At 44.6% G+C, this 144,179-nt stretch overlaps 4 protein-coding genes across 4 annotated transcripts; 3 read left to right on the top strand and 1 right to left on the bottom strand.

Moving 5' to 3' along the window:
* Positions 1-8,300: 8,300 nt before the first annotated feature.
* LOC124709479 (cuticle protein 67-like) lies at positions 8,301-13,423 on the top strand. The gene is made up of 2 exons (XM_047240842.1): positions 8,301-8,352; positions 12,885-13,423. The coding sequence occupies exons 1-2, from the start codon at positions 8,344-8,346 to the stop codon at positions 13,341-13,343; spliced, it is 468 nt and encodes a 155-aa protein (XP_047096798.1). The 5' UTR covers positions 8,301-8,343; the 3' UTR covers positions 13,344-13,423.
* An 11,030-nt stretch (positions 13,424-24,453) lies between these two features.
* LOC124804550 (cuticle protein 67-like) lies at positions 24,454-31,088 on the bottom strand. Its single transcript, XM_047264762.1, has 2 exons — positions 31,034-31,088; positions 24,454-25,046 (listed from the first exon to the last, which is right to left on the bottom strand). Exons 1-2 carry the CDS (start codon positions 31,040-31,042, stop codon positions 24,534-24,536), a joined length of 522 nt encoding a protein of 173 aa, XP_047120718.1. The 5' UTR covers positions 31,043-31,088; the 3' UTR covers positions 24,454-24,533.
* On the top strand, positions 31,041-110,174 carry LOC124786107 (WASH complex subunit 3-like). The gene is made up of 4 exons (XM_047254240.1): positions 31,041-31,263; positions 46,278-46,353; positions 71,731-71,875; positions 110,031-110,174. Exons 1-4 carry the CDS (start codon positions 31,041-31,043, stop codon positions 110,172-110,174), a joined length of 588 nt encoding a protein of 195 aa, XP_047110196.1.
* A 101-nt stretch (positions 110,175-110,275) lies between these two features.
* LOC124785951 (cuticle protein 76-like) lies at positions 110,276-126,854 on the top strand. The gene is made up of 2 exons (XM_047254227.1): positions 110,276-110,287; positions 126,525-126,854. The coding sequence occupies exons 1-2, from the start codon at positions 110,276-110,278 to the stop codon at positions 126,852-126,854; spliced, it is 342 nt and encodes a 113-aa protein (XP_047110183.1).
* Positions 126,855-144,179: the final 17,325 nt, after the last annotated feature.

Below are 144,179 nucleotides of genomic sequence, written 5' to 3'. Positions count from 1 at the left end.
ACGAGCCATCCAGTTTTCGACTTTTCTGTGAGTTCTCTGACAAGGGGAGGCCGGCAATTGTGGTAATTCAGATTCGATTCATACTGCGCATAATAAAAGCTCATGGCCAGAGGTGTAATGTGGCAAAGCACCAAGATGCACTTTTCAGCCGTTGTCGAGAAAATTGACAGTTAAAAGAAACCGTTGCGGTGAAATACTCTCTACGATTAACAATTTTCTACAGCGTCATGGCGCAGCGGTAGGAGAACAAACATCTATATATCATGTGATTAATGAGAGGAAGGGGCAACGCAGGAAAATAATAACCGAACTAAGATCTTCTGACGGCAGATTACTGACGCAGCAAAGTGACATCAAGAACGAAATTCACAAGTACTTCACAGAGTTATTAGCCAAAACGACAATGGATATCCCTTTGGACAATGACTTCATGACGGTATTCACACGCAGGCTCGACCCGGTAGAAGCAAACAACTTGTTAACTGAATTTACAGAAGAAGAAGTCGCAGACGCTATAACACGAAGCCCGAAAAATGAGTCTCCTGGGCCTGACGGAATCCCGGCGGAGTTTTATCAAACGTTCAGAAGGCAGTTGTTTCCCAAATTAGCGTGTATCTGTAACGAATTAATGAATCCCGCCAATGGCGTCCCACGCGACTTCCTAGAAGGAACCATTGTTCTAATCCCGAAACATCCTGCAGGAAAATCTGTAACAAATTTGAGGCCTATCACTCTCCTAAATTCGGACTATAAAATATTTGCCAGCATCATAAACGAAAGATTAAAATCAGTATTGAACACAGTCACTGGATCATATCAATCAAGCGTAGGAAAAGACAGATCAATTTACCAAACACTGTGCGACTACAGAGATATTATTTCCATTGCCGCAGCCTGTAAATTAAAATGCGCCATCGTATCATTGGACTTTGAGAAAGCGTTCAATAGAGTCGATCATGCTTACCTTTTTCACACCATGCGTGCCATGAACTTTCCGCAAGGTTTTATCAACATTATTACAAATCTTCTGCAGAAGTCAACATCGACAGTTATGGTAAACGGTCAGTCCAGTAGGCCCATTGTAATGAAAAGTTCGGAGCGACAAGGAAGCCCGATGTCTATGTCACTATTTGCAATAGCAATCGAGCCATTACTTTTTCGCCTGAGCCACAACCTACAAGGATTCACTACACGCGGCCGTAGGATTGTCTGCAGGGCATATGCCGATGACGTTGCATTTATTGTCAAAGACAACGACGAGATAGAGAAAGCACTCGACATAATAAACAAATATGAACAAGTATCTGGTGCGAAACTGAATAGAAATAAGTCTGGCATAATGAATATTGAAAGCGGATTAGGAGTTCCCATTCATGGGCCAATATAGGAAATTGTCACCATGACATGTCTTGGGGTGGAGTATACAAGGAATATTCGGCAGACCATCGCAGTTAATTACAGAAGAATCCTCAACACCATCCGTGCCTGTATACGTCAGCACGATTTCCGTACTCTTGATGAGATACAAAGAGTGGCTCTCGTCAACATCTATTTGTCCTCTAAATTAAATTACGTGGCGCAAGCCCTGCCAATGCCGAGGGAAGTGGCGAACAGGAGTTTGGCTGCTTTTGGCCACTTCGTCAGCCGCGGCCACATCTTCAAAGTCAAGTACCAAACATTGACTCTACCGACTGGGAATGGTGGATTGAATCTCACAGACGTGTACAATAAAGCACAAGCATTGTACGTCTGTAAAACATATAAACTGTGGAAGCGGTCAGTCAACAGTGTCGCCGCTTTCTTGTTAAATGAAATAGCGCCGTCCAGCTAGGACGCCCCAATAACGTTCACCACATCCCAAATGAACCTTACCACCTAAAACATTTCTTCGTAGAATATAGCTACATTAGACTGGGAACACCTGAGAAAGATGTCATCAAAGTCAAGAAAATATACCAAAACTTAATGAACTTTCAGACCAAGAACATCATAGAACAAAAATACGTCGGTCACTCTTGGCATGATATCTGGAGGAACATACACCACCCGTATTTACCAACAAAAGTGCGGTCATTGTGGTACTACTTTGTGAATAGGAAATTTCCAACGAACTCCAGACTACATTACATTCACCTGGCTGATTCCCCTTTGAGTACCACTTGCAACCTGACTGATACAGATGAACATCAATTTGTCTGTGGAAATGCGAATAGTATATGGTTGTCAATCAGAAAAAAATGAGCAAATATGCAGAGAAAACCGCCGTATTTGATAACGCCAGCGTGCCTTTCATACCCGGGTGAAGAGCTGTACCCCACCTGGAAGAAAAATACCGTCAACTGGTTGAAGGGACACGCAGTATTTTACCTGCTGTCCAGTAAAGAAAGGAGCGAAGGAGATTTTTGGACGTACATTTCCGACCAGCATCACAAGCTACTACGCGTGAATAATTATTATGATACATACGCCAACTTCCTCAGAAGAACAGTCATGTGAACTCCATTTTCGATGATGCGATTCAGAACATGAAGAAAAGAGACAATTTGATCTTTGAAAAACAAATACGATCAAGTGACGAACATCACTATCTGGTTTAGACTTGGATTTTTTTTCTAAAATGCCAAGGAACCTGTAATTAATTTTAGTTTGTTTTATTACTTTTAAATGTCAGTTGAAAATTATGTACTACTGTGGAATGTTATGACTAATAAAAAAAAGATGGATAAAAAAGAAAAAAGTAAGCGCTCGGGTTCGTAATCCGAAGGTCGCCGGATCGAATCTCCCGCCATGCAACTTTTTTTTATTATTTGTTTTTTGTAATTAAAATGTATACACACACACGCACACACACACACACACACACACACACACACACATATATATATATATATATATATATATATATATATATATATATATATATATATATATATATATATAATTCCCGGCAATCAGATGCAACAATTATGCATATAATAAGTTGTTGAAAGTCGTTTGTCGTGGAAAAATAAAACTTGAAATAAAACACAATATCACAAATAATATTCAAGTGGATACAATTTATTGAAAAGTTCGGTATACACTTGCACATAATTAACAATTAGTGACCAGAAGTAGCTGGAGTATCGCACGAACCAGAGTGATAGTTATCATAGAAACAAGGAAAGCAGAAAACAGCACGACATCGAGCACATCTGATAAACGATGCGTTTTTGCAAGAACAGTTGTTTTTCAAATTGTCTTTTGGGAAACACACCTGATTGACATTCTGAAAAATTGTTCTATCATTCGTCAGGTTTGATGCATACCACGCGTATCGTATCATATCGTCAAAAATCGGAGAAGACAATTGGTGATGGACGATGGATCGGATTTTTATCCAATCGTCTCTGGAGTTGATGTCACGGTTTCGATCGATTAAAAAAGCACAATTTTGATGGCGCTTGATCAAATTTTTTACCTGCCGGTAAAAATACACGTTACACGGTTGGACGAGAGGAGTGCACTTTGGAGGAATGACTTTTATAGTGCACGTTGGTAACTTCTTACCGTCCTGGAACATCTCATCGTATAACGCCGGGTTCGTTTGCCCATCCCAAGAGTCGATCAGAAGGAGAAATTCTTTCTTTTGTATGTATGGTTGCAAGGCATTACGCAAGAAGTCCATGAACAAACCCATTGTTAGTTTACCGGATTTGGAGGATGTAATAACAACGTTGGTATACTTTTTGGCGTACTCGTCAACTGTCTTCAGTACTCTGGGTCCAAACGTACCTGTAGACTCTTGGAGGCATACGAAAACAAGAGGCTAGACTCGTCGAGACATCCTGATTGAATATTGTGCCGCATACGAATGCGTCAGCTTGTTCATGTCGTGTCGGGTTACCAGGACAGCCTTTGACCCTTTTTCGGCGAGAGTTCTGTTGAACTTGGACTGGTACTGGCACCCTGACAAATAAAATATAAAAATATCGTTTATATAAGAAATATACGAAATCTGTGTTGTCTATCTTATATCAGATTATCATATTCTATCATCATGTCATATGACATTTGTGAACAGCTGTTTACTGATCAGTATTAATTATGAAATCTTTGTCAAAGTTAGTTATCAACGTTCGCGTCTGGATCCGAAATGTGTCCGCTGCGGCCAAAATTTCGTCTTGGGTAGCCGTCTCTTTCCGGGAAACAAATTTTGTAATTTTCCGTTGCCGAATCTCATGCTTCTTTTTAAATTCGGCGACCCATGTTTTTGAAGCTTTGAAGTTGAAATCTGGGAACTGACTTGCAGCGCCCAAGGCCCACTGTTGCAGGTTTCTGGTAGTAACTTGCTGGAAGTTTTGTCGAGCTTCTACGAAGCGATCATGCAGCCATGAATCGATGGTACAATATTTATCAAATTTGCTACCGCCACGTTTGATTTGCCCTTCCCACCTGGATAAATAGCCCATATTTGTCAAAAGAGAGCACCCCTTTTTTGTAGAGTTTTGAGACTCCACCCAGGATGTTCTTTAGCCAGATTGACAGCTCTAATTTTGTAATCCAGAGAAATATAGTCGTATCCTTATTTTTCTTCCTTCCGGCTCGTGTTCGTCTGATGATTCGTTGACAATGGGACTCGTTTCAACGTCTTCGTAGGCATTATTATCGTCGATTTCATTAATGTCTATCAGTTCCTCATCATGAACGAGGGTTTTTTCGGCGAGCATTTGCAGCGTATTCTGGAACATTTCTTCCCCATTTAGCATGGCTTCTTCGTTGATTGATGATGACGGTTCTGCTGCGATGCGATTACTGCTACGAGGGAGGTTTCCAAAATACACCAACGCATCTTTCAATTGTTGTTTCGCCACTTCACTGTGTATAGAATCTTCTTCGATCACATCATTTTCATGCGAAGGGCCGGCATCGCTCTCCAATTGTACCGCCTCCATTTTCCGTTCAACAGGGTGTACCAAAGCTCTCACCTACACACTGATTTTCGACGATGTTATAAGTTGCGCTAGGGACCGCATCTACCTTTTTTCGAAGTTAGCAGGCAACTACGCTGTTATGTGGCGGCTCGTTTCGGCCCATTCAATATCTGTCCTTCAAGTGTAACGAGCGAGTAACGGAGTTTATATTTCATACCTGCCACAGCAAATTTGTGTTCGTGAGGTCTCTCATTCTAATTCGAAAGTTTGACTTACACTATACGTATTCGTTTCAGAACATCGTTTCTACGTCTTCCGTTAACTATACGTAGTAAACATTATGAAGGCAATTAATAACATTTGTGAAATGCAACTTTGTTTGCGAAAAACATAATGATGTTCGAAGTCACCAGTTTTTCCACGACAAACGACTTTCAACAACTTATTGTATGAATAATTGTTGCAACTGATTGTCGGGAATTATATATATATATATATATATATATATATATATATATATATATATAATGTTGCATGGCGCGAGATTACGAACCCGAGCGCTTACCGCTGCGCCACGACGCTGTAGAAAATTGTTAATCGTAGAGAGTATTTCACCGCAACGGTTTCTTTTAACTGTCGATTTTCTCGACAACGGCTGAGAAGTGCATCTTGGTGCTTTGCCACATTACACCTCTGGCCATGAGCTTTTATTATGCGCAGTATGAATCGAATCTGAATTTCACAATTGGCGGCCTCCCCTTGTAAGTCGATTTAGGCAAACGTCTGGGCGCTTCCATTGAGTTGTGTACCGACGATTTAATTCTCCCCCCCCCCCCCCCCTTTCCAAATCTGATCTGGTGCTCCGGCTCTGACCTCCTCGTTGTCAAAGGAAGATGATGCCACAAACACCTTTCTTCGAATTACTTGTCTCGACACTACTATTCTGGGAGTGTGATCGAGTAAATAGTGTGAAATGCTCCTGCATTTCGGTCAGTATTATGTGCAACCGTCAGCAGAGTGACAGCATGGACCTATGCTTTATCAACTTGATGATGGACACCCGCAACGGTGACCGAAACAGAGAATTAGTAACAGTATGCTGTTTGAAATTTTATTTTTGTATATAAGCTTATTTCGGCTTTCGGCTTTATTTTCTTCAACAGTACATCTGCAAACAACAGCATTTATTTTATAACTCACATCCTGACGTTGTAAACGAACATTTGCCAACTTTGAACAAACTATCGCTGCTGTCCGTAGTTGCTGGATGTAACACTTTTGTGTAACACTTTTGCCGGTAGCTGCGGCCGAGCAGTTCCAGGCCCTTCAGTCCGGAGGCACGCGGCTGCTACGGTCGCAGGTTCGAATCCTTCCTCGGGCATGTATGTGTGTGATGTCCTTAGGTAGGTTAGGTTTAAGTAGTTCTAAGTCTAGGGGAGTGATGACCTCAGATGTTGAGTCCCACAGTGCTTAGAGCTATAACACTTTTTTTTTCAGTAACGTTTTAAAGTTGTTGAATGATATGATGTTGAACGTATTTGCCGCGAATTCGTAGAAAGAAAGCTCCTTTATCATTTAGCTAGAATATAGCAGGTCAGGAACTGGAACCAGTTAATTCCATAAATTATCTGGGAGTAGACATTAGGAGCGATTTAAAATGGAATGACCATATAAAATTAATCGTCGGTAAATCAGATTCCAGACTGAGATTCATTAGAAGAATCCTAAGGAAATGCAGTCCGAAGACAACGGAAGTAGGATACAGTACACATGTTCGCCCTCTGCTTGAATACTGCTCACTGGTGTGGGATCTGTACCGCATAGGGTTGATAGAAGAGATAGAGAAGTTCCAACGGAGAGCAGCGCGCTTCGTTACAGGATCATTTAGTAATCGCGAAAGCGTTACGAAGATGATAGATAAACTCCAGTGGAAGACTCTGCAAGAGAGACACACAGAAGCTCGGTACGGGCTTTTGTTGAAGTTTCGCGAACATACCTTCAGCGGGGAGTCAAGCAGTATATTGCTCCCACCAACGTATATCTCGCGAAGAGACCATGAGGATAAAATCAGAGAGATTAGAGCCCACACAGAGGCATACCGACAATCCTTCTTTCCACGAACAATACGAGACTGGAATGGAAGGGAGAACCGATAGAGGTACTCAAGGTACCCTCCGCCACACACCATCGGGTGGCTTCCGGAGTATGGTTGTAGATGTAGATATTATAATATGTATTTCATTATTTTGACAGGTAGAAAAACTCGAGTTTGAAAGCTAGGTGTTTACTTAAAGATATGTATGTTGTTGCGAGTCGTGTATCTATGGAACTGTTCAAATGTGTGTGAAATCGTATGGGACTTATCTGCTAAGGTCATCAGTCCCTAAGCTTACACACTACTTCACCTAAATTCTCCTAATGACAAAGACACACACCCATGCCCGAGGGAGGACTCGAACCTCCGCCGGGATCAGCCACACAGTCCATGACTGCAGCGCCTTAGACCATGGAACTGTTATTGATTTATTTGTTATCTTTGGTGTTTTGGTTATCCGTTACCCCTACATAAAATTTCAATAAAATGTGTGTGCTTGAAATCGGTTTGTTCATTTAGTGTAGCTAGCAGATAAGCCTTAGTGTGTATGTATGTTTCACATTCCTGCAAGGTATTCGTGATTTGACTTTTGGTATTTTGTGCAGAATTTGTAGCGGGTTTTCAGTTTTGTCGAATTCGTATTTGACATTTTTGAGGCTTGTCAAAAATGGTGGCTTGATTGTTATCTGTTTCTCTCTGGTGTTCTCTGAATCTTACGATCAAATTTCGTCCCGTCTGCCCTAAGTAAAATTTTGTGCAGCTATTTCCGTTAATATTCTAAATTCCAGGATTTAAGTGTTTCGGAAGTATGGCTTTTCCTGAACTTAGTTTTGCGCTAGAACTTATTGTTTACGAAGGCTAATTTCACGTTCGTATTCTTTTAGCAGGGCGTTTATTTTATCGAATAGTTTTTCCATATAGATTGCGAACAAATCAATAACAGTTCCATAAATACACATCTCGCAATAATATATCTTTGAGTAAACAAATAGCTGCTAAACGTGAATTTTTACGACTGTCAAAATAATGAAAAACGTATTAGAATATATGTGCGTTATCGGATCATCGAACGATATTAAAACACCAGTGAAAAAAGATTAAAAAAAAGAAAAAAGGGCGCCCGGGCGGTTGCGAAAACAGAGGTCCCTGCTGGTCGCGCTATGGAAATGCGCCAGCCACCGGCTGCTCGCCTCAGCCGCGGTGCGGGGGGCGTGAACGTTGTGCGGCCACCGGCGCAGCGCCTATAAAACAGCGGCCGGCCGCCTTCCAGGCACACACAGCCCACCAGCTCTCCATCAGTCCAGACCAGCAACGCAGCGCTCCACCGACGCCACCATGTACAAAGTGAGTACCACGCACCCTCGGCAGTAAACGCGCTGGCAGTGTGACGAAGCACTAGTGTAAACTGTTCCGGCGTTTCGGACCCTACTTCACGTGGTCATCATCAGGCTGATTCTTTATATATCGTCCCCATGATGAAGGCCATTTGCGAGAATGGCTGAAACGATGGAATATCTTGTACTGTGATGCAGCTTCATTGACATGAAATGTCCTTCAGTACTGAAAATATTTACGAATCTCCCTCGCTCTGTACATACGCACAATTTCCTTAGCTGGCATAGACGATGACTAAGGGCCTTTATCCGTCCTCCGCTCACAATCTCATGTGTCAGGCACAGCTTGAATATGCTGCAGTCACTTCGCAAACCAAAGACAATTTTGTTCAAACTTATGCTGCAACTAAATTAATTGTTGTGAACATCACAGCGCTGTAGTAGGCAAGATGCAGTTCCCTTCCTCAGGCCTCCAAACGGTCAAGCCAATTACAGGCAGACTCGGAACTATGTTGATAATGGCATTTCTCATATGAACTAATCATTGCCACAGGTGGATGAAGCGGAAAGAATCAGCAAAGATCGCAATTCCGAGAGGGTATCTAACGCAGGAGCACTAGATTTGAGTTCAATGTTTACCCACTAAACCAACGAGCTACAGAATCAAAAAGTTCGTTCGTTTTGTATTGGTAATAAGAACTTCAGCCAAATGTGATCCATCTTCTGCTCAGATCACATTGCCACAGAACGTCCGAGGAACTTATACAACATTCATCTCGCTACAGTAGGGATTTATTCACGTTGTGACTACCCGGATTGTTTTTGAATCACTGTGAAAACTTATTCGCCTCTGATAAGACTATAATTCATTGTTCTGTCACTGAGACTAGATCATTATAGGAGCGTCTATTTTAGAGCACATTTCCCCCGCTGTTTGTCAAGGAGGATAGTAGACACAGAACGTGGCCTTGGGGCGGCTCGTTATGAGTTTTTCATTCTATTAGGCGGGGAATATTTCAAGATGATTATCAGTCCAGCACGAACTATCATGGGACCGTTTCTTTATTTTTTCCTTTTTTAAGGGATGAGACTCCCATCTATAAGACGATTTATGGAGTGTGCAAGTGGAGTTAAGATTCGAGAGTATCACAGTTGGTTTCATTGACATACATTACTCGATACACCCACAAGACAACATTGTGGTGCTCAACTTAAGGGCTTTTACAGCCTCTTCTTCCTTCTTACAAACCATACCGTTTTATGGGAAAAGAGGAGTCTATATAAAATATTACTAAATTCTCAGATTCAGTACGAAACAATTCATAACGTTCTGTAGGAACGAAGGAAGAAGAATCTCCTACCTTAGTATGGTAATTTTACATAGTCTCCTAATTCTCTTCCGTTCTTCGTATTACCCCCTCATTCCTTCACCTTCTGCATACCCACTTGCGGAACTATTCTCGCAGCAAATGACATTCTACTGCTGAAGCTATATCAAGTGCTAACGTTTGGTGAAAACAGTAATGAACAATTTTGCTACGTAGTTTGATGTTCCTGAGAGCCGTATCTGAACCAAAGCTAGAAAATCACCTTGCTGTAATTGCGGAATAATACCTGCTCTACGCTTAGGTGGCTTCTGGGAAAATATGTTGTCTTTGTCTAAAACAGGAACAAAGTAGCTGTATGACTATTACTTATGAAGAGTTTACAAGCAGAGAGTGACAACATTGTTACATAGTTCTAAGCTCACTCTGTTGTTCATTTCTTCTCATTTTGTAAAATCGCTTGAACAATCTCGCAAATGAAATAGAATATGCTGAAGTGCGAAAAAGAGTGAGCTTAACGTTCGTTTAGATTCCATATCTGTGATTCATGACACTGGTTCATAGGCTGGAGGTACTTAAAACGTAAGATACATCACCACGTAGAGGACATAGCCTAAAGAACACCGCTGCAGTCTTCACTAGTTATCTACTTTTCCGACAGTAATATGTTGACAGCAAGTACCTCCTGCGGTGTGAAAGCATTCTTTCCTATACGATAAAGCTCAGCATTCGTTTTACTTTTTTTTTCATAGCGAAGCTGTGTTCATGAATAAATGTCGCTCCTAATATTATAATGTTCTAGACATTCATAGAAAGTATAGGTTGTCCGTTTACCTAACCACACTACAACAGTGATCATTTTTTTCAAATATCAGCTCCACTTAGGTTTATAATTTGAAAGCAAATACAGGAATAGAGCTTTAGGTGTCACTAAAGACGAAAGTTTAAGAAACAGAGTGCTAGGGAAAATGGGAATTTAAAGTATTAGGACGTTAAGACATTTAGGGTGACTGATAAACATGGATGACAGGGTTGTAATTTGAAGTATGCCCCTGCCTGAATATGAGTCCAGTCTTGTATTCACTTCAACTTCTCCTACGAAAACATAAAGTACATCAGTCACTCATGTGCAATTACAGATAAAGAGTGTCATTTGCAAGTCGCCAATGTGGGATCAAATAGAAAGACTTGCAACAGGCAGCCGAACAACCTCAGACTGTTAGTAATGCCATATGATCATTTCATTTCACTCCAAATAGGTCATCGACTTCGAGTGTGTACAGAATAAAGTCGATGCATACACGAACAACTACATTTCCACATACAATTACATCTTTTGCATGGCAGATATTGTCCCAGAGTTGAACAAAAAATACACTCCTGGAAATGGAAAAAAGAACACATTGACACCGGTGTGTCAGACCCACCATACTTGCTCCGGACACTGCGAGAGGGCTGTACAAGCAATTATCACACGCACGGCACAGCGGACACACCAGGAACCGCGGTGTTGGCCGTCGAATGGCGCTAGCTGCGCAGCATTTGTGCACCGCCCCCGTTAGTGTCAGCCAGTTTGCCGTGGCATACGGAGCTCCATCGCAGTCTTTAACACTGGTAGCATGCCGCGACAGCGTGGACGTGAACCGTATGTGCAGTTGACGGACTTTGAGCGAGGGCGTATAGTGGGCATGCGGGAGGCCGGGTGGACGTACCGCCGAATTGCTCAACACGTGGGGCGTGAGGTCTCCACAGTACATCGATGTTGTCGCCAGTGGTCGGCGGAAGGTGCACGTGCCCGTCGATCTGGGACCGGACCGCAGCGACGCACGGATGCACGCCAAGATCGTAGGATCCTACGCAGTGCCGTAGGGGACCGCACCGCCACTTCCCAGCAAATTAGGGACACTGTTGCTCCTGGGGTATCGGCGAGGACCATTCGCAACCGTCTCCATGAAGCTGGGCTACGGTCCCGCACACCGTTAGGCCGTCTTCCGCTCACGCCCCAACATCGTACAGCCCGCCTCCATTGGTGTCGCGACAGGCGTGAATGGAGGGACGAATGGAGACGTGTCGTCTTCAGCGATGAGAGTCGCTTCTGCCTTGGTGCCAATGATGGTCGTATGCGTGTTTGGCGCCGTGCAGGTGAGCGCCACAATCAGGACTGCATACGACCGAGGCACACAGGGCCAACACCCGGCATCATGGTGTGGGGAGCGATCTCCTACACTGGCCGTACACCACTGGTGATCGTCGAGGGGACACTGAATAGTGCACGGTACATCCATACCGTCATCGAACCCATCGTTCTACCATTCCTAGACCAGCAAGGGAACTTGCTGTTCCAACAGGACAATGCACGTCCGCATGTATCCCGTGCCACCCAACGTGCTCTAGAAGGTGTAAGTCAACTACCCTGGTCAGCAAGATCTCCGGATCTGTCCCCCATTGAGCATGTTTGGGACTGGATGAAGCGTCGTCTCACGCGGTCTGCACGTCCAGCACGAACGCTGGTCCAACTGAGGCGCCAGGTGGAAATCGCATGGCAAGCCGTTCCACAGGACTACATCCAGCATCTCTACGATCGTCTCCATGGGAGAATAGCAGCCTGCATTGCTGCGAAAGGTGGATATACACTGTACTAGTGCCGACATTGTGCATGCTCTGTTGCCTGTGTCTATGTGCCTGTGGTTCTGTCAGTGTGATCATGTGATGTATCTGACCCCAGGAATGTGTCAATAAAGTTTCCCCTTCCTGGGACAATGAATTCACGGTGTTCTTATTTCAATTTCCAGGAGTGTATTTCCAGCAACTTATCCACCCTCCACGGTTCTGATCAAGGTTTCGGGAGGTTCCCCATGGTTCTAAGAGAAATACTTTAACTGCAAACCCACTCCCTCTATCTCACCAGCTTTGCTGGCTGAAAAAGATTCTGAATCTACAAATGGGCAGAGCTTGGGCAGCCAAGTCTCCCTTTAGGGTAAATATGGTAAGGAGTTCGAGAGATACTTACTGTCACACCTTCATAGGAGCATTTTCTCTCTCTTATTGACGACGACTGTCCTCTAATCAATTCTAAACTATGAAACGATGTCTAGAATGCTCACTTCCTGCCATTAAAATTTTGGGTCTTATTAGTTTTGTAACTATTTGTTATTCAACGGACTGAAGATTTTGCCTCGTACAACTTTACCAAGAACGCCGTCCCTTTTGTTTACAGTTCCTGGTTCTCGCCACCGTCCTGGCCGTCGCCAACGCCGGCTACCTGGGAGGCTACGCCGCCCCCGCCGTGGCCTACGGCGCCCCCGCCTACGCCGCCTACGGCGCCCACGCCGTCGCCCCCGCGGCCATCACCTCCCAGCACTCCAACATCCTGAGGAGCTACGGCAACCTGGGACAGGTGTCCACCTACTCCAAGACCATCGACACCCCCTACTCCAGCGTCACCAAGTCTGACGTGCGCGTGAGCAACGACGCCCTGGCCGCCCCCGCCTACGGCTACGCCCGTGCCGCCTACGCCGCCCCCGCCTACGGCTACGCCCGCGCCGCCTACGCCCCCGCCGCCGCCTACGCCGCCCCCGCCGTCGCCGCCCACGGTCTGCTGGGAGTGGCCTACTCCGCGGCCCCCGCCGTCGCCCACCTGTCCTACAGCGCCCCTGCTCTGTCTTACGCCTGGTAGACAGCCCATCATCATAGCACCATCTCATCCCTGACTGTATTTATTTTGCGCTGCATGTAAATAAACCATTTGAAAAGTAATATTTTCTTTTTATTAAAACAAACCACAAACCAATCGAGTGAGGTGCCGCAATGGTTAGCACATGCATTCTGGAGGATGTCGATTCAAACCAGCGTCCGTGCATACAGATTTAGGTTTTCGTGATTTCCCTAAACCGCTCGAGGCAAATGCTGGGGTGGTACCTTTGAAAGTGAACGGCCGATTTCCTTCCCCATCCTTCATTCAATCCCAGCTTGTGCTGCGTCTCTAATGACCTCGGTGTGGATGGTCCGCTACACCCAATCTTCCTTCTTCCTTTAAGCCACAAACCAAAGATTCTATAGACTGTGGAATAATAGCATCAAACCGTATGTCTTTGTAAGGACAAAATACGTAGCAACTTCAACGAAGCGTCGCAAAACAAGTCGTTTGTACAGAACGTACACAGAATTAATTATTATGATGAAATTTTGGAGTCTACCTGATTATAGGGTGTCTAGTTGTCAAAGTGAAGTGTCATGAGATGATTGTTTTCTGAATGTAGTAAACAGTTAATTACATATACATCCTTTAGAAAAGCAGTTCCTAAAGGACAAACGTAACTCTCGCTAAGCGCTTTTATTTCCGAAGAAAGTGAAACAGTAACTGGTTATTTACACTTCGTGACATTGTCAGGGTCAATAGCCTGCCGGAAAAAACTGCAACATCCTCACGGAATGTGTTCAGAGGCTCAGGGGTATAATATGCGCATATACGGGGTTGTTTTTTCAGTGGTTCATTTGTCACCTCATAGACTGTCAGATGGATCTCAGGAGGCCTGTCTCTATACTCTCTACCGTAACTCTGTAGGCGTTACTGTGCTGAGTGTAGACGCGAACCGTGTTCAGTCAGCATTCGTTCTACGGTATAACCGTGCCCCACCGACTAGTGCATGGTCCTACTGAACATCTGAAGTGGGTCGCATTAGGGGTCAGTAGTAAAATGGATGGCCATATAGGCGGACTGTTGCACACGTCGGGCTCAGTACGTCGGTGGTGTGCTGCTGCTTTCAACCGTGGTCTGTGGGATATTCCCACACCTGTACACCGCGTTGAGAACGACCTCGCAGTATTGACACAAGTGAATAGTCTGCGGGAATCGAACCATAAAATTACTGATATGAAACAAGGTACGAAAATATTGCATAAAGCACCTAAAGGAAGGAAACAACGTTTTGGAAAACATCGAAGTTTACAAAAACAGAACGAGGTTTCCACCATAATTTCTCTGACATATTTGATGTGGTGCTCTAGAGATCGTGTGCGGCCTATTCACACACTATGATGAATGTTGTGTATGTGTTATGTTCGGAACTCCACTTATATGGTACTTCTGATTATGTCATTTATTAGTTACTTTTTTCTTTTTTTGTGGGCGTGGCCTGCCATGTTATGCTAAATGCTTGTTATCAGGTCTGACGTGTAGTTGATCAGCCTCGCCAGTAATGATTCCCATTGCCCTCCAAATGTGTCTTCGTCACGTTTCTATATGCTGTAGATATATTTGTGTATGGCTGGGCAAAATGGTGTTTTCTCGGTATCGTAGTAATATGTTATCCATTGCTCCCTATTCGGTGAGATGAATGGACGGAACGAGTTCCATGCCAGTGGGAACGCACGTGGCTTCCCCTGTTTCCGTGCCCCCTCGGTTTGTTTCTGGCCTGGCCTTCCTGAATTTCATGTGCCTATGCAGGTTTTCATAGTCGGTCCTTACCACGTTCATAATCGGTGCATAGATGGTGGGAGCCTTTTATAGCACATTAGTACTTTTTTAGCGTTTACACTGCCTAAGACTGTAGTGCCCAGACAGGTAAAGCCCATCATATAGGTTTTAATCACTCGTCACATTGTATCTAAGTCGTGTTATGAACAGCTTACTGTGTGTAAATTCCTGAATGCATGAATAAGGGTAAATCATAATATGTAGTTTTGTATGGCGCTAATATGGATAATGCCTTTGCTTAAGATGTTTTTACTCTGTAATTGACGTACTTTATAGTGTGTATAGTATGTATAGCATGTATAGTATGTACAGTAAGTGTATGCGAAAGTGTTCATTGCATGAATATTTGATTAGCAGTAGTACTAAAGTTGTATTGTAAAGAGTGGTTATACCGTGGGACTGTGTGTGCACTGCGTGGACAGCACTATCTAGTGGCTGACTGTGAACCACTAGAAACGCAGCAGGTATACCTGCGCGGAATAGGGCAGTGTGATGCCGACCGTTGTTAGTCGAGCAGCGATCATGTACCAAATACACTACTGGCCATTAAAATTGCTACACCACGAAGATGACGTGCTACAGACGCGAAATTTAACCGACAGGAAGAAGATGCTGTGATATACAAATGATTAGCTTTTCAGAGCATTCACACAAGGTTGGCGCCGGTGGCGACACCTACAACGTACTGACATGAGGAAAGTTTCCAACCGATTTCTCATACACAAACAGCAGTTGACCGGCATTGCCTGGTGTAACGTTGTTGTGATGCCTCGTGTAAGGAGAAGAAATGCGTACCATCACGTTTCCGACTTTGATAAAGGTCGGATTGTAGCCTATCGCGATTGCGGTTTATCGTATCGCAACATTGCTGCTCGCGTTGGTCGAGATCCAATGACTGTTAGCAGAATATGGAATCGGTGGGTTCAGGACGGTAATACGCAACGCCGTGCTGGATCCCAACGGCCTCATATCACTAGCAGTCGAGATGACAGGCATCTTATCCGCATGGCTGTAACGGATCGTGCAGCCACATCTCGTTCCCAGAGTCAACAGATGGGGACGTTTGCAAGAGAGCAACCATCTGCACGAACAGTTCGACGACGTTTGCAGCAGCATGGACTGTCAGCTCCGAGACCATGGCCGCGGTTACCCTTGACGTTGCATCACAGACAAGAGCGCCTGCGATGGTGTACTCAACGACGAACCTGGGTGCACGAATGGCAAAACGTCATTTTTTCGAATGGGCCGCGCGGGATTAGCCGAGCGGTCTCAGGCTCTGCAGTCATGGACTGTGCGGCTGGTCAAGGTGGTTGTACGTGTCCTCCCTCGGGCGGTTGTGTGTGTTTGTCCTTACGATAACTAGGTTAAGTAGAGTGTAAGCTTAGGAACTGATGACCTTAGCAGTGAAGTCCCATAAGATTTCACACACATTTTAGAATTTTTTTTTTCCGGATGAATCCAGGTTCTGTCTACAGCATCATCATGGTCTCATCCGTATTTGGCGACACCGCGGTGAACGCACATTGGAAGCGTGTATTCGTCATCGCCATACTAGCGTATCACCTGGCGTGATGGTATGGGGTGCCATTGGTTACGCGTGTCGGTCACCTCTTGTTCGCATTGACGGCACTTTGAACAGTGTACGTTACAATTCAAATGAGTTACGACCCCCCGTGGCTCTACCCTTCATTCGATCCCTGCGAAACCCTACATTTCAGCATGATAATGCACGACCGCGTGTTGCAGGTTCTGTACGGGCCTTTCTGGATACAGAAAATATTCGACTGCTGCCCTGGCCAGCACATTCTCCAGACCTCTCACCAATTGAAAACGTCTGGTCAATGGTGGCCGAGCAACTGGCTCGTCACAATACGCGTCACTACTATTGATGAATTGTGGTATCGTGTTGAAGCTGCATGGGCAGCTGTACCTGTACACGGCATCCAAGCTCTGTTTGACTCAATGCCCAGGCGTATCAAGGCCGTTATTACGAGCGGAGGTGGCTGTTCTGATTACTGACTTCTCTGGATCTATGCACCCAAGTTGCGTGAAAATGTAATCACATGTCAGTTCTAGTATAATATATTTGTCCAATGAATACCCGTTTGTCATCTGCATTTCTTCTTTGTGTAGCAATTTTAATGACCAGTAGTGTAGTTTTATCTTGTGACTTCAGTTTTACATATCTGATGGAAAAGATAGACCATGAGAACAGTTGTTTTTTTTTATTTTTTGCGACAATGATTTTATGTCAGCTGGTCTGCCTCATGTATCGTTATATCCAAATGGTTTATAAATGTTAAGCTACATTCAGATATGTGGTGCTGTACTAATAGTGATATATATATATATATATATATATATATATATATATATATATATATATATATAGTGTAACTCATGTAAGCCCTCCCGCAAACCTGTCATGTTACACTCCTGGAAATTGAAATAAGAACACCGTGAATTCATTGTGCCAGGAAGGGGAAACTTTATTGACACATTCCTGGGGTCAGATACATCACATGATCACACTGACAGAACCACAGGCACATAGACACAGGCAACAGAGCATGCACAATGTCGGCACTAGTACAGTGTATATCCACCTTTCGCAGCAATGCAGGCTGCTATTCTCCCATGGAGACGATCGTACAGATGCTGGATGTAGTCCTGTGGAACGGCTTGCCATGCCATTTCCACCTGGCACCTCAGTTGGACCAGCGTTCGTGCTGGACGTGCAGACCGCGTGAGACGACGCTTCATCCAGTCCCAAACATGCTCAATGGGGGACAGATCCGGAGATCTTGCTGGCCAGGGTAGTTGACTTACACCTTCTAGAGCACGTTGGGTGGCACGGAATACATGCGGACGTGCATTGTCCTGTTGGAACAGCAAGTTCCCTTGCTGGTCTAGGAATGGTAGAACGATGGGTTCGATGACGGTTTGGATGTACCGTGCACTATTCAGTGTCCCCTCGACGATCACCAGTGGTGTACGGCGAGTGTAGGAGATCGCTCCCCACACCATGATGCCGGGTGTTGGCCCTGTGTGCCTCGGTCGTATGCAGTCCTGATTGTGGCGCTCACCTGCACGGCGCCAAACACGCATACGACCATCATTGGCACCAAGGCAGAAGCGACTCTCATCGCTGAAGACGACACGTCTCCATTCGTCCCTCCATTCACGCCTGTCGCGACACCACTGGAGGCGGGCTGCACGATGTTGGGGCGTGAGCGGAAGACGGCCTAACGGTGTGCGGGACCGTACCCCAGCTTCATGGAGACGGTTGCGAATGGTCCTCGCCGATACCCCAGGAGCAACAGTGTCCCTAATTTGCTGGGAAGTGGCGGTGCGGTCCCCTACGGCACTGCGTAGGATCCTACGGTCTTGGCGTGCATCCGTGCGTCGCTGCGGTCCGGTCCCAGGTCGACGGGCACGTGCACCTTCCGCCGACCACTGGCGACAACATCGATGTACTGTGGAGACCTCACGCGCCACGTGTTGAGCAATTCGGCGGTACGTCCACCCGTCCTCCCGCATGCCCACTATACGCCCTCGCTCAAAGTCCGTCAACTGCACATACGGTTCACGTCCACGCTGTCGCGGCATGCTACCAGTGTTAAAGACTGCGATGGAGCTCCGTATGCCACGGCAAACTGGCTGACACTAACGGGGGCGGTGCACAAATGCTGCGCAGCTAGCGCCATTCGACGGCCAACACCGCGGTTCCTGGTGTGTCCGCTGTGCCGTGCGTGTGATGATTGCTTGTACAGCCCTTTCGCAGTGTCCGGAGCAAGTATGGTGGGTCTGACACACCGGTGTCAATGTGTTCTTTTTTCCATTTCCAGGAGTGTATATCTTCACAGATCCGATGATGGCACCTTTAGTGTGTTGAAACCGGTTATCCAGTAAACAGTATTTAAGCGATCTTGGCTTTTGAATTATTTCTACAACAGAGTGATAGCCCCACTACGCGCTATGTGTTCACTGCAAGACCTCTCTTCAATTAGACATGTGTGGGACATGACGAAGCGGCACATGTTTTTGTTGTAAACGGACCCCGGTGTGGAGTCTGTGTGTCGTGGACGAATGCACTCTGGAAAGGCACCTCCCCAGGTATACGCCGTACACGAGCACGTCCATGACTCGCATACAGACAGTACCTACTCTCATCACTGAAGATACCAGGGTACCTTTCCACTCTCCAGTCAAGTCCTTCACGACACATGATTGGCGGTTCCGTGGTGTCGGTGGTAGTCTGACCAGAAGCATATGTACTCATTCTCCAGGGCCGACAAGAAGCGTTGCCGAACTGCAACAAATGGTGCTTGGGACAGTCTACCGCAGGATGCTATTCTGCTTGCGGCGTTTCCTGCCTGCGTTGCCACCAGAGAGGGTTTACCGTGTACTGATGCGACTGTTTGGGCACACGTTTCTCATTTGGTCTGAATTTGTGATATACACTCCTACAATAATGAAGTATCTACACCTCACTTTCCAATAAGATGACCTTGTCCGTGAGGGTGTTGAGTTTATTTTCCGACAGTGTACAATCTCCAAAAGCAGTTTTTAATGGCACTTTTGCAGTTTTACCTGACGTGACATTAAAACTATCCTTGAGATCACTTTCGTGTATTTTTGAATAATAACTATCACAGTTTTTTCATCAGAAACTGATGAACGCAGAGAGCTGGACTGACGCTCGACTTGGACCTGCCTGGTCCAAATGCAAATGGTGGAACACATTTTCACGGCCTGTATTTCACTGGAAGTGTGAAGAGATATAGACTAAAATTTGCGCCTGCGTCGGGTAAGGTCTGTGGCCCCCTTGATCTAATAGGCAGGGCTAGGCTACGCGGTTACACCTCCGTCACTAAGACAGAAACGGCACTAAAATTTCACACATTTCTCTCTCATGTAGTCTCCATACGTATTCTTAATATACAACTTTGACACTTTGCGAAGGAAAGTTACTAACTTACTAACCGCGCTGTTTCCCAGCTAACATTGGTCTTCACTGCTACTGACTTCTGTAGCTCAGTTCCTAATGAGACTGAAAATGGTATGTTTTTCATCGAGAAAAAGGAACCAATAACATAGATGAATGATAATCGTTTTACTGCGTAGAACGTTTTACATTTGAAGGAAGATGTGTCATCGATGTCTTACTGGAACGTATATCTCAGCTCTTATTTACGTATTGTGTCACATACTATTTAAACATATGTAGTGGCATAACTACCATTGCGTAATAAGGGAAATAGAATTATTTCAACTTGACAGAAATATGGTTATTTAACGGAGTTTTTCGCGACGACATTCAAGTTTAAAGTTTTCTTGATGTTTAAACTACATCACCTACCAGCAGGAACTTGAGGTTTCGAAAAGTTTCACAATCGTCAGGTGCCGAGTGACTGCCCGGAATAACGAGTTTTTATTCGTGAAGTGACGACACATTAGGTGAGATTTTGAATGATGCGGAAATGCTGGAAATTGACGGTAGAAATAGTACCAGACCGTATAAAGAAAAATGACGGGGTCTTTGACTAGATTATGCTACTAAGCATGTTTAACAGAATTGGGGACTCCATTCTCTTTCCTGTGTTTCACCTAAGATTACAAGCCTGAAGTACAAGAGATGAGCATACGGAATCGGTGTATTTACTGCTTATATTTGTTTAAATTTCACATTTTTCCTAATTTCTCTCTAATACTTACTAACAATTTTTATTTCTAATTTTAAAAGACTTTAACTATGCTGTACATTATATTATTTTATTTGGCCATAAATGGAATAAACGTCGAACTTTACAATGCCTTGGTTACGAAATTTTTCATCACATTTTCTTATTCGTTAAATCAAGAACAGTAATAATTTTTCGAAAGCAAACTAGATTTTAATAAAAAGCAGTCATATAAAAGAAAATATATAATCTTTACTATTTTGGTGATGTGTTACAATCCGCAATTTCTACAAAACTTCCTTTCAGAATTATGTGTAATAATACAATGATTTTTATTTTTATAAATTTTATTTATGTCAGGAGGTGTATTTTTTTTTGTAACTGTTCACTTGTCTATGCAGAAAACTATGTACAAATGTTAATTTCGCCAGTTGCCGGTTCTGGAACAATCTACACCTTCACGCTGTATCATATGTGCTGGAAGTAATTACTCTTTGTCTCAGGCTCGTATAAGACAGTCTTCGTCTGGACGCGAAGCAGTAAAGTCGTGTTTTTTCTGCAGACAAAATGCGCGCCAAGAATGACTTCATGTTTTGAAAACTATTATTTGCACTGAAAATACATTTGGAATGCTTTACAGATTTCTTGAGTGATGACAGTGATCAGTATAAAATCCGTGTATACTTGAAAGAAGACTGTCTTTACCGATGTATCGAAAACTGATGCATTTTGCCTTAGATGCATGGGAAAAAGAAAGGAAATATGAAAATGTGAATGTATCTTCACTAATGGCCGATAAGCCTGGACCTGTACAACATTCCCTTTGGAGGCATAAATACATTCACGAAATAAGATGAGTATTACAATTTTTTCCCATTATATCATCCATTTAGATCGGTTTTTTAACATTGCTGGTTCTCGTAGTACGCTGAAGAGCCAAAGAAACTGGTACTCCTGCCTAATGGCGTGTATGGCCCCCGCGAGCACGCAGAATTGCCGCAACACGAACTGACATACACTCGAATAATGTCTGCAGTAGTGCTGGAGGGAACTGATACCATGAATCCCGCAGAGCTGTCCATAAATCCATAAGCGTACAAGGTGGTGGAGATCTCTTCTGAACTGCACGTTGCAAGGCATCCCTGATATGCTCAATAATGTTCATGTCTGGGGAGTTTGGTGGCGAGCGGAAGTGTCTGAACTCAGAAAACTGTTCTGGAGCCACGCTGTACCAATATTGGACGGGTGGGGTGTCGCCTCGTCCTGCTGGAATTGCCCAAGTCCAACCAAGTTAAACCAAAAGAATGGCCCTGAATAAGAAGCAATCATGACAATAACCTATACATTTCATTAAGCACTTACAAAAATCTTCAGTACTGCATCTATTGCAATTCAGCGAGCGTCAGTACTGCCAGCTAAATAAAAGATTCTGACTTCTAAAGCCACCAACTACTAATACGCATGTGGTTAGCAAAGGAAAGAGTTTATTGCAATCCAAATAATGTATTTTTTACCTTAATAATGTGACATCCAGTTCAAACACGAATATAAATCGTCATTGACATGCAGTACAAAGTTATATAATCATGAATAATTTTCAGTCTCCAAGTCGGATACTTCCAGATCGTTAGCCTACGCTAGGACTTCAGACCTCTGCCCTCCATCAATGCTGATTTCTCTCATCTAACATCCACCACTGCTGGCTGTTCACCTCCAACTGCTTCAAATGGCTCTGAGCACTATGGGACTTAACTGCTGAGGTCATCAGTCCCCTAGAACTTCGAACTGCTTAAACCTAACTAACCTAAGGACATCACACACATCCATGCCCGAGGCAGGATTCGAACCTGCGACCGTTGCGGTCGCGCGGTTCCAGACTGTAGCGCCTAGAACCGCTCGGCCACTCCCGCCGGCCCTCCAACTGCCCAACAGTACTTCCATCACTGCTGGTGAATAACTTCCAACTGCCCAATACTACTGGCGGTGAACTTCCAAAAAACGAGTCCAACCAGCCACAGAGTCTCTTGCAAAGAAAGCGCAGTCAGAGATCCAATGCAAAGCGCTACACAGCGCTGCCAACACATAGGCAGCCCACTAACAAAGTGATTGGTGGAGATGAAGATTCCCGGAATCTCTATGCGTTGCTGGATGCCGTTCATTTCCACCCAGCAGCATCAATGAATTAAATGATCATGGTATGAATACGTGACTGATACGTGTGAGCAAGTAGTTACAGCTTTCTTAGTTCCAGGTCTCGGAATGATCATGCCACAAATGCTGCGCCGGGCAAGCAGATGCACGTGGCAGCAAATCCACTTCTTCGCCGAGAATGGAGATCAGCACACAGAGAGAGTTTGAAATATGTAAGAAGTACGTAAGAACATTCTTGGATGTATTTCTTTCTGCTACGTACGAAGGGCGTTTATCAAGTAATGCAACAATTTTTTTTCGGGAATTTTTGGCCGGAAAAATGCGGAATTTGTAGTGGGGGAATCGTGAAATATTCCCGCTTTGGCTCCTATGGCCTTCAAAATGGCGTCTGTAACGGAGGTGCGTTCAAACCAGAGAACTGTCACTGAGTTTCTTTTGGCGAAACACCACAGCGTCGCAGTTATTCATGGGCGCTTGCAGAATGTCTGCAGAGATCTGGAAGTTAACAAAAGCACGGTGGGTCGTTGGGAGAGGCGTCTGCCGTCATCGCACGAGGTCGCACAAACCTATCCGATCTCCGACGTGCCGGCTGGCATCACTCGGCTGTGACTCCTGCATTGTTGGAACGTGCAGACACACTCATTCAAAGTGATCGACGGATCACAATCAGACACCTCGCTGCACAAATCGATGTCTGCACACCCGAGAGAAGCTCACAAAACTTTACTGAACTATTTTTCATCCACCCTACAGCCCCGACATCGCACCTTCAGACTTCCATCTGTTTGGCCCACAGAAAGATTCACTCTGCGGGAAGCAGTACGTGGTTGATGGTGAGGTTATTGCTCCACCAAGACGTTGCCTCCTACGTCAACCAGTATAGTGGTACCAAGTGTGCATACAGACCCTCACAGTAAGTTGGTGTAATACTGTTGCACTGAGCGGAGATTATGTTGAAAAATGTGGTTTTGTACCCAAAAGAGTGGAGAATAAGTATATTGGAGTCCTAAATAAATCCAACCTGCTTTCAGAAAAAAAAAAATGCGTTGCTTTACTTTTTCAATGCCAGTCGAGCTAGAGAGACGTTTCATGTTCTTTTCATGTTGCTTCTTGTTTCAATACAAAACTAAAACTAAACTCCGTCCGAATAGGCCTCGGAAAGCCCAACGGTACCGACCGCCCGCCGTATCATCCGCAACCGAAAGGCGTCACTGGATATGGATATAGGAGGCACGTGGTTAGCACTCCACTCTCCCAGATATTGTCACTTTTCGTGACCGAAATCGCTGCTTCTCAGTCAAGCAGTTACTCAATTGACCTCACAAGGGCTCAGCATATTATTTCAGTACAATAACATTAAACCTTTACGATCTTGACTTCTGGCCCACCCTGTAGATATGTTGCTTCTTCTCCCCAGTGGTACGTTTTGTGGAGTCTATTGCAGGAGATAATAAATATCAATAAGAGCCAGACTGTTACGATTCGAAAGATTTATTTACATGAAGCACAGAATAAATACAGTCAGAGATGAGATGGTAGTATGGTGACAGGCTGTCTACCAGGCGTAAGACAGAGCAGGGGCGCTGTAAGACAGGTGGGCGACGGCGGGGGCGGCGGAGTAGGCTACTCCCAGCAGGCCGTGGGCGGCAACGGCGGGAGCGGCGTAGGCGGCGGGGCCGGCGTAGGCGCGCGCGTAGGCAGGGGCGGCGTAGGCGGCGGGGGCGGCGTAGGCGCGTGCGTAAGCAGGGGCGGCGTAGGACACAGCAGGGGCGGCCACGTGGGCGACGGCGTCGTTGCTGACGCGCACGTCAGACTTGGTGACGCTGGAGTAGGGCGTGTCGATGGTCTTGGAGTAGGTGGACACCTGTCCCAGGTTGCCGTAGCTCCTCAGGATGTTGGAGTGCTGGGAGGTGATGGCCGCGGGGGCGACGGCGTGGGCGCCGTAGGCGGCGTAGGCGGGGGCGCCGTAGGCAACGGCGGGGGCGGCGCCGTAGGCCACAGCGGGGGCGGCGTAGCCTCCCAGGTAGCCGGCGTTGGCGACAGCCAGGACGGTGGCGAGAACCAGGAACTGTAAAAGGGACGTTGCTTTTGGTAATATGCCACAAGGCACAATGGTTTAAACGTTATTTCGGACATCATTATGTAAACTCTCAGCATCTAAAAGATCAAACAAAGGAATATTGGCCCATGTGATACCTCGTACTGCTCGTGCTGTTCGTTTACAACCAACCCTAAGAGGAAACAGTAATTTCCTCTACAAGTCTAATACAGGATATACTGTACTCATATTTCAGTGTCTTAACATTTCATTGTGTGTACCTAAATCTCAGAATACTTAGGCTGACTTTTTTTTATACCTAGTGAGATCAGTGTTAAAAGGATATCTTGGCAAACCCAACTTACCAGAGTAATTTGATAATTTCCCAAAAGGTAACTTTCATTTTCTGCAAATTACTAATTATGTAATTATGTGTACAATACTGACCACAGTACATCTAATGCAATTGTGTGTACTCAAGATATGATCTGAACTATAAAAAGATAAGACCTCTAGTACTGAAACTAATTGTACAGGATTCTAATCTGACTTTGAAATACGCCCATGAGATGCAATATTCTCCAAGTTAAGGACTGTAGTATGATGTAATGAAAGATTTATTCTCAGCATAGGAATCAGCTAAAGGAATTGTAGCCCAATAACCCAGTTTCCGTAATTCCACTACAAGGCGTAATATCGGTGACATCGTTGGAGATGTTAAGTTTAGAGTTCATACCGGTACTTCATTTGCGAGTGAGATGCTACTCGTAGATTTTACGAGTATTCCCTCTTTTGAAGACATCGTAGGTAAGCTTCAGATGCAGTGCAAATTTGGTGTACTATTTTAGGTAACAATGTGCACTCTTGTTTGTAAATAGCATTGTTTCCTGTTACATGGCGAAATGTGCTACGCAACAAATTGCTCTGATAGCTTGCTGTACTGAGTAATACATGTTAAGTCTGTCAGCATATGTTTACATCGATGCATAAGATAAGACGTAGAAGTCTGTGGAAGTTTATGAGTGAGAGAAGAACAATATCAGAACAAGCGACAAATCTGTAGTTCATGAATACCACGAGAAATAGTTCACAAATATACCTTGTTCCGTCTACTTATGTGCGATCGTTTTCCGAACATCTCAAGATACGGTACTTGCTTTCGTAATCGTGATGTTTTTTAACGGTAAGGACAGTATGAGAAAGCTGGGAAGGCGAATGTTGTACACCTTCATGTTGATGAATGTGCAAGCGGTCTGGCGTATAAGCTAAAGTAGCAGGTTCGAATCCTGCCTCAGGCATGGATGTGTGTGATGTCCTTAGGTTAGTTAGGCTTAAGTAGTTTTAAGTCTAGGGGACAGATGACCTCATATGTTAAGTCCCATAGTGCTTAGAGCCATTTTGAATCTGACGTATATAAGCACCTTTAATTGACATTTAAATCTGCATATACACTACGCTATTCACTGTAGGGTGCAAGGCAGAGGGTGTCTCGTAACAAAGTTAGCGATTCCATATCCTGTTCCGATCGCGAGTTGAACAATGTCAGTACGCCACTGCACATTCCCTAATCTCTCTGTTATCTTATTCTCATTATACCTAAGCGAGAAAAACAGTGACTTCACTAGAATGGTCGCACAGTCTTCCTCGAACAATGTTTCTCTAAATATTTACACAATGTGATGCGCTTAAGATATTTACCGTTAATCTCGTACTCGGACACTACCGTGTTCTTTCTCGTTAGAGGCGTTATCTTAATTTTATTCACAGAGAGCTGACATTCATCACACAAAGCGGAAGTTTGATCAAAGCACTGGAGACACGATTTGAAATGAATCCATTATTCGCCTAATCGAAAATAAAACACAAATTAGAAGTTACAAATGAGTTAGCAAACGCACCAAAAGTATTGTTATGTTTACCTAGAACTCCAAATTCTCGAATAACTCTCCTTATCACAGAAGCGAGTGTCTACAGTTTTGTGTTTGTCGTGAAAGGGAGAGCACTTACTCTTTACGAGAGATTGAAAGTGCTTAGAAAAAGCACTTTCAGTCCAAAGGTGGACAGTCTTCAGGCCGTATTCCAAAATGGATTTGTGGTGGCGGATCCACGAAGCAGGAACTGCAGAAGCCTCCAGATACTGTCAACTGGCAGCTGACAGTATCAGGAGATTTCCGCAGTTCCTGTTCTGTGGATCCGTCTCCACAAATCAGCTTTGGAGTACAGTCTGAAGATGGAAGACGGTCCTTGGAACCGGCCACCAATAAATGTGATTTCGCGATTTACAAGGCTTTCCTAAGTACAGTTGTGAAACTGATCGCTGTTTTCCCAAAATGTTTTCGAAAATATGTGAGCGATTGAAAATATTTTCCATCACGTGAGCTTCAGGAATCTCCTGGAAGCTCCAAAAAGTGCCTGAAAGATCGAACAGTTCCGAGATGACTAACACAGGAAAAAGTGAACCGCTGCAACCTGTCTGGCAAAGACACAAGTAAATGCGGTTTAGTTTTTCTACCACAAAGAGAGACGCCTTAATGTCTGTAAATCCCAACTCTGGAAGAAAGAAAGATGCACATAGTGTTCTGCGAACTGGAGGGTGTGTGTGGAGGGGGCAGAAGTGAATACAGCACGGAAAAGTATTTGTTCTTGAACAAACCCCTCAGTTATTCTGTGATTCTTCATCAGAAACCTGCCCCTAGTAGAATCCTGATTCAAGGACAGTGGCGTAGGCGCCAAAGGACAAAAAGCCCCTGAAAAAGCAAGAAATCGACACCATCGTGGTACATTTGTCAACTGGCTACTACTGTTATGCCTCAGAGTACGAACGCAGAGAATTACCAAGGCAATATCGCTCACGCGTCTCTCTTGCACGGTCCTAAGACATATTCGAAGTTGAAACACATCGTTCCCTTCATGAGCTACCTAAAAAAAAAAAAAAAGCGAAACTGACATTGGGTTTGCTCCAATCAATCGTAATAGAACCCTCTCAGTACACAAAAACGATTTATCAGATAGGATCAGCAGCACTATAATCCACAGATTGGCCGTCCATTGGTTAGCGCTGCTGTCTCAAGATCCTTGCAATACCAGGTTCGATTTCTGGCGAGGATGATGATATTCTCCGCTCAGAGACTGGGCGTTTTGCAGTTGTCACAATAATTTTATCATCATCGACGCACAAGTAACCGGAGTGACATCAAATAGAAAGACTTGCACTAGGCAGCAGTACAATCCCAGGCGGGGTCTCTCAACAAGTATATCATACAATCGTTCCCCCTCCCCCCTCCCCCCTCCGACCAGTAATGCCATAAGATCGTGCATTGTTTTTGTTTCTTGCAGCAGTATATTTAGACAAAGTGACTAGTGCTGAATGTCGGTATTAAGTCCCATCGTGTTTTAGAGGCAATACTGAGAACCGATGTGAAAGATCACGTAAAGTCTGTGTTCGTGACGGCGAATGGAAGACAGATTTATTTGAAGGTGGTTACTGCGCTGCATCTGTAAGGGAAATCGCGTTCAAGACATTCGTTCGAGCAGTTTTAGAGAACGGTTCCAGTGTTCGGTGTTCGGACAATACACGTGTAACGAATTGGGAGGCACGCTGCAGGAATTGTAACACATCCTTACAGACCACACGAATGTGTAAGCGAAATGCTCGGAGAACTTAAATGGGAATTGCTGGAAGAAAGACGACATAGTTCTCCCGAAACCTGTTGGGTAATTTTAGGAAACTTATTTTCATTCGAAGAAGGTTGTCTGTCCAGTATGCTGTCAACATCGAATATCTCGCGTAAGTTCCATAAGAATAGGGAAAGATAGATTAGGTCATATAGAACATATAGACTGCGATTTTTCTCTTCCTCCATAAGCCAACGGAACAGGACAGAAAATATATTGAGATACAGGCAATGGCCTTGCCACAGTGGATACACCGCTTCCCGTCAGATCACCGAAGTTAAGCGCTGTCGGGTGTGGCCGGCACTGAATGGGTGACCATCGGGGCCGCCATGCGCTGTTACCATTTTTCAGGGTGCACTCAGGCTCGTGATGCCAATTGAGGAGCTACTCAATAGCGGCTCCGGTCAAAGAAAACCATCATAACGACCGGGAGAATGGTATGCTGACCCCACGCCCCTCCTATCCGCATCCTTATCTGAGGATGACACGGCGATCAGATGGCCACTTGTGGCCCGAAGACAATGAGATGCCATCCGCTAGCTATTGTCCAGTGGCTGGAGTATACTAGGTAGATGAGCCAATAACTCCCACGCAGAGTGACGGCTACTACATACGTGGTAGATGTGTGTCATTACGCTCTTTCACAGCCATTGTCACGAGCCATCCAGATTTCACCTTTCTGTGAGTTCTCTAAATCGATTTACGTAAACCCCTGAGTGCTTCCATTCAATAGGGTACCGGCGATTTAGATTTAATTCCCCCCCTCCCCCCCTCCCCTGTCAAATCTGAGCTGGTGCTCCGGCACTGACCTCCTCGTCGTCTAACGAAGATGAAGCCATAAACACCTTTCTTCGAATTACTAGTCTCGACAATACTCTTCTGTGAGTGTGACGGAGTAAATGGTGTGAAATGCTCCTACATTTCGGTCAGTATTATATGCAACCTTCAGCAGTGTGACTGCGTAGATCTAGGCGTTATTAACTTGATGATGGCCAACCGCAACGGTGACCGAAACAGAGAATTAGTACAGTATGCTGTTTAGTATTTCATTTTTGTATATAAGCTTATTCCGGCTTTCGGCTTTATTTTCGTCATCAGTACATCTGCAAACAATAGCATTTGTTTATATTTTACATAATAAATAACTTACAACGTATTTTTTTCACATTGGATATTGTACTCACATTCTGACGTTGTAAACGGACATTTGCCAACTTTGAATAAACTATCACTGCTGTCCATAGTCGCTGGATGTAACACTTTTTTTGAGTAACGTTTTAAAGTTGTTGAATGATATGATGTTGCACATGTATTATAACACGTATTTTGCTATTTTGACAGGCGTAGAAATTCTACTTTTAAGGCTAGGTATTCACTCAAAGATATTTATGTTGTTGCGGATCGTGTATCTATGGAAGTGTTATTGGTGCATTTGTTATCTCTGGTGTTTTGGTTATCCGTTGACCCTATATTAAATTTCACTAAAATGTGTGTGCTTGAAATCGTTTTGTTCATACAGTGTAGCGAGGGTATAACGCTTAGTGTGTATGTATATTCCTCCAAGGTATTCGTGATCTGACTTTTGGTATTTTGTGCAGGATTTGTAGCGCGTTTTCAATTTTGTCAACTTCGTATTTTTCATTTTTGAGGTGTTACAAAATTTTGGGTTGGTTGTTATTTGTTTCTCTTCTGTGTTATCTGAATCCTACGATGAAATTTCGTCCCGTCTGTCGTACATTAAATTTTGTGCAGTTATTTCAGTTAATTTTCTAAATTTTAGGTTCTAAATGTTTCGGGAGTATGGCTTTTCGTGAACGTAGTTTTGTGCTAATATTTAATGTTATGAAAGCTAATTTCACGTTTGCGTTTTTTTGGAGTAGGGTGTTTATTTTATCGGGAAGTTCTGGTATATAGATTACAAACACGTCAATAACAGTTCCATAGATACACGACCCGCAACCACATAGATATCTACGAAGATAGTAACTGTTCTCGAAAGAACAGATACCATTGACGACGGTGCAGCTTCTCTTGAATAAATGACAATTAATTGAAAGCCGCAGCTGCCGACAGGTGGTGTAGATATACCTCGGTGGGGACGACTGAAAATGTGTGCCCGACCGGGACTCGAACTCGGGATCTCCTGCTTACATGGCAGACGCTCTATCCATCTGAGGCCGAAATAAACTATGAAGCAACATACTGTCTTATATTTCTCTGCATAAAGTCCTACTGTGACATAGTATATGCTGCAGGTCCCATAATAAAGAAACAAGTGACCAAAACGTAGAGGCGTGATACGACGCGACGCTGTCAGAGTCCCAGGATCGGGCGGTACTCACTTTGTACATGGTGGTGGTGGTGAGTGGTTGCTGCGGGTGCTGGTCCTCTGGAGAGCTGGAGTGCTGTGTGCCCGGCCAGTGTCGGCGCGCCGTTTTATACCCGCCACCTGAGCCGCCGTCGACGCCCAGCCGGACAAGATTCGCGGAGCCGCCCGTCTCCCCGCCCCCCTCCCCCGCCCGTCGCATTTCAATAGCGCCGCCAGGACAGGACCGCCGTTTTCGGACAGGCGGTTATTAGCCGCCACCTGCCGTGTTGTACCGGCCCGCCGGTTGCGTGACGACCACACCAGGTCGGTCGGTACTTAAAACCAGGGTCGCCGGGTTTTTTTTTTTTCTGGACAGAGTTGGGGTTTTCTACGAACCTGACTCTTCTAAACTGCAATCTATTTTTCCAAGATGACAGCCCTAAAGTTAGGATTAACATGTTTTGATGCAAATTTCGTATATATTATAATTGTTGGATTAAAGGGGACCATTCACCGGAAGCAGAGGCGTAGAGTTGTCGAGAGGCACATACGGACGAAAGAAACCTTCCTAGCTTCGGAGTTATCCTCTGGCGAGCTAGAGTACCACACACACACACACACACACACAAACACACACACACACACACGAAGTCGGCTAGACGGAGTGTGTGTGTGTGTGTGTGTGGGTGCGTGCATGAGCCGGCTAGACGGCGTTTATATACAGGGTGTAAATGGTATAAGGCGCCAAAATTATGCAGATGGTACATCTCGGTGTGTTTGACAAAAAAGTCTAATGACATTTTCTTGTATCATGTACTTTATTTTTGTATTATTAAAACCTAATGTTCGTAGGATAGATAGTATACGCATTTCTGTTTACGTACTCAACCGACAGTACACGGCGTACCGAGCTTATTGCCTATAATGACGGGGCGGCCAGAGAAAGTCAACGAGCCGACCGGAGGATTGACATTATTAGACGTGTACAACGACGTGGCGTGATGATCAGGTGGTACCGAAAAAAGGAATGTAAACGGTTTTTGGGTTGTCAAGAATGTGTAATTAGCTTTACGTGAATTGAGTACAACTAGTCTGTTTCTCAACAAGTCGATAACGAAGGTCGTAGTAGTAATGACAAGCTAATATCAAACACAATGTATTTTCATTAGTACAAATTCAATCAATCACCAAGTATATAGTTGTGCATTAATTACAATCAACTGTTTCACCTTTTTACGGCAATGCCATAACGAATACTAAATTCACATTATTTTCCTTCTGTACAACAACATCGTAACGTAAAGAAAACCCATTACTTCGTTTCCTCTTACACCAATACTACAATAAAAGTTCGAAATGACCACCATTCGCTTCTGCACATGCCTTATTACGGCGAACCCAGTTTCGTCGCACTCGTTCACACACATGCACATTGGCCTTTATGGTATTGGCAGCATCTAAAATCTTCTGCGTCAATTCGTACACATTATTTACTGGCTCAGCATAAACAAGTTCCTTCATATGGCCCCAAACCTAAAAATCCAGTGGATTTAAATCAGGGCTGCGTGCTGGCCATCGACGTGGACCCGAACGCCCGATCCATCGTCCTGGAAATCGACTATCCAAAAATGTGCGTACTCTGTGACCAATGTGGGGTGGAGCACCATCGTGGAAGAACCACATGTTATGACGTATGCCTAACGGAATGTCTTCTAACAACGTTGGTAACAATGTTTCCTCTAGAAACGTTCGGTAATAGTTACCAGTCAAACGTGCAGGTAAAACATAGGGCACAATAACGTAATTATTGAGCATACCCGCCCACACATTGACGGAAAATCGTCGCTGAAAATGTGTTGCCACTACGTGGCGAGGATTGTGTACACTCCACGTGTGCATCTTATGGTAATTAGTTATTACGTCGCGAGTGGGACAAGCTTCATCTGTGACGAGTTTTTTGTTGACAAAATCATGCTGCGCACTGTGTAACAAACCCCACTCTGAGAATTCACGTCGTGGAGGGATATCTTGTTCTTCCCATGCTTCTACGCGTTGAATGTGGTAAGGCCACAGACGCTCCTCTTGCAAAGTGCGATGAACGACAGTGTGCGATATACCCACGTGGCGGGCGATGCTTCTAGTACTCTGAGAAGGATCCTCCTGGATGCGGTCCAGAATTCTTTCCTCAGCTTCCAATGTACGATCGGCGCGTTGTGGGCCTCTACCCTCTGCGCGGGGCAGTAAAGAGCCAGTATCTCTCAATCTAAGGAAATTAAATACGTACTCGTCAGTTGTATTCTGTTATGATGTAACAAAAACGGAAAGCATATCAGAACAGAAGATACGTTTCGCTTACGGACGAAAATTTACAAAGGTGCAGATAACTACTGTACTTTATTAAGATGTAAATGCATAATGATCGCATACAAGTAGAGAATTACAATGACACAAACCTCTGGTGCACAGCAGCAAATGCCTTCCGTGCAGGAAGTCGTCGCTGTGGGAAGCGTTCTCGATAAATTCGTACAGCTGCCCTCGCAACACCTTTTGCCTCGCCATAAATTAAATCTATATCGCATAGTTCAGTTATAGTAAATCTCCTTTCCATCCTAACAGTTAACAGAGTTGTAATAACATCTGCACAGGTTACTCGCCTACTGTCGTCGCTCGGTGTATTACAATGACGCAGCCACTCAGACCGCAGTTGCCTATGTGTTTACGATTAACGTTCACGATGTCAATACGCGCAGCGGGCAATAACAGGAACCGATTGCTTACGTACGTGCACGGCCGAGTATCTACATTTCCAAAACCATTATCCTGAGACGAACTGTTTTTTTCTGGGACAACGTAGGAAATACGTAAAAATGTTACTAGACTTATTTGTCAAGCATTGCGAGATGTGCCATCTGTATAATTTTGGCGCCTTATACCGTTTACACCCTGTATATACAGGGTAGTCCATTGATAGTGACCGAGCCAAATATCTCACGACATAAGCATCAAAGGAAAAAAAACTACAAAAAACGAAACTCGTATATCTTGAAGGGGGAAACCATCTATTACAAAATGAAAAAAAGTGGTCCAAGTAAAACATTCATATTTCTTTACGTACTACACGAATATGTAATAAAAAATGGGGGTTCCTATTTTAAAAAAACGCAGTTGATATCCGTTTGACTTATGGCAGCACCATCTAGCGCGCCAAACATAGCGCCATCTGGTTACCCCATTCAGGCTAGACAAGCTTCGTTCTTTGTAGTTTTTTCGTTTGACGCTTATTTCGTGAGATATTTGGCCCGGTCACGATCAGTGGACCATCCTGTATGTATGTGTGTGTGTGTGTGTGTGTGTGTGTGTGTGTGTGTGTGTGTGAGTGTGTGTGTGTGTGTCTGAGTTTTACACCAGCTTGTTAGAGGATAACTCCGTAAGCTAGCAAGGTTTCTGTGTGTGCCTGTTGACAATGCTTCTGCTTTTCAATGAGTGGTTTCCGTTATTCCAAAAGTACTTTCGTTCTACAATAACTTTCCTACAACATTAAATTGTTGTTTCTGGCCGAGCTTGGTGGTCTAGTGGTAAAATGGGAGCCTAGAGACGGTAAAATCACAGGATCGGGTCGAATCCCTGTCAGACACCGCAGTCTTTCAGTCTGCCTTTATGCTGGCCTTCAACTGTCAATCATGTGAAGATGTGCCAGCAACGACTGGTGGTTCGGATTTCGTGTTACTCCTTTTTTGCCTCAATTATGAAAAACTCACAGATTTTCATTTTTTTATAGATCACAGCAGTAAATAGTAATAAAACAACAGTGCTTTTTTAATTCTAGTTTTATTTACTTTACCCTTTCACACAGATGGTACTTTTCGTAAGTAAAGAATCAAAATGTGTTACAGGGTATGCCCGCACACCCACCGCCGTCGCGACTGCACTGATATCGCTTCGACGTTCCTCCCCCTTCCCTCCCCCTCCCCCTCCCCCTCACCGGCAGCGAAGCTGATGTCTAAAGTTTGTGTATATATTGTCCCGACTAGTTAAGAACCATTCCCTGCCTTGTGGGTGGGGCATGAAACATCTCTGAATCACGTTGTGAATCAAGTCGTGTGAATTAGCAGTTGAAAACTGATTGCGTTTTTCCAGAGATAATTATTCATACACTTTCAACCATGATGGATCCAAAAACAGTTTTGTTATTTTATTACTATGGAGTAAGATATCAATTGAGTTCTAGTCTATTTTTGCTAATTTGTTTCCCTGAGTAATTTGATTTAGTTACTTCAGCAGTCTGTATGCATTCGTTGAATCCTGCTAAATATGTTTGTAAAAGGCTCATCAGCTGCATTCAATAACCGTAGAATGTTCACAGATCCTATTGTCAATGTACTAGCTGATTATGGAATTTAGTAAATACTGGGAATGTCTCATGTGTTTCTATTTTATTGACACAATTAATGAGAGATAGCACTAGGGGATCAATGAACTGAGAGTTTATCCTAGTATTTATTGTTTCGGTATAACAGTCAGTCAATACCGCATTACTTCGCGTACATATCACCAGAGAGATGATTTCTCATGAAACTGTCTTTGCCATTAATGTCCGATAAATTATAAATATTTCTCTGGGCCTTACAGTGTCTAAGCTTCTCAGTTCTCACGACACGATATTAATTATGGGTTCTAACCCTTTCAATGTCTGTTCAGCACAACTTTAGTCTTTTAACGGGCACTATTTTTCACTTCTCGTTTATTAGCGAATCACCTTGACAACGAGATACTAGTGTGTTAAGCTCCAAACTATTTTCGGTCCCAACACTCTTTAATAATTCGCATACAGCGAATAAGGTCCTAGTTCAACATAAAAGCTTCAGTATATTCAATAAATCTCTTCACAATCGTAAATATACGATCGTAGCGTTTTGTTTAACACGTACAATCACCGTCGACTTGAATATCAATGTTCGTACACTCAATCACTTCTAATAGACTCCGTCTCTGAATTTATCCCAAAATAATCTATTCTCTACCACTCCAATGTCTAGTCCAGTTATAAGAAAGCAATTTAATTAGGTTTCTAATCCGAAAATACCGACTACCTGGGAAGAACTGCGAACACACTCGCCATCGCTGAAAACAAAAACTCAAGATTCCTAACAATGCTGCGCATTGGTTTATACACTCCTGGAAATTGAAATAAGAACACCGTGAATTCATTGTCCCAGGAAGGGGAAACTTTATTGACACATTCCTGGGGTCAGATACATCACATGATCACACTGACAGAACCACAGGCACATAGACACAGGCAACAGAGCATGCACAATGTCGGCACTAGTACAGTGTATATCCACCTTTCGCAGCAATGCAGGCTGCTATTCTCCCATGGAGACGATCGTAGAGATGCTGGATGTAGTCCTGTGGAACGGCTTGCCATGCCATTTCCACCTGGCGCCTCAGTTGGACCAGCGTTCGTGCTGGACGTGCAGACCGCGTGAGACGACGCTTCATCCAGTCCCAAACATGCTCAATGGGGGACAGATCCGGAGATCTTGCTGGCCAGGGTAGTTGACTTACACCTTCTAGAGCACGTTGGGTGGCACGGGATACATGCGGACGTTGGAACAGCAAGTTCCCTTGCCGGTCTAGGAATGGTAGAACGATGGGTTCGATGACGGTTTGGATGTACCGTGCACTATTCAGTGTCCCCTCGACGATCACCAGTGGTGTACGGCCAGTGTAGGAGATCGCTCCCCACACCATGATGCCGGGTGTTGGCCCTGTGTGCCTCGGTCGTATGCAGTCCTGGTTGTGGCGCTCACCTGCACGGCGCCAAACACGCATACGACCATCATTGGCACCAAGGCAGAAGCGACTCTCATCGCTGAAGACGACACGTCTCCATTCGTCCCTCCATTCACGCCTGTCGCGACACCACTGGAGGCGGGCTGCACGAGGTTGGGCGTGAGCGGAAGACGGCCTAACGGTGTGCGGGACCGTAGCCCAGCTTCATGGAGACGGTTGCGAATGGTCCTCGCCGATACCCCAGGAGCAACAGTGTCCCTAATTTGCTGGGAAGTGGTGTGCGGTCCCCTACGGCACTGCGTAGGATCCTACGGTCTTGGCTTGCATCCGTGCGTCGCTGCGGTCCGGTCCCAGGTCGACGGGCACGTGCACCTTCCGCCGACCACTGGCGACAACATCGATGTACTGTGGAGACCTCACGCCCCACGTGTCGAGCAATTCGGCGGTACGTCCACCCGGCCTCCCGTATGCCCACTATACGCCCTCGCTCAAAGTCCGTCAACTGCACACACGGTTCACGTCCACGCTGTCGCGGCATGCTACCAGTGTTAAAGACTGCGATGAAGCTCCGTATGCCACGGCAAACTGGCTGACACTGACGGCGGCGGTGCACAAATGCTGCGCAGCTAGCGCCATTCGACGGCTAACACCGCGGTTCCTGGTGTGTCCGCTGTGCCGTGCGTGTGATCATTGCTTGTACAGCCCTCTCGCAGTGTCCGGAGCAAGTATGGTGGGTCTGACACACCGGTGTCAATGTGTTCTTTTTTCCATTTCCAGGAGTGTATATTACGTTCAAACAAAGCGCAGCCCTGTTATGTCTGCCTTGGATTCCCTTTGTACTGGTCTGCGTTACTCTATTACGAATATCTACTCTTTCTAAAATTTTAACTATTACTACGAAATACTACAACCGTTTATTGGCTCACGTCATTTCGTATTACAGAATTTACTCTAATATTCGTTTCTATACAACCACTCTCTAAAGAACGGTTACAATTGTGCCAAGGCCTAGGTCACTGAACATTAGGAACGTAATTACATAGTTACTAAATGGAGTCCAGTAAAAATATTATTTTCATTGCAGAAAAATACCTCCTTGAAATAAACATTCTGAGTTTGTTTACACACAGCTCCAGAACGGCGTGTTCCACGCCACTAGCTACTGTTGACACCAAGGAGTAAAAATGTTATTAAATGTAAGGGGCGGGCGGGGGGGGGGGTGGAGGAAATGAAATGGAAGGAACTAATGATATCAGCTGTCTCGGGACTTTATGCGGAACAACGGCGACAAGTGAAAACGCCTGCCACACCGGGACTCGAACGGCACTGCGCCAGCTAGGCAGAGTCTGTATCTCGGGAAGCCCTTGGCCGATCAACACTCCCAGGTAGCACCACCTATCCATACTCCATGCTCGCTACTTACAGATTTCTGCAGGAGGTCGAACATGATTGTGGATTCATAGCCCACAGAGGCGATTCCAACACGCATTCATATAAAAGAGTAAAACATTGGTCTGATGATATCCTGTTAAAAGACCGAAACCGGTCACCAAATTAAATACATACAACTCGCATGTTATCTAGACTGTTTTACGGAAATAATTTTAACATAATTTCATCGATCGCTGTTTTCCTATGGACAATGTTCCAAAAATCGTCTAGTCTGAGTTTAGTATACAAAGAAGCTTTCTTTTACTACATACGACTTACCTTCTCCTGTTTGTTGCGAAACTGACGACCTTTTTAATTTCCTATTTTTACATCCTTTAAAACGAACAAATACATTTCGGATTTCCTTCCCAGCGCCAAGTAGACCTAAGGCTGTCGGCACGGTTCACTCTTACCATAATGCGAATGTCGTCCTTTACTACAGGAGGGCACTGAACGTTGCTTTCAGAGCCCTCCTTCTGTTATCTGGACACAAACAATACATTCCGCGGTGATCGGAAACCAGATACGCAGTTTTGTTGTCTTAGCACAAAAATAGCCTGATTCCAAATGATGACACCTTATAATGAAAGTCACCTCCTTTCATTGCGTTACGGAAAAAATTTGTTTGTCCTCATTATGCCACAAGGTATTTTTCCTCTACGTTTAGACTTTCAGGTAGGACAAAGTAAAACAGTTATCAAAGCCCAGTCTCTTGTTTTTGCCCCAAAAACATCTTCGATAAATCTGAAATTACACTTTCTCCCAAGCGTAATTTTCAAATTCCCTCTTTAGAGCTTTATTTCTCCCATGATAGTAGTCAATACACCACAATTTGTAAGCGCGTTAGACAGGCTTCATTGGGTTGTATTATGTCACTGCATTTCTGCCTCTGAAGAACACGACTGAATCATTTGCGTTTCCTCCCGTCAGTTTCGCTTTCAAGCAGATTTCTACTTTTGTGAGTGTTTTCATGTAAGCAACGGTTTATCTCTTGTTTTACGCATTCCTCTACAGTTTCAGGTAAACCAATTTTTAGCTCATCCGATGCACCTTCTATGAGACCTCTTCAAAAAATGCATAAAAACCTAAATCTGTTTAAAAAATCGGCTTAAAATCTAAAGCAGAGGGATTATTAGTATCAGTTGCATCAATAGCATCGTTTTAGTCATCCTCTATATCCGTAACATCATCTGGCAAATCTACGAGCAGAGCTGCAGCAATTTCGTCATCAGTTAGCATTTTCGACGTACAAAATGTAATACTTCTCTGTGAAGCAATATTTACGGTAATGAGAAACATACTAATACTGGAAGGAGGCTGATCTTTACGCAACTTGATCGAGAAAGTTAGTAAAACAGATCAAAAAACATCAAAGAAAACGATAGAATACACATGTGTAGCAGTATGCGAAAAATGCACACGCAGCCAGATTATACTATAAAGTACCGTATGGTTTTAATTTATTTTGTGTATAAAAAGTACAGATTTAACAAAAGAAGTGAAATACGGCGTAATCTTCATCATATCTACGCTAACAAAAAAAAAATGCTACATATTGTAAGACAGCAAACAAAGCAAATACAGTCTCTCCAAAGCAAATCTTCATTTGTCACCAAAGATTATAGTTGTACATTTTGAATAGTAAATGAAATCTAGGAGGCGGTGAAGTGTTTCCAACTCAAGATGAACATACACTTGTAAGGATGTGGAATTTGTATGTGCTATCGGAATAAACAAGGATCAAAACAAATGATAGTTTGAAGTATCAACAGTCAAACGGGGTTAAACTGTAGGTCCCCTTCCACCGCTAATGTTAGTGGGATAGGTTATTGAGAGTGCAAGCCCGCTGAATGGCGTCCAATTGAAATAATTTGCGAACAGGTGGTTAAACATCCTTCTTGGGGGACTTCAGTCAATCATATCTTACGAATTTACTGTATTGGTTAATTATTTTCAGTCAAACTGTTAGAGCACGGATAGCAATATATCGACAAGTTTGAGTTTGCTGATACTTCTACTCTCTTTTTAACTTCCTCTGTACGACTATTCTTTCTTCTCTACGGAGACAACGATGGAACTGCAGGCACATAAATGAGTAGTTCATATTCACCATTAATTCAGTGAGCCAACTTCAAATGTGGCTACTGACAAGCAAATTAATAACGTGAATAAATTTCCTCTGTAAATTACCTGATTATTGTGGATTTTATTAATAAAGTCATGTCGATTGATTAATACAGTTCTTTATTTGTTACTGGGACTAGTAATTGTGCCTAAGTCAGTGCCAACAAATGCTGTTGAGAAAGGACTGGACCTCGGGTAGTTTAACACATCATTCAGCATTAAAAGGCACAACACCTTTGTTTCACACTCAGAATTTAAGAGGATTAACAATAACCCTTTTGAAGTTTAACGAAGTTAAAAAATTTCTTGTTACATTACAGTCCAAGAAATCAGTGCGTAGAGTCAAATTCTAGCAGCTTGAAAATATGAGGCTTGCCCAGAACGTAATGCACCGCGTTTTTTTTTCTCAGCTGAAAACAATCTTATGAATGTAAAACGTTGTATGTATGTATTTATGTATTACACTGGGGACCTAGAAACGACGGAGAGGCTTCGTCCCACCGGAGCCCTCACAACAGGCCATAGCAGTCCACCCACTCCACCGCCGCCCCACACCTAACCCAGAGTTAGTGTGCGGTTCGGCCCCCAGTGGACCCCCTGGGAACATCTCATACCACACGAGTGTAACCCCAAATGTTTGCGTGGTAGAATAATTATGGTGCACGCGTACGTGGAAACAATAGCTAAATGTTACCTATGTGTTATTTGAAGTCTTCTGACTCAGCGCGCAAAGTTTCCGTACCTCCAACAGATAGCGTAGCTGTAGGACAGTTTGGCGTCTATAGGTGATGTACGTTATAAGCAACGCGCCGTCATTGAATTTCTCAAATGGTTCAAATGGCTCTGAGCACTATGGGACTTAAATTCTGAGGTTCAAAAAACGGCTCTGAGCACTATGGGACTTAACTTCTGAGGTCATCAGTCCCCTAGAACTCAGAAATACTTAAACCTAACTAACCTACGGACATCACACAGTCCGCAGCTCGTGGTCGTGCGGTAGCGTTCTCGCTTCTCGCGCCCGAGTTCCCGGGTTCGATTCCCGGCGGGGTCAGGGATTTTCTCTGCCTTGTGATGACTGGGTGTTGTGTGATGTCCTTAGGTTAGTTAGGTTTAGGTAATTCTAATTTCTAGGGGACTGATGACCATAGTGCTCAGAGCCATTTGAACCATTTTGACATCACACACATCCATGCCCTAGGCAGGATTCGAACCTGCGACCGTAGCAGTCGCGCGGTTCCAGACTGTAGCGCCTAGAACCGCTCGGCCCCCTTGGCCGGCTTGAATTTCTCACAGAAGAGAAAGAAACTGTGGGGACTATCCACAAATGTTTGTGCATAGTCTGTGGAGCATCTGCTGTCAACAGAAGTACAGTTAGTCGATGGGCACGGAGGGTGAAGTCATCAGAAGGTGGTTTGGCGTAGCTCGACGATTTGCAGTGGTCGGGGGGACCATCCATGGCTGTCACATTTGACATGTTGCAGCGAGCTTCCACTTATTTGGGCCTTTAAAGGACGTCATTCTGGGAAGACATTTTGATGACGATGAGGAGGTGATTCAACCAGTGAAGCACAGGAGATTACGTGAAAAAGATTTTGTAGATGAAACACTATCCTGTCGTGTGTGTAATTCTCAATATATTCAATGAAGAACTGTTGAAGAAAAAAAAATGCGGTGCATTACTTTCTGGGCAACCCTCTTAAATGAGTAACCTTTTGTCTGTCAATGTGCACTATAGATGGCATCAAATTTATAACGTCTCGAAATTACATAAAACAATAACTACGTCCAAGGTAAAGCTGCAGTAAAATAAATTAACATACTAATCAATCAAATTACTAGTCCATCGAGAAAAGCAGACTTTAAGATTCAAGCAAATGAAAGAACCACAGAAACAGTAGTAAAATTACAAGAGTTTCAAAATTATGAAAATATTTAACTTCTTCTTTGATCGTGACAACAGCGCAGCCAAAAAACACCAATTTACAGAATACTCGCAGTCCAAGCAGCCTCTTCAGGCAGCTTGTCTGATTCTTCTAACACACTTTCTACCTGTGCCCAGATATCATGGTGCTGATGTAAAATGACTGACGGCACTGAACGACGGCTTTGATCACAAAACAATCTCGAGTGCTGAAAGGGGGCGAAACAGAGCGACAGTACAATCTTTATCAAGCCTAAAAATAGCAAATGTATGCCCAGGCGCACGTGTATTACACACAAAAGACAATTAATTAACATATAATAATTACTCGGTACTAGACTCGATACGGAACGGAGAGTAGAGTGGACAAGATTCGAGAAAATCAACTAAAGCAATCTACAATACTGGAAACAAAGCAGCTTTGAAATTTACTCCCTAACTTTAATCATTACGGTGAGAATAGTTCATCAATAACCTTTATGGACAAACTAAGAGAAAAAGTATCAATTAGGATTCGCCTAAGCGCAAGTTGCACCTCGAATCAACTATTAATATCATTTATCAGCAGATATTATGCATAACAGTAGTGTACTTTAAAATTTGTCGCCATAACGACACAATCAACCAGTGAGGGCGACTTCATACAATAGATAATTATGCACCCTTTTTTGAGGTCTAGGTAATCAGAATGTAGGTACTCAAAACAAAAACCTTTACTAATATCTGCGCTACGTAACAGTGTTAGCCTTCAGAGGAGGTCAGACATAGAAACTGAAATAGGCGGCGTATAAATAACCAAAAACCCAGAGACTCGTACTACTTTCAACACCAAAATTGCTTACAATTTTCAAGGGGTGGGCACAAACACATGCCCAAAGCGTCAGACGCCGAAACCGGATCGTGCCCCAGTACGCAATGAGTTCTAGCGGCGTTGGAAGGGAAACAACTAAAATACACTAAAGGGTGAATACTACAAACAAAAGGGAATTGGTAACACACAGTTTACTCTGAATATCATAGAAAGAGCTCCTTTCGTATCAAAATCATGTTTATAGCAGCTTCGTATGATCATAACATACTCAGAAGTGGTATTTACAAAAATTCAAAAAGCATGTCAAAAATGTGCAAATGATCAGTTACTGCGCACACAGATAACTGCACATTTTTGACATGCTTTTTGCATTTTCGGAAATACCGTTTTTGACTGTCTCGCGATGATTTGAAAATGGGCCCCGGCCCGAAACTAGTCATCGAGTGAATAAAAAAAAGTGAAATTTTCAACTTTGGCTGGTTTTTCGTTGTACTGATTAACAGTCTGGCCGGTGCGAGCAACGACGCTCTGAGACGGGAGATCGGCGCGCCTTCCTGCGTCCGTTGAAGCGGCTGGCAGCGGACGGTTCGGGAGAGCGATTTGGGGGTGCTGTGCCAGGTCTTCTCCAGAAATCGCAGTTTATTAAAAGTTAAGTGATTGGCGATATGTTGTTTGATTTACTCTTATTAAATTCTACTTGTTTTCTTGGTGAGGTCACCTTTGGGGTCGTCCCACCATTATTCTCCGTTTGCCCACCCGCGGGAAGGTGGTTGTTTATAAATTGGGTGGTCCGTTTTTTCCTTGTGGAGTAGGGGCGGGTTAGAGCAACCTGCGGTTCGGTTGTTCGGTAATCTACCTATCAATCTACCTACGTTATTGATAATTCTTCCGGTTTATATGGCCGTGGTCCATGGAATACTTCTATTCCTAACGTTTCGTCCAATACCACGTCGGACATCCTCAGAGGTATGGCTGGTCCTGTTGAGTCCTGCCGACAACAGGACCAGCCATACCTCTGAGGATGTCCAACATAGTATTGGACGAAACGTTAGGAATAGAAGTATTCCATGGACCACGGCCATATAAACCGGAAGAATTATCAACAACAGTACCATCCGGTCGTGAAAGCCTTCATTGTATGACTACCTACGTTAGTAGCTGCCTCTGTCATGTTTGTCGGATTCGGTGTGTTAACGAGTTTATTGCTCGGAGTGTAACGGGCTGATACCTGAAATATGTTTTGATCTTTGGAAACTTTGATATTATTGCCTATGATCTTGAGAGGCGGTATCTGTGTACTGTAGAGCATCTTAACAATTGTTTGGCCAACCTTGTAGAATTTTATAAAAGAATGCATTTCATGGGCTTTTATTTCAATGATCATTTTAGTATATAAAGTTGCCACCCTTCCACCGTAAGACCTCTCTTAGAAGTTAAAATCAAGTTGCACCTACGGTGACAAGGTGAATATTTTAATTGTTAGTGTTTTGTACCATTTCCAGCCCTCCTACGGGGGATGCATAGTATGTGTGCTTGTGTACATTGTTAAAACTCTTAGTTTAAAGTTATCTGGTGTGTTGCAGATTTGCACCGGTGTAGTCTTTCAGAGGCTGTTGTGAGCGGTCGTAACTATGGCCGTGTCAAAAGGGAGTGGCAAGGTTCTCTGCCCGAATGCTCATACAGTCAAAACTTGTTTCTTTCTGCCTCTGAATAAATTGTAACTTTGATATTTAGAGGGTGCTTTCTGATTATAATTTTAAATCTGCTTCTTTTAAAAAAATGCTTTTAACACAATTAAAGTGAATAAAATTCCCATTTGTTACAAGGAATTTGGTTATGATTTCATCAATTACTCCCTGGCAACTACTTCCATGATTACATAGTGCGATTAAATGTGTTAATGTTCTTGATGAATCGCTAGTAAATAAAATAAATTCTTAAGAATATTCTTTGAAAATAAATCACGGTTCCCATACGTCGTATCTAGACATATCAGGGCTCCAGATCCACACGCCCCACACCACTGAAGAGCCTCCACCAGCTTGAACTGTCTCCTGCTGACATGCATGGTCCATGGATTCATGAGCTTTTCTCCATACCCGTACACGTCCATCCTCTCGATACAATTTCAAACGAGGCTCGTCCGACCAGACAACATGTTTCCAGCTATCAACAGTCCAATGTCGAATATGAGGGGCACAGGCAAGGCGTAAAGCTTTGTGTCATACAGGCATCAATGGTACACGAGTGGTCCTTCGGCTCCGAAAGCCCATATCTACGATGTTTCGTTGAATACTTCGCACGCTGACACTTGTTGATCGCCCAGCATTGAAATCTGCAGAAATTTACGGAAGGGCTGCACTTGTGTCAGCTTGAATGATTCTCTTCAGTCGTCGTTAGTTCCGTCCATACAGGATCTTTTTCCGGCCTCATCGATGGCGGAGATTTGATGTTTTACCAGATTCCTGATATTCACTGTACACTCGTGACATGGTTGTGCGGGAAAATCCCCACTTCATCGCTACCTCGGAGATGCTGTGTCCCATCTCTCGTGCAGCGATAATAACACCACGTTCAAACTCACTTAGATCTTGATAACCTGCCATTGCAACAGCGGTAACCGATCTAACAACTACGCCAGACACTTTTTGTCTTATGTAGGCCTTGCCGACCGCAGCGCCGTATTCTGCCTGTTTGCATATCACCGTATTTGAGTATGCATGCCTATACCAGTTTCTTTGGCGCGTCAGTGTATAGTGGTCCCATCTGAAGTCAGACAGACCTTAAGTTCAAAGAATGCCGCAGGTGGTTATGAGTAATTATAAAATAAATGTAGACAGTATAATGTCTCCCTCGAGTGTAACTAATGGGTGTGGTATTAACAGGGAGCAAATCTATGTTAAAGTAAAATAATATCTTATGAAGTATTAAAGTACTTAGAAAACATCAAATACAGCAGTGATTTTTCCGATTATCCCGAGATGGTTGTTCAAGTCCAGGTTCAGACTCGGAGGTAGATACTATGGTGTGTGTTCTGGACTGTGGTGTTACTGTACAATCTTCATCAAATTAACCAGATACGAACAAACAAATCCAGACCTTTTGCATCTGTCCTTGTCAGTACAGTTCACTGTCGGAAATCCGCGTTTTTAACCTCTAATGTGCCGTTTCTAAATAAATAGTTTTTATCTTTAGGAAAAGACGCAAGAAAACCTACAGTGCCCTTGGACTGCGACTGTGAAAAGACGTCGCACCCTTCACCAGCACTCAAGTAAATTAACAATTTTCTTCCTGAAGATGATGCTGCGAACCATCAAAACGCGTAGTGGCAAAATAAACAATTGACTGGCACAGAAACTGTGGGGCATGCCTACTCGTCTCTTATAGTTTGCCTTGGTTTACAATGGTGTCGCAAGCGATGGGCGACATGCAAGTAATCAATGTGTTTCGCTACATACAGTGTCCATGCAAGTAACAGATATGGTTCACAAATAACAGCTCCTAGCGTTCGTCTTCTACTGTCCGGCCAAGGCTGGCAGCAGCGGCGCTTGTATTCTCTTCGGCTAGAGGCCGCTCCTGTCGTGGTGCGGTCCTAGTCAGAAATCTATTGGCTGACGTCGTCTCACAGCCTTCTCTGCTCTTGCGTTCTTCATCTTCGTGCCGTCACTTGTCGTTACGCCAGAACATTCCTCGCCCTCCCTCCCCCCTCTCCCTCCCAAAGCGACAGATCGTCGCGTCGCCGTGTAGAGAGCGCGACAACGGCGGGAGAGATAGGAGCTGACCGCATCGCTGGACCGGAAGCTGTGGCTGCAGGGGACGTCAAACTTCCGGCCATACCCCGCCAACCGGCCTTCGCTCTGGCGGAAACGTCCCCCGGAAAACGACCAGAAGGGTACGGGTCCACCTTTTGATGCCATGAACCAGATGAGGAAGGCGGCGACTGCTGCAGTGTGGGCGGGTCCAGCACCGTCGGTAGGACGAGAGGAGGCGAAGGCTCCGTCTCCATAGGGCCGTCCCGTGGTGTCGTGATGAAACCCTCTGGCGGCTGCTGTGGCCGCGCTGTCCTCTTGACCCGTGAATCTGGGGGAAGAGAACGACAGAGGCGAAGTTGATTTTGATGTCGGCGCTGCAAGCCATCTGGACCTGAAGTAAGAGACACGCAAGCGCCAAGTCGACGGACAATCTCGCTCGCGCCCACCGTCTGCTGCCGCTAAAAACTCTGTAAAAGACAATTCGGCGCGAAGCAATACTTGCGGCCTTCCTTCGGTGACTGATGCTGAGGAGGGTGGAGGAGGTGGAGCAGCCGGCCGGTGTGGCCGATCGGTTCTAGGGGCTACAGTCTGGAACCACGCGACCGCTACGGTCGCACGTTCGAATCCTGCCTCGGGCATGGATGTGTGTGATGTCTTTAGGTTAGTTAGGTTTAAGTAATTCTAAGTTCTAGGGGACTGATGACCTCAGAAGTTTAGTCCCATAGTGCTCAGAGCCATTTTGAGGTGAGCAGTGTCCGATAGCGGCGGTCGTGAACAAGTTCCGCCGGCGATGGCCCTTCTCGTTGGTGCAAACGATAGGAGGCGAGAAGCAGTTGCAATGCTGTCTTGGTGCGATCCTACTCAGAAATCTATTGGCTGACGTCGTTTCACAGCCTTCTCAGCTCTTGCGTTCTTCATCTTCTGGAGGAACTGTTGTTGACTTCCGGAGCTGTTATAACTACGTGTCAGCTAGTAGTGCAATTCCCTGGCGTGTGCGGAGCGAAGTTTGGCCATCTGCTGCTCGCATGTTCTGACAAAACGTTCCGCTTCGCCGTTTGACTGTGGATGGAACGGTGCACTCGTTACATGCTGTATGCCATTGCTTTCACAGAATGTTTCATTTGACGTGATGTAAAGTATATGTGCACACGTTGCCATGTTGGTTGCGACTCAGGCCAAGCAGAGATTTTTTGTGCCGGAGCGGACTGATATTCCGCACTTGCGTGACGTCATCTGTTCTATTTGGGTGTCCATACACAGCCAAGTACAGTGTCGACACGCTGTTTCGTACGAACAATCCCCCAGTTTCTTTGGTGAAGTAATGAAAGGTGGCTACGTTGAGCCACAGCGCCAGAGATTGCGCCAAAGATTATTATTCCGCCGCCTCCACTGGGGCAGTAGTAGTTTAGAGGATGTCGAGAGCAGTCGTTGTTCTGTTGGGCTAGAGAGTAGACGATCTGAGTGTTGACTGAAATGTTGTACTGTTCGGTTGGTGTAATGTATAGATGGAAGAAGATGCAATTGTCAGAATATATTTGAAAAAGGAGATGGGCTTTTGATTTATGATGCTGGTGTAATGGAATATTTTCGTCAATATATAATGAGGTAAAAAAGTATTACAGTTTTCTTTAATAACAATCCCTCTTGCTCACAGGTACAGTCAACAGAGCATCTGCCTCGAGTTCATTTATTAGACTAGTTGTAATTCTGGTTTCTATGTGCAATTATAGTATTTCTGGTTTTTCAGTTAGTTCATTGTAAATGGAGTTTTAAATATTTTGTCGTATTGAGAAAGAACCGAGCCAGATAAATGTACGTTGAGTCACACTATCACACACAGAACAGTTACACTTGTGCTTTGTTGTTTCGTAGCTTTTATAGTTGCAAAAAAAAAAAAAAAAATGGTTCAAATGGCTCTGAGCACTATGGGTCTTAACATCTGAGGTAATGAGTCCCCTAGAACTTAGAACTACTTAAATCTAACTAACCTAAGGACGTCACACACATCCATGCCCGAGGCAGGATTCGAACCTGCGACCGTAGCAGTCGCGCGGTTCCAGACTGAAGCGCCTAGAACCGCTCGACCACACCGGCCGGCTTATAGTTGCAGGGCACTTAATCAATCAATTGTGTTAATGGAAATTCCTTATCATTCTTTATTTTTATTTTATGCACTCAGACTGCGTGCTAATACTAGTCAGGGCCACACAGCTAGTAAAATTATTGCATTTATTCAATAATATTAGTCTTTTCTTTTTAACTAAGCCCCCTTGCAATAACTGCAACACTTCTTTTTGCAAAGCTTTAGGGATCATCATATGTGACTGCCCACTGTCATTTAGAACAAGAATCACACCTTTCTGTACTTCGAGGGTATGCCGACGAGCAAAGCAACGGCGCACTACAGAGTTATTCGTGCTATGCAAGGAACGTGGTCGCGATGTACGAATGTAGGTTAGCAAAATGTTCAAATCTGAATGAGCTGCCGTGGCCTGTGCAATTTTCCTATAGTTCAGCGGAAAAGATTCAAGCAATTCAGAACCCTGAGCATTGATGTGATAACAAGATGCAGCGTCAGTCTGTACCAGGGCCAATCGGAAGACGTGAAAGTGCGTCCGCATTATCATGTTGAGCTGTCGGACGGTACACATCTCGTACTGGTATTAAGACAACAACAAAGCCTATCTTTAAATTAAAAGGAAGCTCAGCGTTGGCCGTAATATTGATGGTTTATTGATAGCAAAATCGATTTTCAATCACATAGTGATCGTCTTCAGTGTTGTGGTGTACAAGTTAAACTCATAGGCAACGCCAACGCTGACCTTGCTTAAAATTTAACATAAATGGTCGTTGTGCAGAGCACTCCGTGGAGTCGCCAATCAGGCCTATCTTTGCAATTTTCGGGCCGTTCTTAAAGGAACCGGTTTCGTCGGATGAAACAAGGTTCAAATGACTCTGAGCACTATGAGACTTAACATCTGAGGTCATCAGTCACCTAGAACTTAGAACTACGTAAACCTAACTAACCTAAGGATATCACACACATCCATGCCCGAGGCAGGATTCGAACCTGCGACCGTAGCAGTATCGCAGTTCCGGACAGAAGCTCCTAGAACAGCTCGGCCACAGCGGCCGGCATTGTTCAAAAAGTTCACATAACTGAAATACTGTATGTATACATAATTTAAGAATTTCCATGATAGATACAACACTCTACATGAGCAACTTGACAAATTGACATAGAAATATCGATACAGGTATAATGTAGGTCGAACGTAAGTGTTACATAATGTTAAATCATTTGTGTACATGTCTTGAATTATAACTTTTTCTGATCGTTCCAACTGCTGTTTGCTTTGCAACTGATTCATACCTTGTACTGTGTAGGTCAACTGAAAATTAGGATACTAGTATACTTGAAAAAAAAAAAAAAAAGCGACGAACGTAACACTGGCGTCCTGTACCTCAGCTGAACTGCTAACCTATACTTCAGTTGACCTATATGAGTCAGCTTAAGTACAGAAAACAAACTTTCGTTTGTCGTTTTTTTCCGCCTTCGCGAGGACTAATATCCTATTCTTTAATTGACCTATGTAGGTACTAGCGAACGTGTAAAAACCGACATACCTAAAATCTGCATATATGTCAAATGAGATACTCTATGCCAACTTTACGTACGTGGCTTTTTTTCGCTTTCGCTAGTGCTAGTATCGTATCCCACGTTTGACCTATATAGTTCAACTGAACAACTGAAGCCAGGCTTTTCTACTATGAAAAAGTGATATACGTAACATTATGTTCGAATAATGGATGTGCATGATGTATTTCCACGATCTGTTTCCTCTGTGCTACAATCGTGTGTTTCTCATCATTCGTGTATGCTTTAAGTATTTGCTATACATCGTCTGAGGTAAATTGTGACGTTATTGGTCAAAGTCTCAGGGTTGTATTCCATTTTTCAGCATTCCCGAATATTCACGCCACTGAACCTGTTATTTAATAGTAAGCTACTAATTTTCGGCCCTCTCTTCTTTAGAGTCTCTTCAGTCTTTCCATATCTTCATCCGAGTTTTTTTTTTTTTTTTAAGTTACTACAAGAACAGTGAAAGGAAACATCCTTCTGTACAAAATTGTTATTATATCTTAAACATTCCTTACGCTTTATAAACTCTGGCATGTATACGAACTAATTTTGAAAGCATTTTTTCTATTCTCATGTTGGTACCTTAAAAACGTAGTTTTGGAGAGACTGTACAGTTCCTTGATGTGATAAATATCGAGTCCACCACTTTTTTCACCTCAAGAAACAAAAAGGTGACTAGAGGAAATAAATTAGGTGACTATGGACATGAGACGTTAATTCCACGTCTTTCACCGCTCTTTAACGTCACAGCCGGCGCGGGCCACGACGACCAGTGAAGCGACGCATTTAGTTGTTTTTCTGCTCTTGTGACATACAAGTTGTTGTATTAACTGTTCTCCAATTCTCTAAAGCACACGTCACCAAATTTTTTTCGCAATTGACCGGATAACTGACAAAATGACGATAATTCTGCACAATACTTATAATCCAGAACTAAAGCTGTATGAAAAAAGACGAAAAACTAAGTGCAGCATTCTTTGCAATCACGGATGAGTGGCATGCAATGCACAAAAAACAAGGACTACCAATACATTTACTAAAAACGGCACATACCCGATTCTCACAAACTAAGCAGCGAAAACCGTTGTGAAACTGATGTTCTTTTTTCAAGATATCATCAATGTTCGATTTGGTGCTGTTGCATCCAATCAATAAAATTGCTTACAGGCGTTCATCAGTCAATATCGCTCGATGTGCTGAGTTCACATACTTCATTTTTGAATATGTTTACTACAATATTCTTCCCCTTTGGAAACTCAACATCAGGTAAGTAGTTGTAAAATTCTTAAAGTTTTCCTTCTCTTTCAGTAAGTCATTTGTTGTTGTGTCAAGACCCGAAAATCTCTCAAAAAATTTCTTATTCAACTCATGAATAATTTTTTCACGAAAATCGAGGTTGACTTCTTCGGTGATTGTAGCGCAAAACACTTTGAAACAGTGGAAATCAAAAATGGGTACTTGTAGCGCACAACTCTGCCAGCTCCAGTTCGGGCTGCAGCTTGTCCCGGAGAAGGTGTTGAGCGTCTGATAGTGATCGGTTGACGACGGCGTAAGCTCTGTTGCAGTTGCGCCGTGTAATGTAGGCGTTGGGCAAAGAGGGGAGACCTGGCCCGAAAAACTGTCCTCTTGAAGCAGGCAGGCCGATTTAACATGTTCCATTTACAGCGTAATGGGTTTTACTGTTCACTAATATCTTCAAGAATATTCATTCCGTGTTAATTAGGTATAAGGGCCCTTGTGCGGTGTTTGTGATTTGACAGTTTGTATGCAACATAACAGAGAAGGCGTCTATAGATCCTTGTGTACAAAGATGCATGTCTCGACTTGTTGCAGTGGTAACGAAGGTTCTTGTGGACGGTGGCCCCGTTGTTGCTGGAAAATTTCCGAAGGGAGCTTGAATGGTTGACCGTTGATGACGTCTGCTGCAGGGCTTCCAATGTCAGGCTTAGCGGCTGCTCATAGTCCTAGTAACACCAGCAGTAGGACATACGTTTCAATTCAACGCGGTTTTTTATCCACATCGGCGAATGTAGGCTGGTTCCCCTTATTCCGCCTCAGTTACACTATGTCGGTGACTGCTGCGCAAACACTACTTCCATGAACGCGTTACCATAATTATTACACTACCACGCAAACATCTGGGGCTACACTCGTCTGGTACGAAACGTTCCCGCGGGGAGGGGGGTGGGGGTGGGTGGGGGGGGTGCCGAACTGCACAATAACTCTGGGTTCGGTGTATGGCGGCGGTGGGGTGGGTAGACTGCTGTAGCCTGTTGTGGGGTTGTGAACCACTGCTGAAGGCTACAGTGGGACGAAGCCTAAGCCTCTCCGTCGCTTCTAGGTCCTCGGTTCAATACACACAATCAGAGGATCCAGCCAGCGGGCTGTAGCTTGGTGCCCTCGATCTAAACAATGGTTATGAAGCGTCCACGTTTTTTCTTTCATTATCATGTGGTACCTGGATTTTGCATTAACTAGGTAAAAGTGTTTCGGCATTTCCATATTGTCAATTAACTTGAGCCTGTTTCTGAGCTTGTCAAACAGTGCGGATTTCACTGGGAACAGTTCTTTATCAAAGTTCAACATTAATGTCAAATTTAGTACACTGCTGCAAGTAGGTTGGGTGTTTCCATCTTTACTGCAGAGAAAAGCAATCTCTCACTCACTCACTAGCATATGCTCATAAATACGATTCGGTACAAGTAGTTCCCTTTCGATAACGAGTAAGTATTGCAAAAGTGATTCGATTCTAAAAGTACTCGGTATCAAGACTAAAGTATCGAATACTTATTTCTACCAGAACAGCTCTATTCTCACTGTAAATCCCATGCCGATATCTTTAAGCCATATTGTGTAAATCACCAAAGTGTTTCGGAACAACCATAGACTTCGGTAGACGTCCACGAAATTCATCGCCGACATAACACGACCAAGGTCAAATTCTTCAATACATTTCTTCAAAATGTGTGTGAAATCTTATTGGACTTAACTGCTAAGGTCATCAGTCCCTAAGCTGACACACTACTTAACCTAAATTGTCCTAAGGACAAACACACACACCCATGCCCGAGGGAGGACTCGAACCTCCGCCGGGAGTAGCCGCACAGTCCATGACTGCAGTGCCTGAGACCGCTCGGCTAATCCCGCGCGGTCCAATACATTTGCAAACAGTCTTTTCCTAAAGTAAAGGTTCATCAGAAGTAGAACGAAGCACTCCGTGACTTCGTTGTTGAGTTAGGTCCTTATGAAAATCATTAAAAAAGTAGTTAAACGAAAAGTTTTACGTGAAATTATTACATTTTCAGAACATTGTTTCTTAAAAACGCGTAGTGTAAACAAATCACTTGGTCAGTTCCTGAGGTAGTATTGTTTTAACAACAAAGTCAATAACGCAGCCATATGCATCTGCCTACCTACTCAAGCCTTAGGACTCCCCACCAAGCGAGGCGGCGCAGTGGTTAGCACACTGGACTCGCATTCGGGAGGAGGACGGTTCAATCCCGGGTCCGGCTATCCTGATTTAGGTTTTCCGTGATTTCCCTAAATCGCTCCAGGCAAATTCCGGGATGGTTCCCTTGAAACGGCACGGCCGACTTCCTCCCCCGTCCTTCCCTAATCCGATGACACCGATGACCTCGCTGTCTGGTCTCCTCCCCCAAACAATCCCCCCACCCCCCTTAAGACCCCTCTACAAATATCACGCCCAAACTTCGTTTCATTACTAAATTTGTTCCTTAATTTGTCCGGATGTGTCTAATCAAACCAACCTGTCATCTACTCAAGTTACGTCATAAATCTCTCTTTTAAACAATTTGCTTCAGTACCTTTGCACTACTTATTCGATATATCCATACGTAATCCTATGCTACACCTCGTTTAAAAGCTTCTATTCCCTTCTTGTCTACAGCACTTCCGGATCAGACAATACGCGAAACCAATACTGTATTAAGAGACTACTCCATACTTTCATTTATAATCATGTTTTGGATATTGTAGCTGATCTTATTTTATGTGCTTGCTAAGAAAAACTGGAGAGGACATTGTTTTATAGTTCCGTTATTTATATAAATATTTTTGAGTCAAAATGTCGTGTTACCAGGAACAGAGCTTAACATACAACTATAATTTTTAGAAAGAAACTAAACAAAAAAAAAAACACGCTGGCGATAGCACATAAAGCACTGAAACATATTTGGGTAATAACAAAACTATAAAATTATGTCTTGCACTGGAGGAATTCCTCTCCATCTTAAAATGGAGTTGATTTTAACACTTTTTTTTTTTCGAGAAACCTCTTCTTCTTATTGCCAGTTTACATATCAAATCCTCCTTACTTCTCACAATATTTTGTTGACCACATAAAAAAAACTCGTATACTACTTTCAGCTTATCATTTTATAATGCAACCAGTAAAACCCCGATTCTTGATAGGATCGAACTCCCATGTATAACACAGCTTCACACTTCTGACTGCTTTACAAATGAATTAACGTGTTAGAGATTTGACGTTAAGCGAGTAAGCGGAAAAAAGTTAAGGAATGATCTGGAGTTTTATTTAAGGTTCGTTTGAAGTGATACGTGTTCTCATTATCAAAGACTGCATGAGTATAGTCTGCGTAGTTAGCGTTCCGTTTTAAACAAAAGCTATTTTTCCACGTATCTCAAAATTTATGGCGCCGTATTACCTGTATTATTTGCAGTACAATGATATATAATTTTGCAAGCAGTAGGTTGGTGAGTAAGTTAGAAGCGTTTCTGCTTTGCTTGTTGGTATTCCGATTACTACGGGTTTATTTATCGATTGTCATTTTTATTTGTTGTTCACTGTTGCCATTTTAGTTTGCATGTTGTCATTTGAAAACAGTGAGTGGAGCTGTGGACTTTAGAAAATGGAGTGCCAAATGGCGGAATCGGAATATTTCCGACATATTATTCCGTTTGAGTTCAGTAAAACAGAGACAGCAGTTAGAAACATTTGGGTGGAGTATGGAGATAATGCAATCGGGCAGAGCACGGCAAGAAAATGGCTTCGTCGTTTTAAGGAGGGTCGTTTTGACATTAGTGACTCTTCGTTCAGGAAGGCCCTTGGGGTTTGATGAAGATCTTTTATACGCATTAATCCATAATGATCCACATCAGTGTACTCGAGAATGTGATGACTGTGATCATTTCACGATCTTGTGACATTTACATGCGATGTGGAAGGTTTAAAAATCTGGTGTAAAGGGACAGCATACTAAAAAACCAAAATCATTAAAATCAGAGGGGTGGCCATATGTGCATCTCTGCTTGCACAAAGTTTTCGAAAGAAGTTGTAGAGAATTTAATTTTGGAAAAGTGATGCTAATAACGCGAAGTGAAACTGTATGAATGAGCTTTGCTTTTTCCGGTTTAATACGAATTCACGTGTGCTAGCAGATTATCTGACACATTCATACAGTTTCAGTTAACGTTATTACCATAATTTTTTCAAAATTAAATTCTTTACGATTCCTAATGAAAACTCGGTCCAATTGCCTGGAATTTAAAAAACAAATTGAGGCATGTAGTTAATAAATTAAAAATTTTACGAAATTTCCTTTGCTTCTCTGGAAGTTCTGGAAAACTACTGCCGATACACGTCTGGGATTCATCAGATCAATAAGATCAAAATACATTGAAATCGTGCTTTAACCATGTACAGTTTTGCTATGGCTTCATATTAACGAAGTTGCCAAATTTCAGCCAAAATCTTTTATTAGCCATAACTCTGTAACTAAACATTTGCGGACCTATGTTTATATAAACTTTTGTCCTCGGTTTTACTTTTAGAATAACATACCAAAATATTTGCATAGCTTTTTGAATCACCCTGTATAGTATATGTATTTGCGAGTGATGAGTTACGCTGCCTCCGACATACACATTGTTGTACAGGGCGAAACAATATCCGTTGTTACAGTGGTGCGTTCTTAGCTTCACTCTTGGAGTGGGCCGAGATGATACTACAACATATAAAATATCAGATCACTTCATTACAACTTGAGAAAGATGAAATACTTACATTTGTTACAATCCATATCCACAGGAACGTCATGAATATTTATTACCATTACTGAACAGACCATGAACTTTTATGCAGAGTTCTGTCTAACTCAAAGTCGCAGTTCTGGCTCGGTGAGAGACGATGCTATAGCTTGGCCGACGATTGCAAACTGGGCTGAGCGGTACTCGCCTCTGCCGTAAGTAAGCAAGCTGATGCGGTGGCGTACGGAAACTCTTGAGGGCGCGTCTACGCCACCGTCTCCCATTCGCCATTGCTTCTGGCGGCGACTATATTCACTTGTGGTTCCTTCGCGAGGTACCGGTACCAATCTTGCTTTGGCACCTCGCTCTTCGGACGACAGCTCATAATACTGTTGCTAACTATAATACTTCATTGTGTAAAGTCTTTGACATAAGATTATACGTCTTCATGAGTAATGTTCATCTTCGCTACTGTGAAACACACCTCCTGTACTGAACAAGTGCTTATAGCACTCAAGATATGAATTTTAAAGGCAATGTATACCGATCACTTTTTCCTCGTTTTGGTCCGTAATAACGTCTCAGAAAGTTGCTACCAGTACACGTATTTTTTTTTTCTTTATTGTGATTTCATTCCCCTGCTCCATACGGGCAGGGGAAGGCTGTCAGCGGCACAATCCGCCGCTCATCAGCCGAGTGACACGACAATTAAACAAGAATAAAATCATACATACATAAGGAGATAAAAAAGGGGAACGTAAAACAGAGTAAGGGGAGAAAATGGAGGTAAAAATACACTGACATGTAGACGTTCATATGGGATCAGTACACGTATTCCACTGTAAGAGGTATCAGAACGCTTTTCCCTTATAACTTTCGACCCCTTCGTTTCTGGTACGGTGACCCTTACCTCAAACTTATATAACTATCCTTCTCCGTTGTCCTAGAAAGTTAGTAACATCATCACGGAATCTCCTATATACAGGGTGGTGCAAATATCTCTCGAAATAAGCGTGAAACGAAAAAACTACAAAGAATAAAACTTGTCCAGCTTGAAGGGGAAACCAGATGGCGCTATCGTTGACCCGCTAGATGGCGCTGCCATAGGTCAAACGGATATCAACTGCTGCATTTTTTAAAATGGGAACCACCATTTTTTGTTACATATTCGTGTAGGACGTAAAGAAATATGAATGTTTTAGTTGGACCACTTTTTTCGCTTTGTGATACATGGCGCTGTAACAGTCACAAACATATGGCTCACAATTTTAGACGAACAGTTGGTAACAGGCAGGTTTTTAAATTAAAATACAGAACGTAGGTACGTTTGAACATTTTATCTCGGTTGTTCCAATGTGATACATGTACCTTTGTGAACTTATCATTTCTGAGAACGCATGTTGTTACAGCGTGATTACCTGTAAATACCACATTAATGCAATAAATGCTCAAAATGATGTCCGTCAACCTCAGTGCATTTGGCAATAGGATAACAACATTCCTCTCAACAGCGAGTAGTTCGCCTTCCGTAATGTTCACACATGCATTGACAACGTGCTGACGCATGTTGTCAGGCGTTGTCGGTGGATCACGGTAGCAAATATCCTTCAACTTCCCCACAGAAAGAAATCCGGGGACGCCAGATCCGGTGAACGTGCGGGCCATGATATGGTGCTTCGACGACCAATCCACCTGTTACGCAATATGCTATTCAATACTGCTTCAACCGCACGCGAGCTATGTGCCGGACGTCCATCGTGATGCCATTCTGTCATGCTGTGAAACACCTTGCAGTAACATCGGTAGAACATTACGTAGGAAATCAGCATATATTGCACCATTTAGATTACCATCGATAAAATGGGGGCCAATTATCCTTCCTCCCATCATGCCGCACCATACATTAACCGCCAAGGTCGCTGATGTTCCACTTGTCGCAGCCATCGCGGATTTTTCGTCGCCCAATAATGCATATTATGCCGGTTTAAGTTACCGCTGTTGGGGAATGACACTTTGTCGACAAATAGACCGCGTGTAAAAAATCTGTCATCGACCCGTTATTTCTCTTGTGCCCAGTGGCAGAACTGTACACGATATTCAATGTCGTCGCCATGCAATTCCTGGTGCATAGAAATATGGTACGGGTGCAATCGATGTTGATTGAGCATTCTCAACACTGACGTTTTTGAGATTCCCAATTCTCGCGCAATTTGTCTGCTACTAATGTGCGGATTAGCCGCGACAGGAGCTAAAACAACTACTTGGGCATCATCATTAGTTGCAGGTGGTTGACATTTCACATGTGGCTGAACACTTCCTGTTTCCTTAAATAACGTAACTATATGGGCGAACGGTCTGGACACTTGGATGATGTCGTCCAGGATACCGAGCAGCATACATAGCACGCGCCCGTTGGGCATTTTGATCACAATAGCCATACATCAACACGATATCGACCTTTTCCGCAATTGCTAAACGGTCCGTTTTAACACGGATAATGTATCACGAAGCAAATACCGTCCGCACTGGGGGAATGTTACGTGATGCCACGTACTTATACGTTTGTGACAATTACAGCGCCATCTGTCACAAAGCGAAAAAAGTGGTCCTACTAAAACATTCATATTTCTTTACGTACTACACGAATATGTAATAAAAAATGGGGGTTCCTATTTTAAAAAAAAACGTAGTTGATATCCGTTTGACCTATGGCAGCGCCATCTAGCGGGCCAACGATAGCGCCATCTGGTTTCCCCCTTCAACCTAGACGTGTTTCGTTCTTTGTAGTTTTTTCGTTTGATGCTTATTTCGTGAGATATTTGGCCTGGTCACTATCCGTGAACCACCCTGTGCACATACATTTACAGGTGCCAGCTCTGTAGCGTCGTTGGATGACGTTTTTGGACATGGGTTGAGTGAATTGTGAAACACCCTGCATATATTAAAATGTTGAGTACAACGTGACTGAGGGAAATGTTGTCGAAGAGATAACTCACGCTCCAGCTGTGGTATTGGGCTACTTTAAAATCGTCAGGATCCTCATAGAAAATTCCGCAAACTCCTTATTAGTGTGTTTTCGACTAGCAGCCTGAAGCACGACGACCATTATGGAGCATGACGAGGAATTTGGCTAGCTTACTATCGTCCGATGAACATCCAAATCTTACAGCACATTCAAAATGTCTCATGAGTGTATTTTCAAACTTCGGCCTGTGGTGTGACACCCATAAATGCTCGTGACAGAAATTTGGCTACCTTAAGATCGCCAACAAAGCATTACAGCAAATTCTGGGTGAGTCACCATCTTCAAAATTTCATGTCAAAAGACTCGAAATTGTGGCCTACAGCGTGGTGGATATTCATGCTCGTGGTGAGGCATTTTTTGGCTACTAGATTGCCGATTGTGCACTGCCCTCTTGAAACCCACAATTTTGAGCTTTTTGGAATGAAAATTGGAATAGGTGTTCATATTGCTTTGGCGTCAGATATTTGGAGTCAAGCAATTAAAAAAGTGTTTCAGTTCTACCGCCGATTTCGAAGAAGAAACAAAATTGCAGTCAAACCGGTTCACAAACAGCGCGCACGATAACGAGAGAAATGAACGCTGTTAGAATAGAATTTCCGGACTAGGTCGATCTGGTTACCGTTTCTTAACAGAATTCACAACTTGCTCATATGTGAGTGTGGCAAACGACGCGCAACGTTCATTTAGCTTTCCCTTTCAACTACCAAGCTCGAATTCATTAAGCGATTCCTCACAGCATTCATCTACCTTAATCTATCTACCGTTGCTTATACATTATAGCTAAGATTTCGGTGCCAAGCACTACTCAGATAATTAGTTACAATCTGCAATCCAACGATCTAAATAGTGCCACAATAAATATTTCACGTTCAAAAATAACACCTGCGAGAAAGAATAAATTCCGTCTCCTTTGCTATTTACTGCCTCTGGTCTCTGAAACCAACTTTCACATAGTTAATATATAATTCAGCACCACACGGCATTTAAAAGAAGCTCATGGGATTCATAACTATTTCACAATAATGAAAAAACGGTTTTAAGTTCATAGTCCAAATCAAATCAGATATTGATTTTTTTTGTGTTGCTCTTTTGTATCTACTATATGGATAGCCATTGCGCTGCATGCCACAATTTCGAGTCTTTAGAGATGAAATTTTGAAGATGGTGACGCTTCCAGAATTTGCTTCAATGGTTTGTCGGCGATCTTACGATCTTAAGGTAGCCAAATTCCGTGTCACGAGCATTAATGGATGTCATACCATAGGCTGAATGAAAATAAACTCACGAGACATTTTCCTCCGCTTGAATGCTCCTATATCTATTACTCCAACCTACGCACGAACGTCCGCAGGATGCGGGGAAGGGGGGGGGGGGGATGCGGGGGAAAGGGGACCAACCGAATGGAGCATTTGTTCCTATTGTTCCTAGTGGGAATTCATATAGTTTACGAGTATGAAAAAGAACCTGTAACTTTAAGTCCCGGATTTTTGTGACCTAGAATACCTAGAAAATTATCTACATCTACATCATAGCCCGAAAAACACTGTGAAATGCATAGCAGAGGGTGTCCTACTGTACCAGTTATTAGGTTTTCTTCCAATTCCATTCACGTATGAAGCGCTGGGAAAATGATTGTTTGAATGCCTCTGTGCGAGCTCCAATTATTCTAATCTTGTCATCACGATCCCTATATGAGCGATACGCAGGGGGCTGTAGTATATTCCTAGAGCAAACATTTAAAACAGGTTCTTGAAACGTTATTAACAGACTTTCTCTGGATGGTTTATGTCTGTCTTCAAGAGTCTGCCAATTCAGTTCCTTCAGTACGTCTGTGACACTCTCCCACGGATTGACTTCCTTTGTAGACAGTGTGCTTCCCCAGTAATCTGCCAATAAACTGAAGGCTGCCACCTGCTTTACCCACAACTGAGGCTCTGTGATCATTCCATTTCACATGAGTTGGCCGATTACAGCGGTCAGTCATTGATATTACATAGGATACAACGTTTTGCCGTTTTGTGAAGTGCACAATTTTGCATTTCTGAACTTTTAAAGCAAGTTGCCAATCTTTGCACCTCTTTGAAAACTTATCAAGATCTGGCTGAATCTTTATGCAGCTTCTTTCACACTCTACTTCATTATATATAACTGCATCGTCTGCAAAATGTCAGAGGTTATTAAAAGTATTGTCTGCAGGGTCATTAATATACAACATGAACAGCAAGCGTGCAAGGGTCCCAACACATTTCCCTGGGGCACATCTGAAGTTGCTTCTACATTTGGCGATGACTCTCCGTACAGATAACATGCTGTGTCCTCCCCACCTAAAAGTCCTCAATCCAGTCACAAGTTTCATTTGAGACTAAAACGGCTCCATGTGAGACAGTTCATTAATCTTGGAAAGCAACCCTCGGTTTTGCTAGGATTTTCAACGACTCCAATGTTCGGTACGACAGTGCTTGGAGGGAAAGATGGACGAGAGAGTGCGCGTTAATACATTTCCCAGCGTCATTTCAACGCCTAAGGAGATTTTTTTTTTTTTCAATTTCAAATTCATAACTACGTTCTCTATGTATCTGTGTAATCCATTATCATGAATTCATGTCATATCTTTCCTGTCCCCACTGTCATCTGCTAGTACGAATGTGTGGAAGTCTGTAGCTGGCACGTGGGGGTTTTCTAAGTGTATGTTAACGACAGTTTAGCCAACCTTTGTGTAAAGATACGAATACGGCATGTGATGTCACTGGTCAGCATCTATCGTAAGGTTGATGCAGGTAGAAACCGCTTGCGCTCTCTGTGTCCATCCGGGCTTCTGTGTAGACCCCGGCGGTGGGGGGCGCTCTAAGAAGTATCTCTTGTTGCTATGTTGAAATGTGTAAGACCTAGATTTGTTTGGGTTTGCGGTAGTCGATCTAATGTATGGCATTGATAATCATGTCGCACCATCTATTTCAATTGTAGAATGGTGTTAATTTCATTAATATTCAGTTTATTCGCTGAGATCTTTTGTGCAACTAGAACTGACGTGGATGAGCGTTGATACCACGTGATTTACCGTTTTAATTAGTTTGGTGTATCATGTATTTGTAGTGTCTACGTAGTGTGCAAGGGAGAGGATGTTGATATGGCTGCCTGATATCCTCTTTGTACGACACAAATGCACATGTGGATTAACATGGTTGTTTATTTACCAGAACGGATAGTTGTTAGTTGACTTTAATAGAGCCCTTGTGTTATGGTGGTACACACTCTTCCATAATAGTCCTATTCAGACAGTATTGGTGATCTTGCTACAATCTGACACTATGTACTGTTGTAAGTAGGCTGTTTAGGTTTTTATGTTGGTAACGCCACGTAGTGCTCTGTATGAAAATCGCTGACTGCACTGTGTGTAGTCTGTGGCTGCTTGGACTCATTGTTGGAATATTCGCTAGTGTAGTGTTAGGCAGTTGTCTGTGAACAGCGTATAGCGTTGGGCAGTTGGAGATGAGCCGCCAACAGTGGTGGATGTGGGGAGAGAGATGCCAGAGTTTTGAGAGGTCATTATGAGCGGACGATCTGGACGTGTGTCCGTCAGAAAAAGGAAATTTGTTTAATTGGATGCCATATTATGACTTTTGAACACTATTAAGGTAAATACATTGTTTGTTCTGTATCAAAATCTTTCATTTGCTAACTATGCCTATCAGTAGTTAGTGCCTTCAGTAGTTAGAATTTTTTATTTAGCTGGCAGTATTGGCACTCACTGTATCGCCATAGTTCGAGTAACGAAGATTTTTGTGAAGTAAGTGATTTCATGAAAGGTATAGGTTAATGTTAGTCAGGGCCATTGTTTTGTACGGATTACTGAAAGTCAGATTGCGTTGGGCTAAAATATTGTGTGTCAGTTTAGTGATGATCAGAATAAGTAAAGAGAAAACTGTCTGAGTACGTTGAGTTGTACACAGCTGTTTCTGTATCAATAACGTAAGAGTTTTTCCAGCATTGTCATTCTTAATTTTCAAATGGGAAGTTTCATACTGTCGTAGCCTCTAGCCTCTGCGAATGAATGACGGATGCCAACTGGAGTTTCAGTTAGTGACTGAGCTAGTGACTGAGGCATTGCAGTCAGCTGCGACGGTCTAAATATTTGCGGCCAAGAGGGCGTTGGCGGCCTGTTGCTTGCGAGTGTGTCTTTGACCTCTCTCCTGGTAGGCACGGTTAATCCAGCGCCTGCTATCGACCTTCTCGCTACATCTTTGCCGACCAGTCTGCTGACGACAGCTTACGCCAGCACAGTATGAATGTGTCATGTGGTTTGTGGAATTCTTGTGTTAAATTTTATTTAATTTACCGTCCAGTTTGTGTTTCATTCCCGCAGACTTAGTAGCCCTTTTTCTGCTGCACCACATGCGTTTCTTTGTAAACTGTGAGGCTCCAATTCGATGTAAACACCTCTCGCATTCGAATTGAATCCTCAGTTTCATCACAGAGTAGATGTGCTGATGTTTCGTAAATTTATTTGCAAAGTTATTGCATTTATGGAATGTCAGAAGTGGGCTTTCAAATTGGCCATTAAAGCCCGTCGCACTCTAATCTAGTGAGCTTACATGTGTAGTATGAAAGCTTTGTTTTAAATTCTATCTTTTTTGTGTGAGTCATCATTGTGAATGTGGTGTGTGTGACCTTCGTAAATTTTAACCAATAATTTAGCGGACTTGTCCTCACATGTGTCGGTTCAGTTGCTGTGTTGCATAATACATCATGTGTCGAGATTCACATGCCAGCGTTCCAGGTAACTGTGTTTTAGGTTAACATATGTGTTTGTTACTTTTAATGAGGAAATAAATGTTAGTTATTGATAAATTACTTGCTATTGCACCTCACAGCGTCATTCTGCTTCTTAGTCAGGATCCTTAAAATCAGTTTGCACCTCCCCTTAAGAATGTCGCAATGACATTTATTATGATTATTGTATATCCATTATATGGAATAGTATTTTATTAAATCAAGTGGTCTATGAGGTAGCATCTTTTTATCAGTTTAATTAATTAGTATTTAAATAAATTTGGCCCTTTAATCAGAAGTTTTTGTGTTTGGTACTTGTTCGAGACAAGGGAATGTCGGCTTTTATTTGCATAGTCATTCTTGGGATTGAGGAAATCAGAAAAGAGACATTTCGCGAAGCCCATTCTACTAGTACCTAGCAGTAGTAAAACACAACAGGTATCAGTCAATAACCCGTACGATCGAACTCTTGACAATAAGCGTAGGTTTGGTAATGAGTTAAATGCTTTTCGGAAATCTAGAAATACTGCATCTATACGACTGCTTTGATCCAACGGTTTCAGTAAGTCATGTGAGGAAAGTCTAAGTTGGGTTTCACATGATCGATGTTTTCGAAAACCATGCTGGTTGGCATGGAAGAGATCATTCTATTCCAGATACCTCGTTAGAATATGTTCTATGAAACCATAACAAATCGATGTCAGAGATATTGGACGGTAGTTTTGTTGCCCACTTCTGCTATCTTTCTTTTAGACAGGTGTTACCTGTGCTTTCTCCCAACTACTGAACATGATTTTCTGTTCGATGGATCTACGATAGATTATAGTCAGAAGTGGGACTAACTCAGACGCAAATTCAATGTTGAGTATGATCGAGATTCCATTGGGCCCTCGAGCTTTACTCAATTTTAATGATTTTGTCTGTGTCTCAACACCACTGACTATTAAACATTACACTCATCTTTTCAGAGGTATGAGTATTAAATTGTAGCAATATTCTTGGGTTTTCCTTTGTAAAGGAACATTTAAAAATGGAGTTAAGGATTAAAATTTGAAAACAGAGTTAACAATATCAACTTTTGCTTTGCTACCCTCAATTTCAGTTCCCGTCTCATTCGATAGGGACTGCACACTAACTTTGGTGCCACTAATAGCTTTTACATACGACCAGAATTTTTGTGGGTTTTGTGAAATATCATTTGATAATGTTCGTCTACATTAGTCATCGTAGATATCACGCATTGTTCTCTTGAAAGTCGAATGCTTTTCACTCAGAATCTCTCTGTCTGTAACCCTACACTTTGTTTTACATCTGTTATACAGTATTCTCTTCAGAAATTTCTTTACAGTGACTGTGTACCACGGAGAGTTCCGCCCCCTTCGAACTGTTCTACATGGTATATATCTATCCAGTGCAAGGTCAAGTACTCTTTTAAATCTAAGCCCTAGTTTCTCTACATACTTCTGCCCTGTGCTAAAAGTGCTCACATTTGAGATATGACACTGCTGATGTTTCATCTGGGTTACTGAACATACGTATCTTTCTGCTTGTTTCAGCTGCCCTTCGTACTTTGCTAACCATTTTTGCCGCAACTGCTTCATGATCACTGATACCAGTTTCGATGTGGACGTCCTCAGGTCTCCTCTATTTTTTGCCATTGGATCCAATATGTTTCCATTACGGGTGGGATTCCGAACTATGTGTTCTACCTAGTTTTCAGAGAAGGCATTTAGCAATGTTTCACAGAATTTCTTATCACGCCAACCACTAACAAAACTGCAATTTTCCCAATTAATTTTCAGATGATTTAAGTCTCCACCGATGATTACAGCATGATTAGGGAACTTACATCCAAGCAAACTAAGGTTTTCTCTATAGTCTTCAGTTACATCAGGAGATGATTGTGGTGGTACTGAACCTTCTCCAAACAATTTCACATGAAGCTTGAGTTTCTATCTCGCTGGATTTCATTTTCTTGACTACCGCGACAAATTCACTGCCTCTGTTTCCCATTGGCTTATCCTTTCGATAGACACCTAAATTCTCGCTGCCATTATTTCAGGTATCAACCAGCTTCCTGCACCAAGTATTATGTGAGCTTCACTGCTTTTCAGAAGCGCTTCGAACTCTGGCACCTGTTTACGGATGCTTCGGCAGTTAACCACTAGAATTTTAATACTCTCGCCTTAGGGAGACATTTCTTTCGATCCTACACTGATAAGTCTTGGTCTCCTACAGCTATCGCTATCTGGATTGGACGGAGAGTCACCTAATCTAAAAAGCCGTTGCGTGCACCCCACACACAGCCTGGGCAGCAACTTCTGATGTGTAGTGCCTCTGGTACCGCGCGCCACGGAATTTGAATCCCCACCAGACGTCATGGACAGTGAAGACCCCTAGAGGTTTCTGCACCATCGCGCTGTAAGCTTGGTGGCGCGCGCCTCCTGGTCCGCATTTAGAGTGAGGGCGCCACTGTGGAGCACGTGGTTGCAGCAGCCAATAGCGGCGACCCCGACAGAGTACTTAAGGGCCTGCCTGTCGCTCAGCCTGCCAGCTCTGGCGGTAATTCGAAAGAATACCGCCTTTCGATTGTGACATCGTTCACTAATCGAAGCGATAGGTTTTGCAGGTACCTGCCAGCCAGCCAGCCAGCAGCCAGCAGCGGTCCCAGCCAGCAGCCAACAGCCAACAGCAGCAGCGTCCCCGCCAGCCAGCCAGCCGGGTGCCCCCTGCCAGCAGCAGCAGAGTGGGGCTTCGGCCCCAGTCTTCTTCATCACCTCTCCGTCCGTTTTCTTCTGTTTTTTGTCTGCTTGCCCGTCCCTTGTTTTCAACTGTCCTTTTGTCCTGTCCTGTGTCTTTCTCTGTTTCACAATGTCAACACCCACCACCACTACTACAGCCACCATCACTGTCATCATCTACACATCTTCCTCAGCCGCTGCCACCAATATCACGTGGTGTTCCAAATCACCTCCCCCTCAGGCCATCCCCCCACTCCTCACTCTCCCATCTCCCTCACTATTTGTCGCACCATCCCTGGCTCCTCCCTCCCGCGCCTCCTCTGATCCCTTCTCTCCACTCCCTCCCTCTGCTCCTTCCATTTCGGCGGCCCCCACTAGGGTGGTGGCCCATGCTCCAGTTTCACCTTCGCCCTCTTCGTCTTCATCATCGCCATCGCCATCGCCTTCGCCCTCACTATCTCCGGCGCCGACTCCAGCACTGGGACCTGCCACTCCATGCCACCTTCCAGTTGCTCCCATCCCCCACACCTCCTCCGCCGCCGTCAAACGCCCCAGTGGCACCCCTGCCTCCTCTGCACCTAAAAAGGCTCTGCCTCGTCCCCCCTTCCCCTGCCCAGGATACCATGGATGTTTCCCCACCTGTCCCTGCCCCCTCCTCCTCCTCGTCCCCCTCCTCCTACTGCTACCTCTTCTCCCGTCCTGATCCCTCCCTTCTTGAGGCCCGGAACCTCACCCTCTTCATTCGCCATTTTCCCAGTGCCCCCATCTCCCTCCTCACTCCTTGCCGTGACTCAATCCTCATCTCCTCCACGAGCCCTACCTTTCACACAGATATCCTTTCCCACATCCCTGTCACCCGCTTTGGCCCTCATGCCTCCCTCACCCCTGCCCCATCCCACCAACCCCAACCCCCGCATCACCCGCCGACCCTCACTGCCATGATCACTCGGCTTAGTCCAACGATCACGGAGGAGGAGGTGTTGGCGGAGCTCAAGGTGCATCCCCATCTGAAGGTGTGTGCAGTTCGCTGCATTCACAACTCTGCCGGCCCCACTCACCTTCTGCGGGTATTTTCCAAACACGTCCCCTCCATAGACTGTCTCCTGAAGGAGTGTGCCCTCCTCTTTAACCAACATTACAAAGTTGACCCCTCCCGTTCCCCTCCTCAATCCCTCCACTGCCAGAGGTGCTTGCAGTATAACGCACACTCAACATCTGAGTGCTGCGAGGCCCCCACCTGCCTGCACTGTAAGCAAGCACACTTCTTACAGCTGTGCCCCAACCTCCAGTCCCCTCCCTCCTGTAAATCCTGTAACCTCCCTCATCCTACGTACTCCCAGAATTATAAGGCCCAGCCCCCTCCTACCACTCCCAAACTCCCCATCCCTGTCCGCCCTCTGGACGCCCCCAACCCTCCTGGCAATTCCCTTCGCACCCCCCCTACTGCTGAGGACATCATAAGATTCCTTACCATCGTCCTCCAAAATGTTTACCTTCTCCAGCGCCCCCACACCCTCCAACAGATATCCCTCGTTGCCCGTTCCATCTTTCACCTAAAAATGTATGCCACCTACTCCTACAACCAGGCTCATTTCACCTTCTCCCGTCTTGACATGCTTGTCATGGTGTGACAGCACCGTATCCTGTTCAACAACAACCACTCCCTTCCTGCCAACAAGAACCTCTTCCTGCACACCCTGTCCACCCATCGCGTGGATGCCTTCCTCCTAAATGAAACCTTCCTCCAACCCCACCACACCATCCGCACTTCACCCTACCTCCTTCACCGCTCCGATAATCCCCTTCCGATTGCGTGTGGCGGAGTTGCCATTGGTCACCACTGCCAGATCCCGGTTCGGCTCCAACCTCTCCTTCCCGACCCCACCGAACACCTGATCCTTAGTCTCTTCTTCCCCGGCCTTACCATCACCTGCGCCACCATCTATGTCCGCCCTAACGCCCCTATTCCTTTCGACTTCCTCTCGCACATTGACTGTACCTTCTCCTCCTACGTGATCGCCGCCGACCTCAACATCCATAGTCGTTCCGCCACCCATTTACGGCGGTGTCATTGGTTCCTCTCCTCCCTTCAAGGCGACCTCGTCCCCAGCACACCCATCCCAAATCCAACTCCACTCCCGATGTCATCCTCTCCTCCCCTAATCTCCTTGGCCGCATAATGGTGGATGTCCTGGAGCTCATTGGTAGCAACCATCTCTCTGTCCTCCTCACCATTTCAGATGGTCGTTGCCCCCGCCACGACCCTCATAATGACCCTCATAATGACCCCAAACCTATAAACTCATCCAAGTTCTGGTCAGCCTTCCATCGCACTACCGGAACTAAACCCTCCCCCTACTAACCTCTTCACCATGATGATCACCCCTTCCCTGACACCCTTAGTAAGGCCAATCACTTTGCCTCCTACCTCTCCATTGCCTTTTCCATCCCCAACGATCCCCAGTTCGATTACTCCCTCTTCCCGGATGTCCGCGATCGAAGTGTCACCTCTGTCCCTCCCCTCGCACCTGGTTTCCAGTACTTGGACCACATTGCACACACGGAACTCAATGCCCCTATCACTACACAGGATCGCATTGGTACACTCCGCACAAAACGCAACACTGCTCCTGGTCACGATCGTGTCACCTACCGCCACCTTCGTGAAGCTCCTGTCTCTTTCCTCTCCACCCTGGCCAGGCTCTACAATGTAGTCCTCTCCACTGGCTACTACCCCGACCTGTGGAAAACCTCCCATGTCCTGATGTTCCTTAAACCTGGCAAACCACCGTCCGCTGTCTCCTCCTACTGTCCCATCAGCCTTACCTCGGTCTTCAGCAAGGTCCTGGAATCTATCCTCACCCGCTGCATCCACCAGCATCTCCGCCAGCACCGCCTCCTTCCCGTTACCAAGTGTGGCTTTCGGCTGTCCTTCTCTTCCAATGATCTTCTCCTTCACCTCACTCATCTCCTTTCCGACCAGCTTAATTCCCGTCGCTCCGCAATATTCCTCTTCCTGGGCCTCGAACGTGCCTACGACCACGTATGGCATTCCAGTCTCCTCTTCAAGCTCCAAACCTTCGCCCTTCCCATCAACTACATCCGTCTCATCGGCGCCTTTCTCTCCCACCGTCCTTCCTACGTTACCATCCATAACATAGACTCCTACACCTTTTTCCCCTCCGCCGGTGTGCCCCAAGGCTCCGTCCTCTCTCCCCTTCTGTACCTTTTGTATACGGTGGACATGCTGCCACTGTCACCCCCCATCCACCTTCTCCAGTTTGCCGATGACACCGCCTTCCTTGCCCTTGCCCCCACCCTGCAGCGCTCACAACACCTTCTCCAATCGCATCTTGAGCGGTTCACCGCTTAGTGCAACCAGTGGTTGCTCAAGGTCAATCCCTCCAAAACCCAGGCGATCATTGTAGGCAAAACCACCCCTTCCTTCCGCCTCCTTGATTTCTATCTCACCCTCACTCCCACCCTTAAGTACCTTGGCGTCACCCTCGACCGTCGCCTCTCCTGGACACCCCATCTCCGGACAATCCAAGCCAAGGCACGCTCCCGACTCCATCTCCTCAAGCTCCTTTCTGGCCATACATGGGGTCTGGACCCCTCCACCATCCTCCACACCTATAAATTCCTCATCCGCCCTATCCTTTGTTACACCCATCTGGCCTGGATCTCCGCCCCCTACCTTTTATAAATCCATACTAATCCTTGAACGCCATGCTCTTCGCCTCGCCTATCGGATCTGTCTCCCCTCCCCCACGTGGATCCTGTTTGATCTCATCCCCTTCCCCCACCTCCTCCTTTTCCTTGAAAGGATATGGATCCTGTCCACCTCCTGCCAACTCGATCCTCCTCATCCGCTTGTCTCACCCATACTCTCCCACCCCCGCACCTGTATTCCCACGTCCCACCCGGTCTCCATCTCTCCACCCTCCTTACCCTCTCCCAAGGTGCTTCCGCCAGCTCCCCCTACTTGATGATGTCCTCCTCCCATCCATCTACCCCTCCTATCAACTTTGATCCTCCCCCACTTCCTGTGTCCTTTGGTTTAGGCACCCTCCCTCCCCACTCTTCCCTTCCCTTCTCTTTCCTTTTCCCCCATCCCCTACCTCCTCCCCTCTTCCCCTGGGCTTCCCCTCCCCCCTTCCTACTACCCCTATCTCCCCTGCCCATGGCATCTCTGCTCTCCCCTCTCCCTCTCCCATTCCCCTTCTTTCTCCTCCTCTCTTGGCAGGTCCCCAGACTCGTACACACTCAGTGAACATTCGCGTGCCGGAGATCATCGCCATCAGTGTCTCGTGTGTGTGCCTTCGTTTATGGTTAGTGTTTGTTCGCCGTCACGCCACCACTGTTCACGTGTGCCGTCGCCATCATCCATGTTATGTGCGCCGTGTCAACTAGTGTCAGTGAGGTTTCTCGTCCAGTGTGTACGGCTCCATGTTTTTTTGTTTTTTAGTGTCTACATTTTTTGCCTGCCGTTTTGACTGTATTCTCTGTGCCACCTCTCTGTAATACTTATTGTCAAACTCAAGGCTGAAGAGCGGCGTACTCTGCTGCTGAGAGCCCGCCTTTGTATAAGGTGTTTGAAATCACAATAAAGAAAAAAAAAATCTCAGCCTGCCATCTCCGGCGGTAATTAGAAAGAATACCGCCCTTCGATTGTGACATCGTTCACTAATCGAAGCGATAGGTTTTGCAGGTGCCTGCCAGCCTGCCAGCCAGCCAGCCAGCCAGCAGCGGTCCCAGCCAGCAGCCAACAGCAGCAGCAGCAGCAGCAGCAGCAGCAGCAACGTCCCCGCCGGCCAGCCAGCCGGGTGCCCCCTGCCAGCTGCAGCAGAGTGGGGGTTTGCCCCAGTCTTCTTCGTCACCTCTCCGTCTGTTTTCTTCTGTTTTTTGTCTGCTTGCCCGTCCCTTGTTTGCCACTGTCCTTTTGTCCTGTTCTGTGTCTTTCTCCGTTTCACAATGTCAACACCCACCACCAGTACTACAGCCACCATCACTGCCATCATCTTCAGATCCTTGAGCGCCATGGTCTCCCCTCCCTCACGTGGATCCTGTACGACCTAATTCCTTTCCCCCACCTCCTCCTTTTCCTCCTTTTCCTCGAACAGATACGGATCCTCTACACCTCCCGTAAACTCGATCCTCCTCACCTGCTTGTCTCACCCATCCTCTCCCACCCCCGCCTGCTGCTGTGCCTGTATTCTCACATCCCACCCAGTCTCCGTCACTCCACCCTCCTTGATGATGCCCTCCTCCCCTCCATCTACCCCTCCTATCAACTTTGATCCTCCCACTTCCTATGTTTTTCCCTTTGGGCACCCTCCCTCCCTTCTCTCTCCTTTCCCCCCCCCCCATTCCCCCTTCCTCCACCCCTCTTCCCCCGGGCTTCCCCTCCCCCTTCCTCCCTTCCTTCCTCCCCCCTACCTCCCCTGCCTTTGGCATCTCTGCTCTCCCCTCTCCATCTCCCACCCCCCTCCTCCTCTCTTGGCAGGTCCCTGGAGTCGTACACGCTCAGTGAACATTCGCGCGCCAGAGATCATCGCCTCGTGTTTCTGCGTGTGACGTCGTTTGCGCTCAAGTGTTCCAGTCTTATTCGTTTTGTGCTCCTCCATTTGCGTGTGACAATTTTCGTCTCTTTGTGTGTGTTCACGTGTCTGAACAAATTTTATCTTGGACTCTACGCCCATGAACGGCTCCATGTATTTTAAAAGTGTATGTCTCCGTTTATATATCCACCATAATTATTCTATAATTGTCTTCTTTTGTCTCTTTTGTATTCTCTGTGGCCAAATAGCGGCGTACTATGCAGCTGATGGCCTACCTGTAACGGGTTTAAAAATAAAAATAAAGAAAAAAAAAAGCTCAGCCTGTTAGTCTAACCTTGCGTACGTCTCAGGACATATTGCCTCGCATTACACATCGTGTTTACTTTCATGTATTCTTTACGAGTGGACGTGGTTGTCTAATTAGGTTTTCTTGTCTGTGTTTTTTCTTACTTGTTGTTGTCGTAAGGTCCTTCGTTGGTCGTGTCCGTCCTCTCCTGTTGTGTTGTTGTTCGCAGGCCGCTCCGCGGGTCCCGCCGCGTTTCCCGTCACTTCAACTGTTCCGGTCGCCGTTACAACAGTACCACCTGACTCACAGAGGGACATCCTACAGGTCTCAACCCTATGACGCAAGTCCAAGAAGTGGCAGCTTAGCTTGTCACAGAACTTTCGAAGTCTCTGGTTCAGTCCTTCCACTCGATCAGGAGGTCACGATCAGTTCTGGGGGGGCAATGATGTAAATTGTGAGCTTCGTTGAAACTCAGTGCTAGTTTTCTCAATCTTCTCCGTCATTCGCTGAAATGTTCCAGGCATGACCTCCGAGCTCAGTACGTTCAGTGAGGCTCCCAGGCAAAAACATTGAATGCACCTGGTGCCCTTTCCTGTCCCTTGCTGCAATTCCTCTAAGGGATACCATCGTTCGCCGTACATTTGAACTGACAACGATTAATCGACTCCTTCCCCTATGCATTTGTCTCCTCTTGACACCGGTCGAAACAGGTTTCCCCGAAACAGGTGAAGTGAGTCCCTCTGGCTCAATTTCAGTTTCAAAGAAAGGCAGTACCTCGAACATGTTGGTTAGGGGTATCGATGTAACACCCTGAGTTCTTCCTGGTCCCCATCCACCATGTACAAGACGCTTAGATCTACCTTTGAAACGCCACTTGCAGTCAAGTGGACGAATAATGACAGATTCTGCAGAAGACACAAGATGCACAGGAGAGGGTAGTACTTCAGATACCTGTGGAACTGGTACCACAGGTACATGACCGGCGACATCAATCTAAGCATTCCGATTCGCAACAGCTGCCAATTTTTTGACAGTAGTATTGTGTGGAGTAAATGGTACCATATTTGTTTTTTGTTTCATATGCAACAGAAGCTGGTTTCGCCGCGTGGCACTCTCTGGACTCATGTCTATTTACTGCTTATGTTGCGTGTGAACTGCTCGATTTAAATGCATACTACTCGTATTATACGTTAGTCTTGTTCCCATCCATTTTTCATACTCTCGCATTTAATGGCGACCACCGAAATTTTCAATGACTTCTGCTAAAATGTACTCTTTGTAGTACGTCTTATAATTTTTGTTTTTTGGTCATCAGTCTACTGACTGGTTTGATGCGGCCCGCCACGAATTCCTTTCCTGTGCTAACCTCTTCATCTCAGAGTAGCACTTGCAACCTACGTCCTCAATTATTTGCTTGACGTATTCCAAGCTCTGTCTTCCTCTACAGTTTTTGCCCTCTACAGCTGCCTCTAGTACCATGGAAGTAATTCCTTCATGTCTTAGCAGATGTCCTATCATCTTGTCTCTTCTCCTTATGTTTTCCACATATTCCTTTCCTCTCCGATTCTGCGAAGAACCTCCTCATTCCTTACCTTATCAGTCCACCTAATTTTCAACATTCGTCTATAGCACCACATCGCAAATGCTTCGATTTTCTTCTGTTCCGATTTTCCCACAGTCCATGTTTCACTACCATACAATGCTGTACTCCAGACGTACATCCTCAGAAATTTCTTCCTCAAATTAAGGCCGGTATTTGATATTAGTAGACTTCTCTTAGCCAGATATGCCTTTTTTGCCATAGCGAGTCTGCTTTTGATGTCCTCCTTGCTCCGTCCGTCATTGGTTATTTTACTGCCTAGGTAGCAGAATTCCTTAACTTCATTGACTTCGTGACCATCAAACCTGATGTTAAGTTTCTCGCTGTTCTCATTTCTACTACTACTCATTACCTTCGTCTTTCTTCGATTTACTCTCAAACCAAACTGTGTACTCATTAGACTGTTCATTCCGTTCAGCAGATCATTTAATTCTTCTTCACTTTCACTCAGGATAGCAATGTCATCAGCGAATCGTATCAAAGATATCCTTTCACCTTGTATTTTAATTACACACCTGAACCTTTATTTATTTCCATCATTGCTTCCTCGATGTACAGATTGAAGAGTAGGGGCGAAAGGCTACAGCCTTGTCTTACACCCTTCTTAATACGAGCACTTCGTTCTTGATCATCCACTCTTATTATTCCCTCTTGGTTGTTGTACATATTGTATATGACCCGTCTCTCCCTATAGCTTACCCCTACTTTTTTCAGAATCACGAACAGCTTGCACCATTTTATATTGTCGAACGCTTTTTCCAGGTCGACAAATCCTATGAAAGTGTCTTGATTTTTCTTTAGCCTTGCTTCCATTATTAGCCGTAACGTCAGAATTGCCTCTCTCGTCCCTTTACTTTTCCTAAAGCCAAATTGATCGTCACATAGCGCATTCTCAATTTTCTTTTCCATCCTTACGTATATTATTCTTGTAAGCAGCTTCGATGCATGAGCTGTTAAGCTGATTGTGCGATAATTTTCGCACTTGTCACCTCTTGCCGTCTTCGGAATTGTGTGGATGATGCTTTTCCGAAAGTCAGATGGTATATCGCCAGACTCATATTCAACACACCAACGTGAATAGTCGTTTTGTTGCCACTTTCCCCAATGATTTTAGAAATTCTGATGGAATGTTATCTATCCTTTCTGCCTTATTTGACCGTAAGTCCTCCAAAGCTCTCTTAAATTTCGATTCTAATACTGGATCCCCTATCTCTTCTAATTCGACTCCTGTTTCTTCTTCTATCACATGAAACAAATCTTCACCCTCGTAGAGGCTTTCAATGTATTCTTTCCACCCAACTGCTCCCTCCTCTGCATTTAACTCTTAATGTTGCCACCGTTGCCTTTAATGTCACCGAAGGTTGTTTTGATTTTCCTGTATGCTGAGTCTGTCCTTCCGACAATCATATCTTTTTCGATGTCTTCACATTTTTCCTGCAGCCATTTGGTCTTAGGTTCCCTGCACTTCCTATTTATTTCATTCCTCAGCGACTTGTATTTCTGTATTCCTGATTTTCCCGGAACATGTTTGTACTTCTTCCTTTCATCAATCAACCGAAGTATTTCTTCTGTTACCCATAGTTTCTTCGCAGCTACCTTCTTTGTACCTATGTTTTCCTTCCCAACTTCTGTGATGGCCCTTTTTAGAGATGTCCATTCCTCTTCAACTGTACTGCCTACTGCGCTAATCCTTATTGCAGTATTTATAGCGTTAGAGAACTTCAAACGTATCTCGTCATTCCTTAGTACTTCCGCATCCCACTTCTTTGCGTATTGATTCTTCGTGACTAATGTCTTGAACTTCAGCCTACTCTTCATCACTACTATATTGTGATCTGAGTCTATATCTTCTCCTGGGTACGCCTTACAATCCAGTATCTGATTTCGGAATCTCTGTCTGACCATGGTGTAATCTAATTGAAATCTTCCCGTATCTCCCAGCCTTTTCCAAGTATACTTCCTCCTCTTGTGATTCTTGAACAGGGTATTCGCTATTACTAGCTGAAACTTGTTACAGAACTCAATTAGTCTTTCTCCTCTTTCATTCCATGTCCCAAGCCCATATTCTCCTGTAACCTTTTCTTCTACTCCTTCCCCTACAACTGCACTCCAGTCGCCCATGACTATTAGATTTTCGTCCCTCTTTACATACTGCATTACCCTTTCAATATCCTCATACACTTTCACTATCTGTTCATCTTCAGCTTGCGACGTCGACATGTATACCTGAACTGTCGTTGTCGGTGTTGTTCCGCTGTCGATTCTGATTAGAACAACCCGGTCACTGAACTGTTCACAGTAACACACTCTCTGCCCTACCTTCCTATTCATAACGAATCCTACACCTGTTATACCATTTTCTGCTGCTGTTGATATTACCCGATACTCATCTGACCAGAAATCTTTGTCTTCCTCCCACTTCACTTCACTGACCCCTACTATATCTAGATTGAGCCTTTGCATTTTCCTTTTCAGATTTTCTAGTTTCCCTACCACGTTCACGCTTCTGACATTCCACGCCCCGACTCGTAGAACGTTATCCTTTCGTAGATTATTCAATCTTTTTCTCATGGTAACCTTCCCCTTGGCAGTCCCCTCCCGGAGATCCGAATGGGGGACTATTCCGAAATCTTTTGCCAATGGAGAGATCATCATGACACTTCTTCAATTACAGGCCACATGTCCTGTGGATACACGTTACATGTCTTTAATGCAGTGGTTTCCATTGCCTTCTGCATCCTCATGTCGTTGATCAGTGCTGATGCTTCCGCCTTTAGGGGCAATTTCCCACCCCTAGGACAAGAGAGTGCCCTGAACCTCTATCCGCTCCTCCGCCCTCTTTGGTAAGGCCGTTGGCAGAATGAGGCTGACTTCTTATGCTGGAAGTCTTCGGCCGCCAATACTGATTATTTATCAAAATTTAGGCAGTGGCGGGGGATCGAACCCGGGACCGAAGACGTTTTGATTATGAATCAAAGACGCTACCCCTAGACCACGTCTTATAATAACAACGTGTAAAAGCATTTGAGTAACTGTTGTCGCATTTTTAGCATTTGCAAGAAAAATTACTCTTCTCACTAAGGCTACAAAGCGTACACTGGCAAGAAGCAAGAGTATTTCATACTCATTCCGTTATAAAATGTAATACAGTTGAATATCAATGCTATCAAAAGCTGCATGGAGTACTTCATCAAATGCAAGAAATAATGGAAAACACTTGAAAACAAAAATAAAGCATAATAAAAGCATTATACCTGAAATGGAATCTGTTGTGTCACCGCCAGACACCACACTTGCTAGGTGGTAACATTTAAATCGGCCGCGGTCCGTCAGTATACGTCGGACCCGCGTGTCGCCACTATCAGTGACTGCAGACCGAGCGCCGCCACACGGCAGGTCTAGAGAGACTTCCTAGCACTCGCCCCAGTTGTACAGCCGATTTTGCTAGCGATGGTTCACTGACAAATTACGCTCTCATTTGCGGAGACGATAGTTAGCATAGCCTTCTGCTACGTCATTTGCTACGACCAAGCAAGGCGCCATTATCAATTGCTATTTATCTAGTGATGCATGTACCGTCAGACCGATGTTCACCAATTATGGATTAAAGTTAAGTATTCCAGCAGCTATGTACCTTTTTTGCTAGTCTCAATTCCTTGTCATTTTCCAGACCTCACGCCATCCTGAGTGAGCTTAAACGCGTGCCCTTCGGCCTCCCGTCCTCGTGGATTGGCTGTCTTGCCAGTCCACAAAAGTTGACGGCGAGGATTTTGCGTTCGTATTGATATTGCCCTGATTTACTTGCCATGGCTTCGCCACAATCTCCAGATGTACTGTCCGAATTTTATCGCTTACAGAATCAGCAGACGCAGGCCTTATTGGATGCCCTTGGACAGCTCGTCCAGGGTCAACGTGCGATGCAAAACGATGCGGCAGCCGCCGCTCCACCGCTACCGTAGCCACAACACGCTGTTGCACTACCTTTTCGTCCGTTTGATGCTGCACTGGAAAGCTGGACGGAGTGGTCACGCCAATTTGGATTCCATCTCGCCGCCTACAGAATTCAAGGTAATGAGCGGCAGCCTTTTCTGCTTTCTTGCGTCGGAGTGGCCACGTACCGTGTGATAGTCATATTATTTCCCCGACGCGATGTAGCAACTCTGTCCTACAACGAAATTTTGTCTGCATTAGATGCATATTTCAAAGAATCAGTCAATGTAGCTGCAAAAAGGTATACCTTCTTTCGTACAGCAGGTCAGACTAATAGGGAGTGGGTTGCAACTTTGCAAGGCCTTACTAGGGATTGTGCTTTTGAGTGTGAATGTGGACTCCCTTATTCAGATACTATGGTACGTGATGCAATTGCACAGAACGTTTCTGATGTTCGTATATGGGAACAGATTTTGAAACTAGTCAATCCCTCCCTTCAACAAGTGATGGACATATTGGATCGGCAGGACACACTTGACTTTGCTCAGTAATCATTTGAAACTTCACCAGCCGTGTGTCACACTAACCGACCCGCCGGGCGAGCTGCACAGAACAGTAAACAGCCCTCGCGCCCGTCCGCGCAGCTGCCGCGCAGGCAAGCAAATGCAGTGCTAAAATCATGCCCGCGGTGTGCTACTAGACATTCGCGTGAGATTTGCCCGTCACGCCAGGCTATTTGCTTTTTCTGTAATAAAAGAGGACATGTTCAAAGTGTTTGCCAGAAAAAGCTTAGATCGGACACTCACAACCATTCCAGGTCCTTTGCTTCGCGACGGAATCGGAATCGAACCAAGAATACTCAGGCTCGTGAACTTTCGCCCATGGAAATTCATGTAGTTCATTCCACTCCGCCCTGTGCCACTCTCTCTAACAGTGACTGTGTTCGTCCCACAAATAGTGTGCGTCGACATCGCAGGAACTCCCGTCACGTCGCAAGTGATTCTGTACCAGTGTCAGTTCACATTGCACGAGACAGTCGCTCTTGTCGTCAACAGGACAATAAACTTTTTGTAGAGTTGGACATTAATGGCAACGTGATACCATTCCAGCTCGATACCGGAGCTGCAGTTTCCTTGATCAATCAAGACACGTACAAACAGCTGGGCACCCCTCCGTTGCGTGCTGCAAATGTTAAGCTCAGTAGTTATTCAGGACAAGCAATCCCTGTGTTAGGACAGTGCAGCCTTCTTGCAACATACAAGGGACAAACAAAACTTGTGTCATTGTATGTCCTTCGTTCTTCTTCTGCAGTGAACTTGTTTGGTATCGATTTATTTCAGTTGTTTAACTTGTCTATAGTAAATCAGGCCCTATCAGTGAACCAGACTGTGCCTTCAGACAGTGTTTCTCGTCTATGTAAAAAGTTTGCAGACATTTTTGCACTGGGCCTTGGTTGCGCTAAGAACTATAAAGCACATTTAGAACTGAAAGTAAACGCGCAACCGAAATTTTTCAGAGCGCGTAATGTTCCCCACGCATTGCGTGATAAGGTCGCAAGAACATTACACGAATTGGAATCACAAGGTGTGATTGAACGTGTGCAGGCTTCTCTCTGGGCATCAGCCTTAGTAATTTTGCCGAAACCTTCCGGAAAACTGAGACTTTGTGTGGACTTCAAAGCTACAGTGAATCCACAACTTGTGATTGCAACTTTTCCTTTACCCCACCCGGAAGATCTTTTTGTCAAACTGTGCCCGGGTAAATATTTTTCGAAGTTGGACCTAGCAGATGCGTACTTGCAAATACCGGTGGACGAAGAATCCCAGCGCGTTTTGGTGGTCAACACGCATCTTGGTTTGTACCGACTCCAACGACTGCCATTCGGGTGTGCATCCGCCCGTGCATTGTTTCAGCAATATTTACAAACTGTTTGTGAGTCGGTCCCTACTGCAGCGAACTATCTGGACGATATAGCGATCCCCGGAAAGACAGAAGAAGAACATTTAGCCAATTTCAGAACATTATTTCAGGTCTTGCGCCAAAATGGTCTTCGCTTGCGGAAGGACAAATGTGTGTTTTTTGCTCGTGACTTACCATATCTGGGCCATGTACTCAATGCCCAAGGCATACATCCCAGTCCAGAGCACCTCCGTGCCATACAAGACTTGCCTTCGCCGCAGAATTTGAAGCAGCTACAGAGTGTGCCGGGAAAAATCAATTATTATCATCGCTATGTGCGCCACGCCTCTTCCATTTCAGCTCCGCTTCATCGCTTACGCCGTAAAGGTGTTCCGTTCGTCTGGACGACGGAATGCGAACGCGCCTTTCGCCTGTTGAAATCGGCGTTGCTTTCCAATACTTGCCTTACGCCATTCGATCCCCGGAAGCCCCTTTTGTTGATGGTGGATGCGTCGGATTTCGGGATCGGTGCTGTGCTTGCGCACAAAGATGGATCGAACGATCGCCCTATTGCCTTTGCGTCCAAATTGCTCTCGTCTGCGCAAAGAAATTATTCACAGATCGAGAAAGAAGCTTTGGCTCTCGTATTTGGTGTACTAAGTTTCATGATTCCTTGTATGGTCGTCACCTTACCATCATCACAGACCACAAACCTTTGACATCGCTTTTTCATCCAAACAAGCCTGTACCTCCACGTACAGCAGAGAAATTCATTCGCTGGTCTATTTTCCTCTCGCAGTACCGCTACGATATCTTGTATCGGTCCACTGCTAAGCACGGAAACGCCGATGCGTTGTCCCGTTTGCCTGTTGCTGAGGATAGAGCATTCGATTCTTCTGAACTTGCTTGCATGTTCATTGATGCGGAAACCGATGACGTGATCGAATCGTTTCCGATTGATTTTCGTCGTGTAGCTACAGCCACAGCTGCTGACCCTGTCCTTGCTACCGTTTTGCGTTTTGTTGCTACGCAATGGCCCTTGTCACAGTCCCGGATCGAGGATCCGTTGGTTCACCGATTTTTTGCTCACAAGGAGAAACTTTTTGTTCGACGTGGTGTTTTGCTGTTGCGTTCTGATAATGATCAGTCCAGGGTCGTGGTCCCACGTTCGTTGCAGTCCTGTCTTACGGCTTCTCCACCAAGGACATTGGGGTATAGTGAGAACGAAACAACTTGCTCGTCAGCACTGTACTTGGTTCGGAATCGATGCTGCGATTACGAATATGTGCTCTTCTTGCATGGCGTGTGCCGAACAACAATCCGCACCACCGCGGAAATTCTTTGCATGGCCGAAAGCCACTACCCCTTGGGAACGCTTACACATCGATTTTGCTGGTTCATTCTGGAATGCTCGATGGTTGGTTGTGATAGATTCATTCAGTAATTTTCCTTTTGTTGTCCGGATGTCTTCCACGACGTCATCTGCCACCATCCCAGCGTTATCCGCTATCTTTTGCATTGAAGGTCTTCCACAGACTATTGTTTCCGACAATGGCCCACAATACATGTCCGCAGAATTTCAGTCATTCTGCAAGGCCAATGGTATTCAACATCTGACATCCGCGCCGTTTTCGCCGCAGTCAAACGGTGCCGCTGAACGTTTGGTCAGGACTTTCAAGTCGCAGATGTTGAAGTTGAAAGAGTCTCATTCTCGGGAGGACGCGTTATTGCTCTTTTTGTTCACGCTCTCAGCCCCGAGATGGTCGCTCGCCGGCTGAGATGTTGCACGGTCGCCCTCATCGCACCTTGATGTCTTTGCTACATCCGCCGCATCAGGTTCCTGTGCAGCGGCAGCCACCTGCTTTTGCCCCAGGCGACGTTGTATACTATCGCAACTATCGAGGTTCACGGCGTTTGCTCGAAGGGCGCATTCTTCGCTGCCTCGGCCGCGCTATGTATCTGGTTTTGGGGGCCTCTGGTGAGGTGCGCCGGCATCTTAATCAGCTGCGCCTCTGTCGTCGCACGGATTCTGCCGCTCCCCGTCTGCTTTCAGCGACGGTGCCGTCCGGTCAGCGCCCTGGGGACACACCTACTGGCTCGCCTCAGCCCCAGGTGTCACCGACGCTGCCTTCCATTTTGCCCCATGGCGACGCGACGCGCCGCCGCCGCCGCCGCCGCCTGTTCTCCCGCCGGCGACGCCCGCAGTGGACGCGTCGCTGCAACCGCTGGGCACCTCCCTGGGTAACGTGCCGCCGATCGCTTCCCGTGACCCGTTGTCCTCCGCCATGGACTTCTTGCCTGCTCCGGACCAAATGGAGTCTTCGCCCGTCGGGTGCCCCGACCAGATGAAGGTCGACCCTTCGGCCCCGCCTGTCTCTTTACGGGCGCCTACACCGCATGTAGGCGTGCAGCCTGGACTAGGTTTTCAGGCGTTTCCTAGCTCCCCTCGAACCGAATGGCAGGGTGCGGGTGGCACAGCCTCGCCTGTTGTTAGGCTCCCCACCTCGTCGCATACGTCAACATGGGGTCCTCCCCACGGCGGGCGGAAGCCTTATGCCACAACCGTGCGCCGATTTACGGGGGAGGAATGTGGTGGCACCGCCAGACACCACAGTTGCTAGGTGGTAGCCTTTAAATCGGCCGCAGTCCGTTAGTATACGTAGGACCCGCATGTCGCCACTATCAGTGATTGCAGACCGAGCGCCGCCACACGGCAGGTCTAGAGAGACTTCCTAGCACTCGCCCCAGTTGTACAGCCGACTTTGCTAGCGATGGTTCACTGACAAATTACGCTCTCATTTGCTGAGACGATAGTTAGCATAGCCTTCAGCTACGTCATTTGCTACGACCTAGCAAGGCGCCATTATCAATTGCTATTTATCTAGTGATGCATGTACCGTCAGACCGATGTTCACCAGTTATGGATTAAAGTTAAGTATTCCAGCAGCTGTGTACCATTTTTGCTAGTCTCAATTCCTTGTCATTTTCCAGACCTCACGCCATCGTGCGTGAGCTTAAACGCGTGCCCTTCGGCCTCCCGTCCTCGTGGATTAGCTGTCTTGCCAGTCCACAAGTATCGAGCACATTCGTAAGCAATAACAAATACACCTAAGTCCACAGAAAACCATGCAATGAAAGCAGCTTCCGTTTTATGTGAATCAAGAACAAATATGGAACCATTTACTCTAATCGCGGATGCGAGCAGAACGCTGACAGAATACGACCAACATATTTATAATGCACTTGGAAGAGTGCAATACACGGGAGAAGTCGTAATCAGAAACACACTATGATGTAATCAGCATTTCTTTACTATGAAACGAAAACAAACATGGAAGACAAAAAATCAGCCAACAGGAAAATGAAATGATGGATTGATAAATTCGTAGTGTCCGACGCGGCCAAGAAGCTGGTACACGTGCCTTATATCGTGCAGTGGCCACCAACCACGCAGAAGTGCCGAAACACGACGTGGCATGGACTCGACTAATGTCTGAAGTAGTGCCGGAGGGAACTGACACCATGAATCTTGTACAGCTGTCCATAAATCCGTAAGAGTACGAGAGGGTGGAGATCTCTTCCGAACAGCACTTTGCAAGGCATCCCAGATATGCTCAATAATGTTCATGTTAAACTGAGAATAGTGTTCCAGGAGCCCCTCTGTAGCAATTTCGGACGTGTGCAGTGTCACATTGTCCTGTTGGAATTGCCCAAGTCCGTCGGAATGCACAACGTCAGAGTCGTGCCTAGATGTATCAGGGGGCCATATCACTCCAACTGCACACTCCCAACACCATTACAGAGCCACCACTAGCTTGAACAGTACCATGCTGACATGCAGGCTCCATGGATTCATGAGAGAGTTTGCATACCCGCACACGTCTATCCGCTCGAGACAATTTTAAACGAAGCTCGTCCGGCCAGGCAACACGTTTCCAGTCATCAACAGTCTAATGTCGGTGTTGACTGGCCCAGGTGAGGGGCAAAGATTTGTTTCGTGCAGTCACCAAGGATACACGAGTGGGCCTTCGGCTCCAAAAGCCCATATCGATGATGTTTCGTTGAATGGTTCGCACGCTAACACTTGTTCGTGGCCCAGCATTGAAATCTCCAGCAATTTGCGGAAGGGTTGCACTTCCGTCACGTTGAATGATTCTATTCAGTCGTCGTTGGTCCCGATCTTGAAGGATCTTTTTCCGGCAGCAGCGATGTCGGAGATTCGGTGTTTTACCGAATTCCTGATATTCACGGTACACTCGTGAAATGGTCGTACGCGAAAATCCCCATTTCATCACTACCTCAGTGGTGCTGTGTCCCATCGCTTGTGCGCCGACTGTAACATCACGTTCAAACTCACATCTTGATGACCTGCCATTGTAGCAGCAGTAACCTATCTAACAACTGCGCCAGACACTTGTTGTCTTATATACATGTTGCCGAGCTCAGCGCCGAATTCAGCTTGTTTACGTACTCTGTATTTGAATACGCACGTAAACGCTTCGACTAATCAGCACTGTACACCTGGCGCGCGGCAAAACGGCAAGGACGGCGAGGACGGCGAGGACCAGGCACAGCAGATCGAGACGAGGGCCTGTTCAAAACATGTTGCCACGTTTAACGCCGACCGGAGAAAGACCCCGGCCACAAGCCGGAAAACCAAAGGTTTGTCAGAGATACAAGACCAGACGAGTGTCGATATCAGCGACGCAAGTGGAGCATAACTAGCGCCGGTCACCACCGCTCAACCTCGCCCTCCTATTCGAGAACCACCCGCTAGAGGGGCTAACGCCCCAAAAAAACTCTCACGCCAATGTAATCTGGCTCAAGTGTACTCTGGAAACCCTGTCCGAGCTAAGCTCCTTTACCTTGAAGTTCACTGGACTAAGAATCTAACAGATTCGGTATGGCCCACGATATCTAGGCTTAAGCGTCCCCTTTATATCCTGACCTTTGGGAGCGGCCAAATTGCGAATAAATACCAAATCGCCAATTTTCCCCGAAAAGGGTTTTCACCCTTTATTGTACCTCTTTGCCTGTCGACTGTGCGATAAATATATATTATTCCTAGCCCGCTGCCAGTTTTCTCTCAAACCATCAGGAGTGATCGATGATGGTAACAAATCACTGATACTCCACAAGTTCTAGAGGGGAGAATTTACAGAATACGCGAACATTAATGCATTCGGTGTGATACCAGTGGCCTTATGTCTCGCGGAATGAAATGCCTGATTAAGCCAGAGAAGACTCAAATCCCATCTACTCGGTGACTTAGAATGGTATATAGTCAACGCCGTCTTTAAATTCCGGTTGACCCTCTCCGCAAAGGACGCCTTCAGATAATATTGAGTGGTGGTAATATCTTTTACCCCGTGGTTGAAACAAAAGGCCCTAAAGATCTTCGATAAGAAGGCTGGGGCATTGTCATTCACCAAAGATTTAGGTGGCCCAAACCATGAAATTACTCTAGCCAACTGGTAAGTGGTAATATCAGCCGTAACCCCACGAGTTGGTAGCAGCCATACAAAGCGAGAGAAGCCATCAACTACAACCAATACATATATGTTACCCCTTCTAGTGCGCGGCAACGGTCCGATGTAATCAATAAAGACTCTATCGAGAGGATAATCTTCCCTTTGAGATTGTAGCAGCCCATGAGGAGCGACCGAGTTGGGTTTCGCCCTTTTACATGCCTGACAACTTGCAACCAAACGACGCTCGTCGCGATACAGTGAGGGCCAAAGAAATCTTTCACGTACCTTGGCTAAGGTCTTATAGAGGCCTAAATGGTCACCAATTAAAGACTCAGGGAAGTACTTAAATGCCATAGGTACCAAACACATCAGCAAGCAAATCTTTAACTGCTGGTACTTTCCCACCTGCTTGTAAAGGACACCACGAATGAGACAATAACCCGGAGAAAGCTCACCTACCATTAACTTCTCCCTCACCGGTTTCGAGACCGAGTCCTCTGATTGCTTTTCCTGCAGGTCACAAAATAGCTCGGGAATATCCGACAATATAGCTCCACCACACAGTGCGGTTCAGATCTTTGGGTCTCGGAAGGCTCCTCAGTAAACATACGACTTAACGCGTCAGCTACCGCGTTATGGGAACCTTTAATATGTTTGACGTCAAAAGGAAATGCTGAAATACGCATAGCCCAACGGGCAATTCGACCGGTTTTTCGTGGCCTAGCCAGAACCCAGCTCAAAGCCTGATTATCTGTCTCCAGGAGAAAGTGCTTATGCTCAGGATAAAAGGTGAGCTTCTCTAAGGCAAATATAACTGCCAGGGCCTCCAGTTCATAAACAGAATAATTAGACTCGCGTCCAGATAAAGGGCGTGACGCGTAGGCTGAGGGCCTCCTTTCTCTCTCCTCCTCTTGGAATAAGACGGCTGCAATACCTGCATGGGAAGTGTCAGTCTGTTCGACCCAGTTCTTATCGAAATTCGGTACAGCCAATAAGGGTGCATGAGAAATGGCAGCCTTAACTTCTTGAAAGGCAATGTCTTGGCCTCACCGCAAACGAACTCCCTTCTTAGGAAAGTCGTTGAGAGGAGCAGCTAATTAGGCAAAATTCGGTATGAACTTGCGAAAGAAATTCGTCATTCCCAAAAAACGGGGAATTTCCTTCTTACTCCACGGAGGAGGGGAACTCGCGCAAAATCTTAGTTCTTTCCTGATCAGTGCTGAACCCCTTAGCCAAGACCAAGTCTTCCAAAAACGAAATTTGCGACCTGCAAAGGGTAATCTTCGAGGATTTGACGGTCAGCCGGACGGTGTGGCCGAGCGGTTCTAGGCGCTACAGTCTGGAACCGCGCGACCGTTACGATCGCAGGTTCGAATGCTGCTTCGGGCATGGACGTGTGTGATGTCCTAAGGTTAGTTAGGTTTAAGTAGTTCTAAGTTCTAGGGGACTGATGACTCAGATGTTAGAGTCCCATAGTGCTCAGAGCCATTTGACCCATTTTTTGACGGTCAGCCCTGCCGAATGTAAGCAGGAAAAACCTAGATCCAGATTGGCCGTAGTTGTGTCCGGCTCTTCGAAAAGCGCGCCTGGCGGAGTGCTTTCGCTTTGCGTCTAGTGTTTGTGGTGGCGCTTTCGGTTTGGGTCGCTGTTTGGATCGCTACCGCCCTCTGGCGGGAGGTGGAACAAGTGTACGGTCGCGTGACGATCGAGGAGTGCGTACTGGGCGGTGACCGAGAGAGGTGGTGGCGCGAGTGGGGCCCTGTTGTTGGGGGTCGTCAACTTCTCGCCACGTGCTTTGCCCGACCTCTTGGCTGTCAGGGGCTAAGTCTGCCTTATCCGCATGTACATGTATGAGGCTTAGAAGCCGTGCTGCAGGAGATCAGCGCGTGGGACCGTATGTCTTCTTATCGGCCGTTGAAACCACTGGCAGCGGTTGGCTCTGACGAGCATAAAGAAGTGCAACGTGTTCCCGGCGCTATGGTGGAGTGTGAGAAGTTGATAACTGTTTTTATGTAACAGAGAATGCGATTTTCAAGTTCTAGTGAAGTGTATGAGTTTCTTCACCCGTGGTTTTGTTGGGGTCTTCCCACAACAGTTTTCGTTTGCCTGTCCGCAGGAATGTGGTAATTGCTTCTTGGTTGGGCTGTTTTCATTCATACCTCGATTGGGTGATTTAGGGTCGGTGTCGAGGGTCTCTGTGGTTCGGAGTCTGTACAGTCACCGCCCTAGCTACATATCCTGCTTTTGAGTAACTCGGGGAGGTAGCGGCTTGTAATGGAAGTTTTGGGGCTGATCTGCTATGGCCCTGTAGACCACCAGTAACTATTCCGCCTATTGTGATTTGGGCCCCTTTAGACGTGTCACTCCCTCACCGAGCTAAGGAAAATTTTTTTGGGAACTGCCTTTAAAGTGAAGGTTTGTGTGCCGGCTTATTCACATTTTTCTTGTAACAAATATAAGTTATGTAACTGGTGAGAGGCAACTTTTTTACTTAGTACAAGCTAGCTACTTATTTTTTTTTTGGAATTGTTCCTTTATTGATATAACAAGTTTAAAATCTTCTTATTGTTAACGTCAAACATTGCAATATCCTTTACATAGAGCTATTTTTAAAAGAGTTTTTTTTTTACTGTTGTCATATATATATCAAGTTTAAAATCTTGTTAACGTCATACCTTGCAATCTCCTTTTCATAAAGAAAATTTGTCAGCTATTGGAAATTGTTTTTTTTAAATGCCAGATCTAAAACTTTATTATTGAGAAAGTTAAAATAAAAAGGTATCTTTAGCAGTGCGTATTATTTCATCAGCACCTCCTGGCCCCTACTTCCACGATAACGTTTTTGGAATAACATGTGTACTTAACTTGTTTTTTTGTGAATCGCCCTAAAGTGACGGTTCACAGATGACCTATGTGATCGTCTAGGGTTCGACTATAAAACACTTCGTCGTCAATGTAATTATACACGCAGACAAATTTCAAATCGTCCACAACGGCATCTAGTGAACTAGATAATACAGCTGTACGCGTGGCCAAACCAAAGGGAACTGGATTGTATTCGAAAAGGTTCCAGTCGGTGCAAAATCCTGTGACCGGCTTCGACACTTCCGATAAGGGAATCTGGTAACACGCCTGATTTAAATCGAGGATGGTAAACACGGTCGCGCCAGAAAAGCAGGTGAAACAATTGTGTAAATCTGAAAGTAGCACAGATACCAGGACTACCTTCTTGTTAAGACGACGGTAGTCTATAACAACAAGAAAATCTTTGCCTTGTTCTTTCGGAACCAAGAAAACGGGTGCAGCATACGGCGAGGTTGATGGCCTAATTACCCCTTCCTGAAGCATTTTATTAGTTTTTTGCTTTCATATCCCCATCTTCGGAGGTGATAATCTATACGGCGCCTGGCGGACAGGAACACTGTCAGTCAAGATAATCTCGTACTCCAACAGTTTCGTCTGACCTAACCGCTCGGACATCACCTCTGGGTACCGCTCAAGGACCTGTCTCAAACACCGCACTTGCTCGGTGGAGATATGACCCATCCCCACCTGCACATTACCCAAATACTCGACACTGGTCCCCATTGACTGATTACACGAAGAAAGCGACATGACAGAATCAGGAACAAATTTAAAATGGTAAACACTGGCCGCATAATCAGTAACCAACCTGGTACGTCGCGCAAAATCGCATCCCAATATCACGGCAATCTTCAAATTACTAGCAACGATAAAGTTATGTGGCCAGGAAAACTCATTAATGTGCAAATAACCCCCTGCCAAGGGCAACTCACGGCCGTCTGCTACCCGACATCTTTGCCTAGGAGGGGGTGGTAATGAAAATTTACACAAATGTCGGAATTCTAGATACCACGTCTGGTCAGTTGGAGATACCGAACTACCGGAATCAGCGAAAGCACCAACCGGCTCATCTCCAATCCGAACACAAATATACGACTCACACCCTTAATCGCCTTACAATTCAAAGGGTAGTTACGACCTTTGCTACCCTTACCTCGTCTCTGGCGACAGCTATTCGGCCTAGGTCTCCTGGACGCGGGACACAGCCGTACTAAGTGATCGGTAGCTCGGCAACGATAACATCGTAACACGCGAGAACTATAGGACCCCCTTTCTCTATCACCACTAGAAATTACCACGCAAGGTTGTTTAATCCAGCAATGCGGGCGTTGATCATCAACTAGGGAGACCTTTCCGACGTAATCAATTAGCTGCTGGAACTGTACCAATGAAGTCGGACGCTGCGCAAAAGTTAAGCGAGAACGATCTTGAGGGTGCATCCCCTCAAGCAGATGTTGAATATTATCTATTTCTGATACCGACATGTCAAGAGCAACAACCGCAATACGCACTCGATCAAAATATTGGGCTACCGTCTCATCATCTGCTTGTACCCTCCAATAGAAATCACGCTCCAACAGTACCAGTATTCGATGCGAGAGCTTTCTCCCTAAAATTTTCCGACGGAGTTCAACCAATGGTCCTTGATTCTGCAACTCATCCACTAAGATCTTACCAAAGCACCCTCGAGCCATCGGATACAATAAAGACAAACTTACGCAACGCTCCACCCCCAATCCATCAGCATGAACTTGTAACCCGACTAATAACCGCAACAATTCCTGAACATGATCTAAGGTTTCAATATGAATTCTGAAATCCCTTCAAACAATTTTACAATAGGATTCGGTAATTTCATAAAACAATCAGAATACACAGTTTTACATTGCATTCCCACACCTTTATCTTTTCTGTAGAACAGGCTCGGCTGCCAAACCTCCCTCACCCAAAGCACAGGCGACGGTAGAAGCTTGCAAATCCCGAACGTCACAAAAAGCTTGATTTCGAAGTTCCTGCATTGAGTCACTGAGATGGACAGTCGATAAATCCGTTAAACAGGATGTTATAGGATTTAGGTGAGCCTGCACGCGGCAAATTTGCCTCTGCGTAACTTGAGGAGATCGGCGAACTATGGATGAAGGACAGCAGACAGATTCCATATTTCTAGATTTACGAAAAGTATTTCACACGATACCCCACTACAGACTGTTAACGAAGATGCGGGCACACGGAATATGTTCCCAGATATGTGTCTGGCTCGAAGACTTCTGAAGTGAGAGAACCCAGTTCGTTCTCCTCGACGGTGAGTCTTCATCAGAGACAAGGGTATCGGCAGGTATACCCCAGAGAAGTGTAGTAAGAGTGAAGTTAAAATCTTCTGGGTTATTAGGCCGCGTAATGTTTCTTCTGAAATGATCGACGTTTCGACCCCTCTGCTGGGATCTTCCTCAGGATCTTCTGGTGTCCACTACTGCTAGAACACTGTCAGAGAGGAGTGTCGTGTCCTCTTATAAAGGGGGAGTTTTCTGGCGTTCGTGCTGGAGAAGTGATAGTATTGGTTAAAATTCATATGGCTACCATTGGTGGGCCATAGTCATTGGCTAATATTCCCGCTCTGATGCAGAAGAAGAGGCGTTGGTAGCTCATCTCCTGTGGCTGCTACCGCTATTGGTTGGTCGTCATCAGTGGCTGGATTCGAAACGGACAGAGCAAGAGAGGGGAATGTTTACCCAAAATATTATTGTCCGCCGAGGTGACTTGCAGCGCGTTGTTTATGCCGCTCACACACCGCGGCCACGTATTTACTTCCTTGATGGCAGGGAGCCACGATGCCGGAAGCCTATAGCCTTCCTCTCTGAAATTAGATGCATTTTTAGAAATTTCAACCGCTTCTCTGACCTTTCTTCTATAAATGTTTGTTTCTTTAGCCAGTACACGTACGTTTTTAAAGTCGATGTCAGAGCCACGGTTCTCATGATGTTCCGCTAGTGCCGATTTTGCACTTTGTTTTAGCCGCATGTGCCGTTCGTGTTCCTTGATGCGTTCTTTAACAGTTCCTCCCGTTTCGCCTATATACTCTTTGCCGCAGCCACATAACAATTGATAGACGCCTGCATTGTGGAGGCAATTAGGTGCATCCGTTTTCCGTGGGATCGCCGGCCGCGGTGGCCAAGTGGTTCTAGGCGCTTCAGACGGGAACCGCGCGACTGCTACGGTCGCAGGTTCGAATCCTGCCTCGGGCATGGATGTGTGTGATGTCCTTAGGTTAGATAGGTTTAAGTAGTTCTAAGTTCTAGGGGACTGATGACCAGAGATGTTAAGTCCCATAGTGCTCAGAGCCATTTTTTTCCGTGGGATCGAACAACTCGCAGCTGTTACGAAGATTGTTCAGGAGCTCAAATCGGAGACCCAGGAGGGAAGGCGACTTTTTTTCCGAGGAACACTATTGGGAAAATTTAGAAAACCGGCATTTGTAGCTGACTGCCGAAGATCCTGCTGACGCCAATATACATTTCGCATAAGGAACACGAGTGCACGGGAAATTAGTGCTCATACGGAAGCTCTATCCGCGAGTGAAACAGCTTGTACTACTAGTAGTCGTACAGGCTGGCTTGCGGAGTATGTGTACAGATGTAGATGCAGAAATGATGATTTATTCCCGATCCATTCCCGTCGTATGGAACGCGGGAAGATTGACTATTTACACGCCTATAGGTGCGCAGGAATTAGTCTAGCCTTGCCTTCGTGGTCGGAACGGGAGCAATACGCAATGAACAATTGGTTTCTTCATGCTGGTTCTCCAAACTTAGCAGATTGGCTTTCGCGGAATAGTTGACCCCTGTCTTCCAGGCTCTAGTAGTACAGTAGTATCAGTGTTTCTACAACCACTTGAACTCCCTATATAGGCATTCTTAATCCAAATTTCGTTTGATACCCATTAAAATAGAATATTCCTTGGTAATCTTCGGTGTGGAACAGGTGAAATACTTTCAGAAAAACAAGAATTACTGCTTGTACCTGACAGTTTTCATCCAAGGCTATCAGCATGTGAGAAAAGCGCTAGTTTTGTTTTGCGTCACCAGTTTGTTTTTTCGGTAATTTCCATGAATGACTGCCTATCGAAGTCGTGGGGTCCAAACGACACATATCGAACGTGATATTGTAAATCGATCATGCGAGTTTCGTGGCGGGCGCTATGATCAATTATTTGTGATCGTCGTTTTCACCGGTTTTCCGTCGTTCCTTTAGTCCTCAAAATTACATTCCTCCGCGAATTATTTGTGAGTTGCTTGGGAAATCCAGACGATTCCCGTCGATAGTGAGTGTGATGTCTGGTGTTCCTGACATTTCTTCGGCGGATTCGCTCACATGGAAAAATCTGTTTCCAAGCTTATCCAGCGTAGAAAATTGTTTGACTTTTTGTCGCAAATATGGAGTACTACCATACGTCAAAAGGAGTGTGGTGGTGCGAAGTGTGTAAAACTTCGTACGAGGAGTTTCGGTGCTGAAATACCGTTTCAATTTCATTGCAGACAGTGCGGAAAACGAACGAGTTTAAGGAAGAATACGTGGTTCGACTCTTCCAAGTTATCCAACCAGACCAGCGTAATTCTTCTGTCTTGCTGGATTCGAGACTACACGTTGCAAGCAACAGCATCGGAAGCCTGAATTATCTGCTAATAACATGTGTGACTATTTCAGGTTTTGCAGAAAAGTCTGTTATGTGGTAGTGACAAACGACAGTGTACCAATTGGTGGGGCGAGTAAAGTTGTGGAAGTGGGCGAATCTCATATACACTCCTGGAAATTGAAATAAGAACACCGTGAATTCATTGTCCCAGGAAGGGGAAACTTTATTGACACATTCCTGGGGTCAGATACATCACATGATCACACTGACAGAACCACAGGCACATAGACACAGGCAACAGAGCATGCACAATGTCGGCACTAGTACAGTGTATATCCACCTTTCGCAGCAATGCAGGCTGCTATTCTCCCATGGAGACGATCGTAGAGATGCTGGATGTAGTCCTGTGGAACGGCTTACCATGCCATTTCCACCTGGCGCCTCAGTTGGACCAGCGTTCGTGCTGGACGTGCAGACCGCGTGAGACGACGCTTCATCCAGTCCCAAACATGCTCAATGGGGGACAGATCCGGAGATCTTGCTGGCCAGGTTAGTTGACTTACACCTTCTAGAGCACGTTGGGTGGCACGGGATACATGCGGACGCGCATTGTCCTGTTGGAACAGCAAGTTCCCTTGCCGGTCTAGGAATGGTAGAACGATGGGTTCGATGACAGTTTGGATGTACCGTGCACTATTCAGTGTCCCCTCGACGATCACCAGTGGTGTACGGCCAGTGTAGGAGATCGCTCCCCACACCATGATGCCGGGTGTTGGCCCTGTGTGCCTCGGTCGTATGCAGTCCTGATTGTGGCGCTCACCTGCACGGCGCCAAACACGCATACGACCATCATTGGCACCAAGGCAGAAGCGACTCTCATCGCTGAAGACGACACGTCTCCATTCGTCCCTCCATTCACGCCTGTCGCGACGCCACTGGAGGCGGGCTGCACGATGTTGGGGCGTGAGCGGAAGACGGCCTAACGGTGTGCGGGACCGTAGCCCAGCTTCATGGAGACGGTTGCGAATGGTCCTCGCCGATACCCCGGGAGCAACAGTGTCCCTAATTTGCTGGGAAGTGGCGGTGCGGTCCCCTACGGCACTGCGTAGGATCCTACGGTCTTGGCGTGCATCCGTGCGTCGCTGCGGTCCGGTCCCAGGTCGACGGGCACGTGCACCTTCCGCCGACCACTGGCGACAACATCGATGTACTGTGGAGACCTCACGCCCCACGTGTTGAGCAATTCGGCGGTACGTCCACCCGGCCTCCCGCATGCCCACTATACGCCCTCGCTCAAAGTCCGTCAACTGCACATACGGTTCACGTCCACGCTGTCGCGGCATGCTACCAGTGTTAAAGACTGCGATGGAGCTCCGTATGCCACGGCAAACTGGCTGACACTGACGGCGGCGGTGCACAAATGCTGCGCAGCTAGCGCCATTCGACGGCCAACACCGCGGTTCCTGGTGTGTCCGCTGTGCCGTGCGTGTGATCATTGCTTGTACAGCCCTCTCGCAGTGTCCGGAGCAAGTATGGTGGGTCTGACACACCGGTGTCAATGTGTTCTTTTTTCCATTTCCAGGAGTGTAGATAGAAGGAATAACTACAGAGGACGACCTTCAAAGAGTGAAATCGATCATATTTTGGTATTCGGTGGAATAGAAAGAGAGTCCCAGAAGCGCTTCGTTGTGAGAGTATTGTCCAGAGACAAGGTCACTTTAGTGGGTCTGATAAAGTACTTCATACTCAAAGTCATTATAGACGGGTTTCACTCCTACAAGACTCTGATAGCTGAAGGATTCGACCACGAGTTCGTGAACCACTGTGTACAGTTCGTGTCTTCGGATGACGCCCGCGTGCACGCGCAGAATATCGAGCGGCTATGGAAATTTGTGAAGTCTTCCATTAAAAGTGAAGGGCGCCAGGACAAAGAGACGAACTGTACTTGTTTCAGTATCTCTATTTCCACAACTTTCGTTTGCAGGGAAATGTTAAAGCAAGTTACTCTCTGCCGATATTCTTGAATGATATTGGCAGAGTTTACCTAGGCTATGGCAAGAAGGAAATTGTCCTCGTAGCGTACACATCACATGGACTTTCAGATGGCGACAACACCGACGACGAGTAAAGTAAGTCGTCTCCTTTGTAATTACAAGTATTTTTTAACGCTCTTCTTTTGTCGTTGCTGTAGTGACCACCGTAAACATATTCATAACGCCCGCGACGAGAGTCGAATGATCGATTTACAATCGCGCGTTCGATATGTGTCGTTTGGACCCCGCGACTTCGAAAGGCAATAATTCTTGGAAATTACTGTTTCTTCAGTATCCTTAATGGTTTTCATGGAGACATCAGAAGTGGGGCACAGCCACCGGCCTTAATACATCAGACATGTAACGCCTGCAGTTCGGATCAGCGGCTGTGTGAGCCTGAAGTGGTCAAGTGGCATCACATAGTTTCACGCCAGTTGTTAAGCGGCTGTGTGTCGATGACGATTGGAATCTGGTAAATTACATATGTCTCCGAGCCTCTTCACAAGGATGGAACGCATGTGAAGTAAGGAGGACGAGCCGCTAAAATGAGTACAGTACAACTGGCTGAAATTACTTGATGTGGTGGTGGTGACAGGCCAATCTGTAACGCTGTCCGAGTTCTAAGTTGGGTTGAAAGGTGATAACATGGTTGTGAGTTGCCGAAGCCAAAGAGCGTAAATGCCAAATAAAAGTTGTAGTAACAGAGTGACCTGCAGTGTAGCCTAATGTTTACGTTCGCGCTATGTTTAATCGCTCAATTTCAGCAGAACGCCAGTTGCACCGTACTCAATTGTTCGTCGCTGTAAGGGGGGTGACAACAGTAGTGTTGGAGAGGGGGGGGCTCTCTTGTGAACTGTAACTGCGAGGTAGGGCAGGAAATTCGACATCTGAAGCCTACGCACAAACCATTATATTGAATAAGTAGCCATCTTTGAACGCAAGAAAAGTAGGTGACGTTCGTGATTTCTTTTCAAGTAAAGTAAAAAATAGTGCTAAATTTGATATAATTTTATTCCTTGCACTTTTGTCTTTAACAAATCATTTTTGTGTCCATATCGGATGCTTCCTCTAATGGCATACCAGGTGGAAGAACCCCTTGTAGCTGGTCTTCGGCATTCCCAAAACGTTCCTAGCCACTAACAAAATAATTTGGCATGAGGCATTTTGAATAAATATTCTATCAACATACATAGCGTAATTGAAAATTATTGAGTTCTAACAAATTGGTGACGTACTGAAACAGATTTCATTCTCTCCGCGGACAAAATCGAGACTAAAGCGTGCACCGAAAATCAACTTTTGAAGATATAGCATAAAGACGAAGAACAGTAATAGGGAATTAAAGTTACAGCACCGGCATTAGCGTCCGATTAAAATCGTATGTACCATCTCAAGTTACGTTTTCCGCCAATTTAAAAAAAAATCCAGTTTCGAGAAAAACACATTTAAGTTTTGAGTCCTCTTTGGCAGCGTCTGTCATCCTCGATGCACTTTTCGTCCCCCTTTGTGCAGGAGCTGTAAACATACTGATCCTTTCTCACGTTCCAGCACGTTCATTATGTCGCTAATACCTGTTACGCCGCAGTTGAAATTACATGTTGACTATTTTTCCCCAGTGTGAATCATTTTTGGAGACACTTTTTCACAAATCGTCTTGTAACTCGATAATGGAGTTCCTGGAAGGAACACAACGAATCCCAGAGAACATTTTAAACAAAGAAAAATCGACTATTTTAAAACTTTAAAAGAGGCTGCTCCCTTAACACAATGTATCAGTGCTACCAACAATTCGATAAATATAGATGTTGAAAGTCAATACTTTCTCATCAGAGTACCGAAAAAGAAATGATGGCATGAACAATGAATCAACCATATCAAAACAAGTCTGAGCATGTGCTGCAACAGCGAAATCCCATAAAACAGAAAATATGTGAAAAATGTTGCATAGTAGCCAAATGACATTTTTATGGATACATATGATGTAGAAAAAAAACCAGCCACGTGTCATGCGCGCACTGTGGCTATAGTCTCTTGCCGCTTTAAAAAAATTAATCTTTTAAGTCAATGAAATCAAAAGATTCGGCCATTTATGTCACATATTTACACACGCACCAAAACCAATACGTAACTTCCTATTGACGTAGAATCATGAAATTTGGCAATAGCCAAAGTTTCACAGAATACGTAAAATAAAAAAATCTGAAAATTGGTAAATTGTAATTATATCACTTAAAAAAGACTTTTTTCCATTAGAACATTCACTGCATTCATTACCTGTGAAAAGCATAGTAGACAAACACGCATGCAAACATAAAATTTAAGTTTTTGTAAGTAAATAAAAAACTGAAGTCCCCTGCTCGATTCTTTCTGTGTGTACGAGCTAGTATGAGAAACTACCATAGAGATTTTGATACGTAGATACGGTCTTGAAATTCCCGGGATCAATATCTTGCCGGTACGTAACTATAGAAAACAGGAAAAAATCGTTGAGATTCTCGATTCCCAAAATGGATGAACTATAAATTAATATATATATATATGAAATGTTCAAATGTGTGTGAATTCCTAAGGGACCAAACTGCTGAGGTATCGGTCCCTACACTTACACACTACTTAAACTAACTTATGCCATGAACAACACACACATCCATGCCCGAGGGAGGACTCGAATCTCCTGCGGGAGGGGCCGCGCAGTCCGTGACATGGCGCTTCAAACCACGCGGCACTCGTGCGTCTATATACACTCCTGGAAATTGAAATAAGAACACCGTGAATTCATTGTCCCAGGAAGGGGAAACTTTATTGACACATTCCTGGGGTCAGATACATCACATGATCACACTGACAGAACCACAGGCACATAGACACAGGCAACAGAGCATGCACAATGTCGGCACTAGTACAGTGTATATCCACCTTTCGCAGCAATGCAGGCTGCTATTCTCCCATGGAGACGATCGTAGAGATGCTGGATGTAGTCCTGTGGAACGGCTTGCCATGCCATTTCCACCTGGCGCCTCAGTTGGACCAGCGTTCGTGCTGGACGTGCAGACTGCGTGAGACGACGCTTCATCCAGTCCCAAACATGCTCAATGGGGGACAGATCCGGAGATCTTGCTGGCCAGGATAGTTGACTTACACCTTCTACAGCACGTTGGGTGGCACGGGATACATGCGGACGTGCATTGTCCTGTTGGAACAGCAAGTTCCCTTGCCGGTCTAGGAATGGTAGGACGATGGATTCGATGACGGTTTGGATGTACCGTGCACTATTCAGTGTCCCCTCGACGATCACCAGTGGTGTACGGCCAGTGTAGGAGATCGCTCCCCACACCATGATGCCGGGTGTTGGCCCTGTGTGCCTCGGTCGTATGCAGTCCTGATTGTGGCGCTCACCTGCACGGCGCCAAACACGCATACGACCATCATTGGCACCAAGGCAGAAGCGACTCTCATCGCTGAAGACGACACGTCTCCATTCGCCCCTCCGTTCACGCCTGTCGCGACACCACTGGAGGCGGGCTGCACGATGTTGGGGCGTGAGCGGAAGACGGCCTAACGGTGTGCGGGACCGTAGCCCAGCTCCATGGAGACGGTTGCGAATGGTCCTCGCCGATACCCCAGGAGCAACAGTGTCCCTAATTTGCTGGAAAGTGGCGGTGCGGTCCCCTACGGCACTGCGTAGGATCCTACGGTCTTGGCGTGCATCCGTGCGTCGCTGCGGTCCGGACCCAGGTCGACGGGCACCTGCACCTTCCGCCGACCACTGGCGACAACATCGATGTACTGTGGAGACCTCACGCCCCACGTGTTGAGCAATTCGGCGGTACGTCCACCCGGCCTCCCGCATGCCCACTATATGCCCTCGCTCAAAGTCCGTCAACTGCACATACGGTTCACGTCCACGCTGTCGCGGCATGCTACCAGTGTTAAAGACTGCGATGGAGCTCCGTATGCCACGGCAAACTGGCTGACACTGACGGCGGCGGTGCACAAATGCTGCGCAGCTAGCGCCATTCGACGGCCAACACCGCGGTTCCTGGTGTGTCCGCTGTGTCGTGCGTGTGATCATTGCTTGTACAGCCCTCTCGCAGTGTCCGGAGCAAGTATGGTGGGTCTGACACACCGGTGTCAATGTGTTCTTTTTTCCATTTCCAGGAGTGTATATGATTAAGTTACCACGGAACCCTCAGTGCATGAGTTCTACTCGTACCTGGCCAACTTTTCATTTATTTCCTGCATTAATGAACCCTTGGGAAGTAATTGTAGCTAAGTTTTCTCTCTTCATTTACTGTCGTTACTGAGCGATTTAAATAGCTAGTGGTGCCTGCAATCTTCTCAAGCACAATGAGACTTTTGCTTAATCGTTTGTCTCCTCCGGCATAAATTTAATAATTTTCATATAATCAGATCTGACTATGGAGAACATTCCATGGGGCTACAGACTGCAGCGTATTGTTACACAGTAAGGAGACAGAAAATAGAACGCACAGAAGTGTGGAATTCAGCGACTATCCTTTCCGAACATTTGATAGACTCGCTCAGCGTTCAGGACGAGACTGCGTTTCTGTGCAGGGAACAAGTAACTGGGTGCGAAATCTACACCAATCCTGAAGCTGCACGGAGAACAAGGACTTGTTAGGAAAGATGTCGCAGTGCTACTCCATTATCAGTGCATGTCTTTCTGCTGCTGTGTCAAGCGAAACAACAACGTGACGTGACTGCACCATTTTGCACGGTTGAACGAACGATATGGCTGTTTTATCGGGCGCTTGTGGAGTGCGGTCGTTGAGATTCTGCGCTATGTTATGGGCCTCCTGAAGATATCGGTTCCAGTTTAACATGATAGTCATGTGATTCCGGCCAATGTGAATGATAACTCACAGTCGGGCTGCTGAAAGAACGTTCGTGATAAGCCGGCGGCTATGTTGCCAATGCTATTAAGCGGCTATTTGTTGATGTGGCATGTCGATCGCCCGGTTACGATTACCACACTGGCAAATTGTGAAACATTGCCCTACTGCCGAAGCATGAAAAAACGCTCGAAACAACCTCTTTTCGTAACGAAAAAGACATAATGTTCGAAGGAATTATCCGAATGTAGCGAAAATCGGTAGATGTTATGTTCATGTACAGTCAAGAAAATGATTATAGTTTCAGAAAAACTGGATGGTTTATTAAAGAGAAGGAACTTCATAAACTGAGTGAGTGAGTGAATGACGCGTTGTTCCATCTCTGGCCCTAATGCAATCGATTACTCGGCCTGGCATTGTTTGATAGAGTTACTAGTTGTCCTCCTGAGGGATATCATGCCAAATTACGTCCAACTGACGCATGAGGTCGTCAAAATTCCTAGCTGACTGGCGAGCCCTGCCCACAATTCTCCAAACGTTCTCAATTGGCAAGAGGTCCAGCGAACTTGCTGCCCAAGGTAGGGTTTGGCAAGAAAGAAAACTGGCAATAGAAACTCTCGCCATGTGTGGACGGGAATTATCTTGCTGAAGTGTAAGCCCACGATAGCTTGCCGCGAAGGATAAGAAAACGGCTGTAGAATGTCGTTGACATACCGCTGTGCTGATCGGGTGCTGCGGATGATAACCAAAGGGGTCCTGCTATGAAAATAAATGGTATCCCATACCATCACTCCTAGTTGTCAGGCTGTTTTCCAGGCGGCTGTCAGGTGGTGTCTCGACGATGTCTGGGGCGTCTCCAACTCGTCTTCGGTCTGGAATTTGACTGATTGGAGTAGAAATGTCTTCAGCGATGGGATCCACTTCAAATTCAGCCCCGATGACCAGTGAAGTAGTGTCTGAAGACACCCCGGACAGTGGTGGGATACCAACCTCACTGCCGGCTGGGGTGGCCGAGCGGTTCTAGGCGCTACAGTCTGGAACCGGGCGACCGCAACGATCGCAGGTTCGAATCCTGCCTCGGGCGTGGATGTGTGTGGTCCTTACGTTAGGTTTAAGTAGTTCTAAGTTCTAGGGGACTGATGACCTTAGAAGTTAAGTCCCATAGTGCTCAGAGCCATTTGAACCAACCTCACTGCAGCCCGCCATGCGGCCCGACAACCCATTTTGTTGCCTCTCAGGGCAAGCCATCCTTGCCTTGCATTGCAGCAAGATGATGCCCGCTTGCACTAGGCGAAAGTTTTTACTGCTTGTCTTCGTGCTTACCAAACCCTACCTTCGCCAGCAAGGTCTCCGGATATCTCCCCAACTGAGAACGTTTGGAGCGTTGTGGGCAGGGTCCTCCAAAGAGTTTGACATTTTGACTGTCTAGCGCTCCAGTTGGACAGAATCTGGCACGATATACGTCAGAGGACATCCAGCAACCCTATTAATCAATGGAAAGCCGAATAACTGCTTGCATAAGGACCACAAGAGGTGGAACATAGCGTTATTGACATGCTCAGTTTATGAAAGTTTTTCCCTTGAATGAATCACCCAATTTTTCTGATGTAATATTTTGTTTGTCTGTCAATGTACATTATATCTACGTAATTTCGCCAGATTCGGATAATTTCTTCGAGGTGCGTCGTTTGTTTATTTTTATTTAGTTTTTTTTCTTAGAGTGTATACGTCGAGATTAAAAATTGTGATGTTTCAGTATTGTAATAGATGTTTTAATGCGTAGATGTATCTCTTACCTGCAACTTATGGAAGACGGTAGCTTCCGAAGTCTTCTGAGTGTCGTCATTATCCACGTTTTCTATGCCACTGTCGATATCTCCACTTCTGTTGCTGCTTTGCTACCATCGCCTGACTTTATTAACTCATCCGCTCTTTGTTTCAGTGCCTCATCACAGTGCCATGGCTCTTCCAAGATGTGCACGTATGTTTGACAATATTGTTTCATTTTGTGGGAGTAATATTGCCCAATGCCTCATGCACGAAAAATTCGATGTATTTAACTTAAAATTTTGTTTCAGTTTGGAACATGATTTCACCACAGCTCGCACAAGTTCTATTGCACTGAAATTACAGTGGTATAGTGGAAGGCGCAACACTTCATGACCATTTTCTTCTGCAATTTCTGAATCTCATAAATGATGCTACGGGAGTTTTACGCTCTCGCCATTTCCAGCAGTTCTGACTTTTTAATTTCCCTACCCAATCAATCTATGCCGTTCTTCTCTAGCCAGTCCACCATATCAATCCCCTTGCTGCCGCACGCAGGGGATTTATTTAACTAAACGGAGTGGTACGATGTACTATCAATGGAGGGTTTTTATGTGTTTGAAAACAGAGAGTATACGAATCACACTATAAATTTCGTTGTGACATTTCCTCCTGGAAATCCCTGGACGTCTTTGATGTAAACCCAACGTAGTTAGTGAGTGTGAAGAGCGGGAACTCAACCTCTGTCATAAATAGTCCAATAGGGTGATGTTCATATATACATGTTTTTAATGTTTTAACTTACATTTACTGCTCTGAAGATGGCCACACAGTGACCGAAATGTAGATAGCCAATAAACGTCATTGCGACTGATTGCTGTACGCTATACTACTTGTACTGGCAACGATGAAGCATTTGGAATAAATCCACTAATTAATCCACGATGTGAAAGAATGAACCACCAATTTTTCAACTGAAACTTTCATTGTTCCTCGAGCAGCTTCATCATAACACGCAGTAGGCCCGAAATGACTAGCATTTATCAACGTTTCGTCCAACCAAACGATTTTGTGAGAACCGCACTTAGACACTTCCCTCAAAACGGCATCTTCCGTTCACGTACAATTCTTCCTCCAGAAAGCGCTTTCCATCGTAACCTTATCTTCTTTTACATTACTGAAAAGTTGCTTTATCCACCGAAAAACAAGTCACTGCCTCGCAGTGAGGAAAAGCAGCTTCCTCTGCGTGGGTCATTCTTTTCGCACGTAACTGTCATACACATGTCGCCGAATTGCGTCATCGTGGAAATTAGTCAGTTCCATCGTTTTAGGAGTTGGTTGCTGTATATCTCTAGTACACTTGTCCCTAGTTATTTTCTTCGCAGAGGTCATTTCAATTTTCAGAGCTGCGGCTACTAGTTCAACGACTTTCGACAATGGGGCCCGCCGTTATTCCTCTCTTCCTCAAAATAGCATTGTATATTATATACGAGTTCACGAGATTGGCTCTTTAACGCAGCGCTCTTGCCTAATTTCTTGCGGACTGAGAAAGAGGCTATAGTACTTACGTATGTTTGATATTAACGACAATTTACTTGGCACCATGAACACGACAGTCATTTTGCAGTCCGTGAGAAAGATACCACCACGCGCGACGTTGAGTTGTAGACTTTACAACGCGGGACATCGCCATGGCAACGTTTACAAATTCCAGGGCTCGGATTGGAATTAGTGTTTCCCCTCCACACAATGCGCTCCACGTGATTGAAGTGTCAGGGACGTTCTTCCAGGAGCCTCACAATACAGACTTGATCTACATCGCTGATTGACATTGCTATAATCAGTGAAAGTGAAGAATAATTACAGAATTCGTTGAATGGAATGAACAGAAAATGGACACAGAACATAGACTGAGAGTAACTCGAAGAAAGACGAAAGTAATAAGATGAAGCGCAAATGAACACAGTGAGAAACTTTACATCAGTATGGATGGGCACAAAGTAGATGAAATTAAGGAATTCTGCTACCTAGGCAGTAAAATAACCAGTGACGGACGGAGCAAGGAGGACATCGAAAGCAGGCAGGCACTGGCAAAATGTGCATTCCTGGTCAAGAGAAGTCTCCAGCATCAAAGATAGGTCTTAATTTGAGGAAGAAATTTCTGAAAATATACGTTTGGAGCACAGCATTGTATGGTAGTGACACATGAACTGCGAGAAAACCGGAAAGGAAGCGAATCGAAGCATCTGAGACGTGACGCTACAGACGAATTTCGAAAAATAGGTGGACTGATACGATAAAGAATGAGGAGATTCTCCGCAGAATCGGCAAGGAACGTATGTTAAACACTGACAAGAAGAGGGTACAGGTAGATAGGACATCTTTTAAGACCTCAGGAAATAGCTTTCATGATGCAAAAGGGAGTTGTAAAGGAAGAAAGAGATAGGAACTCCCGTGCATCCAGCAAATAATTGAGGACGTAGGCAGCAATTCAAGTGTAAAAAAAGAAAGAGAGAGAGACATAACCTTGCTACTCTCGATTTTCGACACGTGCTGGCAGATGATTCCCTTTCTAAGATGTAAATGTGATTTCTGAACCAGAAATTTGCTGTCTATTTTTTCCTCGTGTGGAGAATATGCAGGGTGTCATCAGGTGCATTTTCTGTAGTGTTTCGGTAGACATTTGAAATTTCGTTTTTGCAGTTTGCAGCTGGAGTCAGCCAAAAATAATATTGAAACACTGCTCATCATGACTTTCATCCGACGCCCATTGTCGACGGAAAACTTTGGTACACTTCCTGTCAGACACAAATGAATTTGAAAACAGAATGTTACGTACCCATTCGATACAACGGTCCAAAACTAGTCTGGTGTGGTATTCATGTTATCGATATGCATTAACAGGGACAGTAAAACACCAAGAATAACCAATACTCCAGCAGCGAAAGCACTACATTGGGCCATGCTAACTGCTAATGCCAACAGCGCTGCTCAATCTTTTAAAATGTTTTCATACAGCTGGATAAAACATTACAAAGCAGTAGACTAGTCTACAAAGAGCAGCTGTTTTATTTAAGCGTTTTAAATCAACATCGGATCAAAAATTATTCCCAGAAATCGCAAACTTCAGCCCCAGCGGAATCTAAGTGTATCCACATCTGGCACATGACACATTTAACTCACACTTCTCCGCAAGTGTCTTGAAAGAACATTTCGTCAGGAAAAGCTCAGGTTACATCGCTGAAGTCTTCTGTCAACGTTGATATCAAGTTCATTATCCCTGTCCACAAGGAGGAAGTCGCAGGAATCTGATGAAGAATTGGATCGTCTCGTGGACGGAATTTTCCTCAAGGTCTTTGGTCCTCCCAGTCCTGCCCACTAGTCAATCTCCGGCCCTAGAAAAACTGAACGACCTCCTCTCGACAGCACTTTTGTCAAGCAATTTGTTCAATGGATCCTTGTATGGAGTCCAATGACGAGACTGGTGCTTGCAGCTGTCCTTTCCCGTGTTTCGGTTCTCTTAATGTTCGAGACAGGCGAGATATCGAGCAAGAAACTGCACTTGTAGTTCCCATGGAGTAATGCAGTATTTAAATGTGGGTTCGTATTTACTCTAGAAGACACCTATCACACGTAGCCTAAAGACGTGGGTGACTAAAGACGCGTTTCTGAATTTAGATTAAGATTCTACCTTCCGGACGTCACTGTGAAATTAAACTTATCATAAGGACATCCTAAATAAATCGTTTTCACTTACATACCGAACGTTACAGTCTAGAACAAAGATCAATTCACAATAACCAACACTGTATCTGCACTGCTTTAAAGAAAGTTTCCAACTACTCACTGGTATCTTTCACCAGCAAGCTTCACCGTTTATTGTCCTCGCAACCAATGTGCAGGATCTCCCATACCCCTTTGGGTAGAGGTGCCCATGTTTACGACTGTGTCAGTTTTTTCGCCTTACCCTCTAATTAATTAAAACATCGATAAAGATACATCGATAACTCCTGTAATACTTCGACTCAACAAAATCCAATTTCAGTTTCATAATCCACAGAGTAACCGCAATCGCATGACATACATTATGATAACATTCAGTTTTGTTTTGGCATTTTGCTAGTGGTTTATCTTTTTGTATGTGCCTCGGTTCAGTCAATATATTACGAACATGACTTGCAGGTGATCGAAATTGGAAATCTGTGAGGGTCTCCCAGTTCATTTGGATGGAGTGAATTATCTGTACGATTGACAACTAGCATAGCTTAAAACTACCGAGTGGTTATAATTAAAGTGCAGTTATTCGCAGAGGTCGAGATTAGGCTATAAACTGGATAGATATTCTAATGCGTTAATGCGAACCGATTTACGCTCGAAAAAAGTTAGTTCCAGTTTCGCCCAACAGGTGCAACTCCGGTGCTGTGACTGCAAGAAAGACGTACAGAAATGTTTCCATATGCAATGGAGTAGAAACAGGACGTGGGTAGAAAAGGTGAATCAAGTGAGAAACGTATAATGTACACTTTATTATTAACCGCGCTTACACACTTTGTTCAGTATAAGTATCGCAGATGTCGACGAGATGTTGCATCCGAAAAACGACGTGGGCAACAGTTGCTCGCAGCAGTCCCGATTGAATCAGAGTAATATGCTCCTGTACACTGACATTCAGATCAGGTGTCGTGGTACACCTTACAGGCCCTCTGGGTGTATTCTCTTCAAAAAAGAACGGGCTGAGCATAAAGGTGCTTGTGAATGCACACTACACAGTCACATACGGCGAGTGCAGTGGCTTCTCGTGCACAAAACGTGGTATAAGAGTGCCCCAAATTCACTACACCTTGTAGTGTAAAATCTACCTTCTTACTCCACAGAATAGTGCCCGGCCACATATCGTCAACTTTGATCCGTGCCAGAAAACGGAAGAGCAAATTCAGAACGTGGCTGAGGATCTTGAGATTTCAGTTGCTGTACTGTCGGCATGTCGTACGCGTAACAGTGTAAAATAGACGAAAAAACTTTCCGTTTCTTGACCATGGCATGCACTAGCGCTACCCCTGGCACGTGCTGCAGGTCAGTCACAGCAACAACAACAGCAACATCGGCAATAACTTCTACCGGGACAGGATGCCTTCCTCTGGCAGGTGCCACGCCAAGCTCTCCCGTGTTTTCAAATTTCATCATCTCCTTCAAGCCATTTAACGACATCAGGCCTCTCCTCAGATCTTTCAGTAGGTGATGCACTCTCAATGCAGCACTATAACAGCTGCCAGTCCTGTAAGACAACTTCACTAAGAGCGCACGGTCTCTCTTCCCGATAGCCATTCTATTCACTCACGTTACGGCGTGTCAAATGACAGCGGGATGTCGTACCCTCTTACAAATAGTGTGCAGCACCAGTTTGCACCTGGTGGCCACAATTGTGACTAATTTTTTTCAGTGTAAATCGGTTTTACATTGGTGCATTGGCATATGTATCTAGTTTAGCTGTCATATGATAATTACAAGCCTCACTGGATCTTCTTGAGTAGTTGCGCTTTAATTATAACCATCCGGTACATGACACTTTGATACAGAGGACACGTCGTAATTCTGACGTAGGGCTTGTTCGACGCCAGGAGAGTGACGTCACATGCCACTACAGTAAAAGCAGCAGCCAGATCTCAAGGTGGGCTCTTGGGCAGCAACGGCACTTGTGGGGACAGGCTCGGTAACGTATTTACGGGTGTAGCAACCAGGTGCTTTGACAGCAACAGACGTGCGTAATTTTTCAAGTCGGCGCTGTATCGCTTTTTTCATAGAATGAAGGTGGCAACACTCATATAGCGAGATGGTAGACTGCATCTCACTAGTGTTGCTTTTATTTTGGAAGGCAAATGAACAAACATTGTGCAAAGTTTTTGTGCGTTATTTATGAAGTGCAAGATGAGTTCCTCGACGTGACTTGTGGATTTGGGGTTCTACACTTTTAATGAGGGCACGTATGTGTACAATGCCATAAATTAGTGGTGTTCAAACTGAATGGCTCCACGGCTCCCTTGACCTGAAAATAAACATCGTCGACTCCTTTCGCACATTCTGTCCGTTTCAAAATGTGGGGTAAATAAAATTAAGTTTACAACAAATTATTTCCTTGTTGACTGTTGACGTAACACATTTTAATCAACTTTTAATGTTTTTACATCTTAATCTTGCAACGAAATCAATGGGAATGATGAGCTCACTTTCTCATCATCACTTTTTCAAATCTCGGTACAAGACAGGAAACAGACAGCTGCATCTCGTTCTCCACATTCATTCAAGATCTACATTTCTTGGTTGTGACTACTAATACTGAAAAACATATCCCGTATATGTAGGATGTTGCATAAGGTATAAAAACTCGTTGGGACTTGTTACTCATGTGTGGATACTGTTGCTTTACCAAGCTCCAAAACTTAAGCAGTGAATAGGAAACGAAATTCCATCTCATTGCGGAGTCAAAGAAATATCAGAAACTGCACTAGTTCTTCCGCGGTGAGTGTTGATGAAACTCTGACTGAAAGGATGTCTGGACCAGTTATATTAATCAATTTACTCTGGAAAATTCTTCACAAAGTAATCACTGAGGTCAGTTAGACGATGCACAAACACTCGACCGAAAGTCATTGTCTTCTAAAATAGGGACTACGTAACACATGTCTTCATCGGCCAATTCCTTCCTCCACAATAGTAGTTCCCTTCAGAAGGCTGAAATTTTTCCTGGCAGTTGGAGTATTTTGGTTTCATTACCTTGAAGACATACATTCAATGAACTGATTTTCTCAAACATGTCATAAGGATACGCTAGCTCCAATACAAACTGCCTTCCTACGAACTTCTCGGAACTTAAATATCTCTCTTGAAAAAGAGAGAAGATTCCTGAGTTAATTCCTGAGTTCATTCGCCCTATCCGGCCGTTGTGGCCGAGCGGTTCTAGGCGCTTTAGTCCGGAACCGCACTGCTGCTACGGCCGCAGGTGCGAATCCTGCCTCAGCATGGATGTGTGTCATGCATGTCCTTAGGTTAGTTAGGTTTAAGTAGTTCTAAGTTCTAGGGGACTCATGACCTCAGATGTTAAGTCCCATAGTGCTCAGAGCCATTTGAACCATACGCCCTTTTAAAGACATTCTTACGTGAAATCCACCGACAGACAAGGTAAAAAATTAGGAAAATGTGCTTAGTCCTCATATAAACGCACATCTGTTGAAAACGCCTCGACTTCAGTGCCAGACTTTTGGTGACGTTTACCGCTTTGATTACTGATTGAAGAATCTCATGAAGGACAGAGTGCATGTTTTTTCATGCCAGTACGTCTCTGTGAATAAAACAGTGTGTCCAAACAGCGCGATGAGTCTCTTTACGGATGAGAGCTTGCTATACGGCGTTACCGCCAGCCATACTACGACTTACACCTGTACATACATCTACACAGTTTTCCCAGTTCATGTTTCGTACTGCTAGTTGTGTTCCAATAGCTATTTTCCTGCAGTAAATTTGTTGCCATCTATAAACAGTAAAAGATAGTAGAAAGCAATTTCTACTATTGTGTGAGGTTTCTTGCTCTTTGGTACAAGGTAGGCAACTTTTGCAGATGAAAGAAAGGTCTTTTATACTAATAGTAGTCTCTTCAGTTTGGCACCTGAATAACACCAGAACAAGACATAGAAAATGACGGACGCCGACTACTAGACGTAGATAATCGGACAATTTTACCTATAAATGCAGAAGTACGAGTACTAACTAGAGCTTCAGATGTTCTTCACTCATGTGCAGTACCTGTATTAGGAGCTAAAACTGATACCATACCTGGACGACTAAACCAAGGAACATTTACAGTAAACCAACCTGAATTATTTTTCGGTCAATGTTCAGAAATTTGCGGAGCAAATCATACATTTATACTAATTGTAGTTGAAAGAATTTCAGTGAACTTATTTATCAAATGACTACCTAAGATAACCTAAGGATTTAGTTAAAATATAACATTAGCGTGTCAGTCTTTTTATTGTCATTTCTTTTAACATGTGGGACAAATATTTTCTTTGTTTCTTTACCAAACTACCGTGATTTGTCTAAAAATGTCGTTTCTTTTCAGGAAGAAGCACTTGCTCGTACAGTGCTCAAAAGATTTTTTGCATTAGGGGCGTGCGACACGAAAATTCGGAGCGTCTGCCAACAGCAACAGGTGGCGGCCGTGTCGCAAGAGCGCAAGAGGGCGCGCCTTCGATTGGCGCTGTGAGAGTGGTGGGCGTGGCGCCGACCCCGGGGCGTGTATAAAAAGACGCCTTGGGAACGCCCCTTCGTACAGTTCGTCTTGTTCGCTGTGGGGCATCGACAATCATGACTCTGAAGGTGAGTTCCAGACAGGAATCCCCAATACCGTGAAATATTTTCGTGTCTGAACGTCAGCGTATTAATTGCAGAGTTTTCTGAATTCGCTTGCAACTATCCTTGAAAAAAAAATATCTATGGAACTATTTTCTGCCTCTGTCGGCCTACGTCAGCAGTACTAGGCTCACTTTTCTGTTTCGAATTCCAATTCTGGTTCCGCAGATTTTGAAAATTTCTGGCAGATTAGAACTCCGTACTGGACTGAGACCCGAACCCGGTACCTTGCCGTTCGGAGGCAATCCTTCCGACAGAGCTTTCCAGGTGCGGTTCACAACCCTTTCTCACAGATATACTTCTGCCAATACATCTGTCATTTTCTAAACGAAGAGTGTTTCCCGTGAAACTCAAGTTTCCCATTTTGAGTCCTACTCAATTACACAGTTTTGGCAGTATACATTTCGCTGTATATTGAAAGTTGCGTTTTATTGCCGGAGGCTGTATTTTTTCATCCCCTCTAACATAAGCAAAGTAAAACAATGCAGCTAAGAGGATTATATGAACACCAATGTCCTTTGTTGCAGACCGTCCTTTCCAATGACTAGTGAGTCATACAGACACTTTCTCAGGTATCTAATGTGCAACTCAAGATCCGAATCGCATTTAATCTTAACAGACTTCGTATCTGGCAATCTTCGATACGAATTAAACCTGCTTTCATCATACAAAATATAATCACTGTGGCAATATACGAGGGCAGTTCAATAAGTAATGCAACACATTTTTTTCTGAAACAGGGGTTGTTTTATTCAGCATTGAAATACACCAGGTTATTCCCCAATCTTTTAGCTACACAACACTATTTTTCAACGTAATCTCCATTCAATGCTACGGCCTTACGCCACCTTGAAATGAGGGCCTGTATGCCTGCACGGTACCATTCCACTGGTCGATGTCGGAGCCAACGTCGTACTGCATCAATAACTTCATCGTCCGCGTAGTGCCTCCCACGGATTGCGTCCTTCATTGGGCCAAACATACGGAAATCCGACGGTGCGAGATCGGGGCTGTAGGGTGCATGAGGAAGAACAGTCCACTGAAGTTTTGTGAGCTCCTCTCGGGTGCGAAGACTTGTGTGAGGTCTTGCGTTGTCATGAAGAAGGAGAAGTTCGTTCAGATTTTTGTGCCTATGAACAAGCTGAAGTCGTTTCTTCAACTTCTGAAGAGTAGCACAATACACTTCAGAGTTGATCGTTTGACCATGGGGAAGGACATCGAACAGAATAACCCCTTCAGCGTCCCAGAAGACTGTAACCATGACTTTACCGGCTGAGGGTATGGCTTTAAACTTTTTCTTGGTAGGGGAGTGGGTGTGGCGCCACTCCATTGATTGCCGTTTTGTTTCAGGTTCGAAGTGATGAACCAATGTTTCATCGCCTGTAACAATCTTTGACAAGAAATTGTCACCCTCAGCCACATGACGAGCAAGCAATTCCGCACAGATGGTTCTCCTTTGCTCTTTATGGTGTTCGGTTAGACAACGAGGGACCCAGCGGGAACAAACCTTTGAATATCCCAACTGGTGAACAATTGTGACAGCACTACCAACAGAGATGTCAAGTTGAGCACTGAGTTGTTTGATGGTGATCCGTCGATCATCTCGAACGAGTGCGTTCGCACGCTCCGCCATTGCAGGAGTCACAGCTGTGCACGGCCGGCCCGCACGCGGGAGATCAGACAGTCTTGCTTGACCTTGCGGCGATGATGACACACGCTTTGCCCAACGACTCACCGTGCTTTTGTCCACTGCCAGATCACCGTAGACATTCTGCAAGCGCCTATGAATATCTGAGATGCCCTGGTTTTCCGCCAAAAGAAACTCGATCACTGCCCGTTGTTTGCAACGCACATCCGTTACAGACGCCATTTTAACAGCTCCGTACAGCACTGCCACCTTCGGAAGTCAATGAAACTATACGAGACGAAGCGGGAATGTTTGAAAATATTCCACAAGAAATTTCCGGGTTTTTCAACCAAAATTGGCCGAGAAAAAAAATGTGTTGCATTACTTATTGAACTGCCCTCGTATGTTCATCCTCTTCGTTGGGATTAGGCGCGATCCCTGCTTGAGATTCAGTCCGTGTCCTTATTGATTTTCACTTTGTCTCTTTGCTTTATGCCAGTGCTACAGACATATATGTCTGTCCTATGGTATCCTCTGAGTCGTTATTTTGTCATATATTGTTTTTTTCTTCTTCAGTTAGCGTCTTACATTGATAGTGCATTATCGAGCTTTCAACATTTGACGCCTCCACTTCCCCTCTCCTGGTTTCGATCTTCCTAGGAACACACGTCTCACCACCGTAAAATGAACCTTGTAAAGCCATCATTTCATATGAGTTCACGAGACCGTTCTTCCGAGTTTTGTTCTTAAATGTTGATTTTCCGTATACTCACAGTAACTACTTGACATAATTGTTTTGGGGGGTTATTACCATCCTCTTTTTACACAACTTCACGGATTAGGCACAACTGCCGTTTGAACTTCATCCCATCTCTTTGACTCGCTAATATAGTATACAAAGTACTTTGTGAACATTGGAATCCATGTTAAGTAACGTATAATTATTACGAACAATGTGTTTTGAAGCCAAGACTGACTGATTATTAATAAATTTTCGTACTCAACAAGTGAATTTCTAATTACATTTTGGTGACAAGCACTTTTAAAATATGTATATGCTGTCACTTGCGAGCGCAAAACAGACCAACACAAAGTAGATGTGTGGAAACAAAGAATATCCTATACACAAAATGATCGAATTAGCAGTTAGATTTTTCCAAAAAATTAGGTCGCGGGCGTAATTTGTACAATTAAAATATCCTCATTTTTGAGTACTGTAATGGGACCGTGTGGTCTGAAACGGATCTTGCGTCTTTATTTTTGGTATCTTATGTTTCCAAAACGGAAGCGTAGTGACCTAAACCCATTTACGGGAGTTTATTTAAAGCCACCCCCGATTAGAACGCCGAATCTTGTGGAGAGCAGTGGGTCGCGCTTTCTTAGATGAACTATACAAAGTCATAAACCACGTGTTTTGTAATCTATCCTTACTTAGCATCTGTGAAATTTCCTATTTAGGTAGTGTCCTCACAATACATGCTTAACTGTTTGAGGCTAGTGTGGAAGCACCGAGGTCACCAACCACGAAGAATGTAGGATAGTGCCTGAAAGAATATGCTAGAGATATGAGGCCGATTTTTGAAGTTAATTTCCACCGTTATCGGTCACAAGTAGATGACGGATGTTTGCGGCGTTTTATCCGTAACCAGTTCATATGCTTCCGATAACATGGAAATTTAGGAAGGCGATGGGACGTTCATAATCGAAATTTCTCATCAAAAAACTTCGTATCTGACACTGTCAGTGGTTGTCAGTCCACCGGACTGGAGTGTTAAGCCGGGTAGTTCCCTTGATGGTATTCTGGAAAAGAGGGTTTCACCTCTCACCATTTCTCATTTCAATTAGTAAGACAATCATGAAATCACAAACCGGCCTCCGCAGCCGACGTCACGAACGCACACTTATGCGATGGCGCGCGGTTCGGATGCATGCAGGTTCGAATTTTGGTGGTGAGTGAAATTGTCACCGCCAGTATTTGGCGGGCAAGGGGAAAAGTGATGGTGGCGAAAAGCTCCTGATCACCACCAGTCTTTGCGCCAATGACCTAGACTGAATTCCGAATCTCACCGAAGTGTCTCGTGGAGTGAGGGCATGTAACACTGATGATGGTGATCTGCCCGTCCGAAGGTGACATTAAGCCCTGTTGCCTCCTTGGTGCTATTCGAGAGGAGTATGCCATGTGCCGGTATGGGGTTTTCCCTCGCCCTTCCCTCGTCATAATCGTGCAACAGGAACATAATGCTACACTACACATGCATCCATTACGGTCGCCTACACGCTACGAATACACATAAGACGCAACTCCTATGCCTGCAAGGAATGGCGTCAAAGTGCGCGGAGAAAGGCCGCTGAATACAACCTGTGAGAACCCAGCCAACAATGCCATACGACATTTATAGGTTTTGTACGACACTATACGATACACCTATTGTTAACAGATACCCGTATGACATATCCCTCACAAACATTGAGGAAAGAGGCCATTGTGCTTGGAGGAACGAAACACTTTCCGATGAGGCGGCTGGATCCATTGCTCGGGACCTGCAAACTAACAACGGTATACGAACTCTTGCTTTCCTTACTCACACTTAGTGGCTCTGTCTAGCGCTGTGTGTAAAGCGACACTAAAGGACTATGGTACAATTGTGTGTCACACTGTTTCATGTAGCGTTCTCATGTAATCGTTTAAGGGTTTGAGGTGAATGTACTAGTCTACGCACGCATTACATTGAAGTTTTCAGACGGTACGGTATCCACGGCAATGACACTGCAGAAGTTCCCTCTTTCTAGATTATAGCTATTGCAGAATGGTTATGACCTTTGTCCGTGTATATGACGATTAAAGAAAGTTATTCCAGTGCAACAGCTCAATGTAGAGTAGTTTTTGCCGGATATTTCTTCTTAGATATTCAGCAATCAGCTTGGTTGGCAGCAGCTCTCAACGGTTTTCTTCCGCCCCGATAGCTGAGTGGTCAGCGTGACGGATTGCCGTCCTACGAGCCCGGGTTCGATTCCCGGCTGGCTCGGGGATTTTCTCCGCTCAGGGACTGGGTGTTGTCTTCATCACCATTTCATCCCTACCCGGCTTACAGGTCGCCCAATGTGGCGTCGAATGTAATAAGACCTGCACCAAGGCGGCCGGAGCTGCCCCCTAAGGGGCCTCTCGCCAATGACGCCAAACGCTCATTTCCATTTACCACGGATTTCGGCATTCCTCTAGAGGGTGGTGCAGGTGGCTCATCTGGTATCCTCCATGATCTAGTTGTATTCCAGTCCGCCTCTTGTGTTCCTTCCCCTCTATTGTCCCTTCAGTTATACTTTTAATGGCACTGTCAAGCCTCATCAGATGGCCGACCCACCTACCTGTTCTATATTGCATAAGCTTCCAAAGACACGGCTTCTCTTTGTCCACTCTGTGAAGCAAATCTTCGTTTGATACCTTACCTAAAGAGGCAACAATTAGTAATCTGAGGTAGCATCACATCTCGAAGGCTCGTATTCTGTGTTTTCTGCTTTTGCGAGTGCTCATGTTTCACTGCCGTACAGCAGTGCACTTGTTAATCTACGCGTCTGGATATGAAAAGGTTTCTGGATGTTATATATAGTTATGATCGCAACACAGTTGGATATTCACCTAATTTTGTGAGCAGCCAACTGCTTATCACAGCGCAATATGTGGTACTGATATGTATTCCAGTACCCAGGTACATCGACAGACCTGATAAGAATATTCGCAGTACTGAGGAACATGGTAATGGCAAACAGTAGACCGAACTCACCAGACAATATAATATGAAACAGTCACATATTCGTCTCGAGACAGTCACCAACTGTGTTGATATTTGGAAGAATTCTCATTTATAGTTCAGTCGCAGTAGCACATTTTCAGTTACATGACTTGTTTAGATCACTCTGGATCATCTTCCGATGTAAAACAGAGTAATTCTAAGTAACTGCGTCATCAGACTCACATCAGAGTACTGTGGTAATAGGTTCTAAATAGTCAAGTCGGTTCGCTGGCGCAACTTCTTTGTTTTACTTCGTTTCAGAACTGAAAATGATCCAGAGTCATCGCAATATATCGTATGATAAAAATGTGGAACTGCGACTGAACAATAAATCATGATTATTTTAAATGAAGCTGAGTCTTGACCGATCCTCATCACCACTTTCGAGCGCGCGGCTTTGTGTGTGTGTGTGTGTGTGTGTGTGTGTGTGGGTATGGCCGTACACTTCTTGTTTTGCCATTTAGTTTCTCCTGTTCAGCTGCGTCCGAAAAGTTCTGACACAAGTCTAAGCACAACTTTGACATGGCTGTACCAGAAGTTTTATTACTACCCATTTCAACGTTAATTCCAGTCATAAAGTTTTTCCCGTAAATTATTCCGTGTTGTTGTTGTTGTTGTTGTTGTTGTCTTCAGTCCTGAGACTGGTTTGATGCAGCTCTCCATGCTACTCTATCCTGTGCAAGCTGCTTCATCTCCCAGTACTTACTGCAACCTACATCCTTCTGAATCTGCTTAGTGTATTCATCTCTTGGTCACCCTCTACGATTTTTACTCTCCACGCTGCCCTCCAATACTAAATTGGTGATCCCTTGGTGCCTCAGAACAAGTCCTACCAACCGGTCCCTTCTTCTTGTCAAGTTGTGCTACAAACTCTTCTTCTCCCCAATTCTGTTCAATACCTCCTGATTAGTTATGTGATCTACCCATCTAATCTTAAACATTCTTCTGTAGCACCACATTTCGAAAGCTTCTATTCTCTTCTTGTCCAAACTAGTTATCGTCCATGTTTCACTTCCATACATGGCTACACTCCATACAAATACTTTCAGAAACGACTTCCTGACACTTAAATCTATACTCGATGTTAACAAATTCCTCTTCTTCAGAAACGCTTTTCTTGCCATTGCCAGTCTACATTTTATATCCTCTCTACTTCGACCATCATCAGTTATGTTGCTCCCCAAATAGCAAAACTCCTTTACTACTTTAATTGTCTCATTTCCTAATCTAATTCCCTCAGCATCACCGACTTAATTCGACTACATTCCATTATCCTCATTTTGCTTTTGTTGATGTTCATCTTATATCCTCCTTTCAAGACACTGTCCATTCCGTTCAACTGTTCTTCCAAGTCCTTTGCTGTCTCTGACAGAATTACAATATCGTCGGCGAACCTCAAAGTTTTTATTTCTTCTCCATGGACTTTAATACCTACTCCGAATTTTTCTTTTGTTTCCTTCGCTGCTTGCTCAATATACAGATTGAATAACATCGGGGAGACGTTACAACCCTGTCTCACTCCCTTCCCAACCGCTGCTTCCCTTTCATGCCCCTCGACTCTTATAACTGCCATCTGGTTTCTGTACAAATTGTAAATAGCCTTTCGCTCCCTGTATTTTACCCCTGCCACCTTTAGAATTTGAAAGAGAGTATTCCAGTCAACATTGTCAAAAGTTTTCTCTAAGACTACAAATGCTAGAAATGTAGGTTTGCCTTTCCTTAATCAATTTTCTAAGATAAGTCGTAGGGTCAGTATTGGCTCACGTGTTCCAACATTTCTGCGGAATCCAAACTGATCTTCGCCGAGGTCGGCTTCTACCAGTTTTTCCATTCGTCTGTAAAGAATTCGCGTTAGTATTTTGCAGCTGTGACTTATTAAACTGATAGTTCGGTAATTTTCACATCTGTCACATTCCGTACGGTACTCAAAACCTGTTTCGCCTTTTTGAAGGTCTCCGCATTCGCTCTCCCATTTTACGCTGCCGACGATTGTAATTTGATGAACCCAAAATACAGAAGGCGCTGCGCTTTGTACGCAGTTGGATTGTCTTCCGGAAGTGTCTTTATCGTAGCGTGTAAGCACGTGTTTCTGTGTGTGTGTGTGTGTGTGTGTGTGTGTGTGTGTTTCTGTTAATTTAAAATACTCCACCTTCTAGTATCATAACGGTCTTTGTATCATACTGTTCTCACAGCGTCTGACCTATCCTCATGCTGAATCTTTGCAGCGTGATCTCTGTAATTTATATCTCAGTCTTGCTACTGAAGCATCGGAAGGAATTTTTGCACACATATTTTTCATCACGAAATATTCCAATGTGTCTCAAGTTTTAAATTTTGGTGTGATTGGAGCGTGGGTGGAAAACAAAGGTGACTACCAAGGATTGCAATGTTGTGGTTTACTTGTCCAATGATTTTAAATTTAAGCTTTTTACTAGCTCTTAATAGCATTAATCGGTGCACGAAGGTGATAAATTGCCAAATTTCACGGAAATGTCGTCCATTCAAATTAGAAGCAGCGATCACTGCCTTTTTAACTTCTTATTTGCTAGTTTTTTATTTGTATTTAGTTAAAAATAAAAACGGCATTTTAGAGTTATTCAGTTCAAATGCTGAGTTCGATGGCAGGTCACTATTGCGAGGTACAATATCGTAGGTGTGTGCCTCAGAAAAATCGAGAAAATATCATTATTTACTCGGAATTACGTCGAGTGTGTGTCAATATTACTAGAAGCTTTTTATGGATTCAAGCATAACAGCACAGTTGTTGTTCAACGCGTCAAAAGTAGATCGAAGGAGAACGCGTTTTCACTTGATGGTGCATTTAGTGGAAAATTTTTAAACCAGCGAGAACCATGTTTTGATCACTGTGACATCGTTAATTTTTTCTAACAGTACACAGAGAAATTTTAATGGATACCGCTCTTAGAACCGAAGACTGCCACATATTCTTCAAAACTTTATGGGTGCCCTAGTTGACAGAAGTACATGTAACACCATTGCGCCTAATATTATGTACTCTTGACATTAATCTAGTGATGGTGTTTAACACACTACCTTCGAGAAATCAAATGCGATCTTCCTCTATCGAGCAATTTCAAACGGGAGGGATATTTTGAACGTAGATAAAATGTGTCCATTAAATTATAATAACCCACTAGAACCTATGGAAGTGCGTAATAGGAATTGTGCAACATCTTGTAGATGAATCCTTCGACCTTTCCGCACCTTGAAAACCACATTAGAATTTGGCCACCACATTATTTGGCATGGGAGCTTGTGTGTGCCTTCTCTTGTACTGAAATGCAACCATATAATTTTCGAGAGTGATATATCTTGAGTTAAATAAAGAAAAGTTGCACCGTTCATGTATTTTTTCATGCATAACACAATGCGTTTCGACATTTTGTTCTCGCTTTCGTTTACATAAATATTTTTTGTTATGTTTACATGTGTTTTTTCTGCCTGCCTTGCGCTGTAAATGTCTTTTTGAAGTTATAAAGTACTGTGTCTTCTCCATTACACACACGCAAATAAGTCACTTACTGTTCATCTTCGCAAAAGAACAATTTACAGAGATATTATGACTGTTACATCATCTCTGTAGCATGTATCGACTCCAAAACAAACTGTATAAATAATGATTTGCATGTGTGAGATATTCTCTGTAATGGGAGGAGGAGACACAATACGTTATTGCCTGAAAAAGACATTAAAATCTAATAACATGCAAACATCACGAACTATTTATATAAACAAATGCACTTGAAAATGAAAATAAATTCTCGAAACCCGTTGTGCGAAGCACGAAAAGTGCATAAGTGGTGCAGATTCTCATTATTTAAATCACGATTATGATGAACAAAATTAATTGATATGTCTTTATTTTCAAATAGAATTGTTTCTCCAATAATCCAGTCAAGTGGCAACAGCATTAGCACGATGTCTTACTACAACAGTGCACCTGTCTACCGATAGAAACCAAGTCTGTCTAAATGAAATACTCACTGTTTTCTTCACTTCAAAGGTGATGTGGCACTCGACTGTTAAAAGCGACAAATTTCTAGCTACTAATACAGGAAATAATGTGCCCTTCGAAGTAAAGGAGGTGATGGAAGTTGACATCAATGAAGTTGGTTCTTTGGTGCAAATGTTTCAAGTCGTCCGTTTCAAAGTGTAATGACTGTAGCTACAGTACAGCAATAGCAAGGTTCTTGAATAAACTCCACAGAATGACATGACTGAGACTGTAAGACTCAGGACTCTCGTTGTGAACGAGACGGCGCGAATTCTCCATTAAAATCTAATAAATCATATTTATCCATAGTTTCAGAGGAATGCTGGGGTTTTTCCTCAAACATGGAGCTTGTCGACATTACTCCCCATCACTGTTTAACTAACACAGTGTTACATTATTAATCGTTCTCCGGTCCTCAGTCTTCCTCCAGTTGATCATGATTCTTTTCTCTGAAGAGAATGTAATCTTTTTTTGATAATTTTGGAGGTGTAATGGGAGTATTAAATGAACAACAGGAAATGATAGTTTTTGGTGGGTAAAACAGCAAGGTGGGAACATCTGAAGAAGGTTTTGAAGGTCCTTTTGGAAAAAGCATAGCAAAACGACAACGGAAACAGAATAATCAATTTATCTGAGGAACATCTTCTTCCACTATGAAGATATACATTAACTCACGTCGGAAGAGCCTACGAAGAATCGTAAATTGATTACAGATTTGATGTTGGTGATGGAAAAGGAAAATACTACCGACAGACGTAAGAGTACATTGACAACCAGATTGCGCCAACAGTCACCGTATGATGGTAAGATCAACTGTCATGAGAACGAAGGACGAACTCTCAGAATACGGGAAAGTGACGTTTAAGACAGACTTTCTTACAAGATATGGCCTCATAATATTTTACTAAAATAGTCTCCAGAATAAATTTAACGTAAAAAGAATAGAAGACTCCACAACAATAATTCGCATAAGAACATTATAAAAAAATTCTCTCTCCAGAACATGGGGTCTACTATAACGGAGGATAAGAAGTTAAAATCTTCGAAGAAAACTATGTAGAAATAACGGAGGAGGATGTGGGATCCGAGCTGTCTAAACCAAAAGTAAATAAAACACCAGGACCAGGAAATTAGGAATATAGCTTGTAAAGTATGGAGGAGGTGTAATGATAAGACATCTACAGAACATGTTTGGGAAAATAGAGGCGGGGAAGATCCACCTATAGAGCGGAGCTATCATATAGCCTCTCGATGTATAAAACAAAGGTGACAACAGGGTATGCACAAACTGTGGAGTGAAAAAACGTTAGCCAGCAAGAGCTAGGCTTTCATCCAATATTTTGAATACAGAAAAGAATGTGAGGGTTTTAATTGAAGAGCATATTGGTTACAGGCATGGACGATCTTGTCGTGAAAACATCACTGTATTACACGTTTATTGGAAAAATAAAAATAAAGAGTATCTATGGCCTTTGTGGACCTGAGGAAAGCTTATGACAATGTTCCTGGAATACAGTTATGGGAAGGAAAGAGAAGGAATGAGAAGGATCAGTGAGTGATAAGAATGGAGTAACCTGCTAATAGCTGTACAGGAACACAAAAATAATGGTTAAAATGGGAAACAAAGTTACACGAAGTATTTTCGTTGACACGAGTCTAAAACAAGGTTGTGGAATGTCACCCATTCTCTTTAATATTTATGTGGAACAGGAGCTGCATATCTGGTACAGGAAATGTTCAGGCATGTGTGTATGGGACAGGATTTGGTTAAAACTGACGCAGATGAAGAGGATATAAGATCCTGCAGAAGCTAGAAATATTTGGGAACAATAATAGATAACTTCGAAACATGTGACAAGAATATTGGTTCCAGAACAGCAATCGGGAAGAGAGATATTAAAGTTTTGCATTGTATAATATGGAATAATAATATTCGGCAGGGCACTAAGAAAAAAATGTTTCACATTGTAGTACTGAACATAGTTCTACAGTGGTTGAACAAAAACACATTGTTCCCGGAGGAGTGGTCGTTATTCAGGGGTATGACCGATCGAACAAAAAAAAATCTAGTAAACATGGGCCCTAAAACGCATACCTAAAGAACTGTGGGTAATTTACTGCAAGCTCTCTGCTTTCCATAATTTGGTAAGTGGTAGTATGGACCAAAACAAGAAAAAAACGTCCACCAAACATGTGCTCTAAAATGCATACCTTACAAGTTATGAGCACTTCTTCATTAGAAGAGTTGTGTTTCACAAGTGCTCTTAGCTCTTTAGGTATGCATTTTAGAGCCTTGTTTTTTGGACATTTTTATCTTTTTTTGGTCCATATTACCACTTCCCAAAATAAGGAAAGCAAAGAGCTTGGAGTAGGAGAGATTTGTTTCACAGTATAGAAGATAAATAACTGCTCATAGCTCTTAAGGTATGCGTCTTAGAGCCCATGTTTACTTGACTTTTTTTTGTTTGCAATGGTCATTGCTTCATATCCCTGAATGTTGATCATCACTTCTGACACACCTTGTATAGAAACGTCAAAAATATATTACCGTGCCTCATACCGTTCAGTAAACCCGTTAGCAGTCAAAACAGCTTCCGGGCATCTCGGAATAGGTAAGTATAGGCCCTGAATGGTTTTTAAGGGAATCTTAACACCATTCTCCCTGTAAAGTAGTAGCAAGTTCAGGTAATGATGACGGTGGATACAGCGTGGTAAGAATAGGACTATCAAACTACTGTCACACCATAAATAACTTTTTGTTTTCAATTTAATTAGGTCATTTACCACCTTATCAAAACAGTGACAGTTATACGACAGTTCGACAGTTCACTAACGACGTAAGATGGACGTCACATCAGTGGCGATAAATGCCGAACCATTCTGTCGCGAACATAGATGAGTAATTATAAGCAGCTATTTTGGTGCTTCTTTCTAATAATCATATCATTCGCTCCAAAGAAGACCACAAAGGCTCAATAATATTGAGATTATTGTGGCAAGGAGAGATGTGACCATTAATCCCCGTGCTCACAAAACCAGTTCTTGCTTAAGACAGCTTCCCAACATTTTGGAAATTTCTGTATTCGGGATAGGGCACCTCCATTGTTGAGCTTACTCGAATCACCTCAGTGGAAGCTTCATCAGTTGTATCAAAACATTTTCCATGAAACAGTTCCTTCAGTTCAGGAAACAAATCAAGGCCTAGTGCTCTCATATCAGGACTGTATGGTGGGTGGGAAAGTATTTCCCATCAATAATCCCCGTGCGTTTCTCTCTCCAGTGCGGTAACGTGCTGTCTTGCGTTATGGTGTAATATTAGAACACCAGCTGGAAGTATGTCAACGTTCTTCGAGGTAAATTTCGGTAGAAAAAACATTTTACTGCAACAGTTCGAAGAACGCACGTGTTACAGACGTCCCTTGGCGAACTCTATTTGCAGCTATGTCACCATTCATGACATACGCAAAGTGCATCATGTGTTTCACCTTTGATTGTTGGCGGCTGAATTTTTTCGGGCATGGAGTGTCGACTGACACTTCAGTTCTGACTCAAAATCTCGTATACAGTATTTTTCAGAAACTGTCCCCCTTCTATTCGATAACGTTGAAGCAATTCTTCTGCGATTCTTCCAGTGTCTGCTTTCTACTCTTCATGCAGATCATCTGCCACCCAATTTTCTCATCTTTAACTTCTAAGTTTTGATTTTGTAAACTGTAGTGAAAGACATTCATGCCTCACATGCAGTTTCCTCATGCGTTTTTCGTCGTTCATCTCTCAAAATGTCATTAACAATAACCTGAGAGGAGTGCTTCCCAACCTCCATGGAAGTGAGGAGACTAGCGTGATACTGTGCTATGATCCACTACACTATTCCCACACATGACACACCTTCCTCAAAGCGTTTGTAAATTTCCATTCGGTTGTTTCCACCTAGGGATTAGATTCTGATGTCGGAGCGCATGTCACTACCTGTAACCCGACCTGTCTCGGCTTCAGCTTCCATTATAAAACTAAACGACTCAGGACACAGCCATGCGAACCACCAAACGCAAATAATATCGTCACGCCTAAAGTCTAGAGTGCGCGCTGAATACGGTGGTCGATGCGTGATGACCAGATTTCGTTCAAAGCGCTGGGCAAATTCATTCGTGTGTATGGAAGTGGAAGCCAACATCGTTTGCCCACTTCCGACCGGTGACAAACGCGCTGCAACGACAGAATCGAGGTGCAATATTTCTCAAACGATTTTATAGAAACTATTTGGTAAAAAATTCATTTTTTCATTACTTATAGTTTTATATGTCAGTTTCATAATACCACGCCCGTCATTTCTTTAACAGCCATCTTTATTGTTATATTTGCATTTAAGTAAGACACTGCCCGAAATTCGAAAAAGTTTGCAGCGAAAAATAGGAGTCGCTATAAGTTTCCGTTTGGTGCATATTACATAATGTGTTGCTGCCTAAGAAATGTAGCTAAAGTTTTCTTTAGACTCAGGTGGAGACCTTAATCCGCCAGCAATCTCGAGAAAACTGATCTGATGTAGCGCAACCATCCGTGATCTCGCGCGAGATCGATAAGCAGGAATGAAATATCCACAACATTCCTCGCATTTTATAATCGGTTGGAGATAGTGAAACGAGAATTTGCCAAATGATAGCGCATAAAGACATCTGGTTAATATACAAAAACTTCATTATATATCGTGTTATTCCAATAACTATACCGAAAAAGAAACTGCTATGGGAATGCGTACTCAAATAAAGAGAAATGTAAACAAGCAGAAGACGACGCTGCGGGCGCAACGTCTGTATAAGACAACAAGCGTCTGACGCAATTGTTAGATGGGTTACTGCTGCTAGAATGGCATGTTATCAAGATTTAAGAGTCTGAACGTGGTGTTATAGCCGGCACACGAGCAATGGGGCACAGCATCTCCGAGGTAGCAATGAAGTTGGGATTTTCCCGTACGACCATTCCACAAGTACACTGTGAATATCAGGAATCCGGTAAAATATCAAATCTCCGTCATCGCCGCGGCCGGAAAAAAGATCCTGCAAAGAATGGCACAAAGGACGATTATAGACAATCGCTCAACTTGACAGAAGTGCAAACTCTTCCGCATATTGCAGCAGATTTCAGTACTGGGTCACGAACAAGAGTCAGCGTGAGAACCATTCAACGAAACATCATCGACATGGGCTTTCGGAGGCGAAGGCTCACTCGTGTACCCTTGATGACTGAACAACACCAATCCTTACGCCTCGCCTGGGCCCGTCAAAACCGACATTGGACTGTTGATGGGACTGGAAACATGTACCCTGGTCGGATTAGTCTCGTTTCTAACTGTGTCGAGCGGATGGACGTGTACGGTATGTAGGCGACCTCATGAATCCATGAACGATGCATGTCAGCAGGGGACTGTTCAAGCTGGTGGAGGCTTTGTAATGGTGTGGAGCGTGTGCAGTTGGAGTGATATGGAACCGCTGATACGTTTAGATACTACTCTAAGAGGTGAACACACACGTAAGCATCGTCTCTCATCTTCTGAATTCATTCATGTCCACTGTGAATTCCAATGGACTTGGAGAATTCCAGTGGGAACACTCTTCTGAGTTTAAACACTTCCGCTGGCCACCAAACTCCTCAGACATAAACATTATTGAGCATATCAGGGATGCCTTGCAACGTGCTGTTCAGAAGAGACCTCCACCCCTTCGTACTCTTACGGATTTATGGACATCCCTGCAGGATTCATGGTATCAATTTCCTCCAACACTACCTCAGACGTTAGTCGAGTCCATGCCACGTCGTGTTGTGGCAATTCTGCGTGCTCAGGGGCCCTACACGATATTAGGCAGGTGTACCAGTTTCTTTGGCAATTCAGTGTACATCGTCTTATTCGACTAATTATAACTTTTTCAATGAGAGGATGTAATTTTTGTGGGTCATAGATAGCTAGTGAAACAAGAAATGCTGTGGGTTTTGGAACGACATAAGTGAAAACATTACACTTGTATCTTTGTGTAGAGGATATAGTTTTTCGTAAGCTATTGATCTTACTTGTCCTCTGTTCCTGGCTTAATAGACTTAGTAAACCATTGTTTCAGAATTCCCTCACAACTGTGTCTGCACATCATTTAGTGAGGTAACATTGTGTAAACCCCGCTGTGCCTTGGCAAAAGAAGCAAAATTTAACATGGCAACTAGAGAAGTGTAGGTTTAACTCAAAATGACGACTCATGGCACTTCTCTGAAAATGGTTCAAATGGCTCTGAGCACTATGGGACTTAACATCTGAGGTCATCAGTCCCCTAAAACTTACAACTACTTAAACCTAACCAACCTGAGGACATCACACACACCCATGCCCGAGGCAGGATTCGAAACTGCGACCGTAGCAGTCGCGCGATTCCGGACTGAGGTGCCTAGAACCGCTCGGTCACAGCGGCCTGCTGCACTTCTCTGAAAGTTACATGATTAAGAAGCCAGGCGAAAGCAAGCCTCTGCTTTTGTTGCATTCTGTTTAGATACTAACCAAACCAGAAGTGGCAGTATCTGTTTTCGAATGGTCACCATCCAAGCGTTCACGTGTAGGGGAGGGGCTCCTCTTAATATTTACAAAAAATGTGACTGTAGGCTTCAGTGTAGAATGGCGCTTCCCCTCCAGCGCTCGGCATTTCTGCTACAGTGCTTGCCTACAACCCCCGTCTCTATTGCTCTCCCCATGCCTGCAATCTACCAGAGGCTGACTGTGTACTTGTTGTGTGTCAGGTGTTGCTGGTGGTGGCCGTGGCGTGCCTGGGTCCGGCGCTGGCGGCGTTCGTGGCGGCGGCCCCCGTGCTGCACGCCGCCCCCGTGCTGCACGCCGCCCCCGCCTCCGGCGCCGTGGTGGCGCTGCCGGCGCCGGGCAGCTCGGCGGCCGTCGTCTCCACCCCCAGCGGCGTGCGCGTCGCCTACGCCGCCCCCGGGCCTGCCAACTCCCTGGGGCCGGTGCTCTCTGCGGACTCCCGCGCCGCCCTGCTCGGCGTCGCATACTCCGCCGCCCCCGCCGTCGCCCACATGACCTACAGCAACGCGCTCGGCATCAGCTACGCCTACTGAGGCGCCAAGCATTGCTCTTAATAAAAAGTAATCTTTTTCAGCAAGTGCTGTAGCTTAACGAGTATCATTTATTTCTTTAGTTTAGTACCTCAACGTTCTTAGTAACCACAGTTTGCAAAACATTGCCAAAACACGGGAACCAGCCACTCATCTTTTGTATAAAATAAAAGTCCTCTTGAGTTGCTTGTAAAGCTCTAAATTTATTTCTCGACCTGTTTCGAAGCTTAACGCTTCATCTTCAGGTGCCAGCAAATAATTACGAAAACTGAAACGTGTGGCGGTCGGACCGGGCAGTCATTGGAGATCACAAGCACGTCACACACACGAATGGGAGCGTAGACAAACAACCACAGCGCAACATTTGGCACCTGAAAATGAAACTTTAAGCTTCGAAACGGCTCGTGGAATAAATTCAGGGCATCACTAGCAGCTACAGCGCGTATTTATCCTATAAATATATTCCGCAGTTACGGATGTTCACATGATCAAATATTTCGCTTCATCTTTTTCTTTCACGTATAGGATTAACGACGTAGGGCCAGTGCCCCGGCCAGCCTGGATGTGGTTTCTAGGCGGTTTTCCACATCCCCCTCGGTGAATACCGGGCTGGTCCCCACGTTCCGCCTCAGTTACACGACTCGCAGACATTTGCAACACATTCCCACTATTCCATGGTTTACATTAGACACAGACAGCTGGGGTACACTAATTCCTTCCCGGGGGGTATGGGGTGGCGGCAGGAAGGGCATCTGGCCACCCCTTAAACTTACCATGCCACATCCGATTAACCATGGCCGACCCTGCGTAACTGCGGGTCAAGGCTCATGCAAAGAAAGAAAGAGCCAGACAAAGTGCCAGGCCACACTATTCCTATTTTTTTAAGCGGAGTAGCAATACACTGAAATGCATAGAACTGTTGAAGTATGATATGAATACTTTATTTACCACAGGATCAAATAAGTACTTTAAACAATTCAGTTTTCACAATGTGGCAAAATGGCCACTTTTCCCGATATGAGCGCGCAAAGTGGCCGTGTTGTTTTAAACTAAACAATGGGAAAAAACTGGTCTAACAAAGAACTAAATATATTTTACTGTAATATACGATTCGAATTAAATTATTTACACGTTCAACAAATAAAAGTCAAATCATGTATCTCAATTCTTGTACAACGTTCATGGACGCAGAGTGAGCACAACTGGCAACACATCAGCTGATCCTCCGGCCTTGAATCTGACATTTTTTCGCAGTACATGCACTTTCTGTCCTCATCGTCGTCGTCAAAAACAGCTCTGTTAAGGTTGAGTTTCCTGCTCTTCTTTTTACTCTAGGTCACATTTATAAGGACTTACGGTTTCACCGCGGAGCCCTCATAAGTCTGATTACTTTACACATGAATTAAAGCGATAAATATGTGACGCTAAACATATGAAATCTTTACGACTGAAGACGCAAAACTATAATTGTAAGGGGCAGCCAAACGAAAACGAGACAATGGCAGAAAAGTAAGTATATTGTTTATTTTTTCGAAATTTATCGCCACAGCTGTTAACATAGTTCCCCCACTGTAAGACAAGACGGGCAATGCCTTCGTGGAAAAATGTTTGCGGTTGTCTACGGACCTATGACTGTACCCAGGTGTACGCTTACGTTTTCGTCAGAAGGAAATCAATGGCCAAGAAATATGGAAATCGTGTGAGGAGAGATCGGATCGGTAAATTGGGGGATCGATCCCAAAGTCCTGGAGGTGGTACTTGGAGGATGTGTTAGGGCTTCCCAGCGAAATTTCTGCAATATAGTCGAAACAACGTTGCAGCATGTTGATAAGAGTCATCTTGCAACAGAATGATACCGTCCGTCAACATTGCTGGACCTTTGGACTTAGTGGTTTCCTTCAGCTATTGCACATTGGTACGTGGACAGCTTGCAACAACTGAAGTACGCCATGGAACGTTGACGGACGGCATCAGTCTGTTGCAGGATAATGCGCACCCAAGTTTGGCCAAAGATGTTTCTACTATGCTCCAGAAGGTTCGTTGGGAAGCCCTTGCACATCCTCTATACAATCCCAATCTCTCCCCATGCCATTTCCAAATTTTTCTAACCCTGAAGAAGCACATTCGTGGCCGGCGATTTGCTTCGGACGAAGGGGTGCGCACCTGGGTACAACCATAGTTCCGTAGGCAACAGCAAACATTTTCCCATTAAGGCATTGTTCGTCTTGTCGCAATGGGATAAATGTATTTTCCATCTGTCTCATTCACAAGAGGAGATAGAATTTCTTGAGATAGATGGCAAGAGGTTCAAGAGAGTAGAGCAGTTCAAATACTTCGGTCATGGTTTACCACGGACAACAACATAAAAATGGACATCAAGGAAAGAATAGCAGTGGGAACGAAATGCATGCATTCCCTCAGAGAGACGCTTGGCTGTAAATCGATCTCAGTGAACACTAATATGAAAATCTACAACACAGTGATATGCCCAGCAGTAATGTACGGTTCAGAAGCATGGAGCATGGCCAAGCGAGAAAGGGAAAAAATATTTGAAAGAAGAGTAATGTGGAAGATATGGGGACCAGTTTTAGATAATGTAGAATGGAGGAGGAGGAAAAACGAGGAAATCTACCTTTTGATGCGACAACCAACTATCCTACAGAAGATAAAGAGCAAACGAATACAATGGGTGGGCCATATAGCCCGTATGCCAGATGTAAGACAGACGAAGATGGCACTAGCGGGGAGACTAAAAACCAAACGCCTCATTGGACGACGAAGGCAGCACTGGATGGACGACCTGGCGAAGGACCTAGCAGCCCTAGGAACTGAAGACACCTGGAGGAACCGAGCACAAAAGAGGAAGGAATGGAGGCAGTTTGTGGAAGCAGCACGTAGTCTGCAGGGCCTGTGATCGCTGAATATCTATTTATCTATCTCGTTTTCATTTGAGTGCCCCTTATATTTTATGATGAAGGTACGACGACTTATTGCCAGAAAAACCTAATGTTTTATTTAGCAGATGTACCAAAAAGTGTCAAAGTGGAAGTGAAATGATATTGAAACCTGTTTTGAGACAGACATAGCGATTACTTTTGAATTAATACTTACTTACTTCCCATCTACCTCGTTTTTATTTGACTGGCCCTTACATGTTTTATACAAATGAAACGACACAGTTTGAGAGACTGTACTAGTCTCATACAGATACGATTTCAAGTATTTAGGCTGAAGGAGCGAATGAAAATTTGCTCCAAGACCGGGAATCGAAACGGGGTCTGGCAGATACGTTAGCCACTACGCCACGTTGAGCCAGCAGCTCACACATTGCACGGATTACTCTGGCCTCCCACCTCGATCTAAGTTCTCACTGCCACCACAGTGTACTTTAAACTCTCCCTTACATATGAAGAGAATTGCTGAGGCTCTCTAGTTCTGGAACAGCACCTCAGCATCGAACGTAAATAGGCTATCCAGCCTGAAACCCAGGAGCAGGTACCTATACAAACGAAACTGACACAGTGCCTCGGCAGTTCTGTTAGTGTGTAAGGGGGAATTTAAAGTAGACAGGGGCGGCAGTGAGGATTTGGATCGAGGAGGGATGTGAGCCAGGCTAGTGCATGCAGTTGTGTGAACCGCTGTGATAAGGTGGCTTGGTGGCTAGCCGACATCCCTAGTAAGCAGGCGACCTGTGTTCGATTCCCGGCTTCAGTGCAAGTTTTCACTCGTCTCTTCATTCTATATGAATGAACCATTATATGTTTATTTTATGAGTTTAGCATTATTCGCCGATAGACTAATGAAAAAGTCAAAACCAAAACTGGTAAGTTTAGAAACGGTTGAAATTATGTTTAAGGTTTTGTTGGAAGTCGCCAAGTGCGCCCATTATCAAACACTGGATGAGTGTAGTCTGGGTAATTAGCACTTTGTCTCAAGAGAAGGAAGTTAGTTTTTCAGACAGCTCAATGTTTATGACGACATATCTCCTGAAATATGTGCCGTACAATGACATAATTTTGCAGGCACATTCAGTGATATATGAGGATCCCTGACTGTAAAATGTGTTTCGAATAGATTTAGTAGTAAAGGAGAAATAAATTAAAACGTCATGAGTGTTGATGAAGTTTTAGTGTACGAACAGCGAAAATTTAGTAAGCGATAAACTTTTTTCTTTCCATTATTTTGTGGGCGTGTATCAACGAGAAAAAGATTCAAAAAGGTTTGAAATTGTGTGTAAAGTTTGTTGGAAGTCGCTAAAAGCACTCATTCGCACGCACTGAGTGAATAAAGTCGGGCTAAATTGGTTGGCATGACTTACGCTACATCAAGAGATGCACACAATTCCTAGCTTTACTATTTGAATTATTGTGATAATGAGCAGATAATGACAACCTTGAATGAGATTTTCACTCTGCAGCGGTGTGTGCGCTGATATGAAACTTCCTGGCAGATTAAAACTGTGTGCTGGACTCGAACTCGGGACCTTTGCCTTTCGCGGGTATGTGATCTACCATCTGAGCTACCCAAGCACGACTCACGCCCCGTGATCAGATTGTAGAACACTTGTCCGTGAAAGGCAAAGGTCCCGAGTTCGAGTCTCGGTCCAGCACACAGTTTTAATCTGCCAGGAAGTTCCATATCAGCGCACATTCCGCTGCAGAGTGAAAATCTCATTCTGGAAACATCCCCCAGGCTGTGTCTAAGCCATGTCTCCGCAATATCCTTTCTTTCAGGACTGCTAGATCTGTAAGGTTCGCAGGGGAGCTTCTGTAAAGTTTGGAAGGTAGGAGACGAGGTACTGGCAGAAGTAAAGCTGTGAGGACGGGGCGTGAGTCGTGCTTGGGTAGCTCAGATGGTAGAGCACTTGCTCGTGATAGGCAAAGTTCCCGAGTTCGAGTCTCTGTCCAGCAGACAGTTTTAATCTGCTGGGAAGTTTCATTGACAACCTTTATTAAAATTTTTAAATTCTGTGAATAATTATGTGAAATGCTGAATTTGCATTTTTTTAAAACCCCGGTAGCCTTCAGTTATACAACTCCCAGCTGGGATATTGTATCTTTTTAGATGTTCAGTAATATACACTCCTGGAAATGGAAAAAAGAACATATTGACACCGGTGTGTCAGACCCACCATACTTGCTCCGGACACTGCGAGAGGGCTGTACAAGCAATGATCACACGCACGGCACAGCGGACACACCAGGAACCGCGGTGTTGGCCGTCGAATGGCGCTAGCTGCGCAGCATTTGTGCACCGCCGCCGTCAGTGTCAGCCAGTTTGCCGTGGCATACGGAGCTCCATCGCAGTCTTTAACACTGGTAGCATGCCGCGACAGCGTGGACGTGAACCGTATGTGCAGTTGACGGACTTTGAGCGAGGGCGTATAGTGGGCATGCGGGAGGCCGGGTGGACGTACCGCCGAATTGCTCAACACGTGGGGCGTGAGGTCTCCACAGTACATCGATGTTGTCGCCAGTGGTCGGCGGAAGGTGCACGTGCCCGTCGACCTGGGACCGGACCGCAGCGACGCACGGATGCACGCCAAGACCGTAGGATCCTACGCAGTGCCGTAGGGGACCGCACCGCCACTTCCCAGCAAATTAGGGACACTGTTGCTCCTGGGGTATCGGCGAGGACCATTCGCAACCGTCTCCATGAAGCTGGGCTACGGTCCCGCACACCGTTAGGCCGTCTTCCGCTCACGCCCCAACATCGTGCAGCCCGCCTCCAGTGGTGTCGCGACAGGCGTGAATGGAGGGACGAATGGAGACGTGTCGTCTTCAGCGATGAGAGTCGCTTCTGCCTTGGTGCCAATGATGGTCGTATGCGTGTTTGGCGCCGTGCAATTGAGCGCCACAATCAGGACTGCATACGACCGAGGCACACAGGGCCAACACCCGGCATCATGGTGTGGGGAGCGATCTCCTACACTGGCCGTACACCACTGGTGATCGTCGAGGGGACACTGAATAGTGCACGGTACATCCAAACCGTCATCGAACCCATCGTTCTACCATTCCTAGACCGGCAAGGGAACTTGCTGTTCCAACAGGACAATGCACGTCCGCATGTATCCCGTGCCACCCAACGTGCTCTAGAAGGTGTAAGTCAACTACCCTGGCCAGCAAGATCTCCGGATCTGTCACCCATTGAGCATGTTTGGGACTGGATGAAGCGTCGTCTCACGCGGTCTGCACGTCCAGCACGAACGCTGGTCCAACTGAGGCGCCAGGTGGAAATGGCATGGCAAGCCGTTCCACAGGACTACATCCAGCATCTCTACGATCGTCTCCATGGGAGAATAGCAGCCTGCATTGCTGCGAAAGGTGGATATACACTGTACTAGTGCCGACATTGTGCATGCTCTGTTGCCTGTGTCTATGTGCCTGTGGTTCTGTCAGTGTGATCATGTGATGTATCTGACCCCAGGAATGTGTCAATAAAGTTTCCCCTTCCTGGGACAATGAATTCACGGTGTTCTTATTTCAATTTCCAGGAGTGTAGATTATGCGATAGATCCCTCTCTCCTTTTGAGAGAATTTTTTCTTAGGTCTATATCTACATCTGCATCTGCATAAATACTCCTCGAACAACTGAACAGTCCCTGACGGAGAGTCGCTGGAGGGACGTTGCGTAACTAGTGATTGGATAAACGTGCCGGTCGCTGCTGTATACGAGAAGGTTCGTCGGACACACAGGGACCAACCTGGTGAGGTCATCAGTCCCTAGACTTACACGCTACTTAAACCAACTTACGCACCGCACACGCCAATGCCCGATGGAGGACCCGAACCCCCGACGGTAGAGGCCGTGCAGTCCGTGACATGACGCCTTTAACCGCGCGGTCTCTCCGCGCGGCCAGGGCGTCGTGGTTACGTGGTCGCAGCGTTGGATTGCGAAGTGGGAGACCTGTATTCAGATCTCCCGAGTGCACCATCTCTTTTCCACAAAATTATGTACTGTCTGTCCTATCATTGAGGCGTCTGTTCGCTGTATTCAAAATCGTGTATGTGTCGTGGTGTAATGTCCGTTTGCAACAGCGAGACATAAGGCAGGGATCCCCTGACGTACGTAGCTCCTATTTGTTCTACACAAGTATCACATGTTATGACTCTCGCGTTCCATTTTGGAATTCCTTTGTTGTAACGTAGTTCACACGTTTATTTGTTGTTTTCATTTCTGTGTGAGGTCTCTGCGTCTTCTCGCCGGGTCTCACTATTCATCACATTTACTTGCGACTATAACATATTCTCACCACGCGACTCATATTCTATAATAAATGTACAATATGACAGTTAAAAATGTTGGAACGAGGGAGATTCGTAGTCCAACACCGAGGCTCGTTGTTCTTCCGATTTACACGATGTTGCACATCTTGAGCTTTCTATTTCTTGTTTCACAGTTAAGTACACCTTCTTATGCTAAATCTGTGTTCAGTTTTTGATGTCCTGTCCATTGGGTCGTCTTCCGAGAGGGATGCGTTGGGGAGCTTTCCTTGTGAGGCTCCACCATCTTTTACAACAACGTTTGATTCGGAGTTGAGAGTTTAATATCATTTTTCGAATGCCAGATCCGACAAACACTACGTCTTTGAGTTTCGTTTCTGACAAATGGGAAAACTTGTCACAGAGATACTTGAAACGTTCTCTACCCCAAATATTCCAGCCTGGATTAATGAAAGAAAAACAAAAGTTAACATGTTTCAGATGGTCTACATAGTTTCCCCACTCTTGAGTACAACGGTCAGAACCCTCATACCATCGTGTGACACTGTCAGAAAAGCCTTTCTTTGGGATACAGTTCAATTCGCGCCTTACGTTGGCTTCAATGTCCGTTATGTCGGCAAAGCGATGACGCTACATGTGAATTGCTACTGATACCTGGTGGTAGTCAAGGGAAGGCAGGATTCGGTTACGATTGTGGACGGGGCCGTAATCAGTTACTATTGGTTGCCTTTTGCAGTTACACGCAATTTGTTTTAAACCAGTAATTCCAGACTCAACAATAAATAAAAAAAGGAATAAACAACACTGTAAATGATAGCGTTTTTACGAGATACAACTTAGCAAATCACATTAAATGCAGATACAACAGATAATGTTTTAAAAGCAAGCCACTGTGATCTGGGCAGTAGGCCTTACACGCCAGGAATGGCAACAAATTAAGAATTCTTTAAAACTCGCTGCAACTTACAAATTACAGGTATTGAAATATTAAAGGCAAGTCGCCACAAATACGACGGCATCAGACGCCTGGATGGCAGTAAATAAGGTTTTAAAGGCTTACTGTGTAAATACCAAATATCAAATTTGAATTTTTAAGGCAAGCAACCACAATCGCGGCTGAAGACCTTACACGCCAAGAATGGCAATAAATTAAGAATTGTTTAAGAACTCGCTGAAATTTACAAATTACAGGTATTGAAATATTAAAGGTAAGTCGCCACAAACACAGCAGAAGACATCAGATGCTAGGAAAGGCAGTAAATAAGGTTTTAAGGCTTACTGCTAAAATACAAATACCAAATTAGAATTTTAAGGCAAGTGACCACCATCACGACTGAAGGCCTTACACGCCAGGAATGGCAATAATATAAAACATTTAGAAACCTGCTTTAAAACAGCAAATACAATAGCAAAAGTTAATTAAAAAAAAAAAACAAGCAACTGATCCAGACGGTGCTCCAGGAATCGACCTCTGGGAAGGTCCGGCAACAAACACTTTCGCGAGCGATGAGATAGGCAGCCAAGAGTTGCGTTCACAAGATGGTAACTCAGACTAGTGGCAGTCTAACGAATGACTAATGATAATCCTGCTGAAGCTACCTGACGTCCAATAAACCAAATGCAAGAATGGATCAACACGCCAAAGCCAGAACCAGCGGACTGCATTACGCCCCCAGAATACTGTGCTTAGAGCGCACGGAACGAGAAAGGAACCACGACCACCAGAGTAGAAGAATCACCAATCGGCCTACAATGAAGGAAACTGTCAAAACTACACGCCTTACCGGACAGCAGCGGCAAGGCGAGGAAACGTACACTGCCGTTACATACACTAAACCCCGGTGCAGGTAACTGGGGCGTTAGCGGCCACCAGGCAGGAAAAAAAATACCGCTAGTTGAACTTAACAAATTGTAACTAGTTGAACGCAGTAGATAGTAATAAGAAGTCGAGGAAAGCTAATCACACCCCCTTCTCTAAGCACTCCAGACGCTGTTCTTCGCCTCGGCGACACTACGAGCAGCAACACGAACCCAAGTCACTGGAGAATCGCTTCTTATTTTTGTACGCTAGAGCTAACAAAATGAGCTACTCGAGAACTCCCCATTTTCTTAAGCTCTGGAAGGGATAAGTTATTTTCTTTCTCGTGAATTCCATTTTGTTAACACACTCTGTCATGGACAAATTGTCTTGGCACATGCACCGATGCGGCGTCAGCGTTTACTCGAATTAAAGAAACGGTTCCAGGGAGTATGTGCTGTTTCTCCTTCTGTAAAACTGACACATTGTGTGATACACAACGAGGCATTGGCATCTAAAGTAGTGCAGCCGGAAGTCAATAAAGCGCTGAACGATGCAGTCAGTGTTCTACATTTTTTGAAAAGACGAGGTTTAAACAATAGCCTATTTTCCGTTCTTTGCGAGTAGATGGATTCTACTCATGATCGTATTGCACTCCCAGGTACGTTGGGTATCTCGAGGTAAGATTCTTCGTCGCGTTGTGGATGTGAAGGGCGGACTTCGTCTTTTCCTGTTGAACAGCAGTCGTACGCTCACGGCTCTGTTTCTGGATGAAAAATGGCTTCTAATATTTTGCTACTTGGCCGATGTCTTTTACAAAGTCAGAGATCTTAAAGTACCACTTCAAGCCCTAAATAGTAATATCACATTTCTAAGTGAGAAAGTGCATGCGTTTAAGAGAAGACTTGGACTTAGAAAAACACAGTTGGAGAAGGGTAACTTGAGATGTTATTTTGTGTTAATGATTTAGTGAAGGAAAATTAGTAGAACTGGCGTAGTACATCTCGAAAACTTTCGTCAATAATTCGAAGATAAATTCCAGAACCTTTGATTATGACCACGCTCGAACTCTTGCGGGAATCGGCGTAATACCGCGAGTAATGAGCATAATGGCTAAGAGGCACTACATCAGTAGTGTGTGGATAAGTTGAGAATTTTGGTCTGAGGTGAGGAGTGCTAGGAGAAATCGGTACATTTGCGCTGAGTTCGAGCGCAAGAGTTCGAAAGAGTGCATAAGAGTTCGAGTGTGGTTTGCAACCGAACTGAAGTGTCCGAAAGAACAGAAACCACATATATAATTAAGGCGAGGATGGCCAATGATCACTTCCGTGCAGATGCACCCCACATCAGTGGTATGTGGATAAGTTGAGAATTTGAGTCTGACGGGAGGCGTGCTGTTGCAATGACCGCTGTGTCCAGATGGCGCAGTAAGAGGGCGACACGAGTTCGAATCCTGATCAACCACAAACTTTCAGCTTTCTCCATTGATTTAAATCATTGCCCACTGGCAGCTAATGTCATTAAATCTTCATTCACGGTAGCCGCAGGATCAGAATGGAGTCTAGTCCTTCGGACATGTCCGAAAAATGTGACACCACATTTGTACAGCAGACTGGTGACGCGGTCCATCTCTGAGCAGAAGGCATTACGTACCTAGTTTCTTACATGCACACCGCTATATCAGACAGCATTACTCAGCAGTTTCCTCTTAATGGGGACGCGTCGGTAGAAGCCAAGGTATCGCCCGACGTACCTCAGCGTATTCTGTTGAGGCAGCTGTTATTCACGCTTATCCATTTCATACTGCAGTCGTGGTGGAACGGGACGATATACGATTATCAGTAGAAAACCACCCTTCACACCGATACATATACAACTGAGAAATTTTTTGCTTCGCAGGATCCCAGTATCTCTTCTGTTGTTTAAAAGCCTTGCGTCAAAATGCACTTGAGCGTTTAGCCTATCCCTGAAATGCTTAATCCAGTGACCTGTACAGTGAAGAAACTGTCCTCATGAGATCATTTGAAATATTAAGAGAAAGTCGCGCAACAGAAACTAATAAGCAGCTGAATTTAAACAGCGATGACCCAGTTAAACATGACATGTGGATACCATAGCTCATACAAATTTAATGAAAGGGCGGTTTCATCGAACTACGAAATGAAATCAAAGCATGCAGTAAAATCGTGTTTATTACTCAGAAGCATCAACTTGATAAAAATCATTGAATGGATGAAACAATTAAGAATAAAGTACACAAAGGTTCAAATGAGTTATGAAAGGGACCCACTAAGGCATTGGCACTGGAGGGTTCAACTGGAAATGAAATAACAGAATTTGCTGTGTTAATGTAAACCCTCAATGACAGTGGAATTAGTGAACAAACTAACGAGAAGAAGCTAGAGAAGTACATGCAACCACCAGCACCTTTTCCTCGCCACGTGTGTTTGTGTTTAAGTAGGTCACTATGTGAATTAACGTGCCGGCCGAAGTGGCCGAGAAACTCTAGGCGCTACAGTCTGGAGCCGCGCGACCGCTACGGTCGCAGGTTCGAATCCTGCCTCGGGCATGGATGTGTGTGATGTCCTTAGGTTAGTTAGGTTTAAATAGTTCTAATTTCTAGGAGACTGATGACCTCAGAAGTTAAGTCCCATAGTGCCCAGAGCCATTTGAACCATTTTGCGAATTAACGTAGAAAAGCAAGACTCTAACTTGAAACCATCAACTTCACGATCCCTTCGTCATGATTGACGACTCATGCTTACCATCCATCCAAATCTTAGATGCAATGATAGTGGGGAGTTAAAAGTTCAGCTCTGGCTCGTATGACCAGCTCTAGGATTCAGTCCTCCCTCTCTGCCCCTCTAAAGTGAAGACTTCACCTTCTGGAGTTCTAAGACGAAGAAGTAGTACCCGTGGTCAAGGGTAGCGTTTTTTGATTAGCTATCAAAACGTCCTCAGCCCTGGATTCGAACTCTGCCACCGCATGAAATCCAGTAAAAAATCATCATAAACGCCGGCCAAAGACTTCCGGCATAAGAAGTCAGCCTCATTCGGTCAAGTTCTTTGTCAAAGAAGGCGGAGGAGAGGTCAGAGGTTTAGGGCACCCTCTTTCCCTTGGGGTGGGAAACTGCCCCTAAAGGCGAAACAATCAACAATGATCAACGACATGAGGAAGCAGAAGGCAATGGAAACTACTGCATTAAAGACACATAAAGTGTATCCACAGAACATGTGGCCTGTAATTGAAAAGTGACATGATTATCTCTGAATTGGTAAAAGATTCCGGAATAGTTCCAAATTCGGATCTCCGGGAGGGGACTGCCAAGGGAGAGATGACCATGAGAAAAAGATTGAATAATCAACGAAACGGTAACGTTCTACGAGTCGGGGCGCGGGATGTCAGAAGTTTGAATGTGGTACGGAAGCTGGAATATCTTAAAAGTGAAATGTTAAGGTTCAGCCGACATATAGTGGGGGTCGGTGAATTAAAGTGGAAAGAAGATGAGAATTTCTGGCCAGAGGTAGGTAGAGTAATATCAACAGCGGCAGAAAATGGTATAACGTGAATAGGACTCATTAATTATCAATAGGAACGTATGGCACAGAATGAGTTATTATGAACAGTTCAGTGATAGGGTTGTTCTTATTAGAATCGACAGAAAAACCAACATTGGCAACGATAGTTCGATAGTTATGATATACATGCCGACAACGCAAGCAGAAGATAAAGAGACAAAGAAAGTATATGAGGATATTGAACGGAGAATTCTGTACGTAGAGGGGGATGAAAATCTAATAGCGATGGGGGCTGGACGGAGGTTCAGGAGAAAGGAATGAGAGAGTCAAAGACTAATTTTCTGCAATAAATTTCAGCTAATAATAGCGAATGTTCTCTTCAAGAATCATAAAAGAAGGAGGTATTCTTAGAAAAGGCTGGACGTAACTGGAAAGTTTCAGTTAGACTACATCGTCGTCATGCAGAGATTCCGAAATCAGATACTGGATGGCAAGGCGTACCCAGGAGCAAATATAGACTCATCATAATTTAGTAGCGATGAAGAGTAGGTTGAAGTTTAAGAGAGTAGTCAGGAAGAATCTCTAGAAATGGCATCCATAGAAGTTGGAGAGAAAAACGTAGGTACAAGGAAGGTATGTGCGAAGAGACAAAGTGTAATGGAAAACACCCTTTACGTATGGCAGCCACAGCTACGTGTATTCATCTTGAGTATTAATAAAACGTTTCAGCTCTATTTAATCCATTATTTTTAGGTCACTATCGGTTTCATAGCACTAAAAGCCAGATCTACAGGTGTTTGAGTTATATGTTCATCTGAATATGTGGCTTTTAGTGCCATGAAAGCAACAGTGACCTAAAAGTAAAGGAGTAAATTCAACTGAAGAGGTTTATTAATGTACAAGGTGTAACAGAAGAAATACTTCAAAAGATCGACGAAAGAAAGAAGTACAGAAATGTTCAGGGAAATTCAGAAATACAATTAGCTTAGGAATGAAATAAACAGAAACTGCGGGAAAGTTTCGACGAAATGGCTACGAAGAATGTGAAGAAATCGAAAAAGAAATGATTGTCGGAAGGACTGGTTCAGCGTGTGGAAAAGTCAAAACAACCATCGGTGAAATTAAAAGCAAGGATAGTGACATTAAGAGTGCAATGGGAATTCCACTGTTAAGTGCAGAGGAGAGTTTGTATAGATGGGAAGAGTACACTGAAGACCTCTATGATGGAAAAGACCTGTCTGATGACAGATAGAAGAAGAAACAGGAGTCAATACAGAAAAGATAGGGACTCCAGTATTAGAATTAGATTTTATATACGTTTCTGCATGTTCCAGTTTTTTGACAGCTAGGGTCCAGTGTTGTCATTGCTACTGATGTAAAGAGAAGTATGTGAAAGAACGCGAATAACTTTTGGAAGGGATGTACAGCAAATATGTAACTGTAAATGGCATATTGACATGAGACATTTTATGTGTTAAAACATATCGACACACAGTGTTATAAAGTCTTGAATTGTAGAGATAATTTTTGCGATTCGTGGTCTTGTGTTTACGAGACAAGTGACGGATAAATTTACAAGTGTGTCTGAGTAAGCTGCCAGTCAGTGTGCACATATTGGTGCTATGTTCATATATAGATAACGATGTAGATAAAAATGCAGATAAAACGTATACATGACGGTCTGATTACTTCCTCCTATATATGCAGGTTCTGAAATCCTTGTGTGTGTATGAGTATCGAAGTATTTCTGCATGAGACAGTTTCCTATACAGTGTCACTGTAACGTAATTAATTAGAACAGATTCGACATTATGAATCAGTGCAACAGGAAACCTAAAAAAAAAAGTTGCTGCCTGTCACTTCTCTTATTACTCCAAAATTCAAGCTTTGATTTTTTTATGTGTTGTGTATTGGGAAGATATGATCGTGAAGCCAAAACAAGGCCCCGGGAGTAGACAACATTCCATTAGAACTACTGATAGCCAACCCTGACGAAACTCTACCATCTGGTGAGCAAGACGTATGAGACAGGCGGAATACCCTCAGACTTCAAGAAGAATATAATAATTCCAATCCCAAAGAAAGCAGGTGTTGACAATTGTGAAAATTACCGAACTATCATTTTAATAAGCCACGGCTGCAAAATACTAACACGAGTGGAAAAACTGGTTGAAGCCGACCTAGAGGAAGATCAATTTGGATTCCGTAGAAATGTTGGAACACGTGAGGCAATATTGACCCTACGACTTATCCTAGATGAAGGAAAGGCAAACCTACGTTTCTAGCATTTGTAGACTTAGAGCAAGCTTTTGACAATGTTGACTGGAATACTCTCTTTCAAATTCTGAAGGTGGGAGGGGGAAAATACAGGGAGCCAAAGGCTATTTACAATTTGTACAGAAACCAGATGGCAGTTATAAGAGTCGAGTGACACGAAAGGGAAGCAGTGTTGGTAAGGGAGTGAGACAGGGTTGTAGCCTATCCCGGATGTTATTCAATGTCTATAATAAGCAAGCAGTAAAGGAAACAACAGAAAAATTCGGAGTAGGAATTAAAATCCATGGAGAAGAAATAAAAACTTTGAGGTTCACCGGTGACGTTGTAATTCTGTCAGAGACAGCAAAGGACCTGGAAGAGCAGCTGAACCGAATGGACAGTGTCTTGAAAGGAGGATATAAGATGAACATCAACAAAAGGAAAACGAGGACAATGGAATGCAATCGAATTAAATCGGGTGATGCTGAGGGTATTAGATTAGGAAAATGGTTCAAATGGCTCTGAGCACTATGGGAGTTAACTTCTAAGGTCATCAGTCGCCTAGAACTCAGAACTACTTAAACCTAACTAACCTATGGACATCACACAAATCCATGCCCGAGGCAGGATTCGAACCTGCGACCGTAGCGGTCGCGCGGATTCAGACTGTAGCTCCTAGAACCGCTCGGCCACCCCGCCTGGCTTAGATTAGGAAATGAGACGCTTAAAGTAGTAAATGAGTTTTGTTATTTGGGGAGCAAAATAACTGATGATGGTCGAAGTAGAGAGGATATAAAATGTAGAGTGGCAATGGCAAGGAAAGCGTTTCTGAAGATGAGAAATTTGTTAACACCGAGTATAGATTTAAGTGTCAGGAAGTTGTTTCTGAAAGTATTTGTACGGAGTGTGACCATGTATGGAAGTGAAACGTGGACGATAAATAGTTTGAACAAGAAGAGAATAGAAGCTTTCGGAATGTGATGGTACAGAAGAATTCTGAAGATTAGATGGGTAGATCATATAACTAATGAGGAGCTATTGAATGGAATTAGGGAGAAGAGAAATCTGTGGCATACCTTGACTAGAAGAAGGGATCAGTTGGTAGAAAATGTTCTGAGGCATCAAGAGATCACCAATTTAATGCTGGAGGGCAGCGTGGAGGGTAAAAATCGTAGAGGGAAACCAAGAGATGAATACAGTAAGCAGATTCAGAAGGATGTAGGTTGCAGTAGGTACTGGAAGACGAAGAAGCTTGCACAGGATAGAGTAGCATCGAGAGCTGCATCAAACCAGTCTCTGGACAGAAGACCACAACAACAACAACATTGTTTTCTGATGAGGCGGCGAAAAAATGTTATAGATATTTTACTTGCCTATAAAAATCGCAAGGGTAAATAAAGAAAAATTAAAGATAATAATGGACAAGTAGGTGGTCCAAATGGCTTACCGTATTTCCTGTGACAGTTTCGCAGTTCCAAATGGGTTCCTTTTTTGGGGCACTTCGGAGCCGACGACTGATTCACTGTCTGCAGTCCTAAAGCATCGACTGCGCACCAACCAGCGCAGCGCCACGACAGGGCATCAAGATGGCGCTGACCCGTGCACCAATGGAAAGAGTGGGCTGCGCCACACCTCCAGTAAGACAGTTCAGCACCCCTTGTCAACGCTGATTTAACCAGCCATCCATGGCTGGTCGGTCGCAGTTCGGTCGCAGTCTTCGAGAGCATCTGTACGGAGTAATAGGAAGATGTTACTTAGCCAGTGTTCTGCGGGTAGTAATTGAGGGCACAGTACTTGTATGTAAGAGGCAAAGGAAACGCAGGATTCAAATGAAGTTAAGTTTAATTTCTTTTTAGAAATAAAAGGTTACATTAATCTTCAAGTTTTTTGTACACATAATTTGGATTCCTGCCACCAGCCATCGAAACTTCTCTCCTTCCATACTTTATCGGTGCTGACTACCACAGTAGCATATACAACACATTGTAACGTAATTAAGGAGAACAGGGATTCGGCAGTATGGATAAGCGCAACAGGAAACAGAAAAAAATATTGTGGGCTGTCACTTCCTATCCAATTATGGAAAAAACCGTTAATAAAGTGAAATCTGAGCAATGAAACTGTGGCGAAAAATCACGATACCTTTGCTCTTCACATTCTTAACCGGTTTCAGTTGCTCGTATTTAATTCTTAAGATGACTGTAAACGCGTGTACGAAGTTTCACAGTATTTTTGACGGTGATCTGTCTGTAGCAGCGAAGTAGTAACACTCAAAATACATTAAGCGCTCTATGCGGGCTAAAATACGCCGACCAAGAATCATGTGACTTGAGCTGCAAGAGATGCTGCAGACAGAATTTCCGTTCTGAGCGTCCGAATGTACACTCCACGGATATCTATACTATGCGCTCCTGCTAGAGTAGTGGTTCCCCCTAGCCTCTTGCCCCCTTTATACGAGAGCCACTCCAAAAGAAATTCACACTACTTTTTTTTTAATCCATCTTTTATTCTACATGTTTGAAAGTTTTG

This window comes from Schistocerca piceifrons, chromosome 1 (genome assembly GCF_021461385.2).
Source record: "Schistocerca piceifrons isolate TAMUIC-IGC-003096 chromosome 1, iqSchPice1.1, whole genome shotgun sequence".
Taxonomy (NCBI): Eukaryota; Metazoa; Arthropoda; class Insecta; order Orthoptera; family Acrididae; genus Schistocerca; species Schistocerca piceifrons.
Note: the sequence above shows the minus strand (reverse complement) of the source record. Positions and strands in the feature narration are given on the sequence as shown.

What these genes read in the sequence shown, in the direction of transcription:
- LOC124786107 (XM_047254240.1), top strand. Translation starts at nt 31,041, where the DNA reads ATGGTGGTGGTGGTGAGTGGTTGCTGCGGGTGCTGGTCCTCTGGAGAG. An exon ending in CCGCCGTTTTCGGACAGGCG is followed by an intron (nt 31,264 to 46,277) that starts GTTATTAGCCGC and finishes TTTTATCTTTAG; the next exon opens with GAAAAGACGCAAGAAAACCT. An exon ending in CACCCTTCACCAGCACTCAA is followed by an intron (nt 46,354 to 71,730) that starts GTAAATTAACAA and finishes TAGGTTTTGCAG; the next exon opens with GTGCCTGCCAGCCTGCCAGC.